Genomic DNA, 144,179 nt, shown 5'->3' on the forward strand with positions numbered 1-144,179 from the left:
AGTTTGGACAAACATAAAATGACATGTGCCTACTATACAGTTTCATGCTGAATTGTTGCCCTAAAAATCCTTTGTGCTTCATAAACATCCCTCCGCTCCCCTCCTGGAAAATTTGTTTTACTGTCTCCATAGTTTTGCAATTTTCCATCATGTCATATATTTGAAATTCTACATTATGTAGCCTTTTCAGATTGGCTTCTTCCCCTTGGTAACGTAAGGGGACAGATAGAGGAGAATGGTGGGAACATGAAGTTTAGAGAATAATTCTATCAGATGGACCCACTGTACTGACCCCCCACATGATTTCTTTGCCAAAAAGCAATCTGCCTGTAGCCTCACCTGGCCTGAGTGGACAGGATAGGTCACACTCCTCAGCAAAATGAGACAGGGGGCGAAGGTCAGGCAGTCAGTGTAGGTAATGAATGTTGGGGGTCAAGAGAGAATGGTGACTCGTTATCAGAGAGGACAATGGGTTGTTAACCTCTGAGATTGCGGCTTTGGCATGTACGCAGAGAAGAAAGAGAAGGCAATAATTAAAAAGAGGGGTTATTGGGTCTATAAAGACACCCAGTTCCTGGACCCCCTTCTCTTCAGAGAAGTCTGTCACTATCTTTTTCTTAAATAAAACTTGCTTTCTGCTGGTCACAGTGGCACCCACCTGTAATCCCAGCAGTTTAGGAAGCTGAGGCAGGAGGATCCCAGTTCAGAGCCAACTCAGCAATTAGTGAGGTTCTAAGTGAGACCCTGTATCTAAATAAAATATTAATAAAGGGCTGGGTGTGTGGTTCAGTGGTTTAGTGCCTCTGAGTTCGATCCCTGGTGGCAAAAAAAAATAAAAAATAAAAAAAAAAACCTTTCTACTCTTGCCTCAGCATTTCTTGGGTGTTTAATCTTCAACGCCAGGAAACAAGGACCCACTTCTTATCTCCAAGACTGATGTTAATAATATGCATTTAAGATCCCTTCATGTCTTCTTTGTGGTTTGAGCACGTATTTCTGTTTTAGTGATGAATGATATTCCACTGACAGGTAATGCCACCGTTTATTCATCTATCTGCCTGAAGAAGGATATCTTGATTATTTCCAAGTTTGATAATCATGAATAAAATGACTGTAAATATCCACGTGCAGGTTTTTGTGTGGACAAAAGTTTTCAGCTCCTGTGGATAATTACTGGAAAGTGTGATTTCTGGATAAAATGATGGAAGAGAATGGTTAGTTTTGTTAGAAACTGCTAAGTGTCTTCCAAGATAGATAAACCTTTTGCATTTCCATTAGGAACGAAGGAGAGTTCCTATTGCTCTGTATCCTGCTAGCATTTTGTGGAATCAGTGTTCTGTATTTCAGCTATTATAGTAGATATGTAGTGCTTCTAATTTGCATTTCCCTAATTAAATATAATGCCAGTCATTTTTTCGTATACTTGTTTGCTTTCTGTATACCTTATTTTTTAGGTGTTAATTTGATTATCATTGAGTTTTATGAATGCTGTGTATATTTTGGATAGCAGTTTTTAATCAGTCGGTTTTTTTCAGATATTTTGTCCAAGTCCATAACTTGTTTTTTCATTGACAGTATCTTTTTATGTACAAAAAAATTTAACTTTAATGTTTTCCAGTTTATTCCAGAAATTCTTTCATAAATTGTTCCTTTGTGCCTTTGTTATTATATCTAAAAATTACTGAACTTAAGGATATCTAGATTTGCTTATATGTTGTCATCTAGGAGTTTTACAGTTTTGCATTTTACTCTTAGATTGTGATCCATTTAGAGTTAACTTTTATGGAGCATGTAAAGTCTGTGTCTAGAGTCACTATTTTTGCATGTGGGTGTCCAGTTGTTCCAGCATCATTTGTTCTCCATTGCATTGCCTTGGCTCCTGTGTGAAAGATCAGTTCACAGTATTTACGTGGATCTATTTCTGAGACCTCTGTTCTGTTCTATCAATCAATTCAGAGATTTCTACTAAGGTTGTACTCAACTTGGAGATCCTTTCCTCAGCCATGCACAGTCTATAAATAAACCCATCAAAGGCATTCTTCATTTCTATTTTAATTTTTTTAATCTGTAGTATTTCTCTTTTAGTTATTTCCTTGAATTTTCATCTCTCTGCTTACATTGCCCATTTACTCTATCATTCTGTCTTATTCCACTCATTATAGCCCTTAGTATGTTAATCACAGTTGTTTTAGATTCCAGGTCTGATCACTTCAACATTCCTTCCATATTTGGTTATGATCCTCACTGTCTCTTCAAGCTGTGTTTTTTGGCCTTTTAGTATGCTTTGTAATTTTTCTTGATAATCAGATATGATGTACTGTGTAAAAGAGTCCTTTGGTGGTGTTATGTTAAGGTTCCAGACTTATGACCCAATCATAAGTCCTGTGATTAGGTCTAAGTTCTATTTGTGAACTTTTTGTTTCTGGCATGTGAAGTACTTAATATTTCAGTCCCTCCCCATCCATAGGTGGGACAGGATGGCTCAAGTGGGCTGTAGCTGGGTATCTTCCTTCCCCCAGCTCAGTTAGGTATTGATGATATACTTGGAAGGTTAGACTCTGGTTAACTACTTTCTCCTGAGGCCAGGCCTTAAGAAGGACAGAGTGCTGTAGCATATTTCCAAGTGGCTGCTTTCCCTTCTTTCATTGTCAGAAATGCCAAGGAATTTTTCTCCAATACTTGCTGTTCTAGCTGAGATCCTGGATATAAAACTCAGAAAACCATGGGGGCTACCCCTATAACTGGGTTCCTCTGGAGTTTTGACTCTGAGGTGTCCACACTGAGTCTCTAACAGCAGGTGGGTTTCAGTTCAGGTCTTTCTGGCCCAGCACCGCTTCCTACAGAGGTTTCTGACTGGGATTCTTTGTATTTGCCTCTCTGTTCAACTTGGGAGTGGCACTTGACCCTGTGACCTTGTACCTCTTTTGGATCCTAGAAGAGTTGCTGGTTTTTCTGTTCAGATTTTGTTAGGATAGCAGCATGGGGAGCTGGAAGTCTGCTCTGGTTTTTATTTTGTTTTGTTTTGTTTTTCCCTATGATTGGCTCTTCTTCACTAATTGGGTGTCAGCTCGTGTGTCAAAGAAAGACCTTCTTTGACGATTATATTTAAAACATTCTGCTAATCACCTTATTGATTCTCTTAAGAAACTTCTTGCTGAGAAATTGTCTTATTTTTATATATTTAAATGTAAGCAACAAACACTTTAAAAATTAGCAAACAAAAAACTCAAGTATATGTCAGAGATAATCATTGATGAAGATTATCTAAATAGAGCGTGATTGGCAGTTATTAATATTCAGTCCATTGTACAACTAACTATTCCATTTCACCAAATCTCAGATGTCAATTTTTCTCAAATTTTAATAGCTCTGAAATTGGAATGTATATTATAATTAGGGATATACCACAATTTACAGAAGTATTTCCTTTCTTAGTAACATAAAAGTAATGGTTTTCCTACAGTTGTCAGTCTTAGATTTGAGCTATAGGATGTGCCAAAGTCAAAGGCTTTTCCATGAAGTTTCTGGAATCATCAACGCGTCTATAATTTGTCCAAGTCTTAAATTTCCTCACTGGTTTTCCCTTGCCAAATCAAGTAATCTTTCTCCATTCTTTTAACTTACACTACCCTTACGCTGACTACCCCAGGGAATAGGATAACAGTTCCCCTTACTTATATATGCTAATATGGAGATGGTGGATTTCCATAATTTACAAGTTCTTTCAGCATAGCTAATAGGAGGGAATCATGCACATTTGTGTTCGCCACCTTCTTTTCTTTTTTCTTTTTTTTTTTTTTAAGAGAGAGAGAGGTAGAGAGAGGTAGAGAGAGAATTTTAATATTTATTTTTTAGTTATCGGCGGGCACAACATCTTTGTTTTGTACGTGGTGCTGAGGATTGAACCCCGGCCGCACCCATTCCAGGCGAGCGTGCTACCGCTTGAGCCACATCCCCAGCCCCTCGCCACCTTATTTTCAATAGTCATTTCTATGTTACATTGTCCCTCACTCTTCTATTTGTTAGAAACTGAATATATTTTTAAACAAACTCCATCTGTACAATAATTAATTAATTCGTTAATTAATTAATAGATAGGCATGTTTTTTAGATCATTGCTCTGGTTTAGATAAAACTTGCATTAGATTATATTAAAAATTATCAAACACCAACTACACAGTTTTGAACACAAAAGACAATTTATTGACTAGTGTAAGTGAAAAGTACAACATTAGGTCTGGCTTAGATATGTCTTGATCCATGGCCTCAAACATGTTTCTCCATCTCTCAGCTCTGCCTCTGCTGTGTTGGCTTGTTCTCATAACAGCTAACACACTCAATTTTACAGCACTTCCAAATTTGAGTCTGACAGAAAAGGAAGTGCATATTCCCAGTCACTGAAACAAAAGTAGTGAGATTGCTCTGCTTGAGGCTAATTGGCTTGGTTTGAGTACTTCTAAAATAACCTCTATGGCCCAAAGAATGTCATGTTCTGATTGGCCAGGCCTAAGCCACATGATTTTCCACTCACCTGGAAATTGTGTTGATCTGATTTGAACAAAATATATGGAATAAAAGTATGTGCAGTGGTGATTCACCAAAAAGAAAAAATCCAAGTGTCATTATCAGAAGAGGAATTTATGGATGTTGGGAAATATATGAGTAAGCATTTTGAAGTTTTTAATCTCTCATTTTTAAATGAAAACATTTCTCTCTTTTCGAAATATTAGTGAACACAGAATGTTTGTGCTATGTGTAGAACTTTGTGAAATTGTAACACTTTCATATTGCTGAAATTATATAATACAAAAATCAATGCATGATATCACACAACTTTTCTTCATGTTACAGAGCTGGGTAGGATCATGGATATGATGTGCTTTGGTCAACATTACTCTTCTTTTTCCCTTTAATTTCAATTCTTCATTTCCAATTAAAGAAGTGTACCTCAAAAATTAAGTATGTATACACAAATGTTCATTTGCTTATTGTAGGAATAATACACGCATTACTTGAAATGATTTAAATCAAACTATGTAAGATGTCTGCGGTTGCCAAATGACAAACAGCAGTGCCATCGGCCAAGAAGAGAAAATGTTTGGAGAGAAAGTGAAAGAAATGATGAAAATATATTGAGTTTGCAACATGATGACTTTAAATGTCCATATTTGTAAGTCCTCAGACACGAGGGATCTGAAGCAAATTTGTTGTTTCTTCTCTTCCTATGGTCACCTCTTCACTGTTGTCTTCCCCCATGTCTTAACATAATTACCTTCTGACCTTATGTGCCTTATGACCTCTTGGCACAGCATTCCTGTTGTCATGACCCCTCTAGAATCCAAGTGCTCATGTTCAGTGTAAAACACCTTTTGAGAGAAGAGAATTCTAAAAACTCCACACTAGGTGAGGAATAGAGGTCAGGAGCACAGGGACTCTCAGGAGGTGACTTGAGTGGGAGGGACAAAGTTCAGAAGCAAGTCAGGTTCAACTGCATGGGAATTCTGGCATCTTTACCTCCCAAAGGGAAACGACATCCCTGTGTGTTGGTCAAGGTCGTCAACCTGCAAACATCATATCAAGAGCAGCTATTGACAGATGATTTTGATCCAAAAGCTAAACTATAAGGGGAAAAAAGGAAAAATAACTTGGTTTGATTTTATAAAAGTGCTCTCCTATAGTCTGCCTATGAGAGTTAATTACTAATTGAGCACATGAAGGATCAGGTATAACATTAAGTCAAACAGCCGTTATCAGATTAGGCATATCACTCAGAAGGGAAGTCAAAATATCTTTATCATAAAGGCTACCTGCATTATAATCTATTATTTATCTATCTTATTTCTTTTGAAAATTTAAGCGTGGCTGTAATAATAGTTAATCATTGAATGTGTGTCTTACTATGTGTCAAGTACCTTTTATACGTTATCTCATTTAATTATTTTACTAAACTTAAGTGGGAGATGGTATGATTTCCCCCACAGTAATAGGAGAAAATTGACCATTAAAAAATAAATAACTTATCTTACATTATATAGCCACTAAGAGAAGTTAAATGGCTATTTAAAGCTCAGCTGATACCAACGCATGGGATTCTGAGCATTTTTATGATCTCTAGGGAGAAAGAAAGTAAGAAAAATTTTAAACTAATAATCATGTAGTTTTTCATCAGAATCAGAATAGAAGATATTGGTCAAGCTGTCAAATAGAAAAGGCCATCAGATCTAGGAGGCTGAGCCTAAGTCATTGACACAAAGATTAAATTCAGAAGTAGGAAGGTCAAGGTTGAGGCGTATATTGAAGGGAATCTGATTTCCTGTTGAGGGAAGATTGCCTTTGAATTGGAATGTCTACCTCAGGTTCTCTATCCCAGCTCTTACTCATGGATTAACCCAGCCTCACATCTACCTCCATTCCCTAAAGCATGTGCAATGTTTCATTTCAGAATTGTATCTGTGTTCCAAGAGGCCACCAGAGAGGTGTCTAACAAGCTCTAAGTATGTGGCATTTCCTTCCCTCTTGCAGTCTTCTTTTCAAGGAGCTAAGTTGGTAGATTCTTTTCCAGGTTTGGGTTGTTGATCTGTCAACTTCCTGGTAAGTTAATAAAAATCATATCACTTAGAAGAATGGCATATCTCTCAATATGTATTGACTTTATACATTTATTAAGTTATATCTATGTAATATATAGAAGAAATACAAATGGCCAGAAAATATATGAAAAAAATGTTCAACATCATTAACAATAAAGGAAATGAAAATCAAGATATTAAATACATTTAAGACATTCAAACATTGGCAAATTTAAGTGGATGAGTTAATGATGGTTTGTGCTAACAGAAAATTAACTACCACTTGATCTCTTCAAATAGAGTTAAGGTTTTCTTTCTGTGCTTCTATAGCCATTGGATTATATCTTGATTGTAATACTAACCACATTGTTCAGTAATTATTTAGCTGTCTTCTCAGCTGGAAGGAAACTACTTAAGTAGAGGAAACAACTTATTTATCAATCCATGCATTTAGCAAAATTTAATGAGTATCTAGAGGCTAAGGAAATATATGCATCAAAATTCAATCCTTGAGGTCAAACTTAAACTCACGTGACCATCACCAGGAGAGAGACAAGTAAACAGCTAGGAATCAGTCTATGCTGAATGCCCTGAGTACCAGGGGGGATACTTAGTAGGAGGGCACCAACCTTGCAAGAAAACAGGATGCTAGGCAAGAATGGAAGGGAGAGTTAGAGAAGGCTACATATTAATATTGAATAGCCCTTACTACATAACAGATCCTCTACAAAACGTCTGTAGTTGCTAAATGCTGCTTTTGATTGTTTTGTTTCCTAGTTTGAAAGGATTGAGAAAAATCATATTTCTATTTACTGCCCACATTCTGAGACAGGCCAAGGAAAGTGGCAAATGAGGCTCTGACTTTGTAATAAAGAGAGCTGTTAAAGAATGTATCCTCTGCGTGCAGCAGTAATAGACTTTCTAAGGGTACATGGTGCACAAGGACTCACTGACCTCAGGCAGCTGAAGCATCTCAGGTAACCTCTAAATGATTGCATTTTCAACTTTCAGCACAAAAGATCAATGCAAAACGTGCACCCTCTGCAAGCATGAAGTCAGGTCCCTGAAGAGACAGGAACTGTGCCGTGCAGGTACACTTTCCCATTCCAGTTCACTGATGAGAGGTAAACATCCACTTTCCACAGGAAGAAATGAGTAAAGATTATAGAAAGAGTCCAGGAATGTTGTACAATGGAAGGAGAATTCTCAGAAAGAGAGTAAGTTTCCCTTATGTAAATGAGCAGCATTGTCACAAATCTTCAATGGTTAGCGTTCTTCAAATTCCTGGGGTACAGATCCCCCAGACTTCCTCCATATCCAGACCTCTAATATTATCTTTATCGATCCTGCTCTCTTCCTTCAAACTTATTTTATATCACCTATTCTTCTTTACAAAATTTCTACCATCATCTGTTTTGTAATCCTTGATCATAAATTTCTGATCACTGTAAAGAAATTTTAGGAACATTTATGACTGTGTCTTGAGTATTATTGATCCTTGCTACTTTGCAATAAGAATAAATGTACTTATGTTTTATAAATGCATATTATGTCCTCTTTGATTACATGCAGATATACAAAATGCCAGATGAATGTAAAGAGAAATAAATTGAGGCAAATGTGAATTTTACCAAGATATAGGCAGAGCTATATTTACACAGTAATATATCTTACTCAGTACAAAATAGAAAGGCAAATCAGACTAGAACTACACTTCTTTGCAAGATTTTTATATATATATATATATGGGATTGAACCCAGGGGCACTTAACCACTGATCCACGTCCCCAGTCCCTTTTATTTTTTATTTTGAGACAGAGTCTCCCTAAGTTTCTTAGGGCTTCACTAACTGCCAAGGCTGCCTTTGAACTTGTAATCCTCCTGCCTCAGCCTCCCAAGCCACTAGTATTACAGGCTTACGCCACTGCCAGGCTTTGCAGAATGTCTTGAGTATAGATGTTAGTGGGGAAAGATTTCAGTAGGAAGTTACTTCAATCCAGAATTCTAGGCTAATTGAAAATGATATTAACCTCTTTTAGAGAGCAGAATAGATAAATTTCCAGTCATAAGAAGATTCAAACAATCTACTCTCCAAACACTCTTTCTGAATAATTATTTGAGGGTGGACTTCATCATGGCAAGAGAGTAAATGCAAAATCATGAGAGAAACTTCAGGGAGTAATTAGCTCAACTCAGAACAGTGACACCAATCCAGATTGCAGCTCTACAAAGGCTCAGTCCTCCAGAATGGGTAGAAAAGCCCCAAGCACACGGATGCTGGAGAAAAAGGACATCATGGACAATGGGTGTTATTATTGGAAACTGCGCAAGAACTTGAGGATATGATAGAGGTGGTGAAGGCAAGAAGTAAAAAAGAAGACAATTAGAAAATAAGGGAAATGGAGTTTGGTCACGTAAGAAAATTAAGATCCAAGCATAACAGAAAATATATAAATTAGAAAATGAAGGCAAGAGAATTTCATGAAGAAAAATGGAATTAATTACAAATAGTAGATTAAATTAATAAAAGCTGACATACAGCTAGGATATGCTGAGGAAGGCATATTTTGCCCTAGGTGATAAGGTACATGAACTAAACTGATGGATAATGCCCAAAGTTACGACACTGAGATACAGCAATAAGAAGTCTTTTAAAGGTTATAAAAAGGAAGATCTAAGTAGGGACCTCACACAAGTGCAGATGAAGGTGGTCTGGGCAGAAGCAGAAACAGCAGGGTTTTTATTATGAGCCCTTCTGATCAATTTCCTCCTTAACATGTGCAAGTTCTACTTTGATCATTATTTTTAATGTATTCCCTGTGGTTCTAATATGCACATGCCACACTTCCATTCCCTACCCAAGAAGTCAATATTTGATGGAGTTGTAACATCTGCTACCTATAAATTATGCAAAGTCATATCTTCATGGAGAAATAATTTTAGGATATTATGACCCAATTCAGCAATTACCAATAATAAGGCATGATATTATGAAATTTCAATTAGTACTCCATTTCTTTGTGTGTATATATATTACACTTTTAGTTGTAGATGGACATAAATTTATTTATTTATTTTTTAATGTGGTCCTGAGGATCAAACCCGTGCCTCACATGTGCTAGGCAAGCACTCTACCACTGAGCCACAACCCCAACCCAGTACTCCATTTTATCTTCTGATATCTGTTTTCTTTTCCTTTGAGAATTTATTAAGCATCCTATTTTTCTAACATCACAAAGATTCCATGTGTTTTTTCCCCTTTATCTTTTCTGAGAACATTAAATTAGCCCTTTATACTAAGTAAATTCTCTCAAAATACCGTAATAGCCGTATAACACACACCTTTAATAATCTAGTAAACATCTAGGGAATCAGAATTATCTTTGTTAAAATGTGTATGTTTGCTGATCCTGTTTTAAAATAACCAAAGAATATGGGTGAGAATCATCCATGTAATGACAACCAAGTGAAGACTTGAAGTTTTCGGTCAGGTGTAGAGTCGCTGGTCACTTCATTTTGCTTATACTTATTTTGAGAATTGTAACTTCAACTGAAGAAGAAATACTTGACACAATATTTTTTTTTAAATCTTAGTTTATCAAATTACAAAATAATTAATTTTATTTCACATGTAATTTATCCTGAAAAACATACTTTCACTGCTGTTTACTGACCTCTTCTGGATAATTCCTGTAATGTCTTCTGGATCATATGTTAGCTCTTGCTGATGGCTGCTAGTCTAGCAGAGGACAGGTACATAAACAAGTGATGGCAATGTAAATACAAATAATTATATTTGTATTTGAAAAGACATATAGAAAAGCTGATAGTGATATCTAAGCAAGCTTCAAAAAATTAAACAGCAGTTCACCAACAGAAAGAGATGGGAGGTACCTTTAGTCAGAGACAAAGTCAGTAATAATACAGCAGTATGTGTGACTTTTGTCTCACAGAATCTAGAGGACAAGAGGCCCCAGAGATGGACAACCCCAATCCCTTTTAAAGACATGTGTATCCGATCAAGAACTTGGTATCGTCTCCTGGAGACATGCTGAAGCACTTTAAGCAGAGGAGTGATGTGGACAGAATTACTTGTTCCTGAAGTTTTTCTGGCAGTTCCCAGGACTGTAGGATGGAACGAGGCAGGAAGACAAGGGGGTGGGCATGTGGCTGGAACAACAAACAAACCAGAGAAGATGCGTCCCTACAGCCAGGCAGGAACACGGTAGAAAGAGCAGGCAGAGCAGAAGTTGCAGAAGGGAATTCCCAGGACTTAGTGACTGGCAGCCTGAGGAATGAGGGAGACTCCCAAGTCTATCCTTCCTGACATTGCAGGGGGGCGCCAAGAAGGAAAAGATGGACAGAAGAGCAAGTTTGGGGAGACCAGGAATTTTGTTTTGTAGGAACATCTCACATAGTTTGAAGGGAGTTCATCACAAGAACTTATGACTACAATTATCATATAGTTTGAGCATCCCTTATCTCAAATGCTTTCGATGGAAAGTGTTTCAGATTTTAGAGTTTCTTCAGATTTGGGAATGTTTGCATAGACTTTATTGATTGAGCACCCTTACTCTGACAATCCAGTGCTCAAAGAGCACCTTGAAGCATGTTGGATTTTGGATTAGGGACATACAACCTATATAATATTATGAAAACTATTAAATCATGGCTCCCATGTACAGAGAATTCTCAACTTGATGGTTCAATTATGATATCTCAACCCAACAAATGGTTCAAGTTAGGATTTTATATGTATATGTATAATAGTGCAAAAGTGCCTTGCCTTCATTAGAAACGGCATGGAATTTCAATTCCAGGGAATCTGATTCCCCCTCACTGTCATGGTCAGCAGCAGTAACCACAGCTCCCAGTCAGCCCTGTGGTCACAAGAGGAAGCAACCACACTGCAGTGCCCTCTGTTGCTAAAAATAGGATGGTGGGCAGGTTTGACCTACCATATTTTCAATCTGCCATATTTTCAACGTACCATGAGTCTAGGTAAAGAAGCATCTGCATTCAACTTTAGCTGATCTGATAATTTTCACTAGTGAATTTAAAACCTGGTCCTCACAGCAAGTACTTTAAACTTCTATGGTTTTTTCAAGATTTGAACTATCTCATTCCCTGATGTCACACTTTCTCCATGGAGGACTTTCTTTGCCTCCTGCTTCATGTCAAAAGTAAAACGGATTAGTCCAAAACTGACCACATCACTACCAAGAATTCCCTGTTTTCATTAGTTCTGAAAATGAACTCTCCAACCAAACCTCCTAAGCTATACAGCCAGCCACAGGGTGACTCATGCCCAAGCAGATAAGAGACTAGAAGGAGAGGAGCCAGAAGGGGACAGAGCTCACCAAGGACTGTCGTGTAATATCAGGAATAGGAGCAGAGGGAGAATGAGGTGAACCCTAGAATGTACCTCAGAGGTACTCTGGCTGTGCCTGGAAGTCAGAAGTAGTGGAACACAAAATACCCAAGAGGTACTAAAGCCACTTTGACCATGCTTTACTATCTTTGTAACACAGAATACTTACTTGTACCTAGGTGAGTGTTAAACTAGGTTTTCATTAACATCTCTTAGAGCTTAAAATGTTATGATTTCATTTAATACATATCTAGTATGTGTATATGAGTTTCAAATGTAAGCTAGACCTGCATTAAAACTTTGAAAATCTTCTTGCAATCCCTTATTTTTTTCATTTTTTCATAATTTTTTATTTATATATGACAGCAGAATGCATTATAATTCATATTACACATATAGAGCATAAATTTTTTATATCTCTGGTTGTATACAAAATATTCACACCAATTCGTGTCTTCATACATGTACATTGGATAATGATGTCCATCACATCCCATCATCATTAATAACCCATACCCCCTCTCTTCCCCTTCACCCCCTCTGCCCTATCTAGAGTTCATCTATTCCTCCCATGCTCCCCCTCCCTACCCCACTATAAATCAGCCTCCTTATATTAGAGAAAACATTCTGCATTTGGTTTTGGGGGATTGGCTAGCTTCACTTAGCATTATCTTCTGGAACTCCATCCATTTACCTGCAAAAGCTATGATTTTATTCTCTTTTATTGCTGAGTAATATTCCATTGTGTATATATGGCACATTTTTTTATCCATTCATCTACTGAAGAGCATCTAGTTTGGTTCTAAAGTTTAGCTATTGTGAATTGTGCTGCTATAAACGTTGATGTGGCTATGTCCCTGTAGTATACTGTTTTTAAGTCCTTTGGGTATAGACTGAGGAGAGGGTTAGCTGGGTCAAATGGTGGTTCCATTCCCAATATTCCAAGGAATCTCAATATTGCTTTCCATATTGGCTGCACAAATTTACAACCAATATGGAAATGGTACAGAATAGAGGACACAGAGACTAACCCACAAAATTACAATTATCTTATATTAGAAAAAGTTGCCAAAAACATGCATTGAACAAAAGATAACCTCTTCACCAAATGATGCTGGGAAAACTGGAAATCCATATACAATAAAATAATAAAATGAAATTAAACCCCTATCTCTCACCATGCACAAAACTCAACTCAAAGTGGATCAAGGACCTAGGAATAAAACCAGAGACCCTGCGTTTAATAGAAGAAAAAGTAGGCCCTAATCTCCATCATGTGATCAACTCCCTTAATAAGACTCCTATAGCGCAAGAATTAAAATCAAGGATCAATAAATGGGATGGATTAAAACTAAAAAGTTTCTTCTCAGCAAAAGAAACAATCTGTGAGGTGAATAGAGAACCTACATCTTGGGAGCAAATTTTTATCCCTCACACATCAGATAGAGCACTAATCTCTAGGGTATATAAAGAAATCAAAAAGCTAAACACCAAAAAAAAAATAATAATAATAACCCAATCAATAAATGGGCCAAGGACCTAAACAGACAATTCTCAGAAGATGATATACAATCAAGCAACACATATATGAAAAAATGTTCATCATCACTAGCAATTAGAGAAATGCAAATCAAAAAGATTTCATCTCACTCCAGTCAGCATGGCCGCTATTATGAAGACAAACAACAATAAGTGTTGGTGAGGATGTGAGGGGAAGGTACACACTCATACATGCCAGTGAGACTTGATGTAATCATTTAAACTAACCTGTTTACAGTTTGAATCTAGAACCTTCCCTGAAAAGGCTCATATGTGTAACACTTGTTCCCTAATACAGCTGTTTTTAGAGGTGGGGCTTTTGAGAAGGCCATTGGTTCATGACGGCTTTAACCTCATCAATGGATTGACCCACTGGAGGATTGGTGGATTCATAATTTGATGGCAATATTGGGAGGTGATGGAAACTTAGAATGTGAGATCTCCCTCTGTGTGTGCGTGTGTGTGTGTGTGTGTGTGTGTGTGTGTTAGAGAGAGAGAGAGGTGTGTTTCCTGGCTGCTTGTGATGCCCTTAATGCCATGGTGCTACTTCACCTCTGGCCCAAAGCAATGGAACTAGCAGACCATGGACTTGAAACTGTGAGCCAAAATCGACCTTTCCTTTTCTAAGTTGTTTTTTTCAGGTAGTTTGCCATAGAGACAAAGAGCTGACTGACATACCTATAAAATTAAAACTGATTTAAATCATTCTCCTGCAATACTAAAAGTAATGTTGATAGTATTTAGTGAATCTATAAATGAGAGTGGAAATCACACCGAAATCTTGACTGTTTTTATAATGCAGTCCCCCAAGTATTGAAAAGTTCATTGTTACAAACCCGATTCACTGATTGATGACAAGGTCCCTTGATATGTTACCTTTAAATAAGTGACATTTCAATCAGCATATAAAGTTAGGATTTTGAATTCAAATATCAGAATATAGAGTTCAAACTTTTACTTTTCAGACACATACTGATATAAAATTACATTTCATACCATCATTGTTCAGTACATAATTTTTTGTTGTTAAGAATTTACAGTTATGTTATAATTTTGTATCTAACCAAATTGCCATACGGAAGCTATAATAATGTGCTGAGAATTCATAAAAGGTTTTTTAAACACCTTATAAATATATAATTAATTAAAGCTGTACCAGCTTTTAATTTAAGGCCTGCAGCTGTTGGTGTGATAGAAGCATCAAATTTCAAGAGAAGTTAGAGTATGAATAAACCAAAGAAAAAGTCCCCCCAAGAAGAAAATAAAATAAAAATTAAGCACGTGGATGATCACTGCATTGCTGCTTATATTCAAGTTTTAGTTCTAAAAAGGTAAATTTCAAATACATAATTTAGATTGTTTCAATTCATGCTGCAATCAAGTCTCCATTAAAATAATGCAAAATAAAAAAAGTAAGAGTATCCAAATGTTTGATATTTATTTTATTTGCCCCTTATAAAAACTGGATGATTTAATTGATCTTAAAGACAATTTAAAATCAAATAATTACATTCACATACTTTGTTAAATGTAATATAAACGTTAGTGGGCTGCAGAATAAGTGTCACACTTTTAACACAGATTTTATTTACCTTTTCTTTATTATGGTAATCATTATTTAGGTTTTTCTGCTCAAATATCTACTTTTTTCACTTAAAAAGAGGCAAAAGGGAGTAATTAATTTTTCTTTTTTTCTTTCTTTTTTTTTCTTTCTTTTTTTTTTTTTTTTTTTTTTTTTTTTTGGTGTGTGTGTGTGTTACTGGAGATTGAACCCAGGGAAACTCTACTACTGAACTAAATCCCCAGCACTTTTTTTAATTTTGTTTTGTTTAATTTGAGACAGGGCTGACTAAGTTTTATGGCTGACATCAAACTTGCAGTCTTCCTGCCTCTTGTTCCCTCATCACCAGGATCACAGGCCTGCTCCACTGCACTCAACAAGGGAAGTGATTTTTTAAAGAGTGACTGTTGTTTGATAATTTGCAATTTCTTTGGATGAGATTAGTACACATATAATATTAATAAAGTCCCAAGTTCTAAACACTGTATGTTAACTAGAAATTATTGTTCATATTTTATCAACATTAGATTCTGCCAGAAACTAGTCTCAGAAGATTCTCGTTATTCATTTAAGGTAAAGTTTATTTTAGAAAGTTATAATTAAATGAAACAGTCATAATTCAGGGTTTAAATGTAGGAATGTTGGTTTTGTAAGAACAGTTTGGGCTTGTTTAGTTTTGTTTTGGGCACACTGAGAATTGCATGCTGGAAGTGGTTCCCGAACAATTTCAAGTGTGGCCTGAGCTGTTTATGTCACTGAGTAAAATTAGAAGGGCCTGTTGCTAGTACCAGCGGCTGAAACAGGAGCCAAAGCCAAACACGTGAGCGCCTTTTCTCCCTGGCTAGTTGGTAAAGCCCAACTCCTTCCTTCTCGTCCTGTAAGTAATGGAAAAGTTTGAAACACTCTCTCTCCAGTAGAGCTCAGGCCAGCTGCCACTAATTCTCGTGTGTTTGTCAAAATTTCTAAGGTAAGTAACCGTTTTAAGTTGGATTTTGTATAATTCAAAGAATAACTTAAAAAACAAGAATTAATAGGGTTTCTTGATTTGTTTTTCTTCCTAGGTAGAAAACTACTTGATGAATTTAAATTAAATTTAAGCTAACAAATTAATTATTTCTAATAAATATGTTTTGATTTTAACAAAATTAAGTTCGCTTCTCATTTCAGCTCTTTAGATTATTCTGATTACTAAAATGCTACATATTTTAGCATAATCACATATTTCTCATATTTTCATTTTGTAAAATATGATAGCATTGCCATATTATTAGATATTTAAGTTGTATACTGTAGTGAGTTCAGGCAAAGTATAATCTTTAAGATCAACTTCTTCTAATTCTACTCTAAATTTTTGTGATAAAATTATTTTTGTTTTAGAGTATATTGATAGTTTTGTTAGGGATATTAAGAAATAGACTGAAATTAATGAGACCAAAAGTCAAGTGGTTTTATCATGTGGGAATAAGCAAAACAAGAGCAAAATATCAACCTGGCTCCTAACTGTTCTTGCACCATAGGAGGAATGTTTCCCTCCCCAAATCTGAAAAAAGACTTAAGTGCTGCTCAAAATTCAAGAAAAAAGTAAAATAAGTAGGGTAAAAGAAAAAAATGTGCTAGTGCTTTTGCTTACTGAACTTGTAGGTCCCTTTTCTGTGTTTCCTAATATGTGGTAGTTGGAAAACATAAATTTTTAAAGAAAGTAATACAGAACAATAATAAGGGAAAATGTAACTCAATTGCCTGAATGACTCATCAACTGGATGGAGTAACTCACTAGTACAAAAGAAACTTCAAAATGTACCACATTTACTTTTGGGGTTTTTTTGTTTTGTTTGTTTGTTTGTTTGTTTCTTGAAAACATTTTACAATGAGGAACAAAGAGGCACACTTAAGGAATTTCAGAACTAGTGGTTCAAATTGGGGTTAGTTTTATAGGTTCTAGAATTTGAGATTTTCTTTCAAAGCCAAATGAAAAGTCGTATTTCAGTATAGTTAGATATACAATTCTAAAGATTCACAAGTACAAGTTTCCAAATGATGCTGGCTAAGCTTTCATTTAAAATACTGAAAATAAATTTGTCACATATTGTCCTATAAAAAAAATACACTTTCTGGTCATTAAACTAAATTGCTATTAGAAGACATGTGGAAATTAAATGCTAACTGTGAATTATTAGTGGTGTCCAATCTGTTCAGTGCTGTGTGTTTTGGAAGGGCTGCGGTTCTTTTTCTAGTCTTTACTCCGTGGCCCATTGTGACCCCGCTGCCGCTTCCCAGTTGTGCCCATCATTGCTGTGGCTTCCCCGGGGGGCGGGGGGGGGGGGGGGGGCACAACGCAGCAGAGCACTGAAGATGTCCGCTTGCTTCAGAAACCTGCCTGAGCCTCCCCACATGTTTCTTTCTATCCTTCCTCCTTTTCTCTCAGCCTTATCAGCATCTCTCTGGCATTATTCTTCTCTAGACCTGCCACAGAGCCAGAAAAATTCATGGTGTTCTTATTATAGAATCTATCCCCCACTATATTTTTGTCCTTATAGACTCCAATGTCTGTTTAATTTTATGTGTTGTGCTATAGAGAATTTTATGGGAAGATTGGTACAGGAGGATTTATTAACTTGTGACTTTGCAAAGGTCTCCAGACTTCTCTCAAAATCCCTTGAAATGTCAACATCTACTGGACTTGAGGATGCCTGGTGTGTAGCATATCGTCAAGGAACCGTGAGGCTGAGGACTTAGGGAGGGCTCTCTTTCGATCAAAGGCATTGGTGCTTCGTCCTACAGTAGAAGGAAGCCCCTGGAACATTTATGACATAAAAGCTGTGCAGTCCTACTTATTATTTGTAAGAATTGCCCTTTTTGCCATGGAAAATGAATTACGGCAGTGGAAGAGGAAGTGAGGGATACCTTGGAAATCTAGCTTCACCTTCATGACTATTTTAACTCAATTTTTAAATTTTCACTTTTTCTTGGGAAATGTCTTTGGAAAGTATAATACTTTTGTAACAATAAATGGTGAAAAGTTTAGGCTGTGAAGTCAGACTACTGTGTTCTAACTACATGATCTCCTGTGGATTACTTAATTTCTAATGCCTGTTTCTTCATGTGTAAAAGGAGGCATTAAGTCCATAAAAGGCACTTACAAAGTTTCTGACTTCTGAGTAAATAGTTGTCCCCATCATCCTTATCGTTAAAAAAAAAAAAAAAAGACACATAACCTCTTATCTTGACCAGCACTGACAGGAAATAAGGGAAGAACTTCAGAGAATGGCTTTGAATGGTTAAAATGGTTACCCGACTTCTCCAATCCTCTAAAACAGCCCCATGAATAATCCCTAACCACGAAGGGGATTCCAGGCTGAAGCTATTTCTGCTCCAGCTGAGAATGTTCTCTGCATGCAGAGACAGCTACTGAGGAGTGGTGTGCACATTCCAGGATGCAAATAGCAAACCCTGCTTAAGTTCTCTGCAGCTGACTCTGATGGTAGAATTTAGCCACAACAACAAGAAAATCAAATAACTGTTTAAAATTCCTATGAAAATTTTCCTTTCATTAAACATTTTAGGTCTTAATGAAACCTTTATATCAAATATTCTGAAATGTTAATCTTGGTGAAACATAGAATGCATTTGAATATGTGTATTTTGGCACCATTTGAAAGTCACATTAAATCATCCCATTCCAATTTTGAAGAAAACGTAATGATAAGGGTAGAAGTGAATCATGGCCTTAAGACCTCTGAAACTTTTTTAATAAACTGTCAAGGCGATGGGAAAATTGCATATGCACTTTTGATAAGAACCTTAATTATGTTTACCTCAAGAATTCTCTTGGCTTTAAATCTTTCATTTAGAGTCTTGCAACTAAAGAGTTCAGCTTAGCTGATACATTCAAATAACTTTCTTAAAATTTGTTCTTAATTTTCTCAGAGTTAGGATTTAGTTAAGTACTCTTTTTAGGGCCTAGCCAAATTAAGGTTTGTTTTGTTTTATTTTGTTTTGTTTTTTTAAGAGGGGGGGAATTGGGTTGATTTGCTGAAAATTTCAGTTTCAGTATAAAAAAACAAAAGTTTTGATAAATTAGATAACAGGCTACTTTATTTTCTGTTTGATTAAGCACAGCTTTCATGAGTTATTTTAATTTAAGGTTTTTCTAAACTCTTTCTTTATAAATAGTCAAGCCTAAAGGATATATCCATACAGTATAAATGCCACTGCCTCAATGCTGGTCTCCCTTACAAAGATGGCATATTAACTGGCTACTGAATGGCCAGTAATTTTCCACATTTTTCTGGAGACTTGCCTTGGGATTCAGCCCATGTCTTTGTCTGGCTGGCGCATTTCTCTCTCTCTCTCTCTCTCTCTCTCTCTCTCTCTCTCTCTCTCTCTCTCTTATGCCTATCCTGCTTTCCTGGTTGCTGATTAATTTATCTTGAGAGCATTTCCTTAATAAATTATCTATACAAGAGTCCTCATCTGAGGCTCTGCTTCTGGAGAACCTGGCTTAAGATAAAGCTGAACAGTATTCTATTGAGAAGTCCATCAGTGGGACTGATCATACTGTGCCCCTATCTTTCCAAGAGCAATTGCTTAGACAGGATCCACAGGAACCAGGCTCTGAGCTGCAGTCTACATGCCAGTTTATTCAGTTAAGCACACCTTCAATAAAAACACCTGCAGGAGAAAGAAGGCAGTGAAATTGAACCAAAGGAAATGCCAAATAGCAATGTAGATATGATGGAGCTGGGATGGACCTCCAGACTGTATCCCAAATTGGAGGAAGTGCTGGAATTTTGCACCTGTACCTTGATCTGACATAGATAGTTGTAGCCCAGGTAAGGCAACTCAGCAGTGGACAGTCATTCTTGTCGTCTGCTATTATTGCTGAGAGCTAAGAAGTGAGTATCTTAGTTCTCAGGAATGACCATGGCAGCAAACTGTTGGAGTCTATCACTCAGATTCTCGTTTCATATACCTAATTTGGGATTCTGATTGGTCTCTTTTCTGAGACGGCTACTAAAAGAAGGATAATTGAATGAAATACAGCCTCTACTTGTGAGCTGTTCCTCAGGATTGCAACTAATACTTACCATTTTTCTCTATCAACTACTACCTGCAACTACCCACTCAAGATTCCCCTAACTGTCAGATGACACCATTGCTAGTCTAGGTAGCCAACCTGGTGAAGTGACTTTGACATCCATCTCTGAGAGGTCTGAGCTTATCACTGTATCCTTATCAGCCCAGTACACTTGTGGCACCTGTTTATTTACTGTCAAAACAGGAGAACACCCAGAAATGCCCTATTGGTCTACCTGGGTGACAAAGATATTCTTCCTAACAGCTATTGTCAGAATGGTGCACCCTATTCTTCCTAGTGGTATCTTGTCATGGGGCTAATGATCTGAATAGCAGTTTGAAGATTAATGGAACTAATGTTGTGCTCCCTGGTAGAAGAATTCCTCACTGAGAAAGGACTTCGATACACAAAGCCCATGGTAGTAGGGATGGGAAGCTCATGTGTTCCAACTGGTCATAAAAAGTGATGCTAGAAAACATGACCATTTCCACACTCAGCCTTGGCTCTGAGACAGATTTTTCTCTCAACCACAAAGCAGCACTATGAAGATGTTGATTTAGCATCCTGAAGTATCCCCTGTCCTCCAAGAGGTCTCCAAGGGGGGATCCCCACAGCAAATTGGAAGGATTCCTCAATCTGGCAGTTCCTTGGAAATACAATATAGGATAAGAATAGTGGGTCACTTGTTTCACTGCCATTTCATGGAGAGACCCACATCAATGGAGCAAATGCTCTATAAGTCCTTGTATAGAAATGGTGGCTGAGGTCTTATAGACAGAATATTCCACCCTCAGCCTTGGAGTCTGTTCCAGTCAATATGATGTGATCAGCTGGCCACTGAGGGGCTTCTTGGTCTTACTGAAGGACGGCACTGTCTCCAGGTTCAACACTGGTATCTGTCATGGGTAGTTTTAGATCAGCTTTGCTGAAGGAAGCCCTTGCTATTGGGCCCATGCATGATCTTCATCCCACACCGTTTTGGGATACTCTTTATAAGAGTCCATGGTGGGGGAACTGAAGTGGGTGATGAGGGACATTCTGACTTTTTGGTGCCTCCTCTGAAGTGGACACTCCAAAGAGTGTTGACAAAGTTACAAAGGGGAATACAAAGAGTCCCTTTGTGACTAACAGACTCATCCACAAACCTCTTTCCCTGAATTCTGTCTTCCCAAATTCCCCTCTTCCAGGCCCCAATGGACCAGCTTAGTCATCCACTACCATCCATGGACTGTGTGTATTCTAACTCATATGATTTCTGTTTCTATAAGTGGATGAGCCAATGCACTACTTGTAGACTTACCCTTGAAGAAGTTTCATTTCATGATCATCTTTCAGGATCACTCCAGTTGGGGCTGTAGAAAAGCAGCAAGCTTTGGATGGTTTGCACCAACACATTGGGCCAACCCACCCTTAAATCAAACTTGGCCTTTTTCTTCCCCATAGGCTGATCATAAGGGACACCCCCAGGTAGCCAGAAAGCAGGATAAGCTGGGAACAGGTGCAGGTACATTAGTGGTGAGTGACATGGATTCCGAGTCTCCTGCACCTGTAGCCTGCTGTATCCCTCTGCCTGCTCCAGGCCCTGGTACACCACTTTTAGCTTACAATGGATTGCTGCTGGGCCTCCTGACATTATGTCATGGAAGGCCTCACAGAGATTAGGTCATGATGGGAATTCTTGGCCACAGGAATTCCTGGTTACTTGAGTAGAACTTAGGAAAATGCTTTTCAAATGGCATATAGTTCTCTGCTGCAGATGTCATGGTCTTATTCCAAAATCCCAGAAAGAAGTCTGTGTTGTAATTCTTCCACTGTAGCTTGCCATAAATATCACATTACTTCCTTTACTATCAGAGATATCTCATCCCATAAGGGTGCAAGGATGTATGGCCTAATCATCAGGAATGCCCGCACTACTGCCTGCACCTGCTGCCAAGTCCTATTCTGGGCCCCTCTCAATGCTCTCAGCTTTCATTATAACAATGGAAGAGGCTAGCTTCAGAACCTGACATGGGTTAGGAGGCATTATTTTTCCTTTACAGCAGTGGTAGGTACAAGCTACAATGATTCACTCTTTACTTTTCAGGGGATTTTCCTGAATCTCCTGGAGCAATGGTTTCCTAAAACATTCACTAACTTTTCAAGTGCCAAAATCTTGGTAGGATTTATCTCTTGCCTTCTAAATTCTCCAACATATGTGTCAAATCCATCCCCTAACCTAGTTAACATAGTACCATAAACCTAGCAAACAACTGTGTTCCAGAAATGTCCAAGATGGCCCAAGCCCTTTTGAGTACATGAAGACAGAGGGAAATAAATTTAAGCATGACCATGGAGCAAGTAAATACTGTAGTCAAGCCCATGTGAGTGTGAATCACTTCTTATCCTCATCTATGAGAGAAGTGGGGGGAATGCATTTGCCAACCCAGTGGCTTTATGCCTGTATATGGGGCTAACTTAGTCTGCATGAGCAAGAATGATACCCCCAGCACACCAGCTCCAGAAACATCTACCAGTTTGGATTTGAAGCAGGCTTTAGTTGTCTTCTGGGAAATATCTGGTTTTTCTAGGATCCAACTGATGACTTAAGGGGGAACAAGGTTTTAGCGGCTAACCTCATGTCCTGTGAGATGGGCACTTTTCTCTGCCATTCTTCCTGGGATACATAAGGAATGAAGGGCAGTCTTGGAACTCTTCTCAGTTTCTCTCACTGTCAAGTTCTTCTCCCAAGGCACTCCCTACATTAGATTTCTATCAACTACCAAATATGTGCATCCCAATTTTATATTTGTTTTTTAGGGAAAGGACCATTTGGTAGTTCCAAGGACCAAATACAAGCCAAACTGGGGCTAGGATTCTATTTGTCACGTAATTCCCATATGCCCTCACCATGATGGCTTTTCAAGTCCGTAGTATTAATGGTCAAGCTAGCTTCTATGTCCAATGTCCTCAAAATATTGAGTATTCTCTTTTCTACAGTGTACTATAACCCAATTAAATGTGTTTTGGCTCTCTTGGGGACGGGCTGGGGACAATGGTAGTCATTGCCATTGATGTTGCAAGGCACCCCCCTTCTGGTGACCTGGCCTCTCCTCAGTCAAGAATTTCCAGATGTGGAGACTGGATTAATCTGAAAATCAAACAAAGAGTTGTAATTTTTATGAGGGTAGTAGCCTTGAGCCTACTAGGAAACCTCATTAGTTTCATTTTGGGGGTATGAGGGTACTGGGGATTGAACCAGGAGCATTTATCCACTGAGCCACATTCACAACCCTTTTTATATTTATTTATTTGTTTATTTTTATATAGTTATTTATTTGAGACAGGGCTTCTTAAAGTTGCTAAGTCTGGCTATGAACTTGCAATCCTCCTGCCTTAGCCTCCCAAGCCACTGGGGTTACAGGCATGTGCCACCACACCCAGATGATTTCTTTTGATTGATAGATTGAATCACCCCCTTGTTGGATGTCAATCCATCTTTGCCCTCCTCAATGACAGCCTTGCAGTTCTGATTTTTCTCTTTCCCTAACCATCAGCCATAGCTATTTCCAATCCTTTGATAGAGATCCATCTCCCAAGATCCTTCCAAATAATAAATCTTATATCCTCAAAGAATGTTCCTTAATGTACTGGACTGGATATTGCTCTCCTTGCTCCCGTCCAGAACTTCCCCACCTGGGTTATGTTGTTATTCAGCCTTAACTGTTCACTGGGTGGCCAGGAGGGGGAGTGGTGAACACGTTGTCACATCTTCTTAAGTGGGAAGGAGATGGGGGAGTGGGTCATGTCTGCTCTAGGGAATCAGGAGTTTCCAGTTTCTTGAGTCTTTGTCCCAGATGTTTCATCCCAAGTCTCAGGGCCCCCTCCTCCCTTGTCAGGGCCCTCATCTTGACAGAGCAGACAATCTCAGTTAAGAACTGAGAACTCTATCTTCATTGTCACGCCACTGCTTTCGTGAAGAACCAGATCCCTTGCTTGCTGTGCCCTGCAGTGGAGGGAGGTAAGCATCTCTGCAAAAGCTCTGGCAAAGCCCCATGACCTTCACAGCTTGCCTTCATCATCTCAGCTTTCTATCTTCTTCCTCCCGTGCCTGGATGGAGCTCAGCAGAGACATCAGCTCCATTGCCTTCATGATAACACTTCACAGAAACCCTCAAACACCTTATCTGTTGCACCCAATAGTCAATTTCCTTCCACTGGTATCTCTTCTTAGTTCACCACCAGTGACAGTTTATCAACGATGCCAGACTGTGTGTCGTGGACTACTCTACCTACTGCCGGGAAATGGTCCTTATTATCAGTCACCGATGGGTGATCCTGTTCCCAGATGCTGTTTTAGATTTAATTTCCAGACTATTCCGACCACCGGCCCTGTTACATCAGTTTCCCTGAGAAACACAGAAGACTAGCATTTCCATGGGGAAAGTTTATTGAGGAAAGCTCTGGGGAAGAGCAAACTTAAGGGAGTGGAGGAATCCAGGTTGGACAGGAAAAGAAGCTGAGCTGTTGGTGTGGGGACCACAGAGGACCCAGCTGATCCTTCAGGGCTGTTGGGGGTGCTTTCTGAGACAGACTGGCCCTTCAGAGATGTCATGGATTAAGGCAGGGGCCAAGCCCTTGTTCTCACTATTGGCTAGTGATTGGCTGCCCAGGGAGCTTTGGGGGAGTCAAATCTGTTCAGTTCCAGAATAGGGACTCAGGTATGACCTCTGAGCAGGAAACAGCCCTGGGTGCTGGGTGAATGCATTTGGGAGAAAATGGAAGCAAAGTGGAGGTGAATAACTGGGTGGCACACTCTAGCATCTGCTGTAGCAATACTATTTAGGATTTCTGTTTCTGTGATTTTTTTCCTCGGTTTTTTAGAAAATAATTTTCTTTCCTGACTTGTTTTACTTCTGTAGGTATGACCAAAGTGCAATCTCATAGGACAATTAAAAAATAGTGTTTGATGGCAGTTTTCTTGTTGCATTATATTTACACATTCAATCCACAAATATTAGTAGGAGTTCTAGACTCTGAGATTGGCCACAGAGGAAGAAAAGTCATCTTGGTCTCACAGAGGTAAAAACAAAATAGGGGAACACAGATGCAACATTTGGGTTTTGGTTGTTGTTTTGTTTTGAGTGTTAAATTATCTAGGAAAGAGGAGACTGGGGAGAAAAACTTGCATTAAGAATAATTTAAGCCATGGGTTCAATGCCCAGACTAGAAAATAAAACAAAACAAAACAAAAAGTAATTTTCTTGGATTCAGAAGTAGGTAAACAGGTTAGAGCTACCAACATAACTAAGTGCCCCCAACTCCAACCTCCCAGCCTAACCCTGCACAAATTCTGCCTTAAATAGTAATTATACTCAAAGGGAAAGGCCAAAGGACAGCTAAATAATTGTCTCTTTATTCTCAACATGGACATATTAGAGGTTTTCATTATTTTGGTGATTACTTTGATACAAAAAGCAATTTTATAAAATTGCTCTATTTAAAATATTTTAGTGTGACTATACATGGAAAGTATATAAACATGTAAATAATTTATATAATAATTTTAGCAACTTTGTATTTTAACATCTTTACCTCTGACACATAATGATTGTATGTAGTTATGGACCATGTGCCCATGGACCTATTTCCTCCAGCCACTCCCTACTTTCCCAGAGTTACCACCCAGTATACTGGTCCTCTCAAATTATCAGTCCATCAAATGAATTAATTCACTGATGAGATTACAGCTCTCATAATCGAATCATTTAACCTCTGAACATTCCTGCATTTACTAACACATGAGCTTCTCAGGAGGCACTTCATATCCAAAGCATAACTAGCAGAGAGATTGATTTCATTTCCTTTGGATATGTACCCAGCAGTGACATTACTTGATCATATGTTGTTCTATTTTTAATTTTTTGAGGATACCACCATAATGTCTGTACAAATTTAATAGCACCAACCGTTTAGAATTTCTCCACACTCTCACCAAAATGTATCTATTTTATTATAGCCATTCTAGTCAGATGTGAGGTGCTATATCATAGTGGTTTTGATTTGCATTTCCCCAATGATTAGTAATGTTGAGGATATTTTCTTATACCTATTGCACATTTGTATGTATTCCCTTGAGAAATGCCTATTCAGGTTTTTTGACCATTTTTAAATCAGGTTATTAATTAATTTATTACTATTTCATTGTTTGAGTTCCTTTTATGCTCTGGATATTAACTCGTTATCATATATATAGCTTGCAAATATTTTCTCCCATTCTGTAGATTGTCTCTTTAATCTATTTTGTGTTTCCTATGCTGTGCAGAAGCTTTAGCTTTTAAATTTGGTACAATCCCATTTGTTTACTTTTGCTGTTGTCACCAATACTTTGGCATCTTCTCCAAAATATCCTTGCCCAGATGGCCTTGATTAATTTTATTAATGACATTATATAGCTTTTCTGATTTGATGTAATGTCTGTAGTAATATTTTCCAGAACTTTGTCAAGAAGTAGCATCATCACATTCTATAAATATATAATCTTTGAAACATTAAGATGACCTACCATAAGAAACTATGAATTTCATACTTACTATACAATAACAGCAAGTATAATGTTTCCCCTATGCTAAACATTATTCTAGGAGCATTTTATTTTACATTTGGAACTGACAAATTTTAGAAGCCTCCAGATGTGTAAGATGCCGAAATATTTTAAAGGATGTAACACAGCCTTTACAAGGTTAACTAGATTGGTTATAAATATTCATGACCAGGAATAATAAAGTGACTTTGAAAGAATTATAATAACTAGAGGCATAATAGACTTTATGAAACTTATAGTTCTTGAGATGTTAAATCCTGTATGTAATTCACCAGGCAGTTTTGCAATTCAACTGCTTTGAGAAAGATAGCCACCATGTACAGAAAAATTGACCATAAGAACTTTGAGAGTCCTGGCTATAAGCCTCCTTTAGAGAATCAGGGGAATTTAGAAGAAAATTATTGTATCATTCACAATATTGGAAAACCCTTTATGATACCAAGCAACAGGCCTATAAAACACTCATGTGTTAAAAAAAAAAATTCTTGAACAACTGAATAATTGGAAACTATACTTGATAACAACTATTTTGTTGTTATACCTTTCAAAACACCTATGCAATCAAATAGTCCACATCTTTTTTTTTTATTGTAGGTTGTTCAAAACATTACATAGTTCTTGATATATCATATTTCACACTTTGATTCAAGTGGGTTATGAACTCCCATTTTTACCCCGTATACAGATTGCAGAATCACATCAGTTACACTTCCATTGATTTATATATTGCCATCCTAGTGTCTGTTGTATTCTAATGCCTTTCCTATCCTTTACTATCCCCTCTCCCCTCCCCTCTTCTCTCTCTATCCCCTCTACTGTAGTTCATATCTCCCCCTTGTATTATTTTTCCCTTTCCCCTCGCTTCCTCTTGTATGTAATTTTGTATAACCCTGAGGGTCTCCTTCAAATAGTCCACATCTTGAGAGGTACTTACTGAGCAATATGAAGATACTTTTTGGACTCAGAACTCAAAATCCACAACAAAACCTTAGAAAGTACATGTTTTTTAAAGACTGCAAATTAAATTAAGAAATAAGCCGTCTTGTTCATTTGACACCTAAATCAAAAAAGTATATGCTTTAAAAACAAACAGATAAGCTGGGATCAAAGAATACTATACCTTTAATCTGACACTTTTGTTGGGGGAGTCTTAATGTTAAAAGGCTGTGAGTCCCTGAGTAAATCTTCACAATCTTCCCCAGAGCTCTACTAAGACCTCAACTGGAGTAGGTTGGGAAAGAAATGGCAGTCTGAAGAAGGAAAGGAAGAGGAGAAACAGCAAGGAGAATGCCAGATGTTAAGCTATTGAGCTCAGGGATAAGAAGGAGACATAGCTTCTTGCACCACTTCTAGGGCTCAGGACCAGGGGGTCAAAAACACGGAACTCTGCAGCAGAGCACTTCCAGTGCATTCTAACCAGTATCAGGATGCATCCTAGAACTGGGGTGGTCAGAAGCCACCAGCTATGGGGATGAGCTGGACAGGCCATTTGACTTGATCAGCTGACAGAATTGATCATCATACTTTTATCATTCATAGGTTGTTAAAATTCAGGCTGGCTTATATGAAACCAAAAGAGAATTGCGTTAGATTTGAAAAGCAGAAGTAGAAGCAGTGCTTTTCAGATGCTAATCTTCCTCCTAGAGCCAACCCATTTCATCTTATGAAGGTAGAACTTTCTTTGATCTTGAGCTTTAAAATGCACAGTTCAAAGACAAAGAATGCTTATGGGATTAACATTCATGTTAGAAAATGAAGCGGTGTGCTTGACCACTGAGATGTGAAATGAGGGAAGTTTCAGCCTATGAATCAACACTTAGGCATCCAGGCATCGATCACACCATTACAGCAACAAAAAGGTCTGGAAAATAATAACATGTAAATATCTCATTCTCCTCTTTTGTTCAATAAGTTCAAGTTTTTTTCCCAGCTGTTAAAGTAATTGGTATTCAAGTTGGTAGGGTTTTTGTGAAAGAACGGGGATGAGAGTTACATGAAATATCGGTAAAGATGGAATGATTCGGTTTTTAAATATAATTTTATAGCCTAACATTGAAAATCTATTCCACAAATGCATTGCAGATAAGAATGTGCTTCATTCTGCTGTCTTCAGCAAATGCTTACAATTTGAGCCCCTACTGTGCACCAGACATTATTTTAGGGGTCTAGCTGTATAATAAATAAAATAGGAACCCTTCCTTTCCTCATGGAGAAGAGTCCCAAGAGGAATAGGCAATAAAATGTAAACAAAGATATCATTATTCCTGTAAAGAGTTATAGAAAAAAGAAACAGGACAGATTGCATATTTTCTACCCCAAAAGGTACACAGAACAGTGAGCATGGAAGGCTGGCATCAGGAGGTCAGAAGTGGCAGACATGGGGGACAGACCAACTCTCCAGGCTGAGGGAAAAGCCTGTGTAACGCAGGAAAAGCGATTCAGTATGAGGAAATAAAAAGAAGCCATGGTGGAAAAGAGCAGAATGGGATAAGATGGAGTTGGAGAGACTAGCTGTACCATGTTGGGGTTTAGCTACAATGGAGAACTCCTGAGTGACCTTGAGCAGGGCAACTCATGGTCAGTTGTTGGGCTGCCATGTGCAGAACTGGACTAAGAGGGTCCAGTGTCAATTCAGATCGGGTAAGTGGTCAGGGGAGAATGGGTCAGAGATGTGGACACGACTTGCTGATGAAGTAGACACAGGGGTGGCAAAGAGGAATCACGGATGGCACTCATGTTGCTGAGAAAATCAACTGGAAATAGCTGACATGAGATGAGAGAAGGCCAAGAGGAGATTTAGGAGCAGAGAGTAAGGTTATTAAAAGTTAAGTTATTTTTTTTAACAATGTACTCGATGTGCCAAGTGAAAACATCAAACAGGCAATTATCAGACATAAATCTAGAGATATTTTAGATATATTGTGAATTTGTGGATCATAAACCAATAAATAGTATTTAAAGATATGATTATGAATAGAGTCACCTTGAAAGACTAAGGGAAGAGGAGAAGAGATGGTCCCAGTAAAGTTCAGGCAAAGCCTGATGTGTAGAGGCTGGAGAGAGAAGATTATGAAAAATCTGAGAAGGCAGAGGAAATGTTTTCTAGGAAGAAATAGCTAAGCATTAAAATAAAATGAGGGAAATGAGCCCAGGAAAGTGAACATTTGACCTAGAAACAAAGAGGTCTTATGATCTCTTCAGTATTAGCCAAAGTTAAATATGATGACATAACTCTTAGAGAAATTGTCCTTCTATCTAAATATTTACTCTGGCATTCTTTCACTCTCTTCCCTTCTTACTGGTTTCTTCTCTGGCAAGCTCTCTCCAAGTGATGGAAACAGGAGTATTGGCTGGTAAGTGTTAGATGAGCCATCAACTTCTGATGCCAGAGGCAAGCTACTCTCAGAACATCTGAATCAATTTGGAACAATTGGCTTTGAGTGGCTGATTGAATTCCATGATGTCCCAATGCCATTTTCCATGTTTAACACTAATGGCACACCCTACTTGCTCTGCCTATGTCACATACACAACTGAGATACTGGACTTGATAGCTGGACCACAACAACATGGAGGTGAGGAGGGGTGTTCCCGAGGAAGACCATAAAAGTCAGTGCCTACCATCTTGTGATACAGAAGAAAACAGTGGAGGCCCATTGAATTGTCATACAGAAGAAAATAGGGGGCACCAATTATAATATAACACAGAAGAATATGGTATGCGCCACTATATGATATAAAACAAGACATTAGGTGCCCAGTATAATATGATGTAGAATAAAACTATAATATACAGAAGAAAATAGTAGGTGCCCACTAATTATATGATACAGAAAACAGTAGGCATTCACTATCATCTGATACAGAAAATAACAGTAGGATCCAGAAAATAAGAGTAGAGGCCACTATCAATACAGAAGAAAACAGTAGATGCCACTACCGTGTGATACAGAAGCAGACAAGGAATTGCATCTTCCAGTAGCTCATCAGTACAGGACTCTGTTAGCATTAACTCAACTCTCACTGCAACCAGCTGCTAACTTTTCTGGTTCCATTTTGACATATACACACTAAATCAGAAATTGATGGTAGATAGAACCCATGCCAAGAACTGGAGCAAATTCAGTACCAAGTGGCACCTGGTTCTGGCTAAGAGGCTAGGGATACAAACACCATTGTCTTTGTTATGATACTACAGTATGTGCACTTCTAGATGACCTAAGTGCTGTTCTCTTGATGCCTTGCTCTTCTGTGTCATTCTGTATCATTTCTGCCTGCTGAATCACCGGATGCTAACATTACTCCTTAATGACAACGTGAACGCTTCAGATTTCTGAATATATTTAAAAACCAGGACAAAACATGGGGAAAGGTAGAGTACTTGAAGTGCCTACTTTTGTAAATATAATACTGTTTAAAAATGAGCCTACAGTAGAAGCAAAAAAAAAAATTAAAAATAAAACCTCAGTTTTGTAAACAAATATTTTTATGCCAATGGGATTGCGTTTTTTTTTTCTTTCCTTCTTCCCCATTCAGGTTTGTTAAAAACTTAAAACTCATTTATTCTGTTGGTTCAGCATATTTTTTAAATATTAGAATTTTTTATTTTATTTTAATAATCAGTTCCACTGTAAAGGAGAGAACAGATTCATGACCTTTTAATATGGGAGGTACATGGGTGGCATGTGTATTTATGATAAGGCTATGTACTGTTGTGAGAATTATGGTGATTGGAACTTCGGATAAAATCCTTAATTATGATCCATTTGCTTTCCTCAGTATTTAGGTACATCATGCTGGGTAATTTGAAACATAGAGCAGAGCAGAAATTTATTGAAATTATTTGGTCATCTTAAATGTAGTCATAAAGTTGGAACAAGTATGGTAAATTTATTAGTATTAAAAGAAATATGTGTGTGTATCTCAATTTTATAAATTTAGAAAAATACAGAAAAACATTTGGGAAATATTATTTTAAATAAAGAAGGTAGATGGTAAGAGGGATACTATCATTAACAACTTCCTAGTTTCTTTGTAAAATAAGCTCATTCCCAAAACTTTCATTCATCCTGCAAATACACATTGATTGTCATTCTGCAAATACTCATTGATTGTCTATTATGTGCACATAACCCATACTTGGCATCTTTATATAGTCATAGAGTTGTAATTAGCTTCTCATGTAGATTGCCTGGCTCTTTTGATGGATGATGTGACATTATGGTTATGTAGTAAGTACCAAGTGCCACCTTGGTAGTAAGAAAGTATGTAGTATGTAGTAAGAAAATATCCTTCCTGACATTAGAGCTAAGTGCTATGGCTTATGAAAGACAGTTTTTGAAACCATGGAAAATAATTTTCCGGGAGTTTTCATATTATAGGTGCTTTAAGAACTATACAGAAGCCCACAGTCAGAAAAACCTGTGCCTGGCAGGACCTTATCTGAAGCAGGCAGTATCCCACCCCTAATACCCAGGTGAATTTCCCATGAAGCGATGAGGGAGAGTGGAGAAGTTGTACACTGTGAACCTTCTCCACCTCCTGCAAAGTGGTTATCCTTAATAAATTAACCTACTGAATATGGCAGGAAAACATAACATAAATCAGAGTTAGCATTATCACCCAGTATCAACATCAGCCCTATTGTATTTTATTCATCATTCTGCTGTGAGTTTCTAATTTAATTCTATTATGACCAGTGAAAAATATTTGTGTGATAGATGTGTTTTGGCATTCTTTATACTTCCTGTGACCTAGAATGTTCTCAGTTTTTGTAAATTTTTTATTGTGTGCTTGAAAAATATAAGAATTTCTCAATGTCAGTTAATTGTGTTCTCTGCATAAGTCTCATTTTGGTGGACTTGATCCATTAATAGAGGTATTAAAATTCTCCACTATGACAATTTTCCACTCTGAAAATGACTTTCTTTAAGTAGATGGATAGACGTGGGTATATCAGGATATGTGGTTAGGTGCATATAAGTCTAGAATTTGTATAGCCTCCTGGAGAATTTATTTTATATCTAAGTAGTACAGTAATACCTCATCAGTATCCTATAATTATGGGAATCCAGTCATTACATAAATGACAGATGGCTTCTGCCCCATGAGAAAGGGGAAGGCATGCAGAATGGCATGGTATAATGAACATGTCTGATTGGAAACAAGCAATGACTGCAAAGAGGGTATTAAGATGGACCCCTAACACCAGTAATCTAAACTCAGAACAGACTAATGAAACAGGCTTCTATGAACCATGAGATGACTGGAATAGTGCCCCTTTTACCCTCCTTTACTTCCTATTAGAATCGCTGTGCAAGCTCCAGGGTTCAGGATCATCCCCAGAGGTACTCAAACATTAGTGCTTGCTGGAGAAGGATGGATGGAAACCCTCTGTGAGATCCTAGACTAATGGGTCATAGCCTACATGTGTTCACCTTAGTGGTTTCCTTAACTTTGCCTCACGCCTCCATCTTTACAAAGTTGAAATTTAGGGGCCATACTTATCATGTTAAGGTGGGCTTCACTTACTTTAATCCCAAGTGGTTTTTTTTCCTGTTTTATTTTTGGTTTTTGCTTTAAAGTTTATTTTGCCTTGAAAGCTGTTCTATTCCATGTTGACTTTGGTATCCCACTTTTTGGTTTCAATGTTTTTCTGGTACATGTTTTTACCATTTTTTACTTTCAATGGTTCATTCACTCCTTCAAAAAACATCTATAAAGTTTTTTTAATGGTACACCTTTTCATTTTCTATTAAATTTTTAAAGTTTCTGATGATTTTATTTAACAAATTTGAATCAATTTATCCTGCTGAGGAGTCAGTGCCTGTTTTCAATCTAAGTGCCATGACGAGAATCGATGATTATAGAAGGCAGAATACCTACTCTTAAGACCATTTTGTTTTAAATAACAAATACAAAATCATGATTTCCATAGTATATTAAAGTTTATATTTATGCAAAAGATATTATAATGATTCATGTCTGAATCCTTATCCATTAAAAGATTGATAACTATATTTGACAGATGCATTTCAAACCAATTATAATTAAGCATAGCCTCAACATACTTTGAAAGATGGTTAGCAGGGGAAGATGTATAATCTTTCAAAGATAACAAATTATTTTTAAAAATAAAGGAGCCTATAAAATCAAATTCTGTCCAATATATATTAAATTTCAAAATATTTTATCTTGAAACATATATGTTAAATTCTAAAATGTTTGCTTTGTAATTATTTTTTGTAAAGGGTTAGAAATAGGTCCAAAAGTGCTATGCATTGTTCCAGTCAGAACAATTTCTTGCCAACATGAATATCAATTTACATGACCTCAAAGTGCTGAAGAATTGGCCTCCTTCCCAGTGATAACTATATAAATATCAGAAAGAAGCTCACTAAACTAAATAGGGTCTAGAAATATTTTATATAATGTCTAATAAAAAATTTGAGTTGTGAGAAATATAAATGGTACATTAAAAAACAAAACCAACTTTTTAAAGATGTTTAAGTTGAATATAGCTACTCATTTAGCTCTTGTTTACCTAGATTAAGGCCTTTTTAATGCAACACAGTTAACACTGGTAGGTGGCAGTTTAACAAATCCAGAATAGTGTAAAAAGGCAATCATAAAACATGACATAATAAGAAATAAAACTGGAAATTTAAAAGAAAACATGTTTGTGATCAAATAGAAATGATTTTGGTAAATGCAGTTCAGAAAGGAAGGATTAGAAAGCAACTCATGAGCCCCCAAAAGTCAGCACATCCTCAATGGGTTCTACTCAGGAAGTGGTCCAGCCTTTCACTCAAGCTGTCAAAAAGAAAGTGCACAGATGTAGGGTGACTCACAAACCAGGAAAGCACAATCCCCAGTTTCCCTTTCCCTGGAAGAAACCTGCCAGATTGTAATGGAGCTTGCTGAGTCTCCTCAGTAAACTAGTAATCAACCTAATATTCTCCATTGTGAGTAGGTTTTCACTTTCTAAATATACAAGTTCAAGGAAACTCAGAAGTAACTCTCAGCTTATCTTATTGTTAGTTTTACCTTTAAATTTATATAAGTAATCTGGCTGTTTGTTCATTCGATGTTTTTATTCCATTTACTCAGTAAGTACTTATTGAACCTATACTATTTACCAGGTATTGTTTAGGTGCTGGCGATATAACAAAATAACAAACAGTTCAAAACTCTACCCTCTTGGGATGAGCATTTACAGGAAAATGAGTAGGAAAATATATAGTGTGTAATATACAGTTAAGTGTCATGGGGAAGAAAATTAAGCAGAAGGGGACATTACAACACAAAGCCAGCTTTGTGATGGCATTGGTGGAGGGGCTGTACTGATAAGTGAACTTGGAGCAGAGATTTGAGGAAGTTGAGTCATGTAGTTATCTGGGAGAAGTCCTTCCATGTAGAGAGAATGGTGACCAGAGCCCCCGAAGTGGGGTTACACTTGAGTATACACCTATGGGTAAGACCAGTATGAAGTAGAGCCATAGGGGTCAGGGAAGGTGACAGCCGGTGGAGGCAGGAGGAACCATGCCAGTTGCAATAAGGATTTTTGGTTTTTATTTATTCTGAGAGGGTTTTTTTGTTTTTGTTTTTGTTTTTGTTTTTGCAGAAGTGAGGTGTGATTATATTTTAAAATGACAGCGACAGCCTCTATTTTGGAAATTGTCAGTAAAAGATTTAGAGATAGAGGCCGAGAACAGTTCCGTGGCCCGTTCGGGTGAATGGAGATGGTAGGAATCACACTCTGGACTTAACGTAGTGCTTACAAGACTTGCTGATAGAGTGGATGTGCAATGGAAAAGAAAAAGGAACTAACAGCAACTCCAAGAATTTTGGCTCAAACAGCTTGAAAGATGAAGTTTCCATTAGTTACATGAAAAAAAAAATATTACAAGTAACAGGTCAGGGAGAAGAGTTTTGCAAAGTTTGAGATCCCCAGTTGGATATTGGGGTCCAAGTGTGGATCTTGATCCAAGGTGACTCCAGCCTAGGAATATGCATAAGGGAATCTCCAACTTAAATGTGCATCTATAATAGGGGCAAGCGGCTATGAAAATGAGAAGTTCAAAACTGAGCCCAGAGTAAGGAGATGAGCAGAAACAGTCAATGAGAATAAGAAGTCTTTGCAGGGAGAAGAAAGCCAGGTGAAGTTTCTGAATCCCGGGTACAAAAAGCATTTCAAGGAGAAGGAAGAAATGGCTGCGGGTCCTGTGAATGAACATCTTGTTTAACAATGTGGAAGTCAACAGTGATTTTGCAAGGACAAGTTCAATGAAGTGGTAGGTCTGGATGAGGGTTCTAGAGATAATGCAAGTCACAGAACTGAACTGAAGAGACACTGAGTATAAATCAACTGACCGTAGTTATTTTGCTATAAGGAAGAGGAAGAAATGGGGCTGGGGCATTCGGTAAGCATCTTCTGTTTTCCAGGGCACATGGCAGTGTGCATGACCACAGCCCTCAGGAGGCCATAGACTGTGGTCATGCACACTTCTAAAACTGTTTATCTAATCTTGTATAGCATATCCTCATTCATATTCTTTTCATATTTAAAATACTAGAGACATTTTATTTTTCTCCACCAGTCTGGATCCTACTTTAGATTAACACCTCATTCCTAATAATTGTTTAAGAACATGTACTGAATCTTTTCTTAATGGATTGAACATACCCATAAATCAATGATATTTTATTTAGTATATACTTCACAGGATTTGCTGCTGTCAATCTAGCCTCCTTTTGTAGCATCATTCCTGGAAGATAGCTCAATTAATATCTATCAAACTCAACAGTTCATTCATTCATTTAGAGTTTTTATTTTGTGCCCATTATTTGCTGATGTACTACATGAAGGATCTAGTGATGAATAAAGCAGAAAATATTCTCCTGGAATTTACATTCTAAAAAAAATGAGAGGAAATAAACAAATGAACAAATAAACTGTTCAGTTTCCCATCATTGACTTAGGGGGCCTGAGTAACAGAATTGCAATCAGCCCAAGACAAAATTGTCTTAAGTGAATACCAGTATACTCAATTTTATGTATGAACAAAAGCATTTTATGGTAGACAGAACAATGCCTTCCAAAAATGTCCATGTTGCTAACCCTCAGAATCTGTGAGTACATTCTTTGCAGATGTGATTGTGTTAAGGCTCTTGGGATGGAGAGATCATCCTAAATTAGATAATTTACACTGGGGTGCCCAGTGAAATCATGAGGTTCCTTATGAGGAGTGGGCAGGAAAGCCAGAGTCAGAGATGGAGATTTGACAAGGATATAGTTTAGAGCCAAGAACTCAGGCGCCTCTAGAAGCTCAGGGAAGGAACAGATTCTCACCTACACTCTCTGTAGAAATGCATCCCTGCCTGCACTTTGATTTTGGTCATAGAGATGTATATTTGGGGACTTTGGGCTATAAGATAAAGTTGTATTGTGCTAAGTCACTAAACTTTAGATAATTTGTTCAACCAACAATAAGAAAGTATGTACAGGAATAGGAACATATAGAATTAGGAACATACCCACACTCTTGGAAAACTTTGCTAGTTTTATTAATCATGTCAGTACTGCTGATATAGGACAGACGAGGTTGGATACTGGAAGAATTTTCAGGAAGCAGGTTAATTTAAGCTTCAGCAGTCCAAGGGCTAATGCCTAAAAATCTCTGGACCCTGGGTCTGGAAATTCTTTTAGATTTATACTCAGTGGGGTGGTTACATGACTATGGGTGGGTACTCAACAGTTACTCTTTGTCCCATAGTTTTAGGCAAGGCAGAGGCCTCACACGTTTTTATATGGAAAACAGAGACGTAACTTGTACAGTGAGCTCTCTTGAGACAGAGTCTATCACACCTTATGTCTACACACCTGGCATTTACAAGAAAAAGGAAGCTTCAAACCACATTGCACTCTCTGCAGAACTCCTGTGAAAGCCTATTGATGCTCTTCATAAAGATCTTGTTGGCCAGGATAGAAGCTTAATTATTACAATTATGGAATGGGAGGTGGGGTGCCTGGTCTGCCTCACTGCAAAACAGACTCTGGGGGAAAGAATGAAGTGGAGTTTGCAGCAACACAGATTAGAGTTCACCAAGGGGCAGTTGATAGGACCTGCCAAGGTGTGGCTGAAGGGAAAAGAGGATTAGCATCAGGGACCTGGGCTTGGGTAACTAAGTGGATAGTGTTGCACTGTCTAATATAGAGAAGACTGAAAGAAATCAAAGAAATGCATAACGCCTTTATGAAATCATCATCAAGATCAGTCCTGTGAACTTGAGGGTACTAGTGGAAATAATTTTATATAGTCAGTTACAACATGAGAAAATGCCTAGTGTTAAGTTGGAAAGAGATTTAAAGAATTATTTTAGACCATGACTTGTTTTTCAATAAGGACACATCCAAATCATCCCTAAAAATAAACATATAAACTCTGCATAAAAACATCCCAGACAAGGGTATTCTATATTCTGATTCATCACTTCACCACATTTACAAAATCTTCATAATTTCTAATTTTCCCTTTATGGAAAAAAAGCAGTTTCTCTTACTCTTTGTGTAAAGGGAAAAAATGATTTTTAAAAATCTCTTCATAGAGCTGAAATGGTGGCTAAAACTCTTACTCTAACTTGCGTAAACAATGAGTATCTGTAAACATTTGTGTATAAAATGTATTCTGATCTGTCTTAAAGTGGGTAAATATTTGAGAACTTTACTATAGGCAAAGGTTGGTGTGGTAGACATCTTGAAAAGAGCCTTTTAATTCTGAGTAATTAACTGAAGGAAGATATAATTTAATTATTTGACATAAAATTGAGTAACTGGAACACACACACACACACACACTCACACACACACACAAACAAACAAACACATAGATACCAGTTTGATTTTTTTTTCCCACTGAATATTTCAAGAACTTGATAACTTAATTATTGCAGGTCGACGCTTCAATTCCAAGTTTAACCCTGCAGAATTTTTAAAGCAGTATATGTGTATTGTGTTTATTGATTAAAATCTGAAAATATGGTCACTGGATTGCAAATGAATTTGTCATATCTGAAATATTTTAAATAATAGATTAAATATCTCCCTGTGGTTAAAACATGTGATGCATTTCAAAGTAATATTTCATTCCCTTTTCAAAAACTATTAATTCTGGAAATTTATTACTGTGGTTAAAAACTTTTCTCCTCCACTGGTAGCAAACCAGTATTGACAAATAAGTTCTCTCTCTCCCCCTCCCCCTCCCTGCTTCCTCTCTCTCTCCTCCTGCACACCTCCCATGGCAGATGGTGCGGGAACAGTACACAACCACCACAGAAGGGACCCCCATAGAGAGGCCCGAGAACCAGAGTGTCTACAAAATTGGCATTTATGGCTGGAGAAAGCGTTGCCTCTACTTATTCGTTCTTCTCTTACTCATCATCCTTGTTGTGAATCTTGCTCTTACGATCTGGATTCTTAGAGTGATGTGGTTTTCTCCAGTAAGTATTATTATTTTTCTGGCTCGTAGGTGCTTGTGTTCACTACATCCCTGCATCTAGACTGTATTGATAGAAGTTTCCTCTAATGTACTATTTGTTTCTTTCCTGTCTGCCCCAGAATTTTCACTAGCAAAATGTGTGTGTAATATTTATATTTTTCTCCCTTCTTTACCTCATTGTGAACTATCATGTGTTCATTTTGTTTGTTTCTACCATGATTTTTTTTTTCATTACAAAAATTTGTTAAGGATACTGTCATTATTTCTACTTGGTGGGAAAACTGGAATCTTGAATTTGTGGTTGATTGAGTCAAGATGACCATGATTATTAAATTCATCATTTTTAAAAATCATATACATCAACGGTTTCCCATTTCATTAATTCATAAATATTTACAATTAAGATGCCGGTATTTGCCTATTTTGCATTACTATAATGAAATACCTTAGGAAGGCTAATTTTATAAATAAAAGAGGTCTATTCAACTTGCCGCAGTCTCTGTCTGGGCACAAATCACGAGTCTCCACACAGCTTGTAGATTCAAACAGCAATTCTTTATTCCCGAACTCACACCGGCCGTCTACAAACACGTTCTGGGGGAATCCACGTTCTCTGCCCAAATCCACACCGCATGGGCTTCTGTCTCCCAAAATATACTGTCTGACCCTAAGCACTCAAGAGGAACTCAGCAGCAGGATACGCCCTATTCTAAAGGGGGAACACCCTAATCTCCTATTATGCTAAACTGCCCTATTCTAAAGGGGGAACACCCTAAACACGGATCCTGCCCTGGTCCTTGAGCAAGGTCACCTTTCAGAAGTCCTTCCACTAGACAGCATGGGAGTAAGCTGGCAAGGAATTTGTCATACCTACTTGGCTGATGGCTCCCAGCATCAACTCACAGTTTTGGGAAGTGCAAGGGCATGGCACTTCAGCTCTAGTGATGAACTCATTGTGGATGGTAGGGATGCATACAGGAAGAAGAAATCACAACCAATAGGAAGCCAGACAGGGAGTAGAGAGGCGGGGTAGGGCCCAGCTTAGGTTTTCATAACAACCTTCTCTGGAGAAATAGCCAATGCCCCTTGAGGAACACTTCCTCTCTAGTGAGGGCATGTCCCCACTGACCTGAGAACTTCCCTCAAGGCCCTACCTCTTAAAGATCCACACCATCTCCAGTGTTGCCACCTTGAGGACCAGTTCTCCAACTTGTGAACCTTTGGATGGACACACTTAAACCATATTCAAACTGTAGCAGTTCCACTCTGTTATTATTTAAAGACTCTGTTTCGATGTGCAATAAATTTATCTTCACATTTTGTTACACTTGAGTCACAGGAGGTTTAGTAAATGAAATACTAGCAGTCCTAAGGAATTCATATTCTATTTTAAACATCCTCAGTTTTAAAGACAACTACATAGTTTTATATTCCCTGATGATATGTTGTATACATTTTATTTGTTTTGTGGTGCTGGGAAATTAACCCAGGGCCTTGCACATGCTAGGCAAATACTTACCATTGAGCTACATCTCTGGCCTCTATTTTGTGTACTTTTGGAAAAAAAAAAATGACTTATTAATGTATATTGTCTTAATTTTGCAAGATACTTACAGTTATACAAAAATACTACCACAGAGAAGATCATAGGTAAATCAATATATTCCTTGCATGCATCTGAAGGGGCTCTTTTTAAAAGCAAAAGTTGTAGCCTGTTGGTCTGTAATGCCTTCCAATGAAGGTACCCTTCACTTTTATTTAATTATTTTTATCCTGCTAAGGTTTTATCCCAAAGACACATTATTTATTTTGTTGACACAAATAAATATTTATATTTTCACACATGCAAAGAGTTAGAATACCAACCAAATTAAAATATGTCTTGAAATGTGTGTATTTAATAACTCAGTATGTAATAATATAAATGCCTAATATGTATTAAATTATTATTATTATAAATTCTATGTAAATATATATTTAAGTAGCAAATTTAAGTTGTTATTTCTTGGTTAAAATTTATAAAAATAATATTTCTATGGCATCATAATCATGTTGACCTCCATTGGATATCTTTGTTTCATGAAGCAGTACAGCATGCAGCATACATGTTTTTGAACATCATATATGACTTTATCATTTACATTTAGGATTTTTAAATTTTAATTTGTGGGAATAAACTCAAAGTTGAAGTCCTCAAATTATAAACAGGGAAGAGATGGCCCTTCATCAACCTGCTAAAAGCCCATCAGCTATGCAGAGTTGAGAGATGATTTGCTAGGAAGCAGATTCTAGAAGGACTTGAAGAAAACCATCTCACAACCCAGCAAGGTCTAGGTGAGACCAGACTTTACCTTGAATGAATGAAGATGTACCTTATTTTAGAAATATGTGTGAATTAACTTTGTAAACTGCATAAATATAAAGTGACATTTAGTTAATGCTTTTATCATATATCATAGCACTTAAAACAACTTTTAGGCATTATAAACTCAGGTGAAATTAAACTGTGCCAGCTGCAAAGTCCATTTACCAATGCAGAACAGCTTGCTGCAGACATCAACTGCCATTTCTGCCTTTTCTAGTGCGTATGCACACTGACAGTGAGTATCCAGGGTTCCCTACTGCTGCCCTTTAGCAAAATAAGAAAAACTATCACTAATATTTATGGGATCATAAGGCAAGATATGCAAAAGCCCTGGTCTATGGAAAGTGCCAGGCCTTAACCTAAAATTATTGAATAGACTTTGAGTCATTATTCTCAAAGTGGAATGATATCAACAATGTAATTTTCATATGTTTACAAGCTTGATTCCTTGCTTTTGTGAATATTATAAACATACAAGACTGCAAATTGCATATTAACTTATGCTTTAACTTTTTACTGACTCGAAAAATACTAATACACCACATTTTATCTTCTTTAATGTATTTATTTTAAATGTCATTTTATTGTAGTAAGAAAACAGCAGGAGATCTACTTTATTGTCTAGTTTTTAAGTGTACAATACAATTGCATAAATAATAACTGTACAGTAGTGTATCTCTAGAATTTATTCGTTTTGCTTGAGTAAAACTTTATGCCCATTTATTAGTAATGCCACACTTCCCCCACTTCCCTAGGCCTTTTTAACCACCATTCAATTCCACTCTTAGAATCTATAAGTTTGACTATTTTAGAGACCTAGTAGAAGTGTAATCATACAGTATTTGTCCTTCTGTACTTGGCTTATTTCATTTAGCATGAGATCCTCAAGTTTTATCCATGTTGCATCATACTGCAGACTTTTCTATTTTTTAATGTCAAATAATATTTCCTCATATGCATCTGTCATTGTATGCATTTTATTTGTCCATTTATCCTCTATGGACATTTAGTTTGTCTCCGCATCTTCTCTATCATGACTTGGGTTTTAATTGATCTGAGAGTATAGATATCTCTTCCAGATCCTGATTTCCATTCTTTCAGATAAATAGCAAAGTACCTGATAATGAAATTAAGAAAGCAATCGCATTTTCAAGTAGCACCAAAAACAATAAAATATCTCAGAGAAAAATTTTAATTAAGGAGGTAAAAGACTTGTGTGCTAAAAACTACAAAGCACAGATGAAAGGAATTAAAGATACAGTGAGAGAGCGTCTCATGTTCATTGATTGGAAGACTTAGCACTCTTAAATTTTCCATACAATACAAAGTTATCTATACATTCAGGGCATATTAAACTACTAATTGCATTCTCTTCAGAAGTAGAAAACAAAATCTACTTAATACACCTTTATACCACAATTTATCATATCTCTGTATATAAGGTATGTTGACACCAAATTCACATCTTCATACATGTATTTTGTATAATGACAGTCTCCCCTTCCACCATCCTTGGGAAAAAAATCAATAAGAGAGTTCACGTATAATGGTATAATTTGCCATGAACATACTCTATATACAGAGTTATGAAAAATTGTGCTGTGAATGGATAATTATGAATGTAATGCATTTCACTATTGTCATGTATGAAAGAAAAAAATTTAAAAAAAAAGAAAAAGAAAACAAAATCCAAAAATTCTTGTGGAACTACAAAAGACCCCAAACAGCCAAATCAGTCTTGAGAAAGAGCAAAGTTGGAGGCCTCCCAGGTCCTGATTCCAAAATATATTAAAAATTTATAGTGATTAAAGAATTATGATATTGGCATAAAGACACACACAGACCAGTGGAACAAAATTCATATTCCAGTAATAATTCTATTCAGATGTGGTCAACTGACTTTTGACAAGGGTGCCAAGTGTATATGCTGTATGTGTTGGAGAAAATATAGCCTCTTCAACAAATGGTGCAGGGAAAATTGAAATTCACATGCTGTGTTCACCAGATTTGCCCTCACTGTGACCAAAGTACCCAACAAGAACAACTTAGAGGGGGGCAGTTTTATTTTGGCTCATGACTTCTGATATTTAGTCTATTCTCAACTGACTCCATTGCTCTGGGTCCAAAGTAAGGGAGCACATTACGGAAGAAGGGTTCGGGGGAGGAAAGTTGCTTAGCTCATGGAGGGGTCAGGACAGGGGGAGGAGAGGGTGTAGAAGAAGGAGGAAGAAGAGGAGAGAGGATGGGCAGGAGGAAAGGGCCAAAGGGCCACAGGAAGAACAACTCTTCTAGGACATGCTTCCAGTGACTCCCTTCCTTCCGCCACGTTTCACCTGCCTACAGTTACCACACAGGGAGTCCACTCAAACTAGGATGGACTGATTGGATTGCAGCTCTCACAATCCAATCATTTTACCTTTGAATATTCCTGCATTAACACATATCAAAGAATGAAACTGAATCCTTCTCTTTGACCACATACAGAAATCAACACAAACTAAATTAAAGACTTAAACTCGAGGCCTGAAACTGCCTAATTCTTAGGGAAAAAACATTTGAGGAAAAGCTTAATGATAATGGTCTTAGCAATGATTAGGAAACTGCATATGGCCCCAAAACAAAGGAAACAAAAGCAAAAATAGACAAATGGGACTACATCTAACTTAAAAGCTTCTGCACAGTAAAGAAAATAGTACAGTGAAAGACAACTTACAGAATGGGAGAAAATATTTGCAAACCATATATCTAATAAGGGGTTAATTTCCAAAATATGTAAGGAATTCCTGCAACCTAAAACCACTAAAAACCTAATAAACAATTATCCAAGAAAGACGTGCAAATGGACAATAAGCATATGAAAGGATGCTCAACAGCACTAATCCTCAGGGAAATGCAAATAGAAAACAATGAGAGGTCACCTCACATCTGTCAGGATGATTATTATTCAAAAAAAAAAAAAAAAGATTGCAATTTGAGATAAGGATGTGGAAATGAGGATATGGAGAACTTGAGACCCTGGCACACTGTTGGTGGGAATGTAAAATGGTGCTTCCACTGGGGAAAACAGTATGGAGGTTTCTTTAAAACCCACTTCTGGGTATTTATCCAAAAGAACGGAAATTTTTTTTAATTTTATTCATATATATAAGCCAAGGTCCCTTCTTGAATGTAGACATGCCAAGGAAGTATTATGACTTTAAACGAACTTTTTGGAGAGCTCAACTATCAAATGGTAACATTATGTAAGGCATTGAGCATTTACTGAGAGCTGTAAAATTTTGAACATGTTCCAACTAGATAGAGTTCTCTACCTAACCTCAGGATAATAGCTTACCACCCACATAGTCATTAGTGAAGGCATGAGGAAAACCATAATTTTATGAGCAAAATTTAGCATAGCTTTCTCTATTTTGATCCCCAATAATATATCAATAATATGTTATTCACCTCATCATGCTTCAATATTTCACAGTAGAAAGCAATAAAACTAACTATCAATAAGACATTCAACAACACCAAGACAAAATCAAAGAGAAATCGAGAAAATGAAAATATAATGACACCAAAGAACACTGAGATTTCAAAGAGATGAGAGAACAGGAGACATAAGGACAATATTGACAAGAAATGATTAAATTCAAATGAGATTGAGCCAGGTTTTATAATCTACCCAGCTGGGATTACAAAGGACCCAAAACACCGGTATCTAAAAATTTACTTCTATTTCTAGAATTAAAAACTATTTAGGAAGTTGTTACAACTGATGCTGAGCATAAAGTTTCTAGAATATTCCATTATATCAATTAGGAAAATGGACACTAAGTGGAAATCAGTGCAACAAAGTGGCTTATTATATTTTTCCTTGTTATATTTTATTTCCATAAAGCTAATATGCATATTAATTTACTTACAGTGCTCATGGCCATAGGATAATGTACAAAAGTCATATCTCTAAGTATGTTAAAGTAGGATATCTTTAATTTAAATGACAAATACTTCACAAAAACTTTAGTTATTAATATTTGCTTACACACAAAATAGTTTAGTGCACTTACTGGGTATAAGTTTAGCAAAGTATGATTAATGATTCTAAGCTCACTGTATTATACCTGAAAATTAAATTTTGGTAGTACTTTGGGGAAAGGGGGAATAAATAATGAAAGCAGAATTATAATACTGAATATTACTAAATATTATAATTGCAGTATTATGAAACATTTTTTTGGCAATTTTTGTTTGTTTTCATTTACTCTGGTAATAGGTAGCAAATGAGATCAAAAACCCCAAGTGAATTAATCCCTAACAAGGATTTGATATTAATTCATTTTGGAAACTAGCAGTTAGAAACCTTCCATTAAGGACTATCCCATTAAGAATCTTGCATTTGGCAAGTGAGTAAAAGCCTTATTAGAGAGCCTCTGCAGATATTTCCTTAGATAAATGTTTTGTCATTAAGCAGTCAGTGATCACTCATAGGAAGCTGGGGGAAATGGAGTTAGATGGCATCTTAATGACTTTTACTTTAGCCCTGTGATTATATAATCATTTGAAAAGGATTTTAAAATCTCAGTCAGAAAAGAATGCAACAGAGCAACGACTACAGGCTTTCTTTAAATGCACGGTCCTCAGGAAGAGCCATCAAAATATCACCTTTGTAGTGATATTTTCTAAAATCTCCATTTACATCTTATAAACTCTAAAAATCTAAAAATAAAATTATACAGACTCCATATGAAAACTTGAAGGGACATTATTTAACTCAATGACCTTTATTTTCTTCCTTTCTAAAATACTTGATTTATAACAAATGATTCTCAAGTCCTTCCTGATGTAAAAACTGATAATTTTATGTCCAATATACTTTCTTCATGGATTTTAAGCAAGTTGCATTATCTCACTTTTTGAGAAGAAAATTCATAATCTTATAAAACATTTTCTGCTTTGGGTAAGAACAAATGTACTATTTCATACTAACTCCATGATAATGACTGTATTATAAAAAGATTTGATGGCAATCATGATAACAAAATGCCTTTAGAGTGTTAATTTTTTTTTTTAATCTTTATTTTGGCTTATGTCTGTGATAAGCAGAATTCTAAGTCCCAAGATCTTTGTCCCACGGAGTTGAGTACTATGAAGTCCTGTGTCTTGAGTGTGGGCAGGACCTGGGTTTGCTTCCTGCCAATAATAGATAAAGGGTTGTCACTTCTTCAGTAAGATTCCAATTACATGGTGAAGGAATTTTGCTGATGTAACTAAAGTTCTGAATCACTAAGTTTTTCATTCATCAAAAGGGAGATTATTCTGGGTAGGTCTGACCCATCAGACCTTAAAAGGGGGACAATGCACTTTTGTAAAGGGTATAATTTTCCTTTTGGTCTTAAAGAGGCGACTGCCCTGTGTTGAGAGGGTCTGTGTCACTTGTTGACAACAGGCTGTGATGGTCATTAAAAGTTGAGAGTGACCCCTACTGACTGCCAGAAAGGCAATAGATCTCAGCCCTAGTCTGCAAGAGACTAAATTCTTCTAACAGTCACACATGCTGGGAAAACAACCCCAAGCTCCAGAACTGAATACAAGGCCTGGCTGGTAATTAATTGATAGAAGTCACGTGAGACTCTGAATAGAGGCCCCAGCTAAGCTCTTCCTGACCCAGGAAAGTTGAAATAAGATCTGTGCATTGTTTAAAGCTGCTAAATTTGTGCTGATTTGTTACAGGGCAATATAAAACAAATGCAATGGTACCACATTACCCAAAGAAGTGTTTAATTTCTCTTCTGATGTGCACTAACAAAAAGAAAAGGGAAAAAAAAAAAAAAACAGAAAATTTCTAAAAACTTATCAGATGACCCTATTCTTGGCAATTTACTAATAGAAAAATATTTAAGTTTCAATATATTGTTGGATATTGATATTCTATTTTAGATTAAGGTAAAATATTGTTAGCTTAATCTAAAACATTAATGTGTATTAACCTTATGGAAACCTGCGTTGGACCCGAGTATGTGTGGGTTTTAGGGAAGTCTGGGCTGCAGGTTAGGTACACTGTCTTAGGAAAGGGCTACCTTAGGTCATCTGAAAAACAACTTGATTTGCATGGAGTACCAGATTCCATTCTTTTCTCTATTGTCTCATTCATGATGTTTTATGCTGACAGTGTGGATATGATATGTATTAGAGGCATTCTGGGCCTTCACTGGGTAAATGGAAATTGAAGGGATGTTCCTGAATGAGATCACACGATCAAGACACTGAATTTCCTCAAAGGTGCAGTTTCATTTCCCATATCTCTGTAGTGGTCTTATTAGCAAATACATTGAATAGGATTATATTTTCTAAGATTCCTTCATGAAAGAAAAAAATTACACCTATGCTATTGATATTCTATTTCTCTGTGTCAATCATTGCTCATTTATTGGACTTAAGAGATCAAACTGAACCAAAACCAAGATTACTCCTACTAAAGTACTTATTAGACTATTCAACAGGCTGCTCGAATAGTGATTTTATTTTGTAATAAAATCTTACATAAATAATTATACCATAATTTTAGTGATTTTGTTATACGTTAAGAAACCTTTGCTTCTCTTCTTCACAAGAACTGGCACATCTTGGTCCTCTGTTTCTACTTGCCGTCATATGTGAGTAGTCTTCTCACTCAGCCCGATGGTGATTTTGCTCGACTCTCAGAGGCTGGCTCTAGTATGGCTCCTGAGGAAGGGCAGTGGATCCTCATTGGAGAGAGGTCTCTAATGAAATTGGTTGTGAAAGAAACACAATATAACACAGTTGCTACTTATGGAAAGCAACATATAAGAATGGAAGGCAGTTGACAGAATTTGGCACAGAGACTAAGGAAGCCATTCTTCTTCACTGTATCTATCAACTTGTGTGATGTCTTCATGGAACAACATTTTGCCATGGGTTGGTGGGGATGTGCCTGGTGCCAAGAAGCAGCCTGTTCCCCTTGCTTCTCCTGTGATCCCACCTTTGCCCGTGCCCAGCCCTCATCATCCTCAGATGTTCCTTGGTATGACCTGTTTGCCTTACACTCCTGACCTTTCTTTCCCATGCTTTTCAGACTAGTGGAAACCCTGATTATAGAAAAATATGACACTGTGGCATTTTTTAACCAGTACCTTGGAAGTTTTCTCAAATTATTTATACCCTTCTAAAAGGTGTTATATTCTACCAGTGCTTTCCAGTCTAAAAACCAAATTGAAATTTTTGATTTATATGTTCTTCTAACAGTGGTATTGAAGCAGAAGTCACGGACAGCAGGAAAGTGTATTAGCTTAATGGCATTTTCTTTCTAAGACGGAGTTTGGAGGAGAAAGATAAACCTAGAGCTATTTCAAGTTCAGAGGAATTTCATTGTCACTGGTATCAGTGACACAAATCCTATTATTACTGGTGTCTAAAGATACAAATAGCAGTATAGTTTTAATTTTTATCCTAGGACTACGTCTTCAATTTTTCCTCTTATTATAATTTAATATGAGTGATTTAGCCATATTATAACAAATAAAGAAGGCAGAAGCATGCATCGTCTCATAAGCCACAGGCTCTTGCAAGTGGTGATATTCATCAGCTTGAACTGGAACTGTGATTCACATCCCTGTCATGTGGAGCATTACTGTAACAAAAGTAATGGGCTTCAAATGTGAATTTACTCGCTTTCTTTCCTTTCCCACCAGTAATATAAAACTGTTAATGTCTTCCATTAACATAATTGTTTTCTCTCACAAATGTTAATGAAAATAATGTCTTGAAATTATAGACCAACCAAATCTCATTGACTTCAATTTTATTTGATAAAACAAAACTTACTTTTAGATACTGTAAAAGTTTTAATTAGGATTATGTTGAAGGCATGAATCTTTGATGGCACACATATTCAGACAAAACCAAAAGCATATATGATCACAGTCAGCCCTTTTTATCTGCAGGTTCTGCAGCCATGGACTCAACCAACTGTGAATAGAAATTTTCAGAATAAAAGTTGCATCTATATTGAACCTATACAGACATTTTTCTTGTCTTTGTTCTCTAAAAAATGTAACAATTATTTGCATAATACTTGCATCGCATTAGTAATTCATCTCTATTTTAAGTCAAAGATGATTTAAAGAATGTAAGGGAGGTACATAGGTTCTATGCAAATATCATGACATTTTATACAAAAAGCTTAAGCCCCTAGGGATTTTGGTATCTGTGGATGGTCCTGGAACCAATTCCCATGAATACAAAAAAAATTGTATTTATACTAATTAAATTCTCAGTTAATGCTTGGCATAAAATTATAAAGTCCATTGGCCAAAATTATTATTTGTTCTATTTCCAATATGACATTAAAGTACCTGTCATCCCTATTAAACTTCCCAGTGCAAAAAAAATTAGTCATATTCAGACAAAAACCACTACCCCATTTGTAAAATATGGATCTCAGATGATATATGAGATGTTAATATAATGAGATGGAACTCAAGAAATAACTAAAACAAGACCTACTTTTTCAGTAGTCCCCATTGCCATACCATAATAGTTGAACTACAACCAGGTGCAATGGCACACACATGCCTATATTCCCAGCTGAGGGAAACTGAGGCAAGAAGATTGCAAGTTCAAGATCAGCCTGGACAACTTAGTGAGATCCTATCTCAAAATAAAAAATAAAAAGGTCTGGGTATGAATCTCAGTAGTAGAATACCCCTGAATTCAATCCCTAGTACTAAGAAGAAGGGAAGGGAAGGAGGAAGAAATTATATACAACTTTCAAATGTGGAACTCAGACCAATTTCAGCACAAAATGTTAAATAGAATTTCAAAGATGACAGCACTTAAAATTAGATACATTGAAGAAGATAATTATCTTTTCCTAGTAACAAAGCTATTAGAATCTTGAACATGTTTTCTCAGCATAGTCCCTCCATGACAAAGTTTGTCATTGACATTCTATTAAATCTCTAAAGACTTCCCCTTCTAGCTGGGCTCAGTGCAGGTCCTGCATCCTCTGAAACACATTCTCCAATTCTCCAACACTCTTTAACAAAACCCCACTGTAAATTCTTGAAGTTTCCTATACTAGTGGTCTATTTATATCAGAGAAACTAAGGGACCAATAGAACATTGTACTTTTTTTTCTTTTGGTACTAGGGATTGAACCCAGGGGCGCTACCACTGAGCCACATTCCAGCCCTTTTTGTATTTAAACTCCTTGAGTTTCATAGGGCCTCACCAAGTTGCTGAGGCTGGCTTTGGACTCAAGATCCTCCTGCCTCAGCCTCCTGAGCCACTGGGATTACAGGCATGCACCACAGCTCCTGGCAGAGCATCGTACTGATTTGAATCCCCAGCCATATTACAGTGACTTGCACATAATTATGTACCCAATAAATATTTTATAATTCTAAAACACAGATAGAAATTAAAGATGACTTTGTCAGGTGTATGTGTGATTATGAAGTTAGTAATGATCAAGAAAGAATGACACAAATGTAATACTGGATTGACAGGTTAAAATTTCTCTAGCATTTTTCCAAAAGACTGATGGACCCAGGATTACAATCCAAATATCATTCATTTATTATTTTGTTAAGCGTATACTTAATGGACCATAACATTTCCTCACAAATTCTGTCATCTCTTTGCCAAGGCACCTAAATAAATTGATCTATAAAATATATACATTCTTATAGTTGTTGCTTCCCAAAATTTGCTGAAAGGTATTTATCATCTAATATTGACTTTTCTTTATATCTAATGTCCAGGTGATTTGTGTCAAGGACATTAATTATGTTTTAATATAGTTCTCAGTTGTTAGGTGCATAAAACCATAGGGACCAATAGATTCAACATAGACTTCTTCAGCTGATCATGATTGCTCATGCTTTAATCTCAAAATAGATTCTGCTGAAATCATCTGGTCCAAGTGCCACTACCCTGTTTGGAAATATATTGAGAAGCACATTCCGATAAATGTGGATATCTGATACTACCAATTCTTGGGTAGTAGTAACTGATGGTTATGGTGATATGGGTGACGGCACTGATGATGGTAACCTTGGAGTACTGCTTTAAGACAGTGCATCACTGCTCAGTATGTAGCAGACTATATCACTACCGCATTCAAACAGAATGTATGGGACTGCCATTCAGAATATTTTCTGATATTGTTGTGCAGCAGATCACTCAGAAAACACACCAAATCCCAGTTTGGTTAAATCGAAGAGTCTTTATTCCGACCAGCCTGGACTGCTTCCCACAGGAGCAAGTTGTCTCTACAGAAAACAGCCTGGAGCTTCAACATTTTAGGTATTGAAAGGCAAAAACCACATCCAGGTTGTACAATTGTTACCAGCATCCACCTCCAGCGCATTTTTTATCTTGTAAAACTGAAACTGTACACACATTCTACAACTACTCCTCCTTTTCCCTTCTCTTAGGCCCTGACAACTACCATTCCATTTTCTGTCTCCAAGTCCCTCGTCTGAGAAGGATCATGCAATATTCGACTTTTTGTGACTGGTTTAGTTCACTTACCACAATGTCCTCAAGGTTCATTCATGTTGTAGCATGTGTCAGAATTTCTTTCCCTTTTTAAGACTAAATAATATCCCATTGTCTGTGCAAGCCACATTTTGCTTATCCATTTATCTATGGATGAATACTTGGCATGATTTCCCTATTTTCACCACTGAGATGGTTCGAAGTGGAGTTACAGAGTCAACACAGGAAAAGACAGGACTGAGCTGTCAAAGACTAGATAGAGAAGGACAAGAAGAGCAAACTGAGAATGCAATTCTAGGGGTGGGAGGAAGTCATGAAAACTAGAGGAAGATAGTTTTTCAGGGAGAAATAGTCCCAATGTTAAATGCTGTTAAGACTGCAAAGAAAAGAAGCTAAAGATGCCCACAAGATTTGATAGCATGGTGGTCACTGGTGACCTCCAGAATTTTGACGTCTGCTTGGTAATCCTTCATAACAATCAAAGGTTCCTTGAACAGAGCTGTCCACCCTCCTGTAATGCTTCTTGCTTTTCCCCAATAAATATTTCCTATGTAGTGAACATAGTGAACTCAGATGACACACTTGAAGCCTTATAAAGGTATTTATGGTGTTTGGGGGATGTGATGAAACTACTCTGTATCCTTGTGGTTTCACAAATTTACAGATGTATTAAAACTCATAGAACTTTACACCTCCCAAGAATCTATTTTATTGTGTCTTTATTTAAAACTAAAAAGGAATATTAATGGTAAAGTTTTTTTCTTATATATGGTTGTGAGGTCTTGGATGTTTATTGTAAAATGATTCTTCAAGTCTTATAGGTATCTTCTAAATAGTCCTTGAATTTATACAAGATTTTTTTGGGGGGCAGAGTGCTGGGGATTGAACTCAGGGGCACTCAACCACTGAGCCACATCCCCAGCCCTATTTTGTATTTTATTTAGAGACAGGGTCTCACTGAGTTGCTTAGCGCCTAACTAAGTTGCTGAGGCTGGCTCTGAACTCGTGACCCTCTTGCCGCAACCTCCAGAGCCACTGGGATTACAGGCGTGTGCCGCAGTGCCCGGCAGCTTTACACAAGATTTTTAAAAACTTGAATATTGAATAAAAGCAAGTGAAGTTTTAAATGAGGAACTTACAAGAAATAACCAACAATGTGGAAGGAAATATATGGAGATATATTTGTAAATATTTGGAGATATATGTCAATATAGAAATATGAAAAAGACAGTAATAAAAAATTCTATTTATCTCATTTTTTAACAGATAGGAATGGGTCATTTGCATGTAACAAATGATGGACTTCGCCTGGAAGGAGAATCAGAATTTTTATTACCATTATATGCCAAAGAAATACGCTCCAGAGTGGTAAGAAAATGATGAAAGATTTAAAGAATTTGTTCTTTGTGAAAAATAAATAATGATTAAGTATTCAGTATTGATGGAAGAAATTTTTAAAAAGCATACATGTCCATACATTCATAGTCTTCTCTTTATTTAAAAAAAATTTAAAAAAAACTTGGCTATTAGGTTGTGGAACTCATCTCTGATATTATATTCTATAAAGATTTTATTTTCATGTGCTTTGGATCTGAATGTGATGACCTCAGTAATGTAGGCCATAATTAACTAAAGATCTTAGAAATGAAAATTTTTACCAAACACCATTTAAGCTTTAATCGATGCAATTTCAGGGCATTCAAATTATCTTAGAGAAATTAGTTCCATAGTAGTATGTTCTGCATTAGTTATTCTAATTACAGATTAAGATCTCATAGAATTATCCATAATCGGGTACAACATCATTATTAAGTAATTGTGTGACTTTAAAAGTAAATCAAGCTGGGTACAGTGGTGCAAACCTGTAATCCCAGTGGCTCAGGAACTGAGGCAGGAGGATCGCAAGTTCAAAGTCAGCCTCAGCAACTGTGAGGTGCTAAGCAACTCAGGGAGATCCTATCTCTAAATAAAATACAAAATAGGGCTGGGGATATGGCTCAGTGGTTGAGTGCCTATGAATTCAATCTCTAATACCCACCCCCCAAAAATAAAAGTGAATCAAAATTTTCTTTATTCACCTCCAACGAATTCATAAAGAGGAGAGTCAAAAATAAAATACAAAAAAGTCAAATGATTTTTGTAATATGTTCTATTTTTCTTCTGTTAGACCATAAACTGTGTAATAAACATAATCATTTTGATGATAGGTTATTGATAAATGATACTATTTGAAGAGTACAGCCTTCCTTTTCCTTCTGTATTTCTAAATGTGAATGGATATTTTGGTATCTCCTGCCTGCAGAGACTATACGGCTACTATGGAGAAATTAGAAAATAACAGAATTACTGTTAAGAAACAGCAGATCTCGCTGAGAAAAAAACACTCCTAATGTAAACACTGGACCTTTTCACCCAGCTCTTACTACCAGCTATAATAATAGACACAGCATAAAACTTACATTTAAATACCAGAAAGATGAGATACCAGAGAATGCAAAGCATCTAAGTTGTTTTATGAAGTACTATACTGTATCACTTCTAGAAATATCTTTTTGGAGGTAGGAGTAGACAAATGATACATGCATAAGTCTGATTCTGTGAGCTTATTCTGGCAATACAATTAATCAGATGACATTTCAGGGTGTTATAGACCTGTCATAAAGGAATGTGGAAATTAAATCAACATAAATAAAGAATTCAAATATTGAAACATATCCTTTTTTCTTCCATCTTTTGGAAGAGATGGTACTGGTAGAATACCTGATGATAGAAATCAGGCGACTAAATTAGAGTGAATGTAATATTCTGGAATTAATAACTTTCAGTAATATTTTATCAGACTTTTTCATCTCTGGTATACTTTTAAAAAAAGCAGGGAGCAAAATTGCAAAAATATTTCAGATAAGCACATATTAAAGTCTCATAATGTGGTATTAATGGATATGTCAATCAACACATAAAATTACATGAACAATTTAAATAGCATGCAATAACAAAGCCATACAGAATTATGTAACTAATCTGACCTTCCAACAGTAGCAGCCACCAAACAAAACTGTGCCTCACCACTTCTGTATGCACTGATATGTTAGTTTTCTTTTCAAAGGTAAGTATAGAAAGTAATTTTACATAAAATTACAAAACATAAATTACTTTATAAACTTGCAAAATTTGCCACATAATTCACTTATCTACAATGCTGGACTAAAAGAATTTCTTTATTATAAATATAAATCAGCATGGTACTCTGATCTCTAATATCTGATTATTCAATAATTCCTTGAAAACAATACTGAAATAATGCCTTAAATCCACTCACTCTGCCCATTAACCCAAATACATAAAAATTATTTCTGATAAGACAAAAAGGCTTTACAGGTTTAATATCCCTTAATCTAAATTCTAATAACCAGAGTGTTTGGGATTTGGGTTTTTTAAAAAATATTTTGAAATATTTGCCTAAACATAATGAACTATCCTGGGGATAGGGCCCAAGTCTAAACATGAAATTTCATTTATACTTTATATACAATACTTTATACACATGGCCAGAATGTAATTTATATAATATTTGTAGTGTACCTGAATTTTAACTGTAACCCATCATATGAGATCAGGTGTGGAATTTTCCACTTGTAGCATCATATTGATGCTCAAAAAATTGCAAATTTTGGAGCACTTTGGGTGTTGGATTTTCAAATTAGCACTGCTCAATCTATATTTAAAACATACTATGAACAAACAGAAATGAGACAGAACTATCTGGGGTTTTAGTCAGTTTTTTCATCACGCTGAACAAAATGCCCAACAAGAACAAATTAGAGGAAGAAGAGTTTATTTTGGCTCATGATTTCAGAGGTTCAGTCCACTGTCCACTGACCCCATAGCTCTGGGCCCTGGTGAGGCAGAACATCATGGCAGAGGGGCCTGGCAGGGGAAGCAGCTCAGGACATGGCAGCCAGGAAGGAGAGAGGGAGAGAGTTCCCCTCACCAGGGACATGCTCCCAGTGACCCACCTCCTCCAGCAACACCCTATCTGCCTACAGGTACAGCCCCTTTAATCCGTATCAGTAGATTTACACAACAATTAAATTATCTCATAACCTAATCATTTCATACCTGAGAATTCTTCCATTGCATCACACATGAAATTTGGGGGAACATCTCATAACCAAACCACAACACCTGGTGATAATGTCTTACTCAAAATAATTATCTTTGAGATTCACAGTCCTGAAAAGAAGCCAGGGTAACTTATAGCCAAAGCCCACAGAACAGCAAGAATCAAAATGTCACCTACATGGATGAGACTCCAGCCAGACCACTGCATGAGACAGTGAGGAAGGCAGAAAACAGCTGTAACTACTGCCCGTCCCCCTGGAATAAAGCTGCACGCCTGTGGGGAGGAGGCCATAAAGACGCAAGGCCAGGACTGGAATGTCACTGAGGACCGAAGCCCAAAGCCACTATTGTAAGACTGAGAGACCTTGGGATCCAAACAGAAATACAGGATACTCAGCCAATAGTGGCATAAACTAGCAAAAGTTTTTCTATTCTTACTTAACAAGAAGCAGGAGGGGCAAGGACAGCACTGATTCAGAACTCAGCAAAGGTTCACTCCAGCATCTTTGCCATCCTCTGCTTCCCTCCGCCCCTTCCCTAGACGACTGCTAGACCATATCCACGGCCCATGGCAGAGCAATGAGCCATATTGGTGCCTGTGTGCCTTCCATTAGAAAGCAAGAGCTTGCCTAGAAACTCCCTGCCCTGCCCCCAGCAGACTGCAGCTCACATCTCATTGACCAGAGTTGTCACTTGGCTACCCTTAGCTATAAGACAGGATGGGCAAACAAGCATTCAGCTTCCCTGCCTCCACAGTGGAAGGCAATCCTTTTCTAGTGAAAGAGTTGGAGAGTGCCTGTTGGCTCAAATGACCAAAAGTGAACCCTCTAAGAGCTGAATTTGTATAGACAAGGGAATGAATCTTACAGCTCTAACCTGATCCCTGCTCTCCCATCCAACAGAAAGGCACAAAAGGAGCTGGGCAGTGGCATCTAAAGACTGCATTCCATCATGGAATTGTCATTGCCAGGCATAACTTTGGATGAGCAGTAATTTACTCTGTCTGAACTCAATTACCTCATTTCTATAACAGGTACCTACTTCATTACGTAGAAGATGAAATGAGGGAATCCCAGCTAAAACTATTGGTAAAGTGTTAACTCTTTTAATCATGATAGTTATTTTCTAACAATGCAAAAACAAGTATGGAGGTCACATCACTGGGCAAAATGTACATCAGTTGAAAGATCACGTAATTCCCTATCCTTTGGGAGGATATTCAGTTCTTCTGCATGAAACATTAACCCCTGAGTCCCACAGTCAGATTACTGAGTCCTGTTGAAAGCAATTAATTATATAAATGCAAGAAATCTTCTACATAACAGAGGCAATCATTCAAAATTATGATAACCCAGAAAACACTTACTTTCTCATGACTTTAATTCCCAACAAAAAGTTCAAAAAACAAAGACACCCAACAAATTGTTAATTTTTTTTAGAATTAAATTTATTTTTAACTGACACATAAAACCATAAAAATTATTTATATTAATGTAGTACTATGTGATGTTTTGATATATGTATACATTAGGTAATGTTTAAATCCAGTTAAAAGAGGAAATATTAGATAATTATACTGGCCAAATTATATTGGTATATTACGTGCATGTACAAATATGTAACAGCAAATCCCACCACTATGTACAATTATAATGAACCAATAAAAAACTTAAAATAAAAAGCAAAAATAAAAATAAATAAATAAATCAGCTTAAATGTAACTATCTCCTCAAATGTTCATCATTTCTTTAAGGTAACAATATTCAAGGTTATTTCTTCCAGCCTTTTTAAATGGACAGTATACTATTGTTATCTATAGTCACCCTACTGTGCAATAGCACCCCAGAATTTCTTATGCCTAATTTTAACCTGATACCCATCAATCAGCCTCTCCCCATTCACCCACCTTCCTATTATCCAATTTCTCTCCTTAAAATATGTGTTCTTTGGACATAAATAACAGCAAAAGAATTTGAATTCCTTGGAAAAGAAAAAGCAATAATTTGAACTTGAGCATATTAGACATTATCTTGAAAACTGATTGGCACTTTGTAAACAGTACGCATAGTATTACAAACCCATAAAATTGTTATAGTTTATGAAAAAAAGTTTATACATTTATTTCTTTAACATAATGTAATCCAGGATTTTTCACAGTTTTAGCCAAAAATGTATAGGGTCCTAGGATCTGTGGCAATGAAGAAATTTTATATAACTCTGGCTCTTTCTACAGATATGAAGATATGATATATTTAGCTGATTTGGTAAATCTCTTTCTAGGACTCATCTCTGCTTCTGCAGTCAACTCAGAATGTTACCGTCAACGCACGCAACTCAGAAGGGGAGGTCACAGGAAGGTTGAAAGTAGGTGAGTCCAACTTCCTCTCAGCACTTTGTATGCATGAGGTCCATGAGCAGTGCTACACAGATAAATTAATTTTTATTCTAAGGAATTCAAAGCTTATTTATGAGTAAGAAATCATACATTTTCTAAATTATAAAATGTGTTGACCACAGAGAATGGTTAATACCACAGGAAGGGGTAAAGGAGCTGGAAGCACAGTATGAAATGCTTTAACCCAAATTGTTTTGTTTCCAAGAAATAGAAGAACTTTCAACTGAGTGAAAGGAAGAGAATATTTGTTATAGCACATGCACATAATACACCTCTTAGTGACCAAAGTAAAAGAACTAAAGTAGCTGTTCTCAAGAGAACAGAACCAGAGCTGAGTGCCAAAAGCATATACATAGTCTCTTCCTCCTTTCTTCAAATGTCACTCTTTCCATTTCTCTCACTTCTCTCTCTCTCTCCTTCGACCCATATGCTCCATTCTCCTCCTTTCCAGGGTATCTCCACCCATCAGTTCCTTTTGGGTACATGGCTGCATCCCTTCTGTCTCTACTGATCCTGCAGGGCCTCCCTGGTTCTGTTGTTCTCAGCATCAACCACTGAATCTCAAATTATACAAATTCTAAAATGTCAACAAAGTCCCCTAATTAACCCAATTCAATCATTCAACCAACTGCCTTTGGGTCAGCTATGCACACCTATCCAATCAGCTAATGACATAGAATAAGGTCCCCTAAGAATGAGGTCACATGGAAGCTAGCAGAAGGAAAAGAGGACCAACAAGAAAGAATATGCACTTAACCCTCTTTATCTGTGGGTTCCTCATCCTCAGATTCAGCCAGCCACAAATGGAAATTAATTTTTTAATTATATCTATTCTGAACATGTATAAACTTTATTTTCTTCTCATTGTTTTCTAAACAATATACTATAGCAACTATTTTTATGGCATTTACATTGTATTAGGTATTCTAAGTCATAAGAATGATTTAAAGCATAGAGAAATATTGTGAGTTATATGCAGATACTGTGTTATTTTATATAAGGAACTTAAGCACCTGTGGATTTGGGCATCTATGGGGATCCTGGAACCAATTCCTCATTGATTCTGAGAAGCAACTGTAGGTGATAAAAAATAACAAAAGAGCACCTAGCTGGTGGAAAGAATGCATGTCATTCTCTATACCTCAATCCTACACAGATCTGTCGAATCTAGGAAATTGGATTGCCCTTGTGATTATCGGGAGGTAGATAAAATGTACACTGCCAACGCAAGCTGATAACTTCCATTGCACTGTAAACAGCATACATTAACCAGATGATGACTTTCATTATACTGATACAAGGTGTTCCATTTTTTATGTTGTTTTAATTTTTATAGCATATTCTGAATAATGAATTGCATTTTTCTTTCACTTAAAAATGAAACATTTCCACCGATAACTAAAAAATGAATATTAAAAAAATTCTCTCTCTCTCTCTCTCTCTCTCTCTCTCTCTCTCTATCTATCTCTCTCTCTCCTCTCTCACTCTCTCTTTAAAAAAAAAAAATGAAACGTTTGATCACTCAGTCCAGTGAAATTTCCAGTTGCTCTAGAAATGGACCTGAGTTGACCTAACATCCATATTCTTGAAACTTGGGATGTCAAATTCTATTTTCCTAATGAGTTATACAGTATTACAATTTTTATCATTTCTTTAAAATCCTTAGCTGCCTAGATTTTAAATGTTTGTGGGGGGTTTTGCTAATTTTTCACATTCATACAAAATGCATATTGAATGCCTGTGTATGTTTCTATATGCTGTTTTATCATAACATATGAAGAATATGCAATTATTACTTAGAAGCACCAAAAGTAGAAGAATTATTTACTCTTGTAAAATTTAATTCGCATAAATACTCATTTGCTTATTTATCTTTTTGTTAAATATGGGTTTACATGTAGCAAACAAAGAGCTCAGAAAGAAATACAAACATGCCTCTCATTTCATAGGTAGACAAATGCAAGTACTGAAAAGCTAATTTTTTCAAGAACACATAGCTACTTAATTGAAAAGTCAAAATAGGAATGACCCAAGAAGTGCTTCTCTCAGCTGGCTGTTTCCACTAGTCCTCTTGCCCATCAATTTCCTGAAATTACATGTCAGTAACTATTCTATTGGTTGCAAACATGGTTTCCACTTCTGTCACCAAGGAATGAGTAGGTGTTATACAGTTGTTGTTGTTTTTAAGTTACCCATTGAAATTACTTTGGTCCAAAATGTAAACCTCAAATCTTTAGTTTTAAATTCATGCCACATTGTTTCTAAATTCATGAGTTATCCTAAACCTTTGTCCAGAAAGTCTATTATGTTGAGGACCTTGAGATAGGAAGTATCACTCAGCTCTCCAAATTTAAGAGCCTTTTCAGTAAATGACTTCCCACAGTCAAAATCTTTCCAGCCTCACATTTCCTGGAAGATGTAAACTTGAGCCAGTTTGGATATTAAGTTGTAATTTATGGGAAGTAGCCAAATTAATCCTATTTAATTAAAGGAATAGCTATTTTCTATTCAACCACTAGGGGGGGAAATGACATGCAATACAATCAAAACCAAAAATACTGATTAAATTCCAAAGGAATCAAACATTACAAAGCGTGTTCTAGGAACTGGCATTTCAAGTCTTTGAACTAAATGATGCCAAATTATAAGCAACAACAAGAGGGTCTTACTAGAGGTATATGCAGCTATGGTTACTAGAGCTAATTTTCCTTTAATTTCAAATAGCAAAAATCAATCAGAGTTAGCTTAAAAATAAAAGACACATCAAGAAGTGTGCAAATTGCACCTATCCCAGTTGTTAGGGCTAAGAGATGAATTTTCTGAGAACTGAGCTAGGCTGCAACCAATGTGTCCTACAGAAACAACCAACAAAACTAGGTATAAACATGCCCCACTTATGTCCCTGGCCTTTACCTCAAGGATGTCTGCAGTTTAGACAGTCTAATCACTACAAATGCCCTGTGGAGATCTTCAAATTACAATGAAGTAAACACAGTAGCTGTCAGTCAGTGTTTCATCACTGTGACCAAAACACCTAACAAGAACAACTTAGAGTAGGAAAAGTTTGCTCTGGGGTCGGTGGTAAGGTGGAGCATCATGGAAGAAGGGCATGGCAGAGGAAAGTTGTTCACTTCATAGTAGCCACGAAGCATAGGGGGCAGGGGCGGGGAGTCAAGGAACAAGATATAATCTCCAAGGCCATGCCTCCAATAACCTACTTTCTCCAACCACACCCTACTTGCCTATAGTTACCATCCAGAACAGTCAAACTTTCAATTATCAACCTAGCAAATGTACTAATTCACCAATTAGGTTACAGCTTTCACCTCTGCACATTGCAACATTATCTCACACATGAGCCTTTGGCAGACACCTAATAGCTAATCCATAACATTCATCCCCTGTCCGCCAAACTGAATGTCTATCTCACCAAGTAAAATGCGTTTAGTCTATCTTTAAGAGTCCAAATAGTCTTAACGGTTTTAGCAATGCCCCAAAAGTGCAAATTTAAAGTCACATCTGAGCCTCAAGACAAACTCCTGGTTGTGAGTCCTCATAAAAGTAAAAAATACCACATATATCCAACATACAATAGCACCGAGTAAATGTCTCCATTTTAAAAGGGAGAAAGAAGGAAATAGAAAGAAGAGATGGAACCGAAACCAGCCAGGCAAACATCAGTTCCTGCAGCAACATGTTTGACACCCGGGGCACATGGCAGTGAGATGTAATCTACAAAAATCTCTGCATTCCTGCTCCTATGTCCTTGCCTGTTGCAGCCCACATGGCCTTGCTCAGGCTAGATCTCTCCAGAGCTGGCAGCTTTTTCATTTGTCCACATTACTAGCATCTCTTAATTTCTAGGGTCTCCATTTTAGCTTCAGCTTTTCCTTGACTGCTATATGCGTCATCCTCTCAGGGGAAGCCCACAGGGATTTTGACCCTATTAAAATTTGCCTGACCTTCTAAGCCTTTTCTTTGAAATCTTTTTGGAAGCCTCCATGATGCTCTAACTCTAGCATCCTGCATTCCTGAGGAAACAGCACAGCATGAGCAATGCCAAGGTTTGTCACCTGCTTGAGCAGTAGCTACCCCCCACCCACCTTGGATCACAGCCATAGTGGCTTTTGAATGCCTGAGAAACTGAGCACTGTGAAAACACAGATTCTGAAGAAATAGCTTTTTAGGCACCCAGGGTGCTCCCATAATTTCTTTTAAAAGGAGTTTTCTCTTTTACACCTTTGACCCCATGATGGGTGTGGTCTTGCTGATTTTTAAAAAGCCCTCAAAGCATTGTCTACTTTTCTCTAGTGGAAGAAATCTCTCTAACAACCCACCTTTTATGGCCCCAGTTTTATATGTACATTTTTGTCTAAAATGCAAATGTTTATATTTATTTTTCTGGTTTTTGCTCCTGGTTCTTACAGTAAAAATGGATAAAATTTTGTCAGCAATACCCATACCACCACCTGCATGTTGTGTTGTCTTGAAATTTTCTCTGCCAGATTGATTAGTCCATGACCTTTTAATTAGGCTTTACAGAAAGTCTCAGCACATGAGTGAACTACAGATAATTCTTTTTGTCAGAATGTAACACGAATGGCCTCTAGCTTAATTTTTAGTAGAGTCCCTGGTCCACTCTGAAACCTCACAAGCACAGTCTTTACTCTTCACATTTACTTCAGCATTTTGGCCTCTTGAGTTCTAACCAGAATCACCTACTCAGCACTGTTTACAATATTTTAAGACTTTCTCAGCCTGAATCTCTTAACTTAAAAAAAACTAAAAATTAAAAATGTAAAATTCTTTCTTCAAACCAGTTCCAAAATCTTCTTAACCAAATGGTCAGATTAGTCACAGCAACAACCTCGGCCTGCCACCAATTTGTGTGTTAGTCACCTTATCATTACGGTGGCCAAAATATATGACAAGAACAACTTAGAGGAGGAAAGGTTTTTTTGAACTCACAATTTCAGTCCATAGTCAGCCAACTCCATCACTCTGGGCCTGTGGTAATGTGGAGCATCCTGACAGACTGGAATGGTGGAGGCAAGCAGTTTTACATGGTAGCCAGGAGGCATAGAGAGAGAGGGAGGACCCTGGGGACAGATATAATCTCTAAAAGTCTGCCCTCAGTGACCTACTTCCTCCAGGCACACCCCAACTGTCTATATTTACCATTCAGTACAGAAGTCCTTTAAAATTAATAATCAAATGAATTTTCACTGATTAGGTTAAAGTTCTCATAGTCTAATCATTTCACTTCTGAATATTTCTGCATTGTCTCACACATAAGCTCTTGGGGGATACCACTTATTCACACCATAAAGTAGGGGAGCTGCTGATGTTTATGTTTGTGGTAGTTGATTTTAAATGTCAACTTGACTGGATTAAAGGATTCCTCTTCACCTGGTAAAGCATTATTTCTAGGTGTATCTATGAGGGTGTTTTTAGAGGTGATGGTATGCAGTTAGACAGACTAAATGGCAGGCACCATTCGGTCAATTGGGAACCTGAATAGTACAAAAAAGGCAGAGAAAAGCTGAATTCACTCTCTCTTCCAAATTCCCTCATCCTTCTGCCCTTGCACATTAGAACCCCAGGATCTTCAGTCTTGGACTCTAGGACTTAACATCAGCATCCCCTCTGGTATTTCAGAACTTTAACCTCAGACTGAGAATTATACCATCAGCATCCCTGGTTCTGAGACCCTTAGACTTGGGCTGAGTCATGCTACTGACCATCCCTGGGTCTCCAGCTGCAGATGGTCTGTTGTAAGACTTCTCAGCTTCTGTAATCATGAACCAGTTCCTATAATAAATTCCTCCTCATATATCTATCTTGTCCTCCTATCTATCAATCTGCACTTGTGTGTGTGTGTGTGTGTGTGTGAGTGTGTGTGTGTGTGTGTGTGTGTGTGTGTGTGTGTCCCTGACTGGTCCTGTCTCTCTGGACAACACTGACTAAACTAGTTAATGCCACCCAGAAATCTAAATCACTTTCCTCAATACTGAAAGATCTGCTCTGCTACAGTCACAGTCTGGGATCCAAAACTTCAATGACAATTTCAAGGCTTTGATCTTACTGAGAAATAAGAATCTCTTTGGTCCATCAAGTTTGTTAGAGTTCATTGAACTTCTCTATTCAAAGAATTGCTGTGGTAAGCTTTCAAGAAAGACTATATATTCAGTGTGTATCTGATATAAATATGAAGCATAAGTATTATAAGGTGAATATAGTATTGTAGAATTTCATGAACATAATGTTAAGAACAGGAATGCAACTTACAAAGATGTCTTTGGGTAAAATAGTTGAACTCAATGCAAGAAACATTTGGAATGATGCAAGAACTGTCAAGCATTACCACAAGTACATATCTCTAAAGTCAGTAAGATATAGGCTACTGCTTTGAAATCCTTTCTAGGGAAATAGGAAAGAAAGTATGGCAGCTCAGAATATGAAAATGAAAGACCTTCTTAGTGAAGAATACATGGGAAAGAGGAGCTCCAAACACAGCACAAGTTTGGAACAGGTTTTGAAAGAATTTGAGGGGAAAAAAAGTTAACTCTAGCAAAGGAGTCTAAACTTCTAACCATTCAAGGTTCTGCAGAAAAATTACTAAAGCAGCTAGAGTATTCTAAGGTGAAGTATGAACTGAGGATGATTTTTTTAAAAGAGAGAGAGAGAGAGAATTTCCTTTTTTAATATTTATTTTTTATTTTTTTAGTTTTCGGTGGACACAGCATCTTTATTTTATTTTTATGTGGTGCTGAGGATTGAACCCAGCGCCCCGTGCATGCCAGGCAAGCGCACTACTGCTTGAGCACATCCCCAGCCCCTGAGGATGATATTAATTGACCTTGTCTCCAGACTGGTGGATATTCATGAGTCTTTTTTCTTTAGCTTTGATCACCTTATGCAGAGAATTCTGCATCTCCATCAAAGAGAAGTAACCAAGAGCCTTCTTTATGCTGCACCCACATATTATGCCTTAGGACCATGGCCAACAGTTTTTCTATGGACAAGAACTCTAGAGAAGGCATGACAGGAAGAATCAATGCTAAAAAAGAACATGCTAAAATGCTAAAAAAAAAAAAAAAAAAAAAAAAAGATGTTCTCACCATGACTTAAAGGCCCCTCAAAAATTGCCCCAGTCTAAAACAAACAAACGTAAACATGTGATGATATCTGCTAGAACTTGAATTCAGTTCTTCTGGGTATCAAAGTCTCAGATGTTATGGAGGAAGTTCTGGGGCAAGCCTACAAAGACCTTGGTAGAAGCCAACAAGTATTACATTACAAAGAGGGAAATATCTGGAAGTTGAAAAAGAGGAAGAAAATGTTGAGAAGGGAAAAGTTCAGTGGGAAACAGCCAGTGTCATGGAGGAGGAGGATGCCCATGTGGTTGGGTGAATGTGTAGCACTCTTCCCTGAAGAACAGTAAGAACTTTCCAAGAAGCTGAGCAGCAGATTCATGGAGGGGCTGCCACCCTCAGCACTAGTTGAGTTCTAACCCATGAAGACTTGCAGAAAATCTACCCAGTACATTTGAGGAACATACTCAGGCATGCTCCAGGAAAGTCCCCAAACAGAAATATACACACAAAATACAGGTATTTTTGCTTAAGAATTTTGAACATTGGCATAAAAAAAACTCAGGATTGACAGGAATACAAGACTAGCAATTGCAGTAATGGGAAATACCCACTGAAAAGAATGACAGAAAAGGAAGAAAACCAAAATAAGTCAATTTTTCAGTTCCACAAATAAATAGAACTTTATGATGATGTGTTATATCCAGAATACCCAATCAAATATAGGTTCTCTCAGAAGAAAGCACCTGGCATCATAAGGTAGACTTTTGGGAGAAAAAGAGATAGAATGAAGTTACATTCCACTTCAAGGATAATGCTAAATTTTAATTGCTGAGAAAAAATAAACCAAAAAAATGCCTCCATGCATTTAAAATTTCAGAAGCACTGTATTTTGAAAAATCTAGTCAAAAAAGAGAAATAGGGGGCTGGGGATACAGTTCATTTGGGAGTGCTTGCCTTGCATGCACAAGGCGGATCTAACCAGGTATACCCAATCACTGAGTCACATCCCTAATCCTTTTTATTTTGAAACAGGGTCTTGCTAACTTGCTTAGGGCCTCACTAAGTTGCTAAGACTGGCTTTGAATTTACCATCCTCCGCTTCAGCCTCTCAAGCCACTGGGATTATCAGCATAAGCCATTGCACTCAATGTGACCTCCTTTCCACACCTGTAGGTAACCAGTCTCTAGTTTCGATTTTACCCTTTCTTTGTAAAAATGAGCAGGTCCATGTGTATTTTCTTATATCCCCTTCATACTTACATGAAAAGTAGTATGCAACAGATAATGGTTTTATGCCTTACTTTTTTAATTTAACAGTAAGTCCTGGAAATTACTCTATATCAATTCATAGATTCTTCCTCATTGTTTTTTTAATAGTTGCCCAGTACTCCATTGTATAGATATCTTATAGTTGTTCAATCATCCACTCATATATGCAGGTATCAGTATTTTTTATTATAAATATTGCCACTAAGTATGTCCATTGCATAAGTATTTTGTTTTCTTAGAGGCGATCTTTAAGGTAGCTAGAAGTGGGATTGATAATATGTGTATTCTTACTTTTGTCAGGTTTTGCCAAATTTCCCTCTAGAAGTTTGTGGCAATGCAGGCATTCTGCACCAGCAATATAAGAGGATGCCTGTCTCTTGACAGCCTCAACCATAGAATATGTTTTCACTTTTGGAATTATTTGGCTCGGGATATGGCTCAGTGGCAGAGCTCTTGCCTAGCATGCATGAAGCCCTGGCCAATTATCCCAATACCATTTGTTTAAAAGGTATGCTAAAGGAAACAATTAGAAATGTGAAGAGAGAAGCTACCTAATGGGAGAAAATCTTTGCAAACTACTTTTTGGGAGAAGATTAATATTTAGAATGTATCTAGTGCTCAAAAAACTTTTCACCAAAAAAAAGACCTAATAAATGGGCAAATTAATCGAACACACATTTCTCAAAAGAAGAAATACAAATGGCCAATAAATGCATGGGAAAAAAATTGTTCAACATCATTAGCAATTAGGAAATTGCAAATCAAAATTACATTGAGATTTCATTTCACATCAGTCAGAATGGCAGTCATCAAGAATGCAAATAATAATAAATGCTAGAGAGGATATGAAGAGAAAGGAACACTTTTTACACTGTTGGTGGGACTGACTACCACTATGGGAATCAGTAAGGATGTTCCTCAAAAAACTAGGCATGGAACAACCATATGATCCAGCTGTACCACTCCTCAGTAATGAATTAAAGTCATCTTACTACAATGATACACACATACCCATGTTTATAATAGCGCAATTCACTATAGCCAAATATGGAACCAGCCTAGGTGTCCATAAATGGATGAATGGATAAACAAAATGTGGTATAAATACACAATGGAGTTTTATTCAGCCAAAAAGAAAAATGAAATTATGGCATTTGCAGAAAACTGGATGGAATTAAAGACCATCATGTTAAGCAAAATAAGTCAAACTCAGAAGGTTAAGAGTCATGTGTTTTCTCTCATGTCAAAGCTAGAGAGGAAAAAGGAAAAGAAAGGTGGGGATGGGTCTCCTAAAAATCAAAGGGAGATCAGTAGAGGAAAGGGACCAAGGTTTGGGAGGCAGGGGAGGGGGTGGGAAATGCTGGAGAGTGATAGTGGCCATATTATATGGTTATGTTGTGTGCATGTATTAATCTGTAACAACAAATTCCATCCTTATGTACAACTATAATGTACCAATAAAAATGTGAAAAGAGAATAAGTACTAATAAAGTAGAATAATTATAGCAATAAAAAATAAAATAATGGTAAGTAGAAAAAAAGTATGCTGATTCTTATATCCTGCTACTTTGCTGAGTTTTAAAAAATTATTTTAGTTGTTTTTGACAGGATCTTTGGGGTTTACCAGATGTACTATCGTATCACCTGTGAGTGAGAGGTAGTTTTACTTTCCTGTTCAATCATATGCCTCTAGTTGATTTACTTTGTTAGTTGCATTGACTAATACCACTATTACTATAATGAAATACCTGACACAGGATACTTATGAAGTAAAAAGAGGTTTATTTTTACTCATGGTTCTGAAGGTTCAAGTCCAAGATCAGGCAGCCTTGTTGGACTAGGCCTGGGGTGAAGGTGGTACATTATGGTGGGAGTGCATGTTGGAGTGAGCATTCACTTTTGAACCAGAAAGCAGAGAGACCAAGAGACCAGGTCTCCATGACCTAAGGACCTCTCACTAGATCTCATTTATCAAAGGTTCCCCAGAATGTCCCTATACCACCAGCATGGTGACAAGCCTTTATATTGGACCTTTAGCAGACACTCAACATCAGAACTATAGTAAGTCCAATGTTGAGAAGTAATGAACATAATGGATATCCTTGTCTTGTTCCCAATCTTAGTGGAAATGCTTTTGACTTTTTTATATTAAATAATACATTGTCCTTTGGGTTAAGGTACATATACTTCACCATGTTAAGAAAGCATCTCTCAGTGCTTATTTTCTTGAATGATTTTTATCATGAATGTGTGTTGAATTTTGCAAAGACTTTTCCAACATCTATGGGGATAATGTGATTTATTGTTATTAGAATTACTAATTATATATGATATTAATTATTATATTAATCATATCCTTATATAACCCATCTTTCATTCCTGGAATGAACCTCACTTAGTCATGGCATATTACTTTCTTAATGTAGTGTTAGATTCTGTTTCCTTATGGAACCATTTCAAATGCTGTACATTTATGAATAATAGTAGTTTATAGTTTCCCTTGTGCTATCTTTTTCTTGTTTAGGTATATCCGTGTTAAACTTGCTTCTTAAAGGACTTTCAATACATTCATTCTTCAATATACATCTGTGAGAGTTGCTTTGTTGATAGTGCTTTCAGATCTTGTATCTCCTTATTTTTTAATCCACTTTAGACCTTGCATCTCCTTATTTTTTAATCCACTTGATCTTAGCATTGAAAGTGTCCTTTTTGTCATGTTTAATGCTTTTGACTTGAATTGCACCTTGATATCACAAATTCTATCCCAGCTCTATTTTGCATCCCTTTCTGTAGTTCCTTTGTCCATCCCTTGTAAGTCCTTCACAAATGCAGCTCCTCTGCTTTCCCCATAGGCTTCTCAGTGCTCCCAGGCTCCCAGGAAGCCTGTGATGGGCCAGAATGGTGCAAGAATTTCCCAGCTGTGGTCCTGGCACTTGGACATTGTTCTCCTTTGATTCCATTATTTTTCAGCTTCTCTTTAAATCCTGCTGAGGGTGTGGTCTGTGTAGAATTTTTAATAGCTGGGAGAGCTATTCCTTATAGTTTGGGGAGAAGATTTGGGGGAAGTTGATTATTGCAGAGCCACCACTGTCTTCAGCTACCCAGAAATTCATCATTTTCCAATTTAATAAAACATCTTCATGGCATTATTTGAATGGCTCTGTAGTGTTGCAAGGAATTCATGTATATAATATTATGATTAAACAATACTCAAATATTGAACATGTTTTTTTTTTTTCCATCCAGCTAATGCCACCATTCTTAATTCAGGCTACTATTATAGATTTAGTAGACATTCAATAACTATTTGCAAATAAATGGAGGAATGATGGGATGAACTGAGTTTAAACTTGGAATAGGACTCCAAAAGATGAGAGGAGGCAAGGTGATGTATCCCAGGAGGTTCAAAGTGGAAAAAGTTTCAGGGGCAGGTCTGAGCCATGGCCTTTAGAGGTATTTATAGTCATAGTGAGAATCAGGAATGAGAAACAGAGCCAAGATTTTGCAACAAAGACAGATGGTCAAACTTCAACAAAGAAGTCAGGAACAAGAAAAAAGGAATTCTTCCAAGGCAATTCCTGTGAACAGCTTGGGAGCATCTGCCTAGTCAATGTGGGTCCACAAGTTCACATTGCAGGGATATAATGGACTGGCCTCAAGAATTGGGTCAGGCTAAACAAGTGTCAAAAATAAATCAGATCAAGTTTAAAAGGCACATTGTGCATACAAAAAACAGTTGTCCAACCAGGATCAGAGTAAGCTCAGAAGCTGGCCTTACAGGCTGGTTTAAGTATTTAGAGCAACAATGAAGATGTTAGACCTTATACAATGCTGGACTATTACAAGGTGGGTTTCCAGATGGCAGAGGATGGTTAAAAGTGATCATCTTTCACCCTTTTTGGAAAGCCACTTAAGTTGTGTTTATGATTGTCAGATACATTAACAAAAAGTAGTATAAGTTATTTTTTACTTGCATGGATCAACTGGTTTTGTCTGCTCAAAAAATTCTCAAGGATGGTTCTATTTTATTTCACTTTATTGGGTTATTTTAAAGGATCATAAATGTCAGACATAAAGTGAAATGAAATATTACAAGATTACACCAAAAAAGTAGAGTGCAAACTTTATCATATTTTTGTCCAGTACTTTATAATTCCATATTTGCAGCAACAGAATACACATTTCTTTTTTAAAGGACTTTCTGATATTTGTTTTTCAATGATGATATCTTAGTAAAGATGTTGTGAGGGGGAAAATGTTTGCTAATGAAGCATTTTGGGTGTTGAGGAAGAATTTTCACTAAAATTAATCGGATCATAAAACCATTAACTTTTCTTCATTTGTATAAGAGTCTTCCATTAAAAATATTATACTAGTAGTCATTTTTTATCAACAAGGTAGAATTTTATTTCTTAAGATCTCTCTGCAAAAGATGATTACTTGTCCAGATCTAATCAATATCCAATGAGTTCATAAAAACTGGTAGAAAGGTAGTGAAAGGTACAAGATTAATTATAAACTCAGTAATCATGAGTTATTATCACTTGGAAAACAGTATATTTTTTTCTGAAGTGGAAAACATTTAAATTTAAACATTCAATGCCAAGATTTTCTTTAATGAAATGGGGATGAAACTTTGTTTTCCCAAATGCCTTTGCTTAGGCAGTTTCTCCTACTACAGCGCCCTTTCCTCACTCCTTCAAGGTCAGCTCAGACATCATCTTTTCCTGGAGGCCATTTCTGATCTCAGAAGATGCATGTATCATCTTTTCCTGGAGGCCATTTCTGATCTCAGATGATGCATTCCTTGTCAAGGCCTTTATCAAACACTGCCCATGCTTGTATCCAGCACTTACCAGACTGTCCTGACATTAAGCTTAATGATTTTTTTCCTTAGTGGCCTAGGAACTCCTACAGATCATGAGTTATTTCTTATTCATCTATACAATTCTTAGCATGGCATCTTTAAAAGTATGCAATAAATGAATTGAATGAATAGATTAACTTTCTTGCACTTTCTTTGAGTAAAGGTTTATATGGTTTTGCTATTCAGATAATAAGCAGCTAGATTCATTTGTTGGATATTTATCAATGTATAGGAAATCATTATTTCAGAAAAATATTAATCAATTAAATTTAATCCCTGACATTCAACAAAACCTCCTAGAGTTGTCATAAGAACTTCTGAAAAACAAAACTGTGAACTTGTAATGGGTAAATTATTATAGTTCTTTCCTAGATTTCACATCAGATAAGTTTGTATTTATCATTTAATACAAATCCATCCTCATATAATAAATATGTAAGACATATCAGTGACCAAGATATGGTAATTACTGACCATGGGTCTTAAAGGAGGAAAAATACATACAATTATCAGACTTCCTTAAAAAACAGGAGACAGGGAGAAATGAGCTTCCAATTAAAACTACTTCTTTTATCAAAACCATTTATTTATTACTAGAGAGTTTTGAAGTAGGAATTAATACAGTTATATAAAAATATTCTGGTGATCATGTCTAAGACTAATTAATACATTACGTTAAATTACTTACTTCATTTCTACCCCCAAATATTCATAAATACTATGAAGGACATGAGAACACACAAAAGTTTATAAGATATAATATACTTGCTCAATAAACTTACCTTTTATAGACAAGAATATAAAGCTGGAATAAAACAACTGGAGGATTCTTATAGTTTCTTCAGCAAATAATAAAACTATGTTCTAGAGAGGATCCATGGTGCTACCTGGTTTGGAGAGACTGGAAGCACAGAAATTGGGAAATACACACACACACACACACACACACACACACACACATACACACACACATACACTCACACACATTCACACACATGCAAGGATGAGTGCCCAGAGTTCATTCACAGTTGCACATAGGCATGAGAGGGGTAAAAAAAAAAAAAAAAAAAAAAAAAAATGAATATAAGGGAATACACCCCAGAGGGCACAGTGTCTCCTGTGTCCAGCACAAAGTGGGCTCCAGTTAGTCATCTGTGGAATAAATTAATGAGCTGAAAGTTGGTGGGTCTAGAGCCAGGTGAAGGGATTGAGGTTGGAGGAAAAGTGGACCAGAAACAAAGAGGGCATGGAAAAGACAAAAATTTCCTAAGAGCAGAAGAAGGACAAAAATGCAAGGGAGTTCTTGCCTGGCAGTGTTTGTAGCAGGGCAGGCCCTCTTCTGAGAATGATGGCAAAGGAGAGAGTCGAGGTTGATTGGCTTCTGAGTGAACTTGGTCCCCTCGAGTGAGCAGTTTGTAAGATAGTCTTTCACAAACCTTGCACTTGAGAATACAAAGCCCTCAGCTGGTTAATAAGAATACAAATTTAATTACAAGCAGAAGAATCATATTATAATGTTATAAATATGAACAAAAAAAACTTTTAAATGGTCATTCATCTATTTGATATTGATTAGCATGTGCTTGACAAATTAATTTTAATTATAGATTTAAGCTTAAGACTTACAAACCTTAGTCACAGAATCAATAAAACTATTGATCGCAAATCCCAAATGTTTAGTTACTTGGTACTGGATAATATGGCATATGTAAAAATAAGGATTTCAACATTGCCTATGGTAAATACTTTATGATAAACTGTTTTAATTGATCCTTCAGGTCCTAAAATGGTAGAAGTCCAGAGTCAGCAGTTTCAGATCAACTCCAAAGATGGAAAGCCACTCTTTACTGTTGATGAAAAGGAAGTTGTGGTTGGCACAGATAAACTTCGGGTGACTGGTATGTAGTAACCTTGAGAAGAACAATATCTCATGGAATGTACTTCTGCATTTGTATTTTTGGAAACTTTATTCTGGACTCTTTATTAGATAAGAAAATGTAGTTTGAATCTGTTAACTTCTCTTGGTGGCATAATTTTTAAAATTCTTGTTATTCTCTCCTAGGAGAATCAAATCTCTTCCCCCTCCTGCCTTCCACCACATTTTACCCTTTCTCTCTTTCCAATTGGTGTAACCCAAAGGCTTATCATATATTCCTCTAACATTTATATAATTTAATTATCTGTTTTCAGGTTAATTTTATTCCCATTATATTAGGTATTTGAATTTCCTACATTTCTACAAAAAAAAAAAAAGAAAGAAAGAAAGAAAGAAAAGAAAAAGGAAAGAAAACTCTTTTGGTGAATAAAAGGTAGAATAAGTTCTCCTAGTACTCACATTTAACAAAAAGATGAAATTTAATGAAAAGATTGTTTTTCAGGACATATTCTAAATTCACTTGCTAAACTTCTGTAAAGAGTAGAAGGCATAAACAACCAGATACTTGTTGAATTTATTCCATACTTTTCTGTCTCATTCTGAAAATCAATAGCAACATTATTCTCTTATTAATATTACCAAACTCTCAAATGAAAACTAGATATTTCTGATCTATAAAGTAGACCCTGCCCTAATACAGTATTATGTAATATTGCAGTATATTCTAGGCAATAGTGTCTCTGATATTATTACAAAATGAATGACACTAGATAGAGTATTAAAGGAAATTAATTATTGCCCGGTACAGATGTCGCTGACCTACACAGTTCTACTTACAGGCTTTCAGTTTTATGATGGGGTGAAAGGAATACACATTGGGTTGAAGTCCCACTTCTCTCCCTGGGAAGCAGTGTGCAGTCGGATCCTCTCTGGTGATGCTGGGCGGCACAGTAACACAGCTCCCAGCAGGCCAGATGATCATGAGAGCAATCAACTGACACTGTGAACTCTGTTGCTACACTATGATGTTCACTATATGCTAATAGTATTAACTGAAATATTTTTATTTATGAAGGGTTTACTGGGATATAACTCCTCACAAATCAAGGAGCTTCTATATAAGAAATATAGCCTTTGCAGATCTAGAATCTATTCCTACCTCAAAAAGTACTAGCTACATGACCTCAAGAAATTATTTTGTCTTTGTTGGCTGTTTCCTCACTTTTATGAGTGGGTTGTTAACAGTATCTTTATTCTTCTATTACTGCTGAATCACATGGATTGATGTGTACAAAGGAGAACAGAGTTCTGGGGAGAGTATTACTACAGTACAGAGCAATAGAATCCACAGGAAAAACAGTCTACACATGAGCTTACACTGCCTCAGCCCATGCCATCCTTCACAGAGAATTAGGAAAATCAACTTTCCCTGGCCCAGAGTTCATGCCAGGCTATAACATCATTAGTGGAACAGATGAGAAAAACTCAGAGCAACTATATTATTTATTACCGGCATGCATGCATCAAAACCACCTTGACGTTTTGTTATATTATACTCATATTTATTGTATCTACCCCCAGAGTTTCTGATTCAGTAGGTCTGGAACAGTTTTGAGAATCTGCAGTTTGAACACACTTTAGATGATGCTGGTGCTGTAGTTTCAGAGACCACACTCTGAGAACCACTGCCCTATGCTAATTTGATCGGAGTCAATGGAAAAAGCAACAGGTCAGCAACACGTAGACACTTTCTAGAAGACACACTCAAGTTATCCTTTAAAAATAAAGAAATCATAGTCTTCTTTCTTTTTTCCCAAGGCAGAAAATTCTTCCCCAAATCCTCAGTTTTTTTCCAGTGAGGCAAACTAGAACAAATATACCCCCACTTACTGACTGTGTAACTTCCTTGTCATTATGATATTATACTAATATGAAGTTCTTGTTGCCTTGGCAACCTGGGTGACCAGATCTTACCTCTTCTCAGCTCAACAATATGTTCTTGGCTTCCCTTGTAATTAAAGAAAACCAAGAAATTCCACATTTCTGACTTTTCTTGTTTCTCTCCGATGTCTGGCTCTCTATGTATTGTGTAGCTTAAGACTTTCTCAACAATAACAATATTAACATTCCAAGTTGGATGGTGCTTTTGGTGTGGATAAGGGGACAGTTTTGTGCATTGCAGGATGTTTACAGCAGAATGTTTCCTAGCTCCTGTATACTAGATACCAATGGCATCTTCACTGCATCATTTATGACAACAAAAAATATTTCAATTCACTGCCAAAAACTTCAGGGAGAAGGGGAGTTAAATCAACCCCAGCAGAGAATCTCTGGTCAACCCTAAATCTATAATGTTTTTCTGGAATTCGTTTGCATTTGTTTAGTGTTTACTAATTAAGCTAAATTCCATTGTAAACAATGCTTACATTTGGGCTGGGGAGATGGAAACAGGAGTTAACTTATTGGATATATTGTGTTAAGCGCAATAAAGGATGTCTGGAAAAAGGAATTTGGGAGCAACCCAGAGAAAGAAGTGAGTTCTTCCAGGATGTAATGGGAAGAGAGACAAACTGAGTCAGAAAATATTTCCCAAGGAATAAGATGTACTAGAATGATGAGTACGAGTTTATCAGAAGAAAAAATAAGGGTTATCATTCTGTGCAGAATGTAGAGCATGAATGGATATTAATAGATAATTGGTAAAAAAAAATATATATCAATGGTTAACTTTTTAAGGGTCAGACTGAGTCCAATCCTAGCTGCTCCAGTGAGTAGGCATGTGACCTTGAGTGAGTACTTTCCCTCAGTGCTTCACACTGCAAACATCAGCATCCACTGATCACTGATAATAGGATACTGTGTAGCATCTCACAAAAATTGATTGTCACCTTAAGATGCAGGATTCTAGGAAGTCAAGAATGGAGTAGAAAATGATGTGATCACTGACAAAACCACCAACTAAAGAAGAACTGGAAAGTCAGACTTGCCAGCCCTGAAGAAGAAGGTACAAATCAACCACAAGGATGACGACCTGACAGGCACTCCTTCAAGGAGTGATCATTTTAATATTGCAGATTAATATTCACCCTCGAGATGACTGATGACGCTCTCGATATGGCTATTATTGTTTTACTGCCAATGTTAAATATTAAGTGAACAAAGCCACATTGTGCCACTGCGGGGATTTTGTGGTATTCTAAGGATGACCTTTGCCCTTGTATGGTTCCCTCCCCTGCGAGTGAAAGTGGAATCCATGAGTATGTCACTCTTGTGATTGTGTCATTTACATGGCAGGAGGGAAATAATCTGGGTGGCCTAATCAGACTTCATGAACCCTTCAGGAACAGAGAGTTTTTCTGCCTGGTAGCAGAAGGGAGAGTTGGTGAGATTCAAGAGCAAGCAGGATTCATTGCTCTGCTGTTCAGGAAGACAGACGGAGGGGGCTCTGTGTCAAGGTAATTGTGGCTCTGGAAGCTGAGAGAGGACCAGGGCAGACAGCAAGGAAACAGAGACTCTGCCCTACAACCACAGGGAACCGAGTTCTGCCAACTACCTAAATGAGCTGAGAAGCAGCCTCCTGCCTGGAGCCTCCAGGTGAGATCATTTTCCAGCTGCCACCCAGAGAGACCCCAAGCTTAAAACCCAGCCAAACCCATTGAGTAGGACCTGGGACTTACAGGACCTGGGGCTAACAAATGGGCACTGTTTCTAGCAGCTAAATTTGTCATAATTAGTAGCACAGAAATAGAAAAAAAAAAATGCATCCTTCATGCCATTCCAACTACGGTGGGAAATAGCACCAAACAAAACAAAGTTTGGTTTATTTTTTACTTACGTAATTTCACAGTCCCTACAATTCTGACTAAGTTTTGTTCATTATAATAGAATGCTTTAATGAACTTAAGTCTCCCAAGATAAACTCATACAAAAACTTTTCTCCACTACTTCCTCTGAAAGTTTGATCCTTATTTAAGTGGATTGACTCTAAGTAGCCTTTGGATTTTTCTAAGATCTGCAAAAGTAGCAACAGGTGATAGCCAAGGAAAGAGGAGCAGTAGGAGAGGAGAGAGAGACTCACTGTGGGGGTTGGGAAAGGAAATGGAACACTTTGCTTCACTTTTGTCATTGGCACAGCTGCTCTCAGCATGGGGCTGCAAGGGAGGGGTGAAGTGCTCTAAATTTAACACAGTGCTCTCTGAACTTCTAACTCATAGTAAATCCTCACTGGACTCAGAAACATTTTCTTGCCATTGTATTTGTCTCTGTTATTCAAATAATACCAAAGAAAAAGATGAAACTCCTTGTTAATTCGTAAATACCTGCCATAGACTTAGTCAACTAGGAAACTACAGAATAGTTTTAAAAGTAAGATGTATAGAGAAAATTAAATACTTTCGCCAGCTCAGTTAGATTAACCTAGGCTTCATCCCCCTTTCAAAATAGAATTGGTTGCTAAGTGACCAAGTTAATATGCCTCTCTTCCTAACCCCAGTTACAGAGCATATTCTAGGAATAACATCAAAATTTTGTCTTCAAAAGGAAATATTCTATACCATTGCCATAAATGACTTCAGCCAGATGATAAATTGTTAGGCTACCCAAGTGTATTTTAGCACCTTAATAATAATTTGGTAGGTTGATTCTGTTCCTCAACATTAAGTTTAAAATAAGAAGGTCCTATAAAAGTATCCAATTCCCACCACTAATTAACTCCAGTGATAGATCCAATGCAACTTCTTTATGTCTTTCTGAGCAGATGAGCAGGATTACATTAAGTCAGAGAGATCCTGTAGAAATGCTGGAGTCTCCCACAAATTCTTTATGACTAACAAAAGCAGACCTACAGAAGGAAGATTTCAACGGCTGAAGAAGTGAAAATAAGCATGGATAGGTCCAGGTCCCATAAAGAGACATGAAGACAGACATCTGGAAGGTTCTTAAAGATCACTATATCCTTCAAGCCCATATCCAAGATCACGAAAAACTTTGAGATGCAGCCTGTGGACAGCTGACGAACCTCTTGCCACAGGACCCAATTAAAACTGGCTCAAACTATAAGGCCATACGTTGCCTCAAAAAGTCTGGAAAGGGTAGCTCCCGGCTGAGTAATTTATTGATTCCATGGTTTTCTCTCGGGAACTACTTTGACATTCCTCTGTGAATGCAAAATGGTTCTATCAGCTCCAAGCATCACCTTCCTCTGTAGTTACTTCCATCTAAATATCTATGAGAAGACCTCAGTGGCCCCTGGTGAAATGGTCTCTAAGTTATACTTCCAGCCTAAAATTCTCATCTTCAATTGCTTGCATTTCTCTCGTAAGTGGCATTTAGCTCAATTTTATTTTGTGAATCCAATCTAAAACAGTTTTAAGACATTCATATTCATTTTTGTAACTCCTCTATTAGAGTTTATCTATGTAATAATTATTTCATGGTCTTTATGTTTTAATCATATGGAGTTTGAGTTTGAAATAAGCCTGATGTGAGGGGAGATAGAAAGGGAGCAGGTCATGGAAGGACTTGTTGGTCATTATAGAGATGTGGGATTTGTTCAAATGCAATGAAAAAACATTGAACTGTTTTGAATAGCATACTCCTTGAGTTACCATACATTTTAAGATCAATCTAATCATTGCAAGGGTGGATAGATTGTTTGATGGCAAGAATTAAAGCATTAAGACAGGATGACATTAATTGTAGTACAAGCAATCCATGATGGTGACCTGCCTAGATGGTAGCAGTGGGATAGAGGGAAGTGAATTCCTCCAAATTAAGATCTGACATGTAGAGCTTGTCAGTAGATCAAATGGGTGGCAGATAACCCAGGAGAGAATTGAAGATGATATTTTTTGTTGGATAATGGCATTACTCTCTTGAAAATGGCTAAGCCTGAGGAGAAGAATACATTTGCACAGCAGAAGGCATTAACTTTTCATATTTTAGATATGTAAGTTGAGGATACTTGTGAGACAGCCACATGGATGTGTCAGTTTAGTAGCTATTGGGTATGTGATCTAGTTATTGCTCAGAGCAAAAGTCTAGGCTGGAGATACAAAGGAGCTTCCTGCACCAATTGAGCTCTTAAAAAATGCCGACATTAGAGGCCATAAAGAAGAGAGCTTCGGGGGGGAGGGGAGTGAAAAGGGGAGACAGTGTGGTGAAAGGGATATCTTGGTAGCCATGTTCCTGGTACCAATAGAGCCCATGCTCCCAGAATGTGGAACCAAAAGAAAATGACAGACTGTCCTTGGGTATATCATCATGGAAGTCACTGCTATCTTTTTTTTTTTAAGAGAGAGAGAGAATTTTTTGATATTTATTTTTTAGTTTTCGGGGGACACAACATCTTTGTTTGTATGTGGTGCTGAGGATCGAACCCTGGCCACAGGCATGACAGGCGGGCGCACTACCACTTGAGCCACATCCCCAGCCCCAATCACTGCTATCTTGACAAGAGCATTTTCATAAAAGGCCAGAGATGGTTTGAAATGGTTATAATGTGAGTAGAATGGGAGGTAGTAGAGCTTTTATGTGGAAGTTTGGCACTGAGGTGGGCAATGGTATTATTTTGTTTCAATTGAAAAGCCCGTATCAGTCCATGAAGTGCTCAGTGAATATGTGGCATGAACCTCAATAGTTATCAGTTTAGATACAAAAATCTGAGTGCATATTACCTACTATTTGAATAGAATTATTAATAGTAAATTCTGGGTTGTTGTTGTTTTCCCTGTAACTGAAAGAACCTAGAAATAGCAGCATGTTGGGAAGAATGGAGCAAGCAGGAGCCATTTCCCCCAGCTGGGTTCAGACCATGACCTCCCTGATTGTTTGACACTATTATATGAATGTTTCACCTGCTTTCACCACCATTTCAAAACATCTTCTACCATAGTCTTACTACACACAGAGCTCCACATGAGTGTCTTTTATCATAAAATGTTCTAGAATCCAGAAGAGAAGAATGATGTTATATAAATACCTCGACTTCCCGGTAGAAATGACCAGACCATCCATCATGTCTAATCTTGGTGACATATTCTTTTAAAAAATTAAGAAGTTAGCATTATAAAGACAAGGATTTGTCTTTTGTACTTTTTTTTTTTTTTCATTTTAGGTTGTACTTTCCAGAATTAACAATACACATTTTAAAGAGGATTACTTTAATGCATGGGTTAATTAATGTCATCTATCTTATAGTAGAATTCTTTTTCCTACATAAAATTTAGGTTATATGATCTCAAATAAATGTGTTTTATTTTCTACAAGGTACAAGTGTTTTGCCAATTATATTTTTAATCAAAATTTGTTTGGGAATATTGAAATTGGAATGCAAAAATAAAGGAAATATATTCACATTGACGATGAAAAACCTCTTACTGAGAATCATTTTATGAAGTCATGCAGGGAAATTCATTTTATTATATGCAAATAGGTTCTGAGGAGTATATATACTTTGAGGCTAAATGGTAATGACATAATTAAGATCATATAATGGGGGCAGTTACAATTTTAGTGATAGAGAAACTGCTGCTCTTATTTAAAGGTTGTATATCTGCCTATATGTTCATTACCATCATGTGACAATATCACTAATTATGGTCATATCAGAAGTAACGAAAATTTTAAATTCCACAGCAATGTATGTAAAAACTGATTATTGAGTTATATTTCTTTGTAAAAAATAGTGCCACTGACACTGAATAATTTCAGCTTTTAGGGGGAAAAGAATTGAAGCTATCCTTAAATAAAAATTGCCTGAGGGTGTAGATCAGTGGTAGACAAAGCCTTGGGTTCAATCCCCACACCAGGAAAAAAAATTGCTTGTGCAATTGAAATACACTACAGTTTCCAGTTTGGTTTTACAGAGGGTATATTTTTGTAGAGATTAAAATGTCTTGACACTTCTTTTTTCAGTCATCTTACCATTTGTTTATATAAAAATAGATAAAAAATGACATAAGAGTTTAAGGTCCATATTCCTTTCATTTCTATTACTTAGTTATGGAAAGAAATTATTTTTTGAATTATATATGCTCCTTGACTTACAATATATTCCAATAAACCCATCATAAGTTGGAAATATTGCAAATTAAATGTTTTCAATGCATCTAACCTACCGAGTTTCCCAGATTAATTTAGCTTACCTCAAAAGTGATCAGAACAGTTAAATGAGTCTACAGCTAGTCCATATCATCTAATATCCAGCCTATTTTACAAACAGTAACCATGTGATCGCAGGCCTGACCAGAAGCTGCAGTTTATTGCCACTGCCCAACATCTCAAGAGAGCATTGGGCCACGTATCATGATTCTAGGAAGATAAAAATTCAAGTACTGATTTTACCAAATGAATATTGCTTTCACACCAGCATAATTTAAACAATTATACAAAGAACCATCCTAAGTTGGGGACCATCTGTATTTGTAAAGCTCATCCTAGGTCTCTCATAACAAAGCACTGTTCATGTCTCAACGATGATATTTAAACCACACAAAAATCTACTTCTCATATAAAACTATACTTAGCATATCTCTGCCTAATGATTGATTTGTGGTGTTCTTTACTTTTTCTTTTATATCTTGCAAATCAGAAGAAGCAGAGGAAAGAAAAAAATAAAGTGGATGTACAAACATCATACAAATTACTGAGTTAAATTATTTTCTGCCTCCACCAAACACAAAATGTTGTCTATACTCAGGAAACCAAACATTGTACTATAAAATTTGATTGGCACAATTCATCGTGGAAACTCCAATGCTTAGTATAGCCTTACTTTACATAATGGTCCCCATTATCATTTAGGTTTGCTTAAGTGGTAGTTTAAAGAGATGTGACTTGTTATAGAGTATACTGGGATCTGTTTCTCATCTGAATATAATTTGCATTAATTATAATTTTCATGAACCATTAACCTTCATTTATGTGTTCCTTTATTTCAGCTGATGCTAGTTTTTATGTAAATCATGCTACTAAATCTGGTTGTAATTTTAAAATTTCATTTTGTGCTGATTTAAATCTCTTTTACTTATGTACCATAAGCTATTATTTCTTAAAATGAGAGCTTTCAATGTGATATTTTGTTATGTCTTCACGTTTAAGTAAAATCACAAAGAAAATAGTAATTATAATAACAAAGCTAATATAGTTAGTATTATTGTGGAGAAAACATGAAGGTTTTGGGGCTGGGAGTGTAGCTCAGTGATAGAGTGCTTGCCTAAAACGTGTAACGCCCTGGGTTTGGTCCCCATCATAGAAAAAAGAAAAGTGAAGGTATTAGGAATCGTTAAATTAGCAAGGGCTGCTGCTGAGACCTTTAGCCCAGGATAATTTCTCAACCTAGTCCAGGAAACTTTCACAAACGCATTTGTTTTTGAATGCCCAATATCAAAACCAGTACAATGATAGATTAGAAAATAAACATTTTAATTGTTGCAGTGTTTCCTATAGAAGAAAGTCTGTACCATTCGAGGATGAGTTCTGAGATCCCTGTGGAATCAAGAGGGAGATATAAATTACTTGTGAACTACAGCAGCAGCCCTAAAACAGGGAGGGGCCTAAACCAGAGGAGGCCTGAGATGGGCAGGGCCTGAACTAGGGGTAGGGCCTGAGCCAGGCTCCTGCCACCAAGGTAAATCATGACAGGTGCATGCAGAGGAGAAATATTTTAGATGAACAATGAAGTTGCATTTACATCTTGGATCTTTTACATTTCCATGATGTGCACTCATGACACTTTCCTGCCCCAGATTACAGTTTATCTTTCAGTCCTTGCCCATGAGCTACATACATTCATAAATGTCCATGTACTTTAAGACTCAATGTTTTTTTCATATCAAGTCTTTCCAGCTCTTGTAAAGTAATTCTTCCCTGCCAATGACCACCAAAATAACTGTGTTGCACTTTGCTCCTGGAACATTGCTTTCTATCATATATCTATAGTTTATTTGTGTATGAGAAATCCAACAGTTTATAGATTGAAATGTGGGCTTTAAATTCAAATTACAACCCTGCATTTAACTATCTTATCCTAGGAAAGCAAATTAACCTCTCTGTTCCTCAGTTTCCTTGTTGGGAAAATATTATCTTCTTCATAAGGCTCAAAGTATTAAACAAGTTAGGATATAACAGTGTGTCATTTTCAACTGTATATCTCTCCACCCCAAATGACAGAATGTCTGGCATACAATTAGTTCTTAGACTAATGAAAATGGTAATGTACCAATTGCTAGAAATTAGAAGGTCTATTTTGAATCTTTAATTTTTTAATTTTTCTATGCATTAGAAATAAATGCGCAACACAACTTTTACACAAAAAATCTGGATAATTAGTTAACTTATTGTTGCCTACAACATAAATGCAAATGCATTTTTAACAGGAATTATTTATTTTCATTTTGATAGCAGGTACCTTACTCTAGTTTAAAAATAAATCTGCTGAGATAGAATCACTTTGAAAATCACATTTTGTTGATAGGATGTTCTTGTAGTCTAGAAAAGTAAAGAAGTTGTGCCTTTTTTTTTTTTTTCTGTGACTGAAACATCTGTACAAATTCAGCAACAAACAACAAAATCTACATATTGAGTGTTCCTTATCCAAAATGCTTGGGCTCAGAAATGTTTCAGATTTAAAAAAAAATAATAATAATACCTGATGAGAAATCTGGGGGATGGGAGCCAAGTCTGAAGACACATTTTTTTTTTGTTGTTATTTGTTTGTTTCATATACTCCTATACTCCTTAAACACATAGCCTGAAGGTAACATTATATGATTTGCATGTGACCTCTCATATAAGGTCCGGTGTAGACATTTCCACTTTTGACACCTATGTCAGTGCTCAAAAAGTTTCAGATTTTGGAATATTTTGGATTTCCAGATTAGGGATGCTCAACCTGTGTCGAATGAAAATTTTATTTCTTTAATGTCACTTATTTTGCTTTGGTTCTGGACACATCTTTGGTTTTTGTTCAGGGCCTGAAGGAGCTCTTTTTGAACACTCGGTGGAGACACCCCTTGTCAGAGCCGACCCATTTGAAGACCTTAGGTAAGAATTTTTGTTCCAATTTAAACAAACTCTTAACTGGGTATGTGGTGCAATAATATGTCAGCAGTTGTTACCAGATTGTTTCTTACTGCATTAGTTGACTTTATTTTCATTGACTTTTTGCACTTAACCAGTCATTATTAATTGAACTCCAAAACAAGACAAAAGTTCTATTGATTATACACTACTCTTTTCTCTTGAAGTCCATGACTCTTCACTCTCCCTGTCCCCACTGCTTTGACTCAGGCTCTGTACTATTCCAACAGCCTACTCCTCCCTCCAACCTGTTCCTCCCCAGTTGCCCTTCACATTGGTATCAGAGTGACTTTGCTCATTGCAAACTATTTAAAAATACTTCATTGATTCTGCTTCAACCATAGGAAAATTTAAAAGCCCTGCAGGGGGCACTCATGGCCTTTTGTGCTCTAGGCTGTGCCTGGCAGCTGTCTCCTCCTTATGTGCCCTCCCAGACTTGAGTGGCTGCCATGCCCTCCACCCCATACTTTCTCACAAGTTGTTCCAACTGGCTAAAGGGCCTCTCTTGCTATACCATCCATCTCAACACCATCTGCAAACAAGGCAAAATCTTTTCTCTTCCTTTTAGTGGAAGAGAATGGTGTCCATACATGGACTTTGAAATTTGCAAAAGGCATTCTTAAAAATGTGAGTTTACTTTGATTTTTTTTCCTGGCCTTCAGAGTCTGTGTGCCAGTGTGTATTTCACCTCTCCCAGACTACTGAATGTCACGTGGTAATGTCAATTCCAATAATATATGTGTTTTATATCAAAAACCAAATAATATCCTTTAAAATAAATGATCTTTAAGTCCAATATATCACTGTAAATCACATTTAAAAGTTGAAGTATATACAGGACAATTAGCATATTATAATACCTTACGTATAATAGGGAAAACAAGATACAGTAGGGATCCCAGCTTTACATGGACCACCCAGGTAGCCTTGGTCAAAATAATTTTTTGAGATGTTTTTTTTCATCCATTTGGTATTTTAAATATTAATACGAATCCCCATCATTTTATTATTGTTATTATACTAAATAGGTATTCACACTAATAGGAGTTAGGAAATTAAGACTTTTTTTCTTTTATTTAATATTGAAACCCATATTAAAGGCAAATAGAACTTCAATTTATCATATCCCTTACAGAACATTTGTAACATAAAAATAAAGTGTGACTATAATTAAAGTACTCCAACGTTCATTAATTTTTATAAAGGACCATAAGATTCATATTAAAGAACTATTATAGTTAAGGAAGAAAATATTTTACTTTCTGAAGACAGGAAAATCATATTAAATGATTCAATATCTTTAAAAGTAATCCCATTAACACTATTTTGAAATAGCAAAATAATACAAGTTTTGGAGATATTAAAGCACTTTTTAAAGTAAATGTTAAAATATGTAGCTCTCAAAATTAATTCCTCTATGTTTTCCCATTAGGAGATAAACCTGCTAGCTTTTACCACAGACTCTTATTTAGAAAGAAGGCAAAAGAATATCTCATTGCTTTCTAAAAGGTGATACATAAAATTATATAATCCAAGTGTTATAACCAAAGAGACTGAGCAAATACTCAGAAATTACTTGAGTATTCCTTGATATATTCCTTGATGTTGCAAGGAATTACTTGAGGCATTGGTAAGAATGGAAGGTATTAACTAATTTATTGAATGCCTGTGACTGCCAGTAACTATGCCTGGGGCTTTCACATAATGTATCTCTTTTAATCATCAACCCAGCCTCAAAATGTAAACAATATTATTCCCATTTTGTAAAGGAAGAAAATGAGATCAAGGTAGTAACATGTTCTAAGTTATAAAACTAAAGATGTGGTTGTCCCATATTTCAAATTCAGATCCAATTCTAGAGCCCATGTATATCCTAATCACTGTCCCCAGCACCCAAATAGACCCTTGAGATTTGTTCTTTTATTTATTATCAGTTTTCCTTGATTGATTGTATGATGGTCATATTTTCTTCTGCAAACAGTTTAACTGTTTCACTTTTTTATTTCTACATCCAGTTGCATTACTCTTCCTGCATGAGTCGCTGAAAAAGATTCCAAAATATCTTAATTGACCTAAGAAAACATTTAATATGATTTTTGGAAGGTTTAGATCATAGTACATTTATAAATAGGTTTCTGAAATATATGGATTTATTACAATTTAAAGTTTGTTTGCTCAATGTTAGTCATAGAAAGAAGATAGTTATTATTTTACTTTATATGTTACTTTAAAGCTGGCTTTCATTCATACATAATATAATTTATTCTTTTCAAAAATAAATATATTGAAATATTTATACACCAGAATCTATAATAAGTCCTAGTTGTATGGAATCAAAGACATTGTTTTTGATCTTAGTGATTTAACAATCAATTGAGAAAAGAAACACAAATACAAGTTTGAGAGTTTAATTAGTTGCTCTGATAAAAGTGCAAATTATAGTAAGGGTACAGAAGGCTGAACATAAAATCTCCCGGGGTGATCGGAAGTGACATCCCAGGGAAGGAAGCATTTAAATCCTCTGCAACCACGTAGGGATGTGATGTCAACCAAGTTAGTATGTGTAAATTTCTGGGAATATTGTCTACTACAGAGTCTTCATCAGATAAATAAATCGATCAAACATGGAAACATTTGCTCCTTTGCAAATACTTGTAAATACTGACGCTTATTTAATCAGAGTTTACAGACATTAAACTCAACTAGAAACAAAAAAGAATATTTCCCAGGTCCCAGTAATAAAGAAGAAGCTCATGGTCAGAGCAGTAGGAAATCCCAGAGACTAGGGGCTGGGACTCTAATGGGGATACAGGGATTGAGATGCCAAGCAACAGCCCAGTGTGCATGAAAAGCCTGGGCTGAGATCCTAAGTCCTGGTCCTATGAAACAGTTGTGTCCAACAGAGTCATCCCCAGCAGTCCTAAGTCTAGAATCAATTAAATCATCTGTCACCAGTATAATCAGTTAAATTAGGTGTCACTAGTAAAGACATAATGAAAAAACTAAGCATGGTTCAAAAACTAAACATGAATTCATTAAATAACTGATGTATAAAGTAAGTGGAAATGACAATAATTTTGAAATATTTGTAGTATTTCCACTGCGATTATTTCTTTTAATGATATTTAGTTGTGGGGTCCAATGTGATAATTCAATTCATATATATACACAGTGTATAATGTTCAAATCAGCGTGATTAGCATTTCCACCTCCTCAAACACTCATCATGTGTTTGTGTTGGGGCAGTCTCAGTTCCTGTTATGGGGAACTGCTCCCTTTTGTGGGGTGGTACTCTCGTTATGGTGGTCTACCAGGCTCTGCTGTTCTGGAATCCAAGATGACTGCAGGTTAAGAGCAATGACTGGAGACATTTAGGTGCCTCTCCAGGGGAGGTCTGTGACAGAATGTCGTAAAAGCTGGCAGATGAATGACCCTGCAAATCTTGAAAATAACTTAGTTACTCTTATCTTGATGTCTTCCACTTGAAGGGGAGTGAGACAGATTAGGAAAATTTAGGGCTACCAGGTTTTAGGTACTCCTTAAGTGGTTAACATGTCCTCATGCAGAACTGGGCAGGAATCTGACTTATAGTTTAAGGTGAAGGAGACTGATACAAAATGAAGGCACAGATGCCAGATTTAGGCTCCTTTTAATTACCCACTTGGAATTCAGCCATTGACAAACCCATGAAGTTCTCTCCCTCCCCCAAATAAAAGCTCTTTTCTTATTATATTTGTATTTGTGCTTCCTAGTCTCTCATCATATTTACAAAATTTGGGCTTAATCTAAGTCTGAAAAGGTTTAAAACTGAAATATTATCCATATTTTCCCATAACTTTTGCCCTTTTATTGAATGGCACTACATGACATGAACAATACATATTAAAGTCATACATGATTGACTAGCCATGTCCTAGAAACTCAACTAAAAATGAATATCAACAAAGTTTTGGGAAACTACTGAATTCTATTTATTTTTATTTAAAAATGAGCACAATTGAAAACTCATCTACATTAGAAGTAAATCATACCAATTGGTGTGTGTGTGTGTGTGTGTGTGTGTGTGTGTGTGTGTTACACTAATCAACTGGGAGGTCTCTCAAAGCCAACTTCTCTTTCACAGACATCTTTGATTGAATTAACAAGAGAATAAGTCAAATTCTGAAAGCAAAGTCAAGGTCTTATGTTCTGAGAACAAAACTCCTGTGAAGTGACAAAAATATTTTATATAGAAAAAATAAATACACACACAAATGTACATATAAGCATATGGATATAATTCTTAACAGTCATTAGGATATTTCTGTCAAGAATAGGCTGTGTATGTGGTGGTGGTCCCATAAGGTTATATCACCTAGTAAGGGAGGGAGGGGAAGTGCTGGGGAGTGATATTAGCCAAATTCTATTATTATATCATGTGCATGCACGAATATGTAACAACAAATCCCACCATTCTGTACAGCTATAATGCACTAATAAAAAACATGGGGGAGAAAATCTTATATCACCTGCTGAGGCCATTGCCATCTTAGCTTATGTGAGTACACTCTGTGACCACTGCGTCACACCCTATCGCTCAGCCACGTTTCTACATAGTTGTCCATTCTTCATCAAACTTAAGCACAACAGACAGGTCTCCCCGGGTCTTGGGACACCCCTCTTGAATGCACCCATGCCATGTAAAACTTGGATTAAACAAATCTGTTATGCTTCTCTCTTGTGAACTTGTCTATTGTGGGAGGAGTGTTGGCTGGGACCTTTTTGATGGTGAGAAAAGGTATCACATCTTTCCACCCATGCAGTAGTAAATGGTCATTTTGAACTCATTGTTGTTGATTAGTAACTGGTCTTGGAAACATTCAACTTCACTGGGACCTCCTAGGGCACCCATGGATAGCCTTAAATGAACCAGGCCTCTCAGAGTTGCCAAATGTTCTTCCTTTCTTCCCTTCCACCCAGACAGGAAAAGTGTAGGCAATTAGCAGAGGTCAAACTAGCAAGCTGGACCAGAGCAAGTACACTTAGATACACCAAAGTGTTTCCCCATAAGTGGAGCCTAACCTAATTTGACCAATAAATTCCATAAATGTTTTTTTAAGAGTTTTCTCATATTCAAGATAAGATTTCAAAATGTGAGGCAAGTAAAATTTTTATATGCTCTGATATATGTATAAAAATGAAATCTGTCTTCTATCATAGTGATGGGTAAATAATTTACCAACTAAAGGTGGTATCCATCTGATTTAAAATTCTACTAAGGGGCTGGGGTTGTTGGCTCGGTGGCAGAGCATTTGCCTAGCACATGTGAGGCACTGGGTTCAATTCTCAGCACCACATAAACATAAATAAACAAAATAAAGATATCATGTGAATCTATAAGTAAAAATTTTTTTTAATATATTAAAAAAAAAAAAAAAAACCTCTAACAAGAGTAACTCAGTGGTACTGCGTTTACCTAGCATGTGTGAGGCCCTGAGTTGGAATCCCAGCATCAAAAAAAAAAAAATCTATCCATTAATTTGATTTAAATTAATATTAATTTAAAAGCAAATTCATCCTTAAGGCATTTCTCCTTAAACCATACCTCTTTCTCTCTCCTTCCTAACCCTATTCCCATCCAGTCCTACCTTACATTGCAAAGAATTCTGAATTGCATATCTTTCTATTATCCCTCTCACTGATCTTTTCTTTAACATTTTTTTAGTTGTAGATGGACACAATACCTTTATTTGTTTATTCATTTTTCTACGTGGTGCTCAGGATTGAACCTAGGGCCTCACATGTGCTAGACAAGTGCTTTACCAGTGATCCACAACCCCAGTCCCCTCTCACTGATCTGGACACATTAGTGTGAAATGAGCTTTTCAAACGTTTGGGCTAAACAGCTGAAAAAATATTCCAAGTGATCACATTGTGCCATCTGGTGGAAATTTATTTTTCTCCAGGTAGAGGCAAATAAAAAATTTTCTGAATTGTATATTCTTGAATCAGATTGTAATAATTTTTGCTAAAACAAAGCCAGCTGAGGCCAACTCTATTCTATTCACTTTAATCACTTCAGTATTGTTCCAAAAGAAATCTTTTCATCTGCCCTGCAATCTTTCTAAGTTAAAGAAAGGAAGGGAGGGAGGGAGAAGAGAAAGAGCGAGGGAGGAGAAAGGGAGCAAGGGAGGAAAGAGGAAGAAGGGAGGAAAGAAAGAAAAAAGGAAGGAGAAAGAAAACCTAGGCCAAACATGTGCCAAATGCATGTGTTGATCTTGAATCAGTTTTTTGCTTTCCAAATAAGTTTGTGTTTTAAATAAATACTCTAATAGTTTTACGAAGTCCTTCACAATGGCATTTTTCTTCTGGTGTGGAATGCCTCCAAGTTTAATCATACCAGCTGAACACTGCACAGGATTAGGACTGTCTACGTTTTCAAAGGACACTAATTACATAGGCTCTTGTTGATAGCATATTTCTTTCTTTACTACACATTATTTTTGGATTTATCAATGAATAATGCACAGTATGTCAGCATTTAGTAATGACTTAAAGATCCTATATCCCTTGTTAATTGTACTTTCTATGCTAAGCCACTGCTTGAGGGATTGTTAGGGTGGCTATTTTTTTCCTTTCCCCTGGGTTTAAGTGATACACTTAGCTCTGCCTCCCAAGTAGCTGGGGCTACAGGTGCACAGCACTACACCTGGCTCAAGGGTGGCTTTTTAAGTAATAACTTTTCTTGGCTTCTTTTTCTCATTTTTCTCACTTCAGGTTAGAATCCCCCACACGGAGTCTGAGCATGGATGCCCCGAGGGGGGTTCATATTAAAGCTCATGCTGGGAAAATCGAGGCACTTTCTCAAATGGACATCATTTTTCAGAGCAGTGATGGACTGGTGAGTTCATCCTATGTATGTCCTGGTGATGAAATTCCTGAGCCATGTCCATCAAGGTATCAGATATTAAATTTCGGGTTGTTCTCTAATGAAACATCATAAAATCCTTATTGTAGAAAATGTGAAAGGAAAGCAAAAGACACTTCAGCATTGAAAGGGCCAAGAAAGGTGAAAATTATTCCACATTAGATCAGGACAGCTTTCGTTGGCATTTGTGCTATCAAATCTCTTATTTTTTTCAACTTTGTAAAAACATTACGAACTTTCGGAGCTTACAGAAAATATCATTTGCCGTTTCCTAGTGACCCAACTACTCTCAGGCTGGCTGTCACTGGGGGTTATCTATAAATGACAATCATTATCTGGTAATGCCCAGAGCACTAACACAGAATTAAGTTCAAATGAAGATGAAAGGTGAAAAATAAGAGCATTTTTTGAAAGTCAGCTACAATAGGATATAATCTGGGACTTCAAGTCTAGAAATAAAACACCACTCTTAGAAGTCAAAGTCATATGACACAATGGAGCACATGTCACTCGATGTCATTTGTTGGAATACTGTTTATTTTTAAAAGGAAAAACTCAATTTCAGTCAGCCAGAAAATAAGGCATGCTAGGGATGTTCCTAAAGCTCTAGGAAAAAAAACTCAGGGTTTGGCAGAAAAGCTGATTCCAATCACATGATACTGTCTTACAAATGTGCACAAACAACTGATCTCATCTTCTCTCGCCTGTCCCTAGGTATTTTCATATGTGTTTAGGATAAGGCACAGGTCCATGGATTTTCTTTTAAACAGCTCCAACTTAACTACAATTTGCAGTGAATGGTGCAGGTTATACTGCTTATGCCTCCAGTGCATGTATTGGAATCAGTCTGTGGAAGCTGTTGGTGCAAGGAGAGGGTACATGGATCTCTACACTCCTTCCCCAGCCCTGTGGCACCATCATACCTATGACAACAGTGCAATGGCCTAAGGATTCAGCTGCCAGTCAGGAAGCCCAATCTACTGCTAGATCATTACCCAAGTTCAGAAAAGTTCAGTGGCTCTCCCCGGGTCTGACTCCTCATTTATCAAGCAGGAAAATATTTGCTTAACAATGTCATAGTGTCTTGAAACATTAATACAATATTTTGAAATGACATCAATATTAATAGGAAGGTGCAGTTGAGATGCACATGAACTGTCCTCAAACAGGCCATGAGAGGTTGTTACAGGGTGTGTGGACAGCACCTAACAGCCAGCTGCCTACAGGTGGATATAAAAATCACCTGGAGAACCCCCTGCAGCTGGAGCTTACAAAGAACAGATAAAGCAGAAATGGAAACCAAGAATTTTGGAATCCCACTGTTGAGTCATAGCATCATTATGCACTTAAAATGTATTATCCTCAAAAAACATTAAACTGATCTTAATGTTGAAATGATGCCACTTAAGGCATCATTTTTACAAGTAGCACATGATCAGACCCATAATTAAAGTTGATATTTCTTGTTACTAGGAGCTAGTTCAAAGTGAAGTGGTAGCTGTTCAGCTCCCCCCCCGCAACCAAATATTGTCCCCTAAGAGCAAATGAAAACGAGCAAGGAAGTGGTATGTGGGCTGCCAGTGACAACCGTTTGCTGAAAGTGTAGGAAAAGAAATAACAGCTGGAAAACAACTAGAAAAAAAAAAAATGTCCAATTAACTGCAAGGAAAGGGAAAGAAACCAACAAGTCAAAAACACTGGGGAAAAGCAAGTACCCAATGAACCTCATGCACTGGACACCTGAGTTTCAAACAATAATTTCCATTTGATTTCCTCTACACTAACAATGTGCCAGGCCTCGTAAGTAAGGCAAGCTCTGCCTGCAATGCTGCTCGCACCATGCACAGCAGGGCCCACGTCTCAGGGAGAAGGTAGAAAGCAGACAGACACCAGTTGATTAAGATTGCAATTCCAGGGTTACAGCTACATGAAATAAACGGAGGACCTAACGTTGTCAGCAAGGAAGAAAACTATGCCTACCCACAACCTATTTTAATTCCCTCCAGTAAGCATACTAGGATAGCTAAGGATCAGCTAGATGCTCCTGCTCAGTGTGATGATTCTTAACTTCCTTATTAAAAGTGTTCCCAAGCCTCCATCAATAGCTATGTGTTTGCATTTCAATTTAACTAAATTATAGTATGACCAGACAGTCTAGTCACTTTCATTGGATTTGAATTGGCTTTCATCAGTAAATCTATTGTTTTTAGCATCTAGAAGTGGAAATTCAAACAATCTTACAATGTTAGGGCGATGGTTGATTGCTAACAAGGGTAATTTAATTGTCTCTCATAGGAAAACAAAATCACAGATAAAATCAGGATAAATTCCAACATTTACAGGTAAAAATTATCAAGATGAATCTATTTCTGGGAATTGTACATCATCCTAATGAGGAGATAATTTAACATGAAGTCAAATTGGCTCACAAGATAAATGTGAATTGACAAAGAATTGTGATATTTTTGTCAAATAATTCTGAAAGGAATTTTTAGGAGTGTAGCATCATAGTACTGAAAAGCAATCCAGTTTATTGAACACACAAATTGTAAGGGCATAGCATGGTATCAGGAGTGGTCAGTTTTTCCAGCTGGACTAACTCCATGGGTAAAAGAAAGAGTGGCCTCCCTCCAATTTGGAGGAGGAATTGTCTAGCCCCTGCCGGCATGCAAATGTGAAGTAGGTTTTTAAATAAACAGATAATTGTGATGGGGCTTAATTCAAGTCAGGAATTCTTTCTTTATGAGGAAAAAACTAATCTTCTTGAAACATTGTGAGAATATGAATTTCCTGTTGATCCATTTCATTCCTCCTTAGCATCCCATCCCTTTCTTTCTTCCAAACAGCTGGTGCTTGATACTGAAACCATTTGTCTACCCAAGCTGGTACAGGGGACTTGGGGTCCCTCTGGTGGCTCGGAGGGACTCTATGAAATCTGTGTGTGTCCGGATGGGAAGCTATACCTGTCTGTGGCTGGTGTGGATACCACGTGCCAGGAACACAGCCACGTCTGTCTCTGAACCACTGCCTCTTCCACAGACAGCCTGCCTTGTTTCCCTGGGAAGTGTGACCTTGAACCTTTCCACTTAGGGAGCAGCCAGACATCCTGCAAGACTGAGACGGGATGAGAACTGGGAGGAGGACAGGCTTTCCAGAGGAATGCACCAAAAACAATGTAATGGAAGTGTTCAGACAAAATGACACGATCTCAAGGTGACATGTGGATGTTAGATACAAAAATCAGAATGTCAGAAGAAAGTTTATTCCACTGGATTAATTTTCATCAGAACAATTGTGACTTTTCCTAGCCCTCTTCTCCATCTCTCATACATGTCAATGTTCAACAAATGTTGAATTTTGGTGTGGAATTAATTTATAATGTTCAACAGTGGATATCTAACTCCTCACAAAAGTAGAACTGGTCAATACAAAAATGCCCCAAGTTCTATACAGCGTCTCCTTCTTCCTGCAGCTTCATACAGTGTGTCAGGCTTCACAAGAAAATATTCAGGTTTCAAAGGTGATTTGAGGTTGATCTGATTTACAATATGTAGTCAATCGAATAAATTACACAAAATAAGTTATTTTATATATATAGTCAATTAGCAATAAAAATCAACCTACATATTTCAGACTCCATGGTTCTTACTTTCTTTAATCCCTACAAACAATTCTTTGAGGTTAGTAATATTCTCCCTCAAGGTACTGATGACAAAGACTCAGAGCAAGTCACAGGTCACAGAGAACTACTGGAACTGACCCAAACTATGACCCAAATTTTGCATAGCTCTTTTCTCTAGAAACACTGATATATTCTCATTCTATTCCAAACACCAGACTATATGACAAGTGTACAAATGAGATATTGCCAATTGGACAAATAAAGAAACTGAAGCCCAAAGTGTTGTTTTCATCTTCCGGGATCAAGTAGTGAGTGGTGGGATTACTATCTGCTCAGCCTGCGTGCTTCCCTCTATACCACAGAGACTGGATACTGCATTCTAAATCCCTCTTGACCTTTGGTGAAAGTATGTTTAGTGTGGCAAGTAATTGTGTGGGTTGATTAAAACACTTGGGATGCTGAACCTATGAAAGCAGGTCCATTTTATAGAGGCCTGGAACTTACTTTGAAAGATGTCACCACTTTCTGTGGTGGGATTTGCTTTTGTTTTGTTATAAACAGTGCTACAATAAGAATCACCAAACAGCTAAAGATGCAGCAAAGCCAAGAGCATTGGAAAATCCTAATTATAGGATGTATACCAAGTTCAAGTTCTTATTCTAGTCTCAGAATCAAGAGAAAGAACTATTTCTAGTGCTGCTTTAATGAGGTGCTAATTTAACAGTGTTGCTCACAACTCCCTGGTTTTGAAGTAGTGAGTATACATACACACATTCAATTGCAAATACAAACAATGCTCCCTAAGCCATTAAGGGAAAACTCTATAAATGTAATGATCCTAAAGTTTTGCAGGGTGGGGGTATGCTTCTAATTATAAATTGGTATTCACCTTTTCCATTTAGTTAAATTCTGAATTTTAAAATCAATACTGCTTTCTTAACACAACATGCCTATGGTCATAGTAAACCATTCTGCTATTTTCTCATATTTACTTCCTGTACCATATCTGTGAAAAACAAATGTCTTCAAGCTCTGTTGACCTAACATAGGATCACCAACTTAGCTTGGTTCTCATAGTACATGTCCAAAAGATGGTGTTCAGATGACAGTAGATCAAGAAAAACAATCAAGGAGAAATATGGGGAATGTTTAAATTTGATTATTTTTTCTCCTTAGTTAAGTGGAATCATCTTGAAAGAAGCTGTACAGATAGCTGCATTCTCCAGCAATAAGGAATTTACCCCTTGTTAGATTGAAAAATTTAGATGGTCTGTATCCTAAAATTATTAGTACATTATAGGATGTACTTTGAATTTTCACTGAAGGTCCAAGGTCATGATGATAAACACACTTAACAAGGTGCATAGACAGACTCATTATACAAAGTGGTGGTAGACAATAGAGTGTTGATGTTTTAGGGATCCAAAAATAACCCTGACTTCTTTTATGAACCAAACTGAAAAGTAGACACATGAATAAAAAAGATGACAATAAAAATATAAATTTTAATTGTAAAGACATTGGGTTTGCTGCAAAAAGGACTTCACAGCTGAATAAAAAAAAAAACTTTGGGATCACAGGCAGAACTGCAGTGTCCCAACTCTCATGGTTCCCTACATAGAGAAGGGAAAGAAAGACCACTTTTTCTAAAGGCCACCAAACTCACACTAAAAGGTTAGAGCTGCATATTCTAGGCCCTTCTCCCCAGTTCACATACCGGGCAAGCCTCTCTTCTTTAGGGAAGAGTGAATGAAAGCAGAGGTTTTGAAACCCTGCACACTAATGTTTTTATTTTGTTTCTGTTTCATATGGCTGTTCATCCCCCTTTTCCCCCTGATTTAAAAATACCATTGCTTGACCAGGCACGGTGTCCCATGCCTATAATCCCAGCGGCTCAGGAGGCTCAGGCAGGAGGTTCTCGAGCACATAGCCAGCCTTAGCAACAGCAAGGTGCTAAGCAACTCAGTGAGACCCTGTCTCCAAATACAAAATAGGGCTGGGGTGTGGCTCAGTGGTCAAGTACCCCTAAATTCAATCCCTGGTACCCTCCCTCCCACAAATAGCATTGCTTCTTACTTGGCTCTACCAGTCTTCTCCAAATTTTAAATGCCACTTACTATTGCTGAGGTTTGAAAGCCAAATAAATTTTGTAAAAAACATATTTTTAACTAAATAAACACACTGACTTCAATTCTGTCTCCTTAGAGGCCAGCTTTTTTATTCAGGGTAAAGGAGGATACTTCCAGAACCACGTGTCAATTGTAAAAGAGACAAGTAGGTGGGTGGCACACACCTGTAATCCCAATGGCTCAAGAGGCTGAGGCAGGAGAATTACAAATTCAAAATCAGCCTCAACAATTTAGCAATCTACTGTCTCAAAGTAACAAAAAAGAAAATTGGGCTGGGGATGTGACTTTTAAGTTCCCCTCAGTTCAATCCCTGATACAAAAAAAAAAAAAAAAAAAAAAAACCAAAAAAGCAAACATTTTAGACTCATTATTTAAAAAATAAATAAAATTTAACTAATTTGGCTTTAGAATATAAGTTGACTAATTTCATGTTAGTAGATAAATCATATCAGGCTAGTTAGATTCATGGAATGGAATGTGCCCATCTTATCCCAACACCCAGCATATATAACACCTGCAATGTGCTCAGAGGTGTTTTACTTTTTGTTTTGCTTCAAAAGAATGAATGACGCTACTTTAAGTCATGTCTCTTAAAACAAGAGAAATGAAAACCAAATTTAGAAGCCAAAGTTTTAAGAATTCCACCTGTTGACTTCAGGTTTGGCTCCTACTCAAGTCTTTCTAGCCTGCAGAAATAGATTTTAGACTTGCCAGCTCCACAATCACAAGAACAATTTTTTCACTAAATCAATATCTATCTATCTATCTCTCCCCTCCTCCCTCTTCTTTTCCCCTACTGTTGTTTCTCTGGTAGAATCTGGATTTAAAATGACTGAATTGAAAATCTTCTATGACTGCTGATTTCTACTAGCACTAGACAACATTCTGGAGATCTACAAAACACTTAAAGTACAGGAAGTGTCAGCTGGCACCCATCCCCAAGATGTTCAGACCTGTGAACAACTTCCCTTGTTTTGTTGAACACTATAACAACCTTCTACTTGAACTTTTCTTGGGCTCCCTACCCCTGCTTCATTAACTAGATGCACCATGCAGGTTCCTTGCCCAGTTTGGCAAGGAGACTATGTATAAGTTGGCCATCTTGCTAGGGATGCCCTCCCTCCTGCGCCACCCCTGCTACTCAGAAGCACCTGTGTTCCACTGTCTTAAAAAAAAAGGGGAGTGGGGTTTTTAAAAGCATAAAATAGTAGAATACATAAATTGAATTCAGAGCCAAAATTCCTTAGTCTATTTCAAAATCTAAAGAAATCTGAAAAATAAAATATTTTCAAATATGTCTGCTACAAACTACTGGTGGCAAAACCTGACCTGAATCTATATGAAGCTATTTATCAGACTTATGTATTCAAGTGTGGATATTCATAGGCTTTCTGGAAATATTAGTAGGTTTGATCACAGAGTGCTGCCCGTAATCATCACAAACAGATATGCCCTCATATTAACATTCTAAAATCAAATTCTGAAACTCCTTTGATTCCAAGTGTTTCATAAACATGATTATGAACTTATATAGAGCTTTTTAAAAGTTTTTAAAAACACATAAATCAAATTAAATTAACTATCAATAAAGCCAAACAAGGTTTTCTGTGTGATTTTTAATACTGCAAAGCAATGAAAATTTTTCTAAGTGCTGACTCTGAGCTTCAAAGCAGCAAGCACTTTTTAAATAAAGCTTAAGAGAGAATTTGGGAAACCCCAGAAGAGAAAGCTTGTTAGGCCTCCTCCACCTAACTTTGTGCCTCAGTTACAAAGTTGCATATTCTCTGGCAATTATCAAGAATACAAGCAACAATGAATGTTAGTGAGAATGTGGGGGGAAGGCACACTCATACATTGCTGGTGGGAATGCATTGGTGCAACCAATCTGGAAAGCAGTATGGAGATGGAGCGGAACCACCATTTGACCCAGTTATCCCATCCCTCAGTTTATATCCAAAGGACTTAAAATCAGCATACTACAGTGATGCAGCCACATCAATGTTTACAGCAGCTCAATTTACAATAGCTAACCTATGAAATGAGCCTAAATGCCCTTCAATGGATGAATGGATAAAGAAAATGTGGTATATATACACAATGGAATATTACTCAGACAATTATGGCATTTGCTGGTAAATGGTTGGAACTAGAGACTATCATGTTAAGTAAAATAAGCCAATCCCCCAAATCCAAAGGCCAACTATATTCTCTGATATGTGGATACTGACACACAATAAGGTGGGGAGAGAGGGAAGAATAGAAGTCCACTGGACTAAACAAAGGGAATGAAGGGAAGGGAGTGGGAATAGAAAAGACAGCAGAATTAATTTAACATAATTTTCTTATGTTCATATATGAATACATGACCAGAAACTCCACATTTAGTACAATCTCAAGAATGGGGTTCTTATTAGAATAAGTTATACTCCATGTATGTATAATATGTCAAAATATACTCTACATCCATGTATATCTTTAAAAAAAACAATAAAAATAAAATAAAGATGAACATTCTCTATCAGGTAAGCTTAAATGTGAATGAGCCCCAGACATGGAGCTAAGGCAAGGAACTATCAATTCAAACTCTACCTAAAGGAGACCCATATTTGATGTCTGTTTTCAAATACATTTATATAACATACATATCAAATAATCTTACTCCCTAAAAAGCTGAAGTAAACTCCACTCTTAACTACATCAATGAGCACCTCATAAACATAATATATACCATACACTCCTTATTCAACTAACCATGAAAAAGGAACCTACTAATTCCAACATAAGAACACAGAACAATCCTATTCCAGTATTCCAATAAATGCACATAAATATGCATATCACAACTTAATAAGGAAGAAATTAAGTTTAATTGCCAATGAACTATTTTTCAAGAAATACCAGTTACAATGATTTCATATGTACATTTGCTTTATTAAAATTATGGCACTTACTATTAACAGCAGAAATAATTACATGATTTCACATCCAAAAGCAACACAATCATGGAGGTGCAAACATTCCTTATTACCAATAAAAGTAAAAAAGTTTTAACATGGTCTGTAAGCCCTTAATTGCATAAAATATTATATTTAGCATCATTTACAGCCAGTACATTTATATAAACTATTATTTTCTTTCATTAACATTCTACAAACAAAATATGTGTAAATAAGTAGGACATCTGAACATCATGAAAATTAAATGTCAGTTTTGAATCATTCATGAAGAAAATGCAAGCTAATAATTCCTCTTTTATAAGCTACTAGTATCATCATGATTTTAATTTTTAACTTAAAATAAAAAATTTCAATAAGTGCCATATTGAAAGACAAAGAGGTTTTTTTTTTTAATTGCAGCACCTTTAGACAACAAAAGATTGCATCCTGTTCAACCACACTATATAAATTATGACATTTGTGGAAAATACGTACACACAAACATAAAGCAAATTCTAACCACTGATAAATGTCATTTGGTAAGCAGTTTCAGAAATAATATTTAACATCATGTAATGAGAACTGCCACCACTTGGAGTTTTCCATGTTATCTTCATGAAATAGGAAGCCTGTAAACATAAGGTGTAAAAAAAAAAAAAAAAAGATGTAAAGTGCACTCAGTGCACTCTAAATACTATCTTCATACTCTTACTCAAGTAATATTCAGGATTAAAATACTGTACCATTTTAAACATACTGAGTACTTAAGATGTAAAATTGCAACAAATTCATAATCAGATCCAGCTGATAATAATGCATCCAAGAATATCCATTTAAAAATGATAAACTTCAAAGACTTAATTCCCCTTTTATGTTCAAACCAAAGATATGTCCAGTGTTTCATTAGCTCTTTCAAAAATATCATGTTTAAAAACAAAATTGATTTCATCCTAACCAGAGACATATATAGACTCATTATCTAACAAACTGCTAAGCTTTGGTTATATAAAGTGCAGTTCAATAATGTGCCATCCCAATCATTCAAATACTTCTAGCAATTTTGTGGTTGACAACCATCTTCAAAATAATTTTCTTTTAGATTCAGTTAAACTTCTCTATAGGTATTCATACTAATAACTCCAAAATTCTTCCAGAACAATCTGCAATGTGCTTCACAATTCCTAGATAACTGGCAATGAACCTTAACGAAGTACAGCAATTCATATTTGTGCTACAACACATAAAAGATCTGGCTCTGCTTTATTTTTCTCTTGAAATACTTTCACACTTTTTGTTGTATAAAATTTTCAAGTTTTATTATGATACAGGCAGTACATTCCATCACCCTCATGGCAACCTCAGAAGTGAACCTGTCATTTGGGATCTGTGGGAAAGGAAGCAAATCAGGATATCTTGTTTTTAAACTGTCTACACCGTAAGCTTCCAATGTGTGAACATCATTTGTCAGTCCTTCAAGTTGCTGACTATATTCTTCTATTTTTTGTGCAAGTGCAGTTGGTTTTACGTCTTTATCGGACTTTCCCCTCACAGCATAGTCAGCTGCAATCAAAGCTAACTTCGTGGAAAGGTAACATTTAAAGCATACCCATTCATTGGCATTTTTATGAAGGTCATTCCTGGCAGCTGAGAAATTTGCTCTGGCTTGTCTTAACCATCTCCGTGCCTCAACAGGATTGCCAACTGACTTGAAAGTGGGAGGAACAAAGAACCTTTGAGAATAAGTCTGCCCAGTTGAAGGAGGGCATTTGTCTTTATTTTGTTGTTGCCGCTCGGATTTATGGCTTGTTGCTTCTTGATTCCATGAAGTATAAAATCTCTGAAATGAGTATTTGTCTGATTGAAATCGAGATGCTGAGGTTGAAAATGTCCTTCTGGAGGCTCTGTCTGCATTTTGATCTAGAAAAGCCTGTTTTTCTAATCTGTTGATTTCATTCTGCAGATGTTTAAAAACTTCATTAGCAATGTCATGATTCTCTGGATTTTTGTCAGGGTGCCACTTCAAATACAACCGCCTAATAATCTTTTTTCGTTCTGATTCTGGAAGCTTCCAAGCTTGCTCTACCACTGATGTCACTTCTTTTAAGATTTCGGGTAAAGAATTAACCTTAAGCTTTTTGGGGGAGTGGTGTTTTGAGGATGAAGTCTTGTGGCTTTCTTTACCAGAGAATAGAGGAGGAATGCTTCGCAGACCAGGGGCGAGGAACTCTGTGGGGCTGGTTGGTGTAGAAGGAGCACTGTCTCTACTTTGAGAGCTTTCATCAGGCCTTGAAAACTTATACAGATCAAGTGAACTAACTATTTTATATTCACTATAACCAATGTCAATCTGATATATCTTGCCTAGAAAACTAGAATTGTCAGCATCTTCTCTTTCAACTTCCTGTACAATAATTGCATATGTATACGTTGGCTGGTATGAACCATAGATGTCACCACCTTCAGCATCCACAAGGTACCCAACATATTCTCCTGGATAAAACACATTCATTGGATCCATAAGCAGAGTATAATGAATTTCAGCAGGTATTGGCGTGCCGGGCATTGGGAGTTCCAGTTTTGATGGCTCTGAAGAATCATATTTCACTCCTAAACTATCAAGTTTCTCACTAATCCTATAAATATCATTGCATCCCAGCATAGCAATCAAATATGAAGTGTCAGAAATCAAATTGTCAGTTGCTGATTTCAGTGTCATTGCTAATGCTAATAGGAAATTAATATCTTTGCTGTCTGAATGTTGGATGTAAAGCAGGATGACTGCATTACCAAACCTTTTCAGAAAAGCAAAAGTTTCACTTCTGCTATGGGGAATGGGATTAAAACCTTTAACTCTTAATGTTGTTTGAAGCTTTTCAAAACAGGACACTTTTAGGCCTTCTCTTAAGGCTTTGCAAAGTCTTATGGCTTTTTCTTCATTGGCCAGGAAAGCATTATCATTTTCATGCTTCATAATCCTTATCAGTCCTGTAATGAACTGTTCAGAAGACAAGAGTAACTGCAGTCTTCCCTGAAGAGAACACAATGCTCCAAACTGACACACTTTGGGAGTCTCTTCATCTAACTGTTCTTCAAGGATACTGCTCAAAAGCCGAGGTCTAAGTTTTTGCGGAAAGAGCATTATCAACTTGGTATGAAATCCATGATCTTTCCCTAAGTAGCACTGGCTAAGGTCAACCAACATTTGCACACCAATATTCCCTTGTATTCTACTTTTATAATGGGGTGCATCATCGAACACTAAGATGCTTGACTTTACCAACCTACCATCCTGGCTTGGAAGATAAAGTGCAAGATCTCGAACATTCTCTAGATCACTCCTCACCTTGACAGAATCATTTTGCAGACTCTTGAACAAACCAGAAACTACTCTCTTAACTGTACGCATTTCATTAGGATCTAATTGTTTTCCTTCAGAATTTTTGAATATGCGGCTCAACACTTCAACATATTGCTTAGTTGAAATAATATCTTCAGTACCTAAGTGCTTGAACAACTGATGAAATGTGCCAAGCTCTAAAGGCAGCTTGTACAAATAAGGTTTAAAATCAGATTCATATTCCAGGTTTATCACTACCTCCTCAGGCTTCAGAAGTTTCCAACCATCTTCTACCATCACAAAAGCAACTCCCCGGAGTTGAAAACGGAACTCCCTTTTTTCTGCACTGAGAAATTCATATATGCTCCTTAAAACTTTTGCTCTAGTTTTTACCATTTCTTCATCTAAAGTTGTTATGTTGCATATATTTCTGCAATTATTAATGACCTTATCAAGAGGGGGATCCAGGTTAACATTAAGCATATTTAAAACTTGTTCAAGCTGTTCTTGTGGACCAAGGTCACTACCTTCTTGCTCTTTGATACTCAAGGGTGTGGCTTTCTCTGGAAGAATAGGGCAAGATGTCCATAGCAGCTGGAGCACATCACACTGCTTGAATTTTGGATTTACCTGTGCTCCATTGAACTTGATAAGAGGAAGTGTTCCATTTACCTCTTGGTATTGAGGATGAAATCGAATGTACTCAGCTGGGGCCCTCTCAGGACATAAGAAAGGTATTAAAGACAGTTCTTTCAGAAAATTTCCAGATAATAAATCCATTCGTTCTTGGAATATATGATGCAGAAGGATATCAACTGTATTTTGCAATGTTTCTTTAGACCAGTTTTCTGTGTTAGATCTCACACTAATTTCCTTAGCAAATTGTAACAACTGCTGCTGAGAAAGTATGTATTTCAGCCCAATATTTCTTAAGAACTCCACCCAGGATGTCATAAATGCAATTTGATTTTTAGGTTTTATAAGCTGTTCCAGTTTTTTAAAGAAATCCTTAGGAATAAATAGTTTTTCAGGAAGCATAACTTCAAAAACTCTCACAGTTCTATCATAAAAATGTTTGGCTTGCTTTAGTCGACTGTTAGCATCATGGATGATCAATAAACTTTCTAGTTTTTCAAAAAGTTGTTCCTTAATCTCTGATAATTCCTCAATACTAGATAATCTATTCTTAAGATAGATTAAGTGCTCTAATTTTGCATCATAAGAGAGATTTTCAATCTTGGGTAAAAGATGTTTCAAATATACCTCAAGGTCATCTACAGGCACACAACCAAGCACTTCATACAGCTCTTTTAAATGAACTTTTTCTTCAAGAAATGCAGAAGATGATGATTGTGTCCATTTTTCCACTTCAGCTGAAGGGATGCTTTTTGTAAGTACATAGCATGTTACAAATTTGCCAATGCTCATGTAGCGGCCGCTGATGGATTTGTAACATGGAAGAGACTTTAAAATTTTTATGTCATCTTGGGACATCAAGTGACTCAAATTACAGTTGAAATACATTAGAAGGGCTTCAAAATCACTTTCTACCAATTTTTCAGTTCTAAATGTTGAAGTTTGGACCATGTAATGTACAGCTTTCAAAATGCTTGTGGGGCTCTCTATGTTTGCTGTGTGACAGGACAAAAGAGGAACAAATGTACTCTCTTTGGAACAGATTTTGTTCAAAGCAAGCTGGATACAGCCAGCTTTCATTAGAGCATGAAAAACTTTATCACTCTGGGCATTTGGAAAAACAGCAATATGCATAAGGCTTAGAGGAAGCAGAACATCTCCTTCAGGAACCACAAGCTGATTGGCTGAAACAGTAAACTTTGTTCCTGGAAGCAATGCCCAGTCTTTGAGGGTATCAGCAACGATATCAAATGTTGGTTTTGTTTCTTCCTGATCTTCTTTCACACTTACAGATTCACTGATAAAATGCCATGCATTCTTAAGCCAAGACTCACTTGCAAAATTGTCTTTCCACTTTGTACAATTTTTGGTCTTATATTCACGAGGCAACACAGATGATAATAAATCAGCAAAGCTGGAAATGTCAAACACTTTTGCAACTTTACAGTTCAATAAAATACTACTATATTTCAAATACAGTGTATTCATAAACAAGTCTTTGCGCGATGGGATCAATTCATGGTATGTTGTTAGAAACTTGGCTCGTTTTGCATCAAAAGTTTGCAAAACACTGTCCAGTGTAATGAGAAGGGGCAATCCTTCAACTTCAATCTCATTTTCTTCTGCATCCTTAAAACAATAATCAACTAAAAGTTTTAAACTGTGAAAAAGTTTCAGATTTGTCTGCTGAAGACGACAAGGCAGCTTCCCAATATGACAGTTAGTATCAGGAGAGGAGAATGTCATTAAAAAAGACCTAACATCAGCAGGAGTCACATAACTAACAGGGATATCTGCATCTATAAGGCAGTGGTAAAGATTGGCAGTTTCATCACAGTTATACACCAAGTTGAAACCTATTTCCAAAAGTAGGTGTTTCAGTCTATAGACATTCTCTGCTACTGTTTTGCGTGTTGTAATATTATAATCTGCATTTTTAAGGTGTTGTAATTCATCCTGTAGTAAATTGTCAAAAAATGGTCTAGTTTTGTTTGAAGAAGACATATTAATCCAAGTGATTATGACTGCTGAGTGCAAATCAGAGCCATCAATATTTGGTGCCCGGACAACAGGTAAAAGACGTTTCATGTCTTCATGAATGCAGCTATAAAGCGCTTTCACTAGGCAATACAAATCTGGCTGTAGATCAAGCCTGTTGACTGGGAAAAATGATAAAAACTTCTTCAAAGTGTCCTTTACAACATGAATGGGTGTGTTTTGCAAAACTGATAATGTTGGGTCAGAACCGGGGAAGTACCGTTTTTTCAACTGGATTAATAATTCAACGTATGCAGGAGCTATTAATGCAGTCATTAAGCTGTTATTCCAGTCACTTCGGACACCAACGCCATTATCATCACGCCACAGGTTTCTTCTGGCTGAATCGAGTGCAAAGTGGCCATTCACATGAAATGGCAACCCTGTCTCCAGTGAGAGGGGTAGAAAACAGAAGGCCCTGTGAGGTTTTTTATAGTTGTGAGTAATACAGGCAGCCACTCCACCTCGTGGGAAGAGAGTAATATCTTGGTTCTTGTGTGCTGATATAACACTCTTAGATACTTTATCCATACTTGAAAAACCTGACCTATTACAAATTAGCCATGTGGTAAGATTTCCTTCAGAATCCTCAGTATCCATAGTATATGTTATCTGTTGAACTGGTATGTCTTTGAGTTGTCTCTTTTTAGTAACACTATCAATTACAGATGCATGAAACTGTTTTCTTTTCAATCTGTCTCCATCAGTGATTTTGCCCTTTACTGAATACAGCACATTTAGAGCTCCTGTAGCTTTATCTATTTCACAAATAGAAATTTTTTCCATGTGATTAAGAAACATTAGAAGTTCTGCCCCATCTGAGCGTAATTTGTCCAAAAGATTCTGGACCATTCTGTCTGATGATGGAACTGAGGAAATTTCTGAAACTTTTGCCATTTCTGCATTACGAAGAGGAAATCTAAACATTGTGCAATTATCCAACTTAAAGTGGGTTCCCAAATAAAGGTCAAGAACATCTGAGAACTGTGTCCTAAAATCTGCATCCAAATCTCTAAACATGCGTCCAGGACTAACAGATGTGGCTCCTGGTGCATATCTGGCATGAGGATCAAAAATACACAGGATGTCATTGCCAGAAATAAAAGAAGGGCAGTCTGTAATATGATACACAGAATTGAATCCTATACCATACTGTCCAGTTTTGCAAGGATTTCCTTCTTTGGTACCTTTTCCAAGATTTTGAATTCCTCTAACATCATCTTCTGTAAAAGGCTGGTTGTTGTACACACAAAGTGCTGGCCCTTGCAATGGGGCCCACTTATCATCAAATATTCTATCAACTGGATGCTGTCTAGGATCAAACACAAAACAGATTTCTGTGGCCTTAGCATCATCAGCATTTTGAAGAAGCTCTTTCAACATTTCCTTTTCTGAAGGATAAGCATTAAGGATGCTCTTAATTCTGCTGGTCAATTTTTCTTTCTGCCCAAATTCTGTGCCAAGTGTTGTAAAACAAATGTTGGATGCATATCTTTCTAATGCTTTATGTCTCTTTGGTACTGCTCCTAGTTTTACAGCTACTTCCCTTGGTATATCAGCATGGCAATATTTTACAGTGGTATCCTTTACTTTTATCCAGGGACAATCATTGTAGCATAAGGACTTAGCAGGGAGAAGCATAAGATTAGTATCTGGCAACAATATTTTACCATAATTTTTCTCACAAAACTCTTGTTTCTTTTCTCTAATGAGACTCCATATTCCTTCACTGATTATGCGTCGGCAAAGCTGAAAATTCTCTTCTGTTATTTGTTTATTTCCTCTTTCTCGGTCAATGGATTCCAAAACTAGGGCAAAATCTTCAACCATAAATGACTGCCTCACGCCCACACTTTCAAACAGTTCACGAAAATTATTTTTATATTTATTAGGTAACTGATAAAGGTATGGTGCTGCTTCAAAATTCAAATGAAAAGAAACTTTTTCTGAGTCAACATATGCATTTTCAACTAGGATGAAGCTAAAAGACTTTAATTTTTCAGTAATTGATACCTTAGTTATTTCACTTTGCATCATTGCTTCATGAAGGTATTTGTAGCAAGCATTGGTGATATTTTCCTGGTACAATGTAATTCCATCATCAACTGATTTTGCAACTTCTTTCAATTGGTTTATAACCAGATCAACTGTTGGCTTTTTTAGTAATCCCAAAAACTCCTTAACAGCCAATGACAATGAACCACAACCTCTAAAGGAATGAGAATTTTCATTTAGAATTGGCTGCAAAAGACAAACTATATCTTGATGTTCAGCTGTATAAAGCTCAGTTGCTGCAAACATTTTTTCAGGCTTAAAACTGTTACCTTTCCATTCCAAAGAAAAACCTGCTGGCTTTGTTAGAAATGGAAGGAAGGGGATTGTTTGATATTTTGCAGCAAAATCCTTTGCTCTAGGATCCCTTATCTTTAGCTTCTCATCAATAAGACTTAATAAGATACTACTTCTTAGACAAGCAGCAACATGATCCCTTTTATTAATTTCAGCTACTGACTCTGCACGTTCTAGCATGTCATCCCATAAAATATCATCTTTTGCCATACCTAACTGGACTAGTTTAATCAAAATAATAGGATTAAGGTAATCCTGAGTAGAACCATAAGGGAACCGTCCATCTTTAGTATCAAATAACTTAGCAACACGTCCTTCAGGATGGATTAATCTAGATGGCAAGACCAAAGGATGCCCCTCCAAGGAACAAGGAATACATGGAGTAACACGAAGAATTCCTGAGAACTCATCAACTTTTTCATTTAGAACAAAATTCATTAAGGGATCTCTAAGTTCTGCTTCAATTTCTTGAATATTTGGAAAAAACACTTCTGAAAAAAACTGTTTCTCTGAAAATGTATTTTCAAGCAGTATCTGTTTGCAGCCAGCTTCTTCAAATCCTAATTTTACTGAAGAAGGAAGTTCAACAGCACAAAGGTTTTTGGATCCAGTCTTTTTGAGGTATTTCAGAAATATCTTGAAGGCTGCTGGACCAACATCTTTTCTTTTAAGTATAGAGTCATCTAGAAATCTCACATTCTTCATGGAAACCCAAGTAGATCCATCAGAGAAGACTCTGGTCAAATCCTTTCCTTTTCCATGAGCTATATCTTCATAAAACCCTTGACAAATTACAGAAAAGTCATCATGAACTAAATCAGGATCAGGCCATGTTGCATAGTAAGTATAATCAGTTAGTTCCCCACTAGTGGCCAGGTCCCGTAAGACACTGAGAGCCTGTAAGTAAGCTTTCACAATAACGTGTCTCATGAACGTGGTATTCCATCGTCCCTTTGTATCTGTCTTCCAGATTTCCTTTCTATTTGAAGTAACAGCAAAACACCCATTGATGTGAACTGGTAAGCCTGTTTTTATTCGTAAAGGTAAATAGCAAAACACTTCTCCAATGTGTGGTTTCACAGTCCACTTCTGGTCTTGAGTTTCACACAGCAGAATTCCTACTGCCCCACAAGGAACCAGCCCCAGACGTCTTCCACTTTCATTCAGGGAAAATTTGAGAGCCTCTCCTGTATCCATGCAGGTGCATATAAGCCACGTGGTAGAATCTACTGTTTTTTGTGGCAACTCATCTGATGGTTTTTTTGATTGGCCAGACTTGGCCATTTCAAAGAGAGCAGCTGGGTCATCATCTGGACCTCTAAAGAGTGGCGACTGCAAATCAGCAATCCTTCTGAACACATGGTGAAATTCTTCAACTGTGATCTGAAGAATGCAAGATGACTTTGGTGCATCTGTGGGAAGTTTTCTACTACTGCTGCTACAAGTCTTCATGAGTTTAGCAGCTTCCTTTAAAACACTTAAAACAGGTGCATTCAATGCTTTGGAAGAGCAGGACTTTTTTTTAATTATTATTGTATCTTGTGCTAAGCTAGGATTGGTTTCCTCAATCTTTAAGTATTTCAAATACATAGAATTTACACTCTGAGTAAAAATGATAAGTCTATGTCCACAGAGACTAAATTCATCCACAAGAGAGTAAATATCTGCTGTATTGTAGCAGGTACTACTTACTTCACTCACTTTTGCCTCCTGTTGAGTTCTAAAGGACAATCGGAAAAGAGTTCCATTGTAGCTATAAGGTGCTTCTACCGTCAAAGGTAACTGACAGCCAAATACATCCATAAATGGTTTGAACTGATTAGGAAATTTCCTAAGTCTTTTCTGTTGTTTACTCCAATTAATTTTGATCCCAGGATTAGATTTATCTTTAATATGTTTACTAATATGATTTATGTTTGGATCAAACATTATCATGAATTCTCGACTCATAATGATGGGAATATCAGTGAGATGGTATACAGAATTAAATCCAAGACCAAATTTTCCAACTTTGTCAACTTCTCCCCTTTTTAAAGATTCTCCTAACCTAGTTATGTTCACAAAATCTGAATCTGAAAATTCAGAATTATTGAATGACCACAAAGCAGGCCCATGGCAAGCTGCCATTCCTGGGTCTAGAAGATTCTCTCTTATGTCCATATTTCTTCTCATATCAATCATGAAACTGCATTCTGTTGCATTTGCATCATCAGCATTTTGAAGTAGTTCCTTAAAAATATCTGACACAGAAGGGTACTCTTCCAGAATATTTTTAATCCTTACAGTGAGTGGTTCTCTTTGTCCTGACTGCTCAAATCCCATGTTTTCAGGATTGATCAGTCTTGTACTAAGGCATGGAACTTTTAGCCATTCTGCAGTTTTCATGGGTATGTCCTCGTGCACCAAAATGATTGGTTCCACTGAATCTTCTAACAAGTCATTGAGGTCATCAACTTTGATGTCACAGTAACAGCATTCATGAATTGGTTTCATGATAAGTTTAGAAGGATTTTTGCTGTGATGTATAGGAACTGGTGTATTGGGACTTGCCGGGATCTGATTGCTATACAGCCATCTGATAATACTCAACATAAGTTGAAGATTTTGTTTGCTTTCTTGTTCACTGAGATCCTGATCACTTTTGAGATACACCTTCTGAATGACCATGGAAATATGATCTGATGTCAATTCCTCTATTGAACCACAGACCTTAAAGAGTTGGTGAAATTTTGCCATGGTTTTAGGCACATTATGTAAATATGGCTGAAGGTCCAGATCATGGATTGGTTTGATCACAGCTTGGGCAAGAGGACAAAATTTTTTGCCAGTCCAAACCCATGGAAACTTTAAGGCCTTAAAAGATTCTTTCCCTTCATTCAAATGATCATGCATGAATCCATAAATTTCAAGCAGAATGTGTTGGAACTGATAGTAGTCTTCATCACTAAAGGTTTTTGAAGTATACCAGTCAACAACAATTTTGAAGTGTTTTAAGACAGCACTGATGCTAGGCTTTGTAAAAATACCTAATGCTTTTTCCAAGTTTACATGGATACTTTCAACAAGAGGAAGTGATGAGCCCACTAGAGTCGCATGGGCCACATCGCACATATCCGGTGGTACACAAAGATTACAGAGATCTCCTTTCCAGACTAAAGAACCTGGATAATTCGGAGGCCTTTCCTTGCAGGCTGGAACCCATTTTATTTTCTTCAATGTCATCTTTCCTTCAGAAGATTGCAAGAGTGTATGATTCTTATTTAAAACCAGTAACAGTGTTTTGGCTTTCTTCAGGACATCCTGATCTGGACAAGAACTGACCTGTAAGGATTCAATTTTTTTTGCTACTTGCACAACATCTTTCTCATTGAGACTGGCTTCATTTTTTAAACCAATCTGTCTCAAAGAGTGAAGAATATCTGGTGAGGTAAAAACTGAAGGTGGGAAACAGGTTTCTTCTTCATTATAGAAGAGATCTTTAAGTATTTCTATATCAGGATCGAAGAGCTCACTTGCTGATACCATCCGTTCCTGTGAAATCTGAATGAATTTTAATGGCATTAACCAATCAAGCACATTTGGATTCTCATTTTTAAGAGAGGACAGATTTTCAAGGATCCATAACATCAGGTGTGTTACTTCTTCATGTGAATAAAATGCATTTTCCATATCTCTTAAAACAAGCTTTAAGCAGCTAGTAGTCTTTAATTTCTCTAACTTCAACATGTTTGCCAAGCGAATGGTAGCTTCATCACTACTGTCTATTACTGAAATAGAAAGTCGCAAATCTGGTGGAAGTTTGGCAGTATGGTGCAAGACCTTACAACCTTTCAATTTTGTATAAGAGGAAATTCCCTGATCAGATGAGTGGTTAATTCGTTTGAATATTGTCAATTCTTGAATTATTCTTTTCTCCTTTTCACCAGTATCAGTTAAACTAGCCAAAAATTTCCTCAGAGCATCTTTGTGTGTAGGAAGAAGAGAAGCTATTTGATTACATAATTTCTGCATTGGCATCTTTTCCATTATCTGCAAAACTGCACTTGGTAATGGTGAATGAATGTATTTTTTAATGAGTGGATGTTGTATAGAGGTATCTAATTTTTTCAAAACAATCCCTCCAAGTTTTTGTACAATGTCTGCTAAAAATTCTGGAAGCTGTGCTTCCGTTTCATCATCTAAAATAACTAAAGATGGAATTCTGAGTCTAATGAGTTCTACACACACCTGACCTTCATCTAGTGTAGTTCTTGGGATAAGTGGCATTTCATCAAATAAAGTCAAATCCTCTGAAAAATGTATATAGAGATTCTTCCAAACCATCTTAAGCCACGAAACAGATGGGTGATTTCTGTCTTCACTGAATGGATACCACTGAACGATCAACTCTCTGCCGGGCCAGAATGTATTCATTACTTCTTTAATAAGACGTGCAAATCGCTCTGGATTTAGAAGCTGCAGCTGAGTACATGGCCTTCCTGTAAATCATACACAGAAATATCATAAATACACATAATTCTATTGTAATAGCCTTCTATTATCACAGGTAAGAAAGTACTAGAAAATTATAGGAGTTTTAAGTAGATGTGAAAATTCAGTACACCTGGGGTAATTTTTAAATAATAATGATAGAGAATTTATGTATGAATCCATATTTAGAATAGCCTTTGGTAGAAATAATTCCCCCTAGAAAATTCGTATTTTAAGAAAATATATAAAACACATTAAATGTGTTTTAAAAAGTATCCTATGATGTTCTACAAATGGAATCCTCAAATGGGAATATCTTTTTGTGTTACTTCATGTTCCCTCATGAAGGAGCGACATGGCTACGTGGGATAGAGAGAAGAATGTGAAGTCAGAGTCTGAGTATTCATCTCAGTGACTAACATTTTCTGAAGCTCAGGCAACAATGAGACTTACATAGTTTCCTTTCAACCACTAACCAGACATGTAATTTAGAATTATTTATTCTTTCCAGAATTTGAAAAACTCTCATCTGGTAAAACAATAAGGATGAGGATCCTGGTATAAAGACTGTTCTATATATATATATGCCAAATACAAACCATACTCACAACTTTTTCAGCACTACTTATTATTTATAAAGTGTGTTCTAAAGAGCCCTGGGATTTTGCAAAAATGCTTCAGGGGCCAGGAAAGTGAGAAAGTAGAATGGATGTGCAATAAAGGCAGGGGTTGTCTCCCACTAGAACAATTTGACTTCTGTAAGTTCATGAACTAGGAGAGAAATAATGGTTTTTTTGGTGGTGAGGGTGGGGTGTTGATTTTAACCACTGGTCTAGAAATTCATGTTTTCTTTCTAAGTGCATTTTGTGTTTCAGAATATTTATAGTATTTATATCAGTAGGAACACAATGAAAAAAATAACACTACATACCTAGAGGTATCTAGTTGTCCACAGAGACAATAAAAAGAATCTTAAATTCAATTTTGTAGAAACCAATATTTAGTTTTCTCCCTGTATATATGACTTCTAGACCCTTAAAAAAGCAATTCTGGAAAACATTGTAAAAGGGAGTGTACCTCAGGCCCTTGGTAATTTTTTAAATCATTATTTCTTAAGCAAGGAAGAAGCATTTCTTTCAAATGCTTAACACAGCAGGAAGATGGCCTTATCTTCTACCAAACATTATCTGTCAGGTTACAATGAGACATTTCAAAATTACTTTCACAGAAATTTAAATAAGGGCACACTTTTGCTACTTCAGGAGAGTGACAATACCCAGATTCAGAATATTTTCATTTTCTATACTGTATGATTTAGGGTCATTCAAGTAGAAATATTTTAAAAATTATAAGACCTTGAGAACAGTCTAACTAGTATAGCTTCTTTGATCTATGAACCCCATTAAAATATAATTTTCAATAATGTTCTTAAAATATGGTTATGGGATATCTAGATTGTAAATAAAGCACGGATATAATACTTCAGATATAAAAAAGTTAAAAATTCAGAACACAAAGAACAAAAAATTAAATATGCACCACTTTATGTTCTATGTTAATTGCCATAAGACATGCATTTTGAAGATATCCTACCAAATATCCTGGCATGAAATGTGGCAACTTATAGATACCTACCTTCAGGAAAATTGCCTGATATTAATACGTAAATAAAATGCCAAGACACACACACATCACATATAGCATGCAACTAATACACCAGTCATGCTCAATTGAAAAAACATGATAGAAAATAAAGGAGAGAGAAAATGTAGTAAGACACAATTCTAAATACATTAAGTTGATTCAATCTGAGTTCCTGAGTTCTATCTACTTTGTATTAAAGACATTTAGCCTTTAACCTAAAGTATAAATTTCAACAAAGAAAAAAAGTCTCCATGTCCTGGGTTAGAAATCTACTGAAGCATCTCTAATAGAATCAATAAAATAATTTTTATACATTTTAGTAAATGTGAGTTTTATGTCCTTGAAAATCTGCAACAATGTCAAAAGAAGTTAACCAGAGAAGTGAAGCTGTTCCTAGAGAAAGTAAGAGTTATCTACACTATTACCTGGTAGGATCTCTGAATTTGGAATAACTCTTCTATGAGCAATTTTGCTTCACTATAGATGAGTTAATCCCTTACATGGTGAGAATAAGAACATCAATAGGATGAATCACTATTCAAAGACTGAACTATGTTTTTAATGTCTATGTTTATTTACATGTTTATGCTTAGTGAAGACAAGTTCAACATGAATGGAAATAATGCAGTCTACTTAAAATTCTTTTCCCAATTGTGCTACATATTGTGCCCTTCAATATAATTTACTAATCTCTGCCTGAGTTTCTCCATCTTTGAAAGTGTTGTATTATTTATGTACCTCTCTTGAATGTTGTAAAGATCATTATATGTTGGGAAAGCACTTTTAAAATTAAAAACAAAATTACTTAACCAAAAAAAATCACAGTCCCAAATATTAACTGAAGTTTACAACATTTGATCAGACTCCTCCAGAATCACACCCAACTGGCTACAGAGCTGATCTGAGACTTCAAGTACTTTTGGGCATACATGGCAATGGCAGCTTTAATGAGTTCTAATAATGCTCCACTGTGTAGACATATTAAAATCTCTATCTCTGTGTAAATAAATATGTGATATAGTGATGGTCCAATTAAATGGTCCAGTCAAATCTTCAAAAATAATATATATGTATATATACATATATATACACATACATACTATATATATATATATATGTATACACACACACATATATGTATATGTGTGTATACATGTGTGTGTGTGTGTGTGTGTGTGTATATATGTATGTATATATATATATATATATATATATATATATATATATAAAGAAAGAAAAAGAAAAGACCAAACACAAAAAGGAAAGAGATTCTGACAGCTAAGACTCTAGCAGGAATGCCACAAGTCTAGCGGCAGCACTGCTAAGCATCAGGGATTAGTGCAAATGTCCCACTTTTATACGCAGCAGGCCAAGGAGGTTCAAAATTAGTCCCAATGACCAAATTTATTCTCCTAAACAGCACTGATGCTCTGCAACTGATTTCCAGGCTTTGGTTTAGAATAGGAGATGAAACAACATTTAGAGAACTATACCTAACCTGGAAGAGTCCTCAGGGCAAGTGTTAACTATGCAGCCTACTTTAGTCAAGATTTTCCTTTCCTCTTTGATTTGACTACATGTTACAAAATGTAAGATATATTGATAAAGCTTTAGGAAAATTTTTATAATAGTAGTTCAGACTAATTAGGTACTTTTAATATAAATCAGAAGCCAAATCTAATATCTATTATCAATTATCAGTACAATAATAATTTGATTTCTAAGCTGATTTTATATGCATGGTCTATTTCAAAGAATAACATTTCTCATAGAAACAATTTCTATAAAGGAAATATTGCATCTTTTAAATTTCTAAGTGAAACATGAACTTGGGAAAAGTAAAACCACAAGTTGAATAAAGTTGTTTTTATGTTTAAAAAAAAAAATATATATATATATATATATATATACACACACACATACATACAGTCAGTAAAATGATAAAATAGGCATTATGAGGACAGTTAGACAATGGTCTCTAATGAAAACTAGATGGGCCACGGTGTGATTCTTCAGCATGCCTAGGACAGGGCTCCCACTATCACCAGCCTCAGCACTAAGCCAAAATCAAATGGTTTATTGTGAAGCCTCTAACTTTCTAGTGAGAGAGATCTCAGAATTCATTCTTCCTACACTCTCATCTGAATATCTGTGTGTACATATAACAGAGGTACATTCACTGTTACACTTTCCCATTAAATATCACAGCTTAAAATACAAAATTTCTGCGTGATCTTTCGTTTGAGACTAAATGTTCTATGAAATGAACTGTTTCTAAGTCATTTAACTATGGTTTTATTGTACTATGTGCAACAACAAATACCTGTATTAATCAAGTTTCCTCTCTCCTTTAATAGTTATTACCACCAAAAAAAAAATTGTTGGTATAATTTCTAACTACTTAGATAAAAGAAAACACATGATTCAAAAATCAAATGAACACAAACATCAAGCTTCAAAAGAACACAACATTCAGTCAGTTATCCTACCTGAATATCCCCAGAGAAGTTGTTGTGCTAGAATGTAATTAAATCCATTCTTAGAAAAGCCAAAATTGTCACAATTTTCACATAACTGCTGTAACAATTATTTGGTATCTTAAGACAATGCTGTCTTTAGAATCTTTACACATCATTATGTAAAAGACAAGACATAAACAAAACTCTTAATGTAGCAGAATATACATTTAAAATTTTAAAGACATTTCAATGCAAGCTAATCCAAACTACATAACAGTCAGGAGTTTTAGTTCAGAAACAAAGTAAAGAAGTAAGAAGCATGTAGTTTATATGCATCAATTGCATTTCATCCACATAAAGTCACTTGATAAGCTTTTAAGGGAAAAGGTCCAATTAAATGGTCCATAAACACACAGGCTAGCATCATATAATTTTCAGAGATTCTAGAAAAGAATTGAGAAAGAGAAGTATAATTTTTAAATTCTTAAAGAAAGTAAAGGTACAATTCTGAGTTTATGAAAAAGAAAGGGAAATTTTATCAAATATTCCCACCACTTGCTTAGACAACCACCAATAATTACATACTTCCAAGAACTGCTCCATTGACATCTAACCCCTCCCTGCCTCGGCAAGTTGTTTATTTGATCAAGCAGATTGCTGTAACTTGATAAAATGTGTATTTGGGCATCTTAGGCTCAACCTGGCAGCTAAGACAAGAATCACAGGTCTAAACAAAGAAATTTAAGTTCTTCTAATCTTCTAAACATCCTTCAAATCACCTTAAGGGCAGGCATTTGTCAGGCAAATCAGCTGAGTGCTAGTGACACAGAAGGTAACAGCCAGTCGTAGTCCCAGACTCTGTCTCTGTCTAATGAGGAAAACAGGTATTAGATAAACATACAAACAAGAAGTACCGGTTTAGTGCTGTGGTGAGCCCAGTGCTCTGGAAGCACAGGTGGCAGCAAGCAAGAGGAGTACCAAGTAGCAAGATGAAGGAGGATGGCGAAGACAAAAGCCACATGTCCCACACCTAAGGGAGAAGGAGAACATATTGTTCCCAAATATGAGAAGATCACAAGAAACAAAGAAATCAAGGAAGGACAGGAATAACACCAAAGATTTATGTAGGACTTCCACGTTTCAGGCATCTTTATGACACCCAGAAAACAAAGCCAGGTGTTAAGGTCTATAAACAAGTCAAGATGGCGCCTGGCATTTTGCCAGAGGGAGTGGTTTGTGAAGTAACGCCAGCGAGCCATTAAGTGTGGAGATTCCTTATTGGTTGACTGCTGTATCTAGTTTATGTTAATTAAGATAAGCTGTGTGGAATGTATATATACCCCTCCTGTCCTACAATAAACGGCTCCCACTCCTGCTGTATCAATCTACACAAGTTGCTCGTCGCCCCCCCGCCCCCCCCCCCAGTTACGTTGCCCAGCCAGCCGGGCTACAGCAGCCAGGTAATTAACAGCCTAAAAGAAAGGTTAAGGTTTAGGCCTTTATGTAAGGAAAAGGTGGAAGTCTGTGAAAGATTTTTGAGAAGTGGTAGGAAAGTAGTATTTTAGAAAGACAATACTTGTGCACGTTGAGTTAACCTGAGGGGTAAGAATGAACACGGGGAGATACTAGAGGTTATTTCCCCATTTCAAGGAGAGATGACAGTGGCCTGAATGAGAGTAAAGGTGAGGGTGAGAGTGGAGTTGGAAGGGTAAAAGAGACCATTCTTAATACATGGTCCTTCCATCCAACAAATGGCTATGGGGGTGGCTAGAATTTTCCCTACATGTGCAAGACAGAACATGGGCTCTTCCTGACTTGCCACCCACCTCAATATAGACCCACTCTATTCTCAATATTTGATTAAGTGCCCATCAAACTAAATGACAGTAATGATTTTTACATCAGGGTCCTCACTCCACTGTGAACTTCTTCAATTTTATCCATCTGTATATTAATCTCATTTAGCATGATGCCTGGTACATATGGGAATTTGAAACTAACACTTATGGAAGACTCTGGTTATGATATGAAACAAGGCATATGACTATGCCTAATAAATGAATATAAAAATTTAAAAGTATACAAATAGGATCCTGGTGCCACTATGTTAAGCATTTGTCTCGCTTAATTGCTTTTTCCTTTCATTCAGTGTCCAGTTACCTGCTCTTCTAACTCTTCTCTTCTTCCCCAATTTCTGAATTAACCCATTTACTCCTTTTTAATAGATAAATAATCTAGACCTGCAAATAAAAAATAAAAAGAATTGTGGCTCCAATTCTACAACAAGCAAATCATTTAAATCCTTCAATTTCTTTGAGCTTCTCAAAAGGAGATGATGATATAGGCTGTTATCTCATGGTAATGGAAAACACTGTAACAGAAGACACTAATTTGGAAAGAAATACTAAATCACAGGCAAATGACATGATTGACATCCTTTTGTAGTCCTGTTCCTGAAATCCAGGCCTCACTTGGCAGATGGATACAACAACCTATCAAAAAAAAATGAAGAGGAAGGAAGAAAGCTAATATCAACATTGGGACAATAATAAAAGAGCAACTATTCAGATTTGGAGGTTTAAAAGGATCTTGAGGATGCCAAAAGGAGAGAAAGTTTATTCAAAGAAATAATAACAGAAAACTTCCCAAATCTAAAAAGAAAACAAACATCCAGGTATAGGAAGGTCAAAAGATCACCAGTCAGATTTAACTCAACCATGTCTATCCTAAGACATATTACAATCAATCTCTCAAGGTGTAAGATAAGAGTCTCAAAATTAAAGAAATAATTAACAAATAAGAGTCCAAGTTTGCCTGATAGCAGTCTTGTCAGCAGAAACCTTATAGGCAATGAAAGAGGGAATTTTCACAATAATGGTAAGGAATTTTCACAATAATGAAGAAGAAAAAAATGTCAACAAAGAATGCTGTATCCAGCAAAGCTATCCTTTAGAAATGAGAGTTAAATATTCCCAGACAACAAAAGCTGAGAGAATGTATCTCCTCCACACATGCATTTAGAAATGTTAAGAGTTCTTCAAACTGAAAAAAAAAGAGATGTTAATAAATAAGAGGAAAACATTGAAGAGTATACAATGCATTGGTCAAAGTAACTACACAGACAAATTCAGAATGCTCGGAACACAGTATGTAGGCAATTCATATCTTTATTATGAATATTAAAAACAAAAAGAATACCTTGATAACTATGTTAACAATAGTAGGAGCAGACAACAGGGAAAGATGCAAAATGGAACAACAAAACTTTAAAATGTTAGGAGGTGTGGGGCACAGTGGTGCACACCTGTAATCCCAGAGGCTTGGGAGCTGAGACGGGAGGATGGCGGGTTCAAAGCCAATCTCAGCAAAAGCAAGGTGCTAAACAACTCAGTAAGACCCTATCTCTAAATAAAATGCAAAATGGGACTGGGGATGTGGCTCAGTGGCCGAGTGCTCCTGAGCTCCGTCCTCAGTACAAAAAAAATTTAGTAGATGTAAAAATAGTACAAAAATCAGGGCAGAAATAAGGGAAGCACTAACAAATATGCAGTAGACAAATGTAGAGTTGGCTCTTCATAAAGATAATCAGCAAGTCCTTAGCTGGATTAAATAAGAAAAAAGAAGACTTAATACATTAAAATTAGAGATGAAAAGGAAGACATTACAATGGATACTACAGAAATGCAAAGGATCATACAACAAATTCAATGACAGAAGAACTGGATAAATTTCTGGACACATACACCCTAGCAAGACTGAATCATGAAAAAACAGGAAAACTTAAATATACCACTAATGAGTAATGAGTTTGAATCAGTAATAAAAAGTCTCCCAGATAACTTCACTGCTTAGTTCTACCAAATAGTAAAGAACTAATACCAATTCTTCTTAAATTATTAAAAAAAAAAAACCTGAAGGAAGATGAAATTCTCCCAAACTCATTCCAAAAGGCCAGAATTTCCCTGATACATAAATGAGATATGAACGCAACAATAGAAGAAAAGAAAGCTACAGGCCAATATCCTTGATGAACATAGATATAAAAATTGTCAACAAAATACTAACAAACTGAAGCCAACAACACACTAAATAGATTCCCAGTGATCAAGTGGGATTCATTCCAGAGCAAGAACATTTCAGCATATACAAATCAATAAATCTGATACACGACCCATTTCAAGTAAATTTTCTCATGACAATACAATAAAAACTAGAAATCAATAGGTTTGGAAACTATACAAATGAATAGAAGTTAAACAACTTATACTCTTGAACAAAACATAATTTCACTCTTTTTTAAAGCTGAGTAATTTTCCATTGAGTATATATACTACATTTTCTTTATCCATTCATTTATTAAGGGACACCTAGGTTGGTTCTATAGTCTAGCTATTGTGAATTAAGCTGCTATAAACGTTGATGTGGCTGCATCAATATAGTATGCTGATTTTAAGATAACCAGATTTAAAAATGGGTAAAGGACCTAAACAGACACTTCTCAAAAGAAGACACAGAAATGGCCAACAGGTTTATAAAAAACTGCACAAAAACATTAATCATAAGGGAAATGTAAATCAAAATCACAATAAAGTATCAACTCATTCCATTAAGAACTGCTGCTATCAAAAAGACAAAGATAACAAGTTCTGGCAAGGATGTGGAGAAAATGCAACACTACACACTGTTGGTGGGAATGTAGATTAGTACAGCCATTATAAAAAACAGTATGCAATTCCCTCAAAAAAAACTGAAACTAGAACTACCAATGATCTAGCAATACCACTCCTGGATATATCTAAAGGAAAAGAAACTGATATGTCAGAGACATCTGCACTCCCAGGTTTACTACAGCACTATTTACAATAGGCAAGAAATGGAAACAACGCTAAGTATCCATCATATTATGAATGGATAAAGTGGTATATACACACCATGAAATACTATCAGGCCATAAAAAAGGATAGAATACTGTCATTCACAACAACATGGATGACAACAGAGATCCTTATGCTAATAAGCCAGGCACAGAAGACAGTTACCACAAGATCTAACTCATACACAGAATGTAAAAATGTTGATCTCATATAAATTGAGAGAAGAATGCTGGTTACGGAAAATGGTGAGAGTAGAGAAGTGAGAGGGATGGGAAGAAGTTCATCGATTGGTAATGAGTTATAGTTAGACAGGAATAAGAATTTCAACTGTGTTATTGTACAGCAGGGTGACTGTATATAACAATAATATACTGTGTATTTCACAAAGCTAGAAGAATTTTGAATGTTTTCACCATAAAGAAATGATAAATGTTTGAGAAGATGGGCATGTTTAACCTGATTTAAAATATTACACAATGTATAAATATATCAAAACATTACATGGTACCCCATAAACCTGCAAAATCTTTATGTTTTTATGTATCAGTTTTAAAAATTAATTTTTTAAGAGAGAGAGAGAGAGAGAATTTTAATATTTATTTTTTAGTTATTGACGGACACAACATCTTTGTTTGTATGTGGTGCTAAGGATCGAACCCAGGCCGCATGCATGCCAGGCGAGCGCACTACCACTTGAGCCACATCCCCAGCCCCTTAAAAATCAATTTTAAAAAAATGTTAGAAGCTGGGGCTGTAGCTCATTGGTAGAGCACTTGCCTAGTATATGCAAGTGCTGCATTCAATCCCAGCACAAACACACAAACATAAACACACACACATACAAATGTTGCCTGGGCAAATGCAAGATGGAAAGAAAGTATCCTACGCAAAAGAAATACCATATACAAAAGTACAAATATGAGAAAATGTTGATTCAGTTAAAAAAATTATTGAGCACCTATCTTGAAGTAGACACTTTTCTACATGGTGGTGACAGATCTGCTTGGTATTGCTGCTCTCATGTAATTAAGAGATCATTTATGTCTGTCAAGCTATATGTGCCTGTATGACTAGAATAGAAGAGTAACTTTGACTGGAGCAAGGTCACTAAGATACTCTTCACAATTATGAAAGGGTTCAGAATCATGAACACTATCTGGCACATACTAACAAGCCTAGATCTCTTTTGATTAAATCAGTATCTACTGGAAAGCCTGGAGCAGGGGTGTTATGATTTAGATATGAGGTGTCCCCCTATAGCTCATGTAATACAAAAGACAAGAAGGTTTAGATGTGAAATGATTAGGTTATGAGAGCTTAATCCAATCAGTGAATTAATCCACTTGAATGGATTCACTGGGTGTTAACTGTAGGCAGGCAGGGTGTGACTGGAGGAGGTTGGTCACTGGGTCTGCCTCTGGGGTATACATTTTGCCCTGGTGAGCTGAGCTTAAGTCTCTCTGCTTCCCGATTGTCATGTCCTGAGCTGCTTTTTGCCATGATATTCTGCCTCACCTCAGGCACAGAGCAGTGGAGTTGGATGTTTATGCACTGAGATCTCTGAAATCCTAAGTGCCAAATAAACATTCCCCCCGTCCCCAAAATTGCTCTTGTCAAGTCTTTGGTCACAGAAGTGAGAAAGCTGACTAAAACAAACAACCAGCAAACTGCAGAAAAAGATGACAAACAAGGACTCATCTAGAACAATTCCCATGGATAGCAGCATCATTCTCAACAGGGTCATTCAAAAGAAGAAATGATTTCAGGTGAGGACTAAAGTTTTTGAAAATGTTTTATTTTTGAAATACTTATGAAACTCCAAGTGTAAAATGATCATTCATAATAAATGCCATTTATTAATATCTACTATGTGCTAGGAATTGAGCTAAGCAACATATATAATAGACAAATACAGATAGATAGATAGATAGATAGATAGATGGATAGATAGATAGATAGATTCTGTATACATTATTTTGTCCTCAAAAGAATCTTCTTAATAATCTGCCCTACTGTAATTTATACAAATCTGGATAAAATTCAGTTGGTAACATGTGACTGGTGCCACCATCCACTCAATCTTTATTCTCATTTCATTAACCTCACAATACAGCAGTATGTCCTGTATTCCATGGAATCAAATCCTGAGGACATCAGATACACCCTTATGGAAGGATATCAGTGCATCAAAGAGGAAACAGAGGTTCAGAGAGGGTGATGATTTTGTTCAAAGTCACACAATAAATCAAGGAGTGAAGTTTGAATCCAGACTTATGTGACTATAAGGCCAGGTTTTTAATTGTTTCATTACATTACACTTGAGACTGGATTGCTATGGAGGTCGTTAATACACAAATAAATATACTCAAAGAAAATAAACAATAAAATAAAATAGCTGAAGAAGGAGCCCCTGAACTAACTCATATTTAGGGAGTTAACTAAAGAACAGGGATTCACAAATAATTCTGGGAATAGTCAAAGATATAGGAGGATAAAAGAAAGAATAGTAGCTTAAAAGCAGAGGGTATAAAGTAGTGAGCAACAGCACGAGATCTTCAGGGAGATCATATAAAAGGGAAAAAAGAATACACTAAACATAATAACAGAAATTATTAATAGTTGACTTCAGCCATCGTTCAGAGGAATGATAGTAGAAGTAAAAGTCTGTTTACAGTGATAATGAATGGTCAGAGTAATAAGACTACTCTTCTAGAAACTGGACTGTGACAGAATTCAAGAATTGAAATCAAAGTCAAGGTTTCTTTTGTTTTCCCTGAAATAGAAGATACTGAAACATGTTCAATTGCTAATGATAAAAGGACAATAGATGTAAACATTGAAAATACAAGCAGTAATTACTATTTGACTAAGAATTTAAATGTGTTATAAGCAAAAGGAGAAATTATCAAATAATAAGAAAAATTGTTTAAGTTACAGAAGTAGAAGAGAACTATCCACTGCATGGGAAGAAACATCACATTTTAATTTCATGCAGCAGTACTTTCAAGACTGGGTAAGCAGTTTTACAGGTAAACAGAAGTTGAGAGTCCACGGTGCTTTCTGTCAGCAAAACAATGGAGTAATCATTACTTAGAACAGAAAATACCAAATGTTGTTATGTATTTTTGGTGTTTCCTACCACATGAAGAGATCTCCACAAACAATATTTTCGGCCTCTCTCTTCTCATACTCATATACCCCACACCTCCAAAAGGTAGAATGACCCAATTGGTAAATTTAGGAAGAGAATCTGCACATGCTCAGTATGTTTCTTACAGCAAGCCCCTCCATATTTTGCAGGGGCAGGACACATGTAAAGAAGCCTGTGGTTTTTCTAATGCTGCCTATAACTACATTGTAAGTTACTGCATTTAATTCTAGGGCTCAATAGAAGAACAGGATACTGGCTGCCATAAGCACACATGATGGGTGATGAAAAACAAACAAAAGAAAGCCTTGAATAAACATCTAGTTAACATTCAAAAAAATTAACCAAAAGATAAATTAACAAGAGACAAAACACAGTGTTTATGGTATGACCAGGAAATAACCAGGACATGCAAAAGAGATAATGAGCAGGACATGGTGGCACACTTTGTAAACCCAGTGACTCAGGAGGCTGAGGCAGGAGGATTGCAAGTTGAGGTCAGCCTCAGCAATTTAGCAAGGCCCTGAGCAACTCAGCAAGACCTTGTCTCAAAAAAAATAAATATTTTTTTGATATAGGGGATATAGCTAACTGGTAAAGTACCTCTGGGTTAAGTCCTAAGAACAAAAAAAGAGAGAGAGAGAGAAAATATGTAAAGTAGGAAGACTGAACTTTGTAAAGATATCAAATTACCAAAGTTAACTTATAAATTTAACTCACTCCTACAAATATAACACCAAGTGTGTCCCCCCACCCCAACCAATCCACTAGGGCTAGAAAAGCAAACTTTGGCCACACTCTATACAACAGGATATCTGAAAAATTCCAAGCCAACGTAGTATTACTCTGTTGGCCTTCTATTCTTTTCACCTAATTTGGCTCTGAATAACTTTCAGCTGATTTGTAAATCCATATCCACATCAGAAACTATTTGCCACCAACAAAATATTCTCTTCAAAAGAAAGCAATCCATCACACAATGAAGTACTATAGCAATAAGAGCAATTATACCACCATACAATGATTGGAAGAATCTCAGTAGCACTACAGTTAAGTTAAAGAAGCAAAACAAAAAGTACATACTGTATGACTGCTTTTAAAAGGATGATAACTCGTTAAGTTAATTTCTGCTGTGCCCCTTGAGTTGTGAACTGAACAGGAAAGAGAGGGACTCTGGTCCTGTTTTCTGATCTAGGTGACATAGATATGTTCAGTTTGTACAATTCCTCTAAGCCAACATTCACGATATGTGCACTTTTCTGTATGTACATTATACTTCAGTGAAAAGTTTTATGGGGTTCAATGTACCAGCTCACATTTCTAGGAAGCTGATCACATTCAATGCAAACCCAGCATAACCACAAGAAGCCCTGGAGGAAACAAGGAGGGCAAGGTCAAAGACCTGAACTTCTGTGATGTCCTTGAACTTATTAACATTTCTATTCCTATCCATGCCACTTAACTAATAATTGCTGTCCTTATTACTACACAGGCTCTGCAAGGTGTGAGGAGAAGAGGCTCAAATGTCAAAATGAAAAGCACTAGAAAAAAATGCAAAGCCCTACACTGGTAAAGATGAGATTCTGTAAATAGCCATCATCAGACCATGACAGGAGAGACTCTTACATACATTATGTTTGGATTCCTTTAGATGCTAGAATGACTTCTGAAATATCTTAAAATATTGCAATACTATTAGGCTGAACCATATACAATCATTAATTTACAAGTCTAAAATGAATAATTATTAATAGAAAACTTACAAAACCTATTTACATCCTTGTAAGATTCATTTGGGGGGGGGGGGAGCAGGGATTGAACCCAGGGGCACTTAACCACTAAGCCACATCCCCAGTCCTTTTTATTTTGAGACAGAGTCTCGATAACTTGCTCCGGCCCTCTCTAAATTGCTGAAGCTGGCTTTGAACTTGTGATCCTCCTGACTCAGCCTCCTACACCACTGGAATTACAGGCATGCACCACCATGCCCAGCAAGAGGTTTGTTTTTTTTAAAAAAATTCTAAACAACTACAATACCTCGGGTTTGGGCAGCTTCCTTTAAAGCAGCTAGAAGGTGAGGTTTCAAGTTATCCAAAATAAATCTTCCTTCAAGACCTGGGAAAAGGGACCTAGAAAATGAAAGGCACACAGCAATTATGATTTTTTAATAATTCTAAAATTAAAAAATATTCTAAAATAGAATTTCAAGCCAGTTAAACCTACCATTTTTGTCTTACATAAAATGATAAGATTAAATCTACATAAAGTATACAGATGAAATAAAGTTTCAGTACTTTTGACCAATTATTACCTAGGCATTGGCTTAAAATATGAGGGTATTGTGTATCATATTGGGTTGTGGCCCAGTGATAGAGCGCTCGCCTAGCACATGTGAGGCACTGGGTTCAATCCTCAGCACCACATAAAAATAAATAAATAAATAAAGTCATTGTGTACATCTACAACTAAAGAAAAATACTTAAAAAATAATTCAGACATGTTCTAAACACCATAGGATAAAATCAGGTTTCCTTTCTGAAATGTCAATACATACCCTCAGTTATAAAGAGATACATCAAAACACCTGAATAGAGACTAATCTGACCTAGTTATTATTAGCACTTTATAATCATGGTTCTCAGGGATGCTATTCAAATTTAAGGTAAATAACTACTTGAATAACTTTTTTTTTGAGATGGGGTCTCACTATTGCTCACATTGGCCTTGAACTCCTGGGCTCAAATAATCCTTCTGCCTCAGCCTCCCAAGTATCTGAGACTACAGATGTATGCTACCATGCCCAGCTTTTAGATAATTTTTTAAATGATAAATAACTGGAACCCTTTTGCATTTTAAAATGTGCAACATATCCTTTAGTATTTTAACAAAATACTTCTTCAAAAAACCTTCCCAACCACAAAATCTACATAGATAACTGATATGTTTTACAATAAAAGATGTGGGGAGGGGCAGGGAGCCCCCAGAGTAAACAAGCATTTGAGAGGTATGATCTCTACCTTGGATACTCTTCTGAGGTAATATAAATAACATCTTGATCTGACACAGATGAGGAAAAGGGGATGAAATTTCCATTTTGCAAAGGTAGCAGCTCCAGCCCAAGCAGCTCACTGTAGGCTTGGTCAGAAAGCACAAATTCCAGAAGGTGAAGCTTTTCTTCAGCACTGCCCAAATGTGCACACTTCCTCAGCACCTGCCGCACCCATGCAGGTGTCACCTTCCTCATAGGCGTGGAGCTGGAGGAGGCAACAGCATTGAGCTGAACTGCAGCAGCCAGATTTGCTGGCACCCTGGCAATCTGCTTCCCTGAGCTCTGGAGGTAGTTGAGCACAGATTCTGTGTATTCCAAACTTTGATCAAGTTCTGAAAAATAGGCTTGTTCCAACTTGATCCAATCATTACTGATTGAGTAAATCACAGCATTTTGGAATAATTCACTAAACAGAGGCCCCAATACCGGTTGCCAATGCACCTTGACTTTGCTGGTCTCAGGCCAAAGCTTGTAGATAACATCCACAGACAAAGGGAAATCGGAGCTCTTTTCCATCTCCAGACGTTTTATTGAATCTAAGATCAAGGTGGCATACGCTTTTGGGACAACATTCACAACAAGAAATTCATTCCACAGGGCTGCTGGATCTCTCCACTGGTCCAGCTCTCTCCATTTTATGCTCCTGCGGTTGTCAGTCAGGCCAAAGAACCCACTGATGTGGACTGGGAGCCCAGTTCTGCTCTCCTCACCAGGAGGTAAAGGAAGAAAACAAAATGCTTTTCCTGAGAAATCAGATATTGCTCCTTTTTCTTCGTCACCTCTGCATGACAAAGACATGGCTATTCCAATGATTGGGACAAATTTCAATTCATCAGCTAAAGAGTCAAGTTCACTACAAATCCCTCGCCCACCCACACTGTTACACACCAGCCAAGACGTCTTCTGTGCATCCTTAGTACTCTCATCTTCTAAAACTATATTTATATGGTATGTTACACAGGTGATACTATTGCTTGGAATCTTTTTACAATAGTTACTTATTGCAGTTTCCAGAATCTTTACAGAATTTGGCCGTTCATGTTTCAGGGCCTTATTTTCACTGGCAGTCACTCTAAACACCAGTTTCTCTGTCCCATCAGACTCTCGCACATGTAAAGAGACATCCTGCACACTTTTCAGAAAGAGCAGTACTGTGTCTGCGTCTGCCCTAAAAGATTCAAACAATTCAAGAACTTTCTGCTTGTTATAGAGGTTGCTACTAAGCTGCGAAGGTTGTAAGCGAAGAGGGAAACGGAAAAAAGTTCCTGGAAAATTGCCATTTATAAATGTTTCCTTGGTGCTTCCAAAAATGCCAATAAAAGGTGCAAATTGGTCTGAAAGCTCACTAATTTCCTTGCTGTCATCTTTGAGATTCCAACACTGGCCTGATTCATGGGGGCCAAAAAGTGTTTGATGAGGATCTAACATCCCAATCTGGTCACCACTAAAGATACAAGGAACATCTGTAAATAAAAATAAAAGTCATGATCAACTCTAAAATTTAATGCACTGTGATAATAAGTGGTTATATAATAAGATTAAAATTACCATCAAAATCTAGCACCTGAAAAACATGATTCAAAAACTGACTTAATTTGGCATTGAAAAAGTAATGCTTTGAACATTAAAAATGATATCTTTTGATTCAATCTAATCAATAACAAGTGCCAGACCCAGAAACTGTCCATAATTATTGTGAAAACCTAGGCTGTATATTCAAAGTCTTTAAACATAGGATATAAAGAACATTTGATATTTATACTCAGCCCCCGCAGCCACACTGAACCCAATTAACAAAGTTACAACCTATGCTCAAAATTTAAAATTCAACTCTATACTATGAAAAAAAGATGGGAGGAGAACTATAATGCAGATGGTTCTGCCCACCATGTCACTAACAAGCACAGGCCCTCTAGTGAATAAGAAGTGAGCTCCCTCAGGTGAAAGTGCTTCTCACATTGAAAGAGTCTCACCATGCTGAGCCTGTATAGTACTTAAAGACACATATTTTTTCTGTAACATGGCCCTGAATTGATAATTGCTTCAACTGATTCTTAATCAAAGACTGAGTGATATTTCAACACTGGTAGAAAAAAACTAGATGTGTCAGACCTACTGTATTAAAAGAAATTCTATCCATGATGCCCTTTGGTGAAATTCCCAAGGTAATTCTGACATATGTGGTCTCACATGCAGATGTTAGCACGTAAGCTTCATCCAAGAAATACCGCCATGATGTCAACCCTTAATATCTATGTTTTGTTAACTGTCACAATCACAAACTCATAAGCTCTTGGGTAGCAAATGGATGGATTTAACCACCTGGCAACATTACAGTCCAGGACACACTTGTCTGTATACCCATTACACAATGCCAAATACCCATGACTAAAATCAGGTTAAGGAGATTTCTGACACTATAAAAGCATTACCTACAGCCTCTCAAATCCTCAGGTTAGAGAATTCTCTCCAGTTAATGTCCCACATAAATGTGCTACTTGTCAACTTAACAAAACCACATTGAGATACAAATGCTGATTTATCAGCCTGGTTCTAACTTCATGGTTCATTCCTGCAGAATAGTCTCCACACTTGTGTGATTCATATACATACTACATAACACTTCAAAACCACCATATGTTGTAGTCCTGAGGGCTAACTTGCAAATAAGTGAACACATGAATATTATTATTCATATGTAATATACTCCAATATATAATTTAATGTAATTTTCATATACAAGACAGTCAATGTTATTTAATAGATCAATATTAATGTAAGTACAATAGTTTAGTAAAATTCAGGTATCGTTAGGAAGATCCCACTTTCCATTTGCCCAGGACAATTCCAATTTAGGCCAACTGTCTGAAAATAATAACACCCTCCTTTACTCCAATTTGAATGATAAAATACTGGGTCATCCTACCTATAGTCACAGCCCTACCTGCTCAGTCTCTCCTTCTCCTAAAATCAATTTCAAACAAAATTATAGTAAGAACCAATTCAACAAAGAATTTTTATTGCACAACTATAGTAAGCACTAAAAGCTGTGATTCTGGAAGATCAGACATTACTCTTAGAAATGTCTACACTAAGAGTTTCAAGCATTTCCAATTGTATCTGTGTCCCAGAAACCTCAGGTTCTTTCCAGATTCAAAACATGATTTCAAAGTAATCTCTAAAATACTGGTAAATCTAAGAAGAATAGCATGTTTACTCAACAGAAAAAAATATATAGCGATATCAGAACCAATTTAAAGACCTTCGTTTTTTTTCAGTTATTCAGTACCAATGAGATATTACACTTTTCTCTTTAACCTTCTGATATGTGCAAACATGTACAAGGAAATCTATATGAATCAGTTTAACTCTTAGAGATTTCTAGTATAACAAATTTTCATAATGACAATTTTCATACTTCAAAAGCTACAATTTAAATCACACACAATATAACAATATATTACACTGATTCGATAGAATCATAATAACTTTAACTTTTAACATGACATATGAAGTACAATTTGGGTACAATTAACTATGATGATTTTAGAAAATTTGGAACACTGATATTTATTAACATACTTCTTGCTACTGACAGAAGAATGTGGGAAAGATGTCTTTAAAAGAGTATCATTTCTAAAATTAACCAAATAAATTATACAATGTAGTCTAAAATATCTTCCATTATCAAGACTTAAAAGTCAAATACTACACCTGTTATGTGGTAGACCGAATTAAACCCAATTCCAAATCTTCCAACCTTCAATGGATCATCCTTTTTCCTGCTTCTTGCTATTTCTTGAATGCCATGCCAGTCCTCTGGAGTGAAAACCGCATTGTTGTACACATAGAGAGCTGACCCTGGGTGTTAAAATGCAAGGCAGATATTCAGAAAGTAGTACACTTTTTTTTTTTTTTTTTTGAAGGGAAAATGGAGAGAAAGAAGTGACTGCAGTGACAGAATTCAGAATTCATTATAATTTCAATTATTTTCACAATAAAAACAATGTAATGGTAAAAATTAGCAGCTGAATAAATCAAGAATTTATTGCTGACCAAAAAAAACTTATTAATGTATTATTCAATAAAATGAAAAATAATTCTTCATTATTAATAATCATGTTATAAATTCTGGAGTTTTGCCTTTTTTTAGTTTTGCCTTTTGTTTTCTACATAAGGTATTACTTATAAAATTTAAAAAATCATTAATGTGAAAAATGTTTAAACATGTGATCCAGAATTATATCCAAAGTAGCTTCTTTTTTATTTATTTATTATTATTTTTAAATAAATGACAGTGGAATGCATTCTAATTCTTGTTACACGTATACAACACAATTTTTCATATCTCTGATTGTATATAAAGTATGTTGACACCAATCTGTATCTTCATACATGTACTCAAAGTAGCTTCTTTAAAAAGTTATTTTTATAATTCTGCACCAATATTTTTGGGACTCTATTTTGAGAAGCTCTAACATTCTTTTAAATATTCAACTGTATTAACTCATTATACTTTAAACATGCTTTCTCTTAAAAATAGTTACTTAATAACACATACACAATAATGTGTGCCAGGTGTGATGGCAAATGCCTGTAATCCCAGTAGCTCCAGAGGTAAGGCAGGCGGATGGCAAGTTCGAAGCCAGATTTAGTAATTTAGCAAGGCTAAGCAACTTAACCAGACCCTGTCTCTAAATAAAATAAAACAAAAAACAAAAAAAGGGCTGGGGATGTGGCTCAGTGGTACAAAAAAAAAAAAAAAAAAAAAAAGCTATGCTATGTGTATCTATACACTATGAAAATGAACTTAGGCAATTCTCAGCACCCTCAAATGGTTCTCCTCATGCTCCTTTAAATTTAAGCCCAGATATGAAGATGACAGCCTGTTTTGTTTTACAAAAAAATGGTCACTTCTAATTTCAAAATAATCAGGATAATAATAAATTAAGGTTGCAAAGGTTGTTTTGGAAAGGACAGTGAGAGGATTCTGGACTTAAGTCAGTCTGGATGTCACCAGCCTGACCATTAGCAACCACAGTCAGAAGGCTCAGTTTCCTCATCTGGGCAACAAGGACAAGAATAGTAGCTACCCACAAAGAAGCGTTGGAAGATCTGATGATATAAGAGACTGAGCACAGTACCCAGGAGAGAGAACATACCTAAAAGTGTCAGTGTTAATATAATCAGTATCGGCATATGATACCATTAGTCTTTAATATAATGCTAGCAGTCTTTACATAGTATGATAAAATAAAATATATCATTTTGCACAGTATCATAGGAATAGTAACAAACACATACTGTTATTGCACAACAGTTAACCTGAGTTGATTTAAAATGGACTCTAACAAAGCAGTGCCTGGTTCTGCCTGCTCCATGTCCATTAAAAATAGCTATGAAGACACAGAATAAAGGACCACAAAAACTCAACACCGAACACCAGGCCCGAGTGATCTTCTTACCCAAAACTACGAAGAACTCAGGTAACTGTAAGGCCTGTGGAAGGTAATTAAGAAATTTAGCAGGGGACACACCCTGAATGAAACATTACCAGGAATGCAGCAGACCACCAGCCCAAAGGAAGACCCACCATCCCTCCCACTAACAGGAAAGCCGGCAGCCAGCTCTCTCCTGCTTGACTGCCTATTTAAAACATTCATTAAACTACAAAGCAACAGGACCTTTTTTTGGAAAATTCAAATAAAGTGCTTGTTGAAAAATAATTTCCCCCTCACATCTCTTTTCGGAGGCTTTTGTACGTATTCAAATTGCTATTATAGGTCCTAAAAGAAGGAACACAGTGAAAACCACCCCATAAGCAGAGCTTCCCTAGGCCTGGGGAACCGGAGCTTCCTTACACCCTGTCTGTTCACAGTTAGAACCAAAGACAAACATGACCCTACAGCAGCACAGGGAACTGGTCAAAGTGGGCCAGACACATCCCTTCTCAAGTCTGTGCATCCAGCAAGAAAAGCCTTGTCAATTCTCAGTGTCTTTAATTCAAGGGTTAATTCTGATCATACTCATCCTGGAATTAGGAGAGACCACATATTTTTCCCTTGCTCCAATCAACTTGGGAGTCTCACTGGATCTCTCTCTGTTTCCATCACTGAGATCAATTTAACCCCCACCACCTATTAAATCAGCACCTGATTAAAAGGGGGTGCTCTTAGTTCCAAAAATGAGATATTTATGAGAAAAGCATCCCAAAAGAAGAAAATGTGCATTTCAGAAGAAAAAAATTAGCAGAGGCCTGCAACCTACCTTCTTTACCTAGGGAATACTCAAGAAAGAGATGGCCTAGCTAAGTCTCCTTGTAAACATGCTGATGACAGATCTCTGGGGAAACTCGCAGTATTTACTAGGAGGAGAGTCCTTAGCTATTGGATAGCTTCAAAAAGGTACCTTATTGTAAAAACATCTGGAATTTATACATTTATGAAGGATAATCCACTTGAAAATGTAATAGTTTTGTGATTATCAGAGAAAAATATGAGTGTGTTTTATGACTGGAATAGCTCCTATGTTAAGTTATGATCCACATGTACAACTCAGGGACCATTTCTGTTAAACCAAGGCCAGTGTGTGTCCTAACAGCATCAAAGAACCTGAAGACAGGTAAGAGGAGTCCCAGACTTTTCCGTGTTCCCTTCACCTGTGTGTCTTAACTCTTATCTTTGAAAGACTCATTAAGTGCAATGCTGGGTAAGATCTCTTACTCTGGTGCATCTGATTTACCATCTTAGCCTTCTATTAACTCATTATATAAAAAGAAATAATAACAAGCTATACAGAAGAGTTCTCATATAAATTCTAAATATCACTACATGGAGGAAAAAAAACAGAAATAAATTGTGATCCAAGAAGATTGCTCATGTCTAAAGGCAAGAGAAAGTCATTCCCAAATATGCAAGAGCACAGAGAATCTTCAATAAATCTTTTTAAAATACAGATAAAGATCACTGTCACCTATTTTTATATGTCACCTTTTTCTGGGGAGGAGCATGCCAGGGATTGAACTCAACGGCATTCCACCACTGAGCCACATCCCCAGGCCTAATCTGTATTTTATTTACAGACAAGCTCTCACTGAGTTGCTTAGCACCTCATTTTGGCAGAGGCTGGCTTTGTACTCATGATCCTCCTGCCTCAGCCTCCCAAGCTGCTGGGATTATAGGCATGCACCACCCCGCCTGGCTCAACTTTTATTTTAAAAATGATTAAATGGATAATGCTTTTAAAGAGGCTATCCATAAATATGCACCAACTCAACTAAATAATCTTATTTAAAATATTTTTTAATGAGGTAAAAAGACTGGAAGCAAAATATCCCAGACATCTGGCAGAATTTTGAAGCAAAATCTTTCTAACATCTCGTTACAATCTTACCTTTACGGTTCTACAGTACATACACAACATCAGAATAATACCAGACACAAACATTATCATATCTATGATCTTATTTAATCATCAAAATAACTAGGAGACAGATTTTTGCCCTTGTTACCAATTGTAGGTGAGCAGGAATAAATGTAAGGATCAGAGGTGCCACTTGGTGCACCTGTGCCTGAGGAGCTGACAGTATGGTAGCCCCATGTAGGTCTAGGACATAGCCTGAAGTCCCTAGAATCCAAGTTGGATGTCTTGCCACATGATTACCTTCAGTCACAGACTTAAGAGTCAAGAAATCTTACACATTAAACCTCTCTTGAAACAATATGACCTCTGATGTGACTGACCATAAATCAACACAGTGGCAGGAACTCAGATCCAAAATGCAAGCCTTCTGATGTTACCAGGACTCATACGTCTCTTTGTAAAGAATAAAGAAAGTGCAACTTCCAAATCACAAATTTTATCTAAGTTATGACTATGCCAAATACTTAGTTACCAATGGTGATCACCCTCCTAAATCACAAAGCATCTTTTTTAAACTGTATGACTCATCTCTCTCTGAAAATCTGTGAGCAAAGGGAACTGACCCTTCTTTTTCATTTATAGTCATTTACAATCACCCTATCAACTTCAGAGCTGTACTAAAAGTTATGAACATTCTTTTCAATACATTGCTTCAGAGTATAAGTATGCTCAGAGTAATCTACTGGATATGGCTCTTTTGTTATCTTTTCTTTCATTTTCCTGTTTCCTCCTCCCCTTCAATCTTTCCTCTCACCCCTAGTGTAAAGTACCCCTGGAGTAGAAAACAAAACACACACAAAGCACAACCTCTTACACCTTCTTTCCAAAATTCAAAAAATGTTGTGTATATGGAAAGGGTATCCCATCATCTTAGTAAACATATAAATCCAAAGTGATTGAATAGAATAAAACACTTATATAATTATATTACTTTTTCTTTGTTCTCTAAAATTACCAAGTGGCAGAGACATCTTCCAACCAAAAGCAGAGAAAAGTGCCTGAATAAGTGTAATTAAACATTCCAAGACATGAAATGCAAATGATAATTAGACTGTTCATTAAACAAAGAATCATGAATCATTAAAAATCATTTGTTGCATAAAATAAAGTTTTCTCCTAATTATTGATTCTTACCCTGATATTGTGCCATATCTTTTGACCAAAGAGTTTCCGTTCCATATTGAGTTTCATCATATAAAAATTTAACTTCTGTGGCCCCAGCATCTTCTGCATTCTGAATTAATTCCTAAACATGAAATACATTAAATAATATAGTTCATTATAATACATTATAATATAGTTCATGTTATAAAATAATTTAATGTATAGAAATACATTAAATAATATACAATTCAATAATATAGTTATTTATTGCCCAACTTTGTATTTACCTACAACAATTTCTAGAAGTACATATATATATATAAGGAAATCAACTACTTATTATCTTTAAGCTCTAGTGAGGTTACCAAAAATAGTAATTGCTACATACATATGAAGGTGTGGCTGAAAAGTCCTTCTCCAATTATATACATTTTTCAAGTCACCATTACTAAGTTTAACCTCTAAATACAAATCCTAGAACTATTTTCAACGGTTTCTTCAATCTACCTAAAACTTTTTATCTTCCTTAAAAAGAAATTATTTCCAAAAGCTGCACATCTTGTTCTCTGTAGGAGTATCTCATGCTTATTGAGCAATTTCCAAAAACAGACCTTTAGTTATCGTTTGCTTACCACACTTACCTTCTCATAAAAAAAAAAAAAAAGAACCAAGTAGTATCAATCTATATGTACCCTTTCATATGCTACATTCTTGAGAGCCTGACACATGAACATGGCATTCTCCTAAGTACAAAGTGTGATGACTGGGACTGTTTCAGTCCTTTCACAAAGGAGATAATAATATTGTTCGATTGGTGGATGGTGGGTGAGTGAATGGGTGACAAGACCCCTGTAATATAGAAATGAAAGGAAAAATTAAGATTTATACCCATCACTGGCCTCAACAAAACTTCCAACCCCAACCACCCCAACCACTTCTGGACATCTACCAAAACTTGCTGAGCCCTGGTAAGTTGAAAAGAAACTTCATTTTAAGATTTAACTCCTAAAGTCAGGCTATAATCATCAAAACATTGATCGGAACTCCATAGACATTATCCCTAGTTTATTTTCTTCAGATCTTGTCTAAAGTAAGAAAAGATCAATAGATGATAATTTTCCAAATGAGCTATGACTTAAGACCAAACCAATCAAGGGCTTTTGTTTAAATAGGCAGGTCATTACAAACACAATAAATCACTCTGTATTATTATACTCAGGAACCTGACTTTGCGGAGAAATACTATACTTCACTGCATGATTGTCACCACCACATTGACATTAATTCAGGAGTACATCCTAATCTTGCCTCTCAGACAGGATTTTTAAGTAACACCAGAACAATTTAAACAAACAAAAAACTTCACATAATGGTTGCACCCCACTTTTTTACCAAAAAATTGGCATAAAATCTGCAACAATTATACAATGAAATATAGTACCTCTTTACCTCCCCAAAGCCTTAGGTTCACTAAATCAGAGGTAGGGATGAATAAGAATTTAAGAGAGCTGACACTGATACTATAGCAGTGTGGAGAGGAAAGCCTTAATTAGAGTAGACAGGAGACACTTCCATGTGAAATGCAACAACTGAAAGGATACTGAAGGAATAGTGCTGAACTGAGAAGCTGTTCAACCCCAAACTTGAGTATTTGAACCACACATCCTTGTCAGCTACTAATTCCTCCTATTTACAAACTGCCCATTTCTCATAGGATTTTTAATTTTTAAGCCCATTTTAATTCTATTCAACCTAACAAAATCTCTAAAATTTAGCAACCTTATTTACATTATGATACAACATACAGAACGAAAAATAAGGATGAAATAATTACCAAAACAATAGGAAGCTTACAAAATGATAGCATTTTAGAGGTTGGATCTTGTCTTCATTCAGATATCTGTGATTTATATATATTTTAGGAAGCAGAGATGGAAAAAAATGAAGATAAAATATTAAGTCCCCAGCTCCAAATAGGATGGGAAACTTTCTCCTCAGTTATTTCCTCAGGGAATCACTTATAAATTGATTCTGAGAAGCAGCAGCAATAAATTTTGTATTTGCTCTTGGGCAGGTCACTAAAATATCCGGACCCTTTTTAAAAAAAAAAAAAAAAAATCACAAAAGGTATTAGCTGAGGTACAGGCAGTTTTTTTAAGGTTCCTATTAAATCTAGCACTAAAATATCCAAGAAACAAAATTCTATTGAACTGGCTACAAAATAAATATACACAACAAGCAAAGGAGAAGAATCAATCACCAGCTGTTTGCAACACACCTTGCTCAGACCACTGCCTCATTTCCTAGCAATAATCCGAATCACTCACTAATGAATTGATGAGACCCTACTTCCTGTCACAACTGCATCTTCATTCTAAATTCACTCTGTTCACTTCTCTCTACCCCCATAATAATCCCATATCCATACTCTTCCCAGGTCCATTTTCCTAATTAATCAATATAATAAGTCTGCGAATTAACCTTTTCTATGAACCACTGGTGCCCATTCTGAAATTCCTTCAGTATTTCATCCCATGACCATCATTAAAGAATGACACTATGCTCACTGAGTGCCCAACTGAACATTACTATGTGAGTACACCTGACCCAGTCCTAACCATCTCTAAGGAAATGAGGGCTAAGATACCAAAGATAACAAATACTAAACTAATTAGTAAGGAAAAAGATATAATAATTGATCTGTTTTTATAATTCATTAAGGAGGTTTGTTATTAAACACAAAATCTACTTTTTGCAATATCTTCCTTTATTGCTTTCTTTTATGGTTGTTCAGTTGGGAGGGGGTTGTTGTTGTTGCTATTGTTATTTTAATTATTTTAGTTGTAGATGTACATAATACCTTTATTCTATTTATTTATTTTTATGTGGTGCTGAGGATTGAACCCAGTGCCTCACACATGCTAGGCAAGCACTGTACCACTGAGCCACACCCCAGCTCCTTTAATGAGTACATTCAAAAAGAATATCAGTCAGTAGAAATAAATAAATAATTATCCTATTAAATAAACCTGCCCAAAAAGTAAACTTCTAAATCCAAAAGCCAAATGTAAATATATTGCTGGTCCCTGACGTGAAGTTTATATTAGTTTGGTTGGCTGGTAATTTGATTGCTGTGTGATGCTCCTGCACCATGTTCTACACAATTTCCTAGAGCAACACTTTGTGCCTAATGACAGTCACAGCAGCTCAGTGAGCTCCTCTGCCCTGGTAAACTCATACTCACACCGACAGCATTCTCAAACTTATCCCATCCACCTATACACTACAGTCACATAAATAAATAAATATAGCCATTTAAATCTAGACAAAACTTTAAAACTTTAAACACTAAAAGATTTCTAAGAAATTTTGCAGTGTCTCATTTTTATCAAAGGAAATTAAACATGAGCACAGCACATACCCTACCTTAAGAATCTGTCCTCCTTCTGGATATCTTCTTAAAATGTCCTTGAGAAAATCAACAAGTGGTGGAGTTGTTTGACCAAATCGACCTAAAATACAGAATACCTTTAAAATGATTTAGATAAATATCTTCGATTTATCAGCCATATGATTTGGTTCCATGACACAGATAACTATAGATAGTACAGTTTGTTTCATATATCTCAAGCAGGATCCTGGTTCAAAAATCTACCTAAGCAATTCATTATGAAGTAAAGCAAACTCAATTTTATCAAATCTCAAGACTTTTAATTGGGCTACAAATTAGGTTACAAAAATATTTTAAATATACTATCAAAAAAGATTACTTATTCAAAAATAAAGAGCACAACAGGTGTGGAAATGTTGCTATCTTCCAAAGAAAACTAAATAAATGGTGCTATTTGTCATTGCTTTGCCAATATATTATTGGCTAGAGACAGTGGTGCCTTGTGTCACATTCTTAATACTCTCAAACTCAACCAATGCTCTGATAATTCTGAAATTCAGCAGTCCTTATCTCCATGGTTGTCTAGTTTAACTACTCTGTAGTCTTGCCTATGCTAGATATTCTTACATCAATTAACAAGGATACCTTTAATAGCTAACAGGAAGTTATTTACAAGAATGTGTAAGAAGGAAGTAATTCCTCAGAGGCACACAATTTTAAAAATCTGTATATAGCTGGGTGCCATTGCACATGCCTGTAATTCCAGTGGCTCAGGAGGCTGAGTTAGGAGAATTGCAACTCACAGCCAGCCTCAGCAATGGTGAGGCACTAAGCAACTCAGTGAGACTCTATCAAAATACAAAATAGGGCGGGGGAATGTGGCTCAGTGGTCAAGTGTCCTGGTACCAAAAAACAAAACAAAATCTGTATATAAGTAAAAAGTAATTGGCACTTTAAAAAAAACTAAGTCATCACTTTAGACTGAGTTCTCTTTATCAACTAGATAAGGAACCAGAAGTGTTTCTGAGACAAGAATTGTTTCAGATTTCAAATTCTGCAATATTTGCATATGCTTAATGAAATATTTTGAGGATAGAATCCGACTCTAAACATGAAATTAATTTACATTTCATATTTGCCTTATACACAATGCTCTGAAGATAATTTTATACAATATTTTTAGTATAACTGTTTTAACTGTGAACTGTCACATGAAATCAAGCACAGAATTTTCTTTCCATTTGTGGCATTATGTTGGCACTCACAACAAAGTTTTGGATTTAGGAGCATTCTGTATTCATAGTCTGGGGATACTCAACCTGTGCACATTTACTTGCACAATTTGGTACAACTATCCACCAAGACCAAGACCAGTTCCACAGATTATTACTACTCTTTCTCACTCATCCCTCATCTAGCTCCACCCACCTTTGTTCTCCTTTAACTCTGGTATTCCCTCATTACATCCCAACATTATATGCTTTCAATTCACTTTTAAAACATAATCATTTTTAAACCACTTTACTGAGGCATGATTGGCATACAAAAAGCTACAGATATTTAATGTACACAACATGAGGAATTTGGAGACAAATACACCACACCTGTGAAACTATCAAACCATCATTACTATCAATCCCAGAAACTTATCCTTCATGTTCAAAAATTTCTTCCCATTCTTCTTTTTTCCCCGCTTTTGTTAAAGAGCTCTTAATTTAATATCTACCTTCCTGGATATTTTTTAAGTATTCAACACAGTATTCCTAATCATAATCCAGCCCTATACTAAGTAAACTGCCAGATTTCATTCACTTTGCCTAACTGAAACTTTGTACAGTTTACTCAAAGCCTCCCCGCAGCCTCTGGCAATCATTTTACTCTCCCATTTCTACATAAAAACACAATCTTCATGTAAAGTCCATATTATACCTCCCCCTTTTAAGCCTTTTGATTGAAGATTTACAAAAAGATGACAATTTTTGGAAGTCACATCTCCGATCTTGATCCAGTCAGGTAACTAAAAAAAAGAAGATAAGATATATGAAAAGCAACATAATCTCTACTACTATAAATTCAAAACATTACCACAAATTACTTTTCACTTAAGAAATAATGATTGCTAACTGTTTTTATCAGGAAATATTTTCCTCTGTAATGAAGACTGCAGAAAACAAAAAGTCAAAAAAGTTAAAAGATTTAAATTTAAGATTTAAGGATGCTTCTTTAAATAATTAGAAATAGATTACACATTTTTCTGCTGGTGATAATTTACATTTTTGTGGATATTTTTGTTCGTGCAGTGCTAGGGACTAAATTCAGGGATTCACACACATTAGGCAAGTGCTCTACCATATATTAATATTTTTTTCTTGGTGCTGGGCATTGAACCCAGGGCACTTTACCACTGAGCCACATCTCTAGCCCTTTTTATTTCATATTTTGAGACGAAGCCTAACTAAGTTGCTTTGGGCTTGCTAAGTTGCTGAAGCTGGCCTCAAACTTGATATCCTTCTACCTCAGCCTCTCAAGTCCCTGGGTTTACAGACATGCACCACTGTGCCCGGCTCTCACATGGTAACTTTCTTAGAGTTCTTACATAGTATTTCCCAAATTTTAGCAGCACTTCATAAAATTTTACTTTCAAAGAGCATCTTATATGATTAGTATTCCTACAGAAACACACTTTGGAAAATATTGTCACAGATGTTGCTACTAAAAAAAAAAAAAAAAAAAAGGAAAAAAAAAGGTGTGGTGTGAAACAAAGGGACAAATGAACCTTTCAACTCCTGAAGCTAATCGGGTCTATAACATCTCTGACATTGACTTTCCCAGAAAAGTCTTGATATTTGCTTCCCTTTTGGCAATTTTTATACCATAAAATCAAGTACAAGATTTACTACTATGATCCATAAGAGAGATTTTTTTTAAAGTCAGATCAACCAGATCCACTCTTGAGTCTTCCTAATATGGAATGACCTTGTAAAGGTCAATAGTGTACAACATTAATCAAAAGCTCACCCAGTATACACTTCTCTGACAGGATAAAGTGCCCCTGGGTAGAATATCCAGAATCAAGAAAAACAAATTTACCATACATATTAATATGTTAAATACCCTAAAAAGTAAATTATTCCAACCAATTTAAAAACAAAGGTTTTCCTTTGTACTCTGCTATCTGGTTAGGTTTAGTGGACCTATGTGCTGAGTAATAAATACACTTAAGGTATGTTGATCAAAAGAATGATTTTCAATGTTAATGATCTGATTCATTTAAAACTGTATATGTGGGCTAGGGGTGTAGCTCAGTGGTAGAGCACTTGCCTAGCATGTATGAATCCCTGAATTCAGTCCCTAGCACTGCACAAATAAGGTGGAGGACATTATTTAGTATTTTAAACATTCAATATTTCTAACTGACTACCACCTATCTCACATGATATCCTCCAAGATTTCTGAAATTTAACCTGTGAAAAAGCAAAGTCACTAACTATCCTTCCAAAACCCTCTCTCATCTTTATTTCATCTCAGTCAGCAATGCTGGAGGAACATCTCTCTTCAAACCACATTTCCAATTAACTTCTAGATCCCAGAATGTCCATCCCCCAATCTCTTAACTTGTTTTTTCCATTCCCACTCACATAGACCCTCCGCATCTCTCTTCAATTTTTATAACTTCTTAACTTGTTTTTTCCATTCCCACTCACATAGACCCTCCGCATCTCTCTTCAATTTTTATAACTATCTCCCCTATCTGATCTCCTTCCTGTACATCATCCTCATCCTATTCCCATATGTAAAAACACGAATCTGAGCACACTGTTACTATTCTCGTTTATAGAGTACTTTTATGCACATATTCCCACTGAATCTTAAAGCTATCCTATAAAAA

At 36.5% G+C, this 144,179-nt stretch overlaps 2 protein-coding genes across 2 annotated transcripts in view; one reads left to right on the plus strand and one right to left on the minus strand.

Annotated features, from left to right (window-relative positions):
* The first annotated feature begins 15,872 nt into the window (after nt 1-15,872).
* On the plus strand, nt 15,873-95,584 carry Sgcg (sarcoglycan gamma). Its single transcript, XM_076872377.2, has 8 exons — nt 15,873-16,007; nt 39,004-39,198; nt 53,338-53,439; nt 58,474-58,561; nt 73,600-73,719; nt 84,668-84,740; nt 91,533-91,656; nt 94,530-95,584. Exons 2-8 carry the CDS (start codon nt 39,004-39,006, stop codon nt 94,701-94,703), a joined length of 876 nt encoding a protein of 291 aa, XP_076728492.2. The 5' UTR covers nt 15,873-16,007; the 3' UTR covers nt 94,704-95,584.
* A 4,781-nt stretch (nt 95,585-100,365) lies between these two features.
* Sacs (sacsin molecular chaperone) overlaps nt 100,366-144,179 on the minus strand; it is a 48,017-nt gene continuing 4,203 nt past the window's right edge. Inside the window, exons 3-9 of the mRNA XM_076872070.2 lie at nt 142,220-142,307; nt 140,326-140,411; nt 136,930-137,041; nt 132,088-132,234; nt 128,342-129,836; nt 127,362-127,453; nt 100,366-113,207 (exon numbers count right to left, since the gene is read on the minus strand). Of these exons, the coding sequence (XP_076728185.2) occupies nt 101,653-113,207; nt 127,362-127,453; nt 128,342-129,836; nt 132,088-132,234; nt 136,930-137,041; nt 140,326-140,411; nt 142,220-142,307 (13,575 nt within the window). The 3' untranslated portion in view covers nt 100,366-101,652. The remainder of the gene's footprint in view (nt 113,208-127,361; nt 127,454-128,341; nt 129,837-132,087; nt 132,235-136,929; nt 137,042-140,325; nt 140,412-142,219; nt 142,308-144,179) is intronic.

The sequence above is a fragment of the Callospermophilus lateralis genome, chromosome 12, assembly GCF_048772815.1.
Source record: "Callospermophilus lateralis isolate mCalLat2 chromosome 12, mCalLat2.hap1, whole genome shotgun sequence".
Classification (NCBI taxonomy): Eukaryota; Metazoa; Chordata; class Mammalia; order Rodentia; family Sciuridae; genus Callospermophilus; species Callospermophilus lateralis.

Excerpts from the sequence above, each read along its gene's own strand:
- Sgcg (XM_076872377.2), top strand. The coding sequence starts at position 39,004 with ATGGTGCGGGAACAGTACACAACCACCACAGAAGGGACCCCCATAGAG. Across the intron at positions 39,199-53,337 it reads GAGTGATGTGGTTTTCTCCA|ATAGGAATGGGTCATTTGCA; the intron begins GTAAGTATTATT and ends ATTTTTTAACAG. Across the intron at positions 84,741-91,532 it reads GACCCATTTGAAGACCTTAG|GTTAGAATCCCCCACACGGA; the intron begins GTAAGAATTTTT and ends TTCTCACTTCAG.